Source organism: Archocentrus centrarchus, chromosome 3, assembly GCF_007364275.1.
Source record: "Archocentrus centrarchus isolate MPI-CPG fArcCen1 chromosome 3, fArcCen1, whole genome shotgun sequence".
NCBI lineage: Eukaryota > Metazoa > Chordata > Actinopteri > Cichliformes > Cichlidae > Archocentrus > Archocentrus centrarchus.
Window position 1 is genome coordinate 15,521,395 of NC_044348.1, and position 120,780 is coordinate 15,642,174.

Below are 120,780 nucleotides of genomic sequence, written 5' to 3' on the forward strand. Positions count from 1 at the left end.
TTCTACAGCTGTGCTTACTATCTAACATTCACACACATTCATACTCCGACAGTTGCATTGGAGAGCAACTTGGGGTTCAGTATCTTGCCCACGGATACTTTGGCATGCAGACTGGAGCAGCCAGGAATCAAACCACCAACCTTCCGATTAGCAGATGACCTGCTCTACCTCCCGAGCCACAGCGTGAACTTGTATAGAAAAAAGAAAAAGCCGATGAAAGTGGTGGAAATCAGTTTCCGATCTTTATTTACAGCATATTTGATGTACAAAACCATAAAAAATATACATACTCGTTTCAGCTACGACAGGTAAATAGTTCACTTCTATTTTACAGGACTTTTCATTCTTTTCATGTCTTTGTGGCATCACTAATCGTTCAGTTTCTCTGCAGAGTGATTAGTTGTCTTTGGTTGGTAGTGACTTAGCTGAAGCAGTCATTGTCTCATGACTATTTTTGGAAAGTGAAAAGTATTTTTTAAGGACAGTAGCACTCACCCAGACACCTTAGAAGACAAATACATGAGCCAACAGCAAATCCAGCCAAGCTATGCCGTTAAATTGTAAGTAGCTGCTACAAAACATTAGCATTTCACCTAAAACTTTTTACATCATATACAAAACATTCAACAGAATAATTGCTTTTGTGGCAGGACTACTTCTTTAGTAGTGCTAATTTTCCCAAGACACAATTTGTGCTCTATTTGTTCCTGACATTTTGCATTATTTTTGTCAGTATTTCATGCCCACCTGTGCAGGCCCTGTTAAAAACTAAAGGTTAAAACTAAATCTATATACAGTGTCACTGACATTCAGTATATATCTGTTCATCTAACATAGTTGTTTTTCATCAAAATGTTATTAATGACTCCCATAACACTGGCATGTACAGTATTTCTGGATTTAAATCCAGACTTTAAAATTTAAATGGAGGTATAATGTAATTTGTCTGCTGCTAAAAGTATTTTCCAAACAAGGCAAAGACTTCCTGATTCCTTTCTGAGGAAACCCATACAGATTTGTGCTTTGTACCATTCCCTCAGTTAAAAAGTCCACTTTTTCCATCTGGATCGTTTTATCAAGTGTGTGGTCCACTTGTATATGGCTCTGTGTGAAAACAGGTAACTACAGAAAGCGCTTAAATGGGTCAGCTGATAAAACAGATAGAGGGTCCAGTACCTAATTTAAGCCTATTTTGAAAAATCCAGAAACGTTGTGGCAATTTGTTTTTAAGGACGAAGGAATCTCAGGACTTTGGATCGCAGGAAACGGATGAAGGATTTGGGGAACATTTCTCTTGATTCTTGCGCCGTATAGTTAAAGAAGTTTTGTGGGTGGGCCAGCACGTCAAACAGTGCCTTCATGAGCTTCTTGTCCTGAGAAAAAAAAAAAAAAAAAACGATAAAAGAGGTGGAATTCAAAAGCATTTACTACAGTATGTACTCTGTATTTCTACTTGTTCTCATAAGAGGGCGCTACATGGTCACTGGATGCAAACCACAAACAGCGACGAATCAAAACTGGGCAGCTGAAGTCTAAATGATGAGCTGAAAATACTCCACAAAATAAAAATAGCTAAAAATATTTATAAAGACATTAAATAAGTCAGGAATATATTGCTTTAAAAGATGAAAGTTATGGATTAATGTAAATATACTGAGCTTATACTAATGAATAAATAGCTCAGACCAAACTGACGTAAACATTCAAAGTTCAACAGAATGAAAATTATTTAAAAAAACATTTACTTACATACAATTAATTTAGAAAGTGTACAATAATATTTGCTTTAAAATCAAATATGAGAGCGGATGCTGGTAAAGTTAGTACATCTGAAAGGCCTGAGGCGGAAACATCCAATCTTATAAATAAATGTGGACATAGTTTAGTTAGGGTCACCTGGGTTGACAATATGCTGACAATGTGATCGTAATGTCAATGTTTTGATGACAATATTTTTCATTTTTATACACACACACACATGAGCTGGAATGGTTTTATTTTTGTTGTGTTTGTGAAACGAAAGATGTGATTTATTCAGGCTGTGAACATTTGCATAATATAATTCTAAAACCCAGATACCTTGAGAATTTCCTGGTGATGCTCTGAAGCATATAATCTTCCATCTCTGACTATGTCTTCTATCAACTCCTGGTAGTCCTCTGAAACAAATAAAGTTCATAAACAGCTCCTCAGTGAGGAAAAAGCAAGCGAGATTTGGACAACAGATAAATGTAGCAACATTATTGGTTTATGCCATCTCAATTCATCAAATTTAAAAGAACCATTTCCCACCTATCAAAGATTAAGCTAAAAAAAAAAAAATCAAATTATGCAAAAAACTGCAGCAGGTTTGTTGAAACCACAATTTTGCAGGTAGGGGCTGATATTTTATTTACAGCTTCTCATATACACATAAGGCATATGATATTCTTAACAACAGTTCATCTAATTTAACAGATATTATAGTCTGAATATGGAAAAAAAACCAACAACAACACATTTTTATCCAACTTTAGTGTGATATTCCCCAGGTACGATACTATGTACCAAATCCAAATTACTTTCTGTGTCATAATGGCATGCAGCGCACTTCCTCCCTTCTTGGCCACAAAAAACAAAAATGAGGATTTCAAAAATTCAGATTGGAAAAAAAGAGGGAAAACATCATCACCATATTCAAGCTTTAATATCTGTGAAACTGTTTGCCTGATTTGGAGTGTTTGAAAAAATATTATGTAAATAAAATATCACCCCCACCCCCACCCCCCACCCACACACACACACACACCTGCAAAAAATTAATATCTACAGCCCTCCAAATATTTTAGGGACTTTAGGCATCCATCGTTAATCATGTTAACTTGAGTTCTTGAGAGTCCATATTCATAGAGCCACAGTACCAGATATTGTTTTGCACAATTCCTATTAAGAACTCCACTTTCACCTAGAATTTCTTCCTGCAAATCTGAGATGGTCAGGTGGGATGAGGTGATGAGCTGGCATGAAACTACCCTACTAATATTATTTCTAGAACAAACCATCTCACCATCGTATGTCACATATGGGACCTGGAATCCTTTGCCGCTGTTTCCCTCATTGGACCTGAACTGTATCCAGAGCCTCTTGGAGCGGGAGGTGAAGGCGATGGGACGCTCATACGTCTGACATGTCTCGTAGGTTGTGACTGAGTTGGGGAGAGCTGTGAGGGTAGACGCACAGAGAATGAATATGAAAATGACTCCTCTCCTCGTGACATTGAGATGTTTTTCTACCACTGTGCTCATTCATTCTGCTCTGCAGGCAGAGACTATATTGCAAACACACACTTGTTTTCATAACTTCTGAGGATTATAGTGTCTTAAAAAAAAAAAAAAAGGACAAAGCTGATTATAATCTTAACTTATGCGCAAACCAAAGCAAACCCAACCTTAAATTATGGTTAACCCCTTTGTTGCATTTTATTTGTTAGTTAAAAAGACACAAATACAGTTAAACTCACAGCTTTTTCTCATCACCAAGTAGTCTCCACATTCATCCTCAATAGGCAGGTAGATTTCTGGGACAACAATAAGGATCCTGCGTTTGGGTGGAGGGTTAATGATCCATGTGCACTCGATATTTGCAGGATAGTTCCCTGGGTAGTTGGGGGACTCGATGTAGCCTGTAAAATCCCCAAGCTCTCCTCCACATCGTCGGTCTGTAAGTGACACAGATGTGCCAAATAGTTGTCTGTTTTTTGCTCTCAGTTTATTAAAATAAAATATTTGAAACCGAATCCTAAATAGGTGCTGTATTTCATTAACTATGTTTCAAAGCCGTTGCTGCCCCTACAGATATACCTACTTTTGCATTGCATGATGTTAGTGGAGCCATCATAGTCAGTGGTGGTATTTCCAGGGCAGGCGACGCAGTAGTTCTGACCAAAGTCCTCTTGATATGTGCCCATGGGACAGCGAATGCAGCGGTGTGTGCTGGTGTTGTAGTAATGTCCTGGAGAGCATTGCACTGCAAGAGCCAAGAGCAATGATAGAGAACTGTTGGCTGATATAATCGCCACTAACATGTGTGGAGCTCAGTGTTCAGTGAGTTAAAAAAAAACAAAAAGAAAAAAAAACATCTTCTCCCACATTATGCCCGGAAAAGCTTCAGTTAAAGCATAATAGATAAAAATACTCTATCCTCAAAGGTAGAACCAAAACAGCTGCAGAGGGCAGCAAAGTTCCTTTCAACACCTGGAAAAGCTACACAATGTTTTGAAGTCAGAAAAAGGGTTAAAATCCCAACAACAACAGATGGTTCACTTTATTTAACAAGTTTGGCAGGCTTTCATAAACGTTCTCGGCTCCAAAAGAACCATTTAAACCCTCCGTTTATGTTGAAACTAAACTAAAGCTAAAGCTAAAATAAACTAAGCAGAAGTTATAAGGTTTTTATCCAATTGCAATAACAAAGATAACTTTCATACCTTTGGTCTCACACTCCTGAAAGGTGACAGCCCTGCTGCGTCGGGTGACCAGGTTCCCTCCGCATGGGAAGCAGGAGGTGCGGCCCACCTCCGGTTGGTACGTTCCAAGTGGACAGGGAAGGCAGGGGACGAAGCCATCGTGGGAGTACTGACCAGGGGAACACTGACCTAAAGACACATGAGTATTCATTCAGTCAAGTCACACTGTCAGAAGCAGGAAATGCTCTGTCCAGATGAAAACAGCACTTTTAGAGCTGCACCTCTTAGATTAGTTTAACTGGTTTAGCTCAGTTTAATATCCTTTAGCAAAAGTTAAGAAAATACTAATGGAACAATGCTAAGTTATACCTCCACCTCTCACTGTGTGTAACTCCTGGGTGACTAATACAAAGTGGGCGATGGCTCGTCTTGTTTAGTCTGTCGGGCGAGATGTGGCTCTGATAACAGCGCAGAACGAGAACAAAACATGGTGGCTCCTTCAGCTTTTTATTCAAGAATGAAAGAAGTTAATTCAAATACATCTTCAACACGTACGCCTGAGCTTCTTCGGATTTACACAAAGCAAAACAGCCGCCAAAGTGATCTTTATCAGGTTACCGCTGCTTCCTGTGTGTCTTCAAAACTTTTTAGATTTTTATATATTTTGTGACTGAGGATTTGTTATTTTTTCTTCATTTGTTTGCTTGTTTCAAATTTTTCTTTCCCTTTGATTTACTTATTTTTGAATTTTTCTTCTTCATCAAATACTCTATTTACAGTACTGTATAGAAAGCGTTAATTGCTTAGCATAAAAGAGTTCATAGATCGATCCCTGATGCCTGCAGTCCGCATGCTGAAGTATCCTTGGGCAAGATACAGAACCCTGAGATGCCCCCCGACGCATCGATCAGAGTGCGAATGTTAGAAAAGGCTTAGGCATATATAAAAGTGCTGTATGAATGTGTGTGTGACTGGATGAGACTTGAATGCTCAACTGAGCAGAAAGGCGCTCTATAAGTGCCAGTTCATTTACCATTTTAATTGTTTTTCCACTTTTTTGTAATTCAAAAAATTAAAAATTAACATAAAAACTGTGCATTAAAACTTAAAGGAAAGTCACTAGAGACCATCTTGCAGTAGGACAACACCCATCTTTGAACATCAAACACCTGCCAAAGTGCTTAAAACAGCCCTTGTGGTAGTTCCTGTGATGTCTCCAGGATGACACACACGCAAACTCACCACGCAAGAGATTAAATGTCTAGTTGCCTGCAGAAAAGTATGTTTAAAAGAACAAATCAGAAATAAATAGAATAGAATAGATGAAGACAAACCAGTTTATAATCTATTAAAATTTTATGCTGTTATTGTTTGATGCTTATTGTGTCATTTTTGTTTTACCTCCGCACTCAGAAATGTTTCGTGCTCCGACCACTTTGGAGACCTCTCTTCCTTCAGGTGCAGGACACACCTCACAGGACATCTGTCCCTCCTCGTCCTGATACGTTCCAGCCGGGCACAACAAACACCGTCCTTGATCACCATCGTAGTAGGTCCCAGCACTGCAACTCACTAACAGACAGGTGGGAAAAGACATCAGGACAGATTAAAGGTTAGTACTTCTGTGATATATTTGTATTCTGGTCTCTTCTGTACATAAAGCAAATGTTAGCCCAAAATGTTTCTCCAAGGAGTTACCCAACAGTTGGGGAAAAAAAAAAAAAAAAAAAAGAATTTTTTCACACAAATAATACAGTGATATGGGATCAAGTATAAACAAGTGTAATTGTTTAAGGATGATCAAACATTTCCGCTGAAACTAAAAACAAACACTTAAGATAAGCCATCCAAAACAGACGTTAACATCTGAACTTGTAATTAACGTTAATTTAGTAAACAGATCAGTGTCAGGCGGCGCTCACGAACAAAAACTGTGTGGGGGGGGTGGGGGTGGGGGGGGGGGGACAATGAGATAAGCAGACATGAATCAACAAATATAGCAGTTTGCCCCACGGTTACACACAATCAAAAAGTCATAACGGAAGTGTAAATGTACACAATAAACACAGCAGCTACAGTGAATGATGAGACCATTAAAGAAAGCCAGATCTCAGCGGCCTCTCAAGTGTAATCAAAGAGGGTCGTGTAAATACTTGAAGTGGATAAACACAGTAAAGAGCAGCGAGCGCCAACTTTAAGAAGCCAGCTGAGCCTGATCAATTATCTGTTGATAGAGTTTTGCTGCTATGTTAAAGGTATCACTGAGCTCAGTGTGGATTACCATAGCAGAAAGTGGTGCTATACAGTTACAGAATCTTTACACAGGATCACATCTACAGATGTCAACGGCGCACTGGTAACTTTTTGCGACTGCGTCATGCAGAGTAGTGATTCTATCGTGATGACACAGACAGACTGCCTCTCTAACGTTACAGGGAGAGAAAAATTCATAAGAACATGTTTATTAAAAATGTCCTTAATTGTGCTACACAAATAAATTTACAGCATCTACATGCCTCAATACTTAATACTACATGGCTGTGCATCAGAGAGAAACTTTAAATATCAACATAAGCACCCTTAACTCTTAAACGCAATCACAGCAGCAAAATCAAAGGCAGAGCTTCCCTTTTATCGCATAAAAGTGCAAACACTTGATTAAAGGGACTAAAACACCGTTTTGCTTTGGTTCCTCCCATTCAAAGGGATGCCTGTAATTAATTTGGCAATTACTGTGTCTGTCTGATAGTCTTAAGAACTTCACATGAAAACTGAAGCTGAGCTCACACAAGAATAAATCTATTAAATCCCTGAGCCTTTTGAGCACAGCGTGCCTCATATGCAGCCTTCAACCTGCCTGAAAGAAAAGAACCAATATCAGTAAGAGCTCGGCATACAAAAGCTTTCACATGGATCCATTATACGTGGCTCAGCAAACTGTTAGGTTTTCGCCAGAAGAAAGAAAATGTAATTCTATCAAGAGCAGTTCATTTTTGAAGCCTTTTGTTTATTCTAAAAGACCACAAGGAGCCATCACAGCATTGTCCTCTAACAGCTTTTATTTGACAGAGGGAAGCTGTAAGGGAAGAGAGAGAGTGAGAGTGAAAAAGAAAAAAAAAAAAACCTTGAAGCCTTTCAAATGCAAAGAACGGTTCTATAGAGTCCTCGAATTGATGGCCCCAAAGAGGTTTAAAAGACCTTTCACCTCTATTCAAGTCCCCGGTTTTTGCCTACTTGATGACATAGGAAAACACTATGGTATCACAGTGGTAAGGAGCTGAACCCAATAAAAGAGGTCAGGTTTCTGAATCCCCCCATTCTGCTTGGTCCAATCACCGCTCGCACCCATCAAGCAGGGGCCCAAACAGCTGATGCTAATTGATTCCCATGGTGTGGGTGAAGTCAATTCTCTTTAGCAGTTTAGTGGCTAGGGGTCATGCAAAGTGGCCCCCAGCTGGGGGCAGTGGGAGGGAGGGAGACACAGCACTTAAAGTGCCAGCTTGAGTCAACAGTACTTCCTAAACATCTTCAATGTTAAAGCAAACACACAAACAAGTTCACTGCGACGCCGACGTAGACGTGTGAACGCATGGACCTGCTGTGGATATGTTCGCAGCATCTATCTCTTAATGTTCCAAAAGATGCTGTGTTCCCCCTCTTGTAAATAATGTACAGTTCAAATGCATTTAAGATTCTAAATAATTGTTTTATTAATAAGCTAAATCACAGGGAGGTAGCTTAAACTGAAACAACATCCTAGACTATAAACTTCACTTTGACCAATAACCCAAAGGAGGAGGAGCAGCAGTCCTTTTAACAGCGCACAGTATTTTCTCCAAATTCACAGAAGACTGTGTTCTTCTCGAGGAGTGAGAATGAGCCTCAAATTGGGTTTTCAATGGAGTGGGCAAATTGAAAAGGACTAAACTGCACTCCAAACTAAGCCAGAGCAAGAGATGGGGGAGGTGGGGGAAAATATAGCTCCTTTAAAGAGCTGGAGGTTAAGAAGAATGCCTTTCTGAGCCCCCCCACCCCCCAACCCTTTCCCTCTCTCCCAAATTACATGTCTACACCCTTGCCACAACCAATAGACTGCCTAATGTTGACCTGAAAGCATAGCGGGGGACTGAAGGAATAAAGACACTTAGGATGTGAAATAAATCATGTCAGCAAAGCTTAACAGCAGAAGTAGCTTAAATTTAATGATCAGACCCCCAAAAAATTACAGGGAGATGAATGGAAAGTAAAACATATGACTTTCCCTCAGCAAACATTAGCTCATGAAACTACAGAGTGGCTATAATTTGAGACATATTTTGGACATCAGCCATCTTCCTAAGATCTGGGGATAAAGATCTGGGCCTACATCAAGTTAAAACATCCTCAACACTGATGCATATATCGAACAAAGCACATACTCCCTGAATAAATATTTAGACATCACAAATGCGGGAAGGCACCAGTTTCCCCTCACAGATACTGAGAAGATGTCCAGCAGGCAGCCAGCATACTGTGAGGCCTGAAAATAGGGGCGTACAGTTGCAGCCGCCAGAGAAAACACAAACCAGCCTTCAGCTCTCTACCACCAACAGTGTGCAGCCCTATTTAATGAACATTTTTCTCCAGCCCAGGTTGTATATAAAACTCGACCAAAAGGCAGCAGCTACTAGGAGACCTGCCATCAGCCCTAATGTTACAGTCCTATCCCAGGGAGATGCTGGAAGATCTCGCAGCTTGGAGAGCCAACAACAGCTCCTCTGTTCTTCCACACAAGCTCGCTTTCCCCTCCAACTTGCTCATTACAGAATGTCTGCAAACCAAATATGGTATTCATCTGGCCCACACCTGCTCCAAATCCAATCATTAAACCAACTTGTCTAAATATATCTCACTGGCATGGGCCATTTCAATCACTTAAAGTCCTGACTATGAGTCTACGTGTGTACAGAGCACTGCTGCCTTAGAAAACAAAGATGTGGGAAAGATGAAAAGATTAACGTTTCCAGTAGAAGTTTTGCCTGGATTAACTGTTTGTGCTCTGCTTGTTAATGGGATTTCTATAGTAAATAAACACTATGCACATAAACTCAACTCACCACATTTTCTGCCCACCAGCACCTGTCCTGCTGCGCAGTGTCCTGGCAGCTCTGCCAGCTGGCCCGGACTCCTGGATAGATTGTAGTCAGCTCCGGCAAAGTGAAGGTGGAACTGCTCCCGGTTGATGGACTTCCGCAGGGTCCTTATGGTCTTCCTGAGCCTCTTCTCTGAACGTCGACGCACACAGTTCACGTCACAGCCCTCTGCTGAGAAAAGCACTTGTTACCACAACAGTTTCCAGAGCAAGTTTTCATCTTGTACACCTGCAATAAACTGCAATAAACTGCAATTTCATGCGTAGATTCCCATAAGCTTACTTCACATTAAAAAAAAATAAATAAATACACCCTTGGATACCAATAACACCAAAAACACCTGTGCCCCAAATCCCACCACCACCAGAGCCAAGTCAAAACAGGAGATACTTTTAACAGCTTGGTTTGTTTAGTGACAAACAGAGAGCAGCGAAAGACAGTTTCAAGAATAACAATCAAAGGTCACGGACAGGCAGGCAGTCAGGCAGAAACCACAGAGAGACCAACCTGTTACCTCCTCTAGGTTAACATCCAGCTCAAACTCTGCGGTGATTGAGGAGCCATCCTCCTCACCAGCCTTCCTGCCGTGACGGCTGCGTGTTCGCTCTCTGGACGAGGTGCAGCGCAGGCTCACGTAGCTGAACTGGACGTTTTCAGTGAAGAGAAACTTGCTATCTGTGAACACGGGACACAACAAGCACACCACAGAAAAAAGAATTGCACAGTTGTTAACAGAAAGGAAACAACTGTGTGTGTGTGTGTGTGTGTGTGTGTGTGTGTGTGTGTGTTTGTGTGTGTGTGTGTGTGTGTGTGTGTGTGTGTGTGTGTGTGTGTGTGTGTGTGTGTGTGTGTGTGTGTGTGTGTGTAAAAATAACCATTTTTGGTCATGCACATTGAAAGCTAATAAAAAGGGATGCAATGGCAATTAAATATTGAACTTTCTTTGAAAAATGTATGTTTCCTTTGAGTAACTGTGAGGGATGTACCATGCTGAGCTGCTTTGTAGAAGCAAAATAATCCTACAGTCAGAATCCTGTTTGATTGATAGCTAGGTCAGACACAACTAAAAGGCGTCCCATGGCTAATTACATCCTCCCTGTCACTGCCTGACAAAGTGCTGTGCTGAGATGTGGAAGACACTCAAAACCACATCAGTTTCCCCACAAATTTCTTTCACATTTGCCCTCGGTTTTTGGTTTTCTTTGAAGCAGCTTTCAGGTCTGCTTCAGAGTCTTTAGATGTTGGCAGTTCTCGGTAAACCCAAAGTGTTTTTTAACCAGCAACATAAAGGAGATGTAGGAGTCGGTGTGGCAAGCTCTGTACCTGAGCGTGCCGAGTTTAAGCTCTCCCTGAGTTTCTCCTGACTTCGTTTTAAGTTGCACTTTGCGGTGCCAGACTTAAAAGTTGCTGTGGTCTTAATGCGGGGAACGCTGGCCGTTTCTCGACCTGCACGACACAGGGACAGAAAATATCATTATCAAGTGGAGACAAGCAAAGCGTGACCTGTTCCTGTGTTACTGTTTTCTGTGGCGGAGCAGAAAGATAGATGTAAATCTGCGATGTCCTGTACTTGCCTAAGCAATACAAGCCACTGTTGTTCTTTTGTGCGTCAGCCAAGCAGGGCAGAGGCATTCCACAGGTCACCGTGTAGGAATCCTCCGTTCCTGAAAACACACACAAGGCCGTGACACACGGACCAACACTGACAAAAGTTAGGGCCAAAAAAAAAAAAAAAAAAAAAGACGGGTAGCATGTATGAGCATGAAGTCCCTCTACAGACTGTTCACTCAACAAGATCTGCAACAGTTCAGTTTACTGACTAGTCGCACTTCCATCTGACTGGATCGTGCTGTTTGAAGACATAATATGTAGTAAAAGCATCCTCAATGTATCATAAGCTTTTTCACCACTCCAGCAAGGTCCTTTCAACTAACCTGTGAACCTAAAATTGTCAAAAAATCATGACTTAAATTTAGAACTTTTATCAGCTTGTAGAGCTAATCTTGGCAGATTAGTGAACACATTTTGCAGCTGCTTCACTCTGATAGCCCTCCAGCAGCCATCTGCTTCATATCATCAATTAGCGCTTGTTAAATTCTTTATTCAGACCCCCCACCCCACGCCATTTGCAGTTACCACAGCAACAAGGACTTTTCTTGTGGTCTACAGTCAGTCTACAAGTAAACTGGAAAGAGCAATATGATTAAAATCAAATAGTTCCTTCAAATTCCAACAGCAAACAATCACACAATTAAACCATCCGTCCGTCATCTTCTGCTGCTGCTTATCCTTTTCAGGGTCAACACGGGGAAAAACATTCAAACATCACACAGAAAGGCCCCAGACTGGATTTGAACCCGGGAAATTCCTGCTGTGAGGCGATGGTGCTACCCAGCACCACCCAGTGATAAAACAATTAATGAATACTGCAGGTACACTCAATGAATACATGCTGTCTTTTTATTGCACTTTATGTAGCCTTATTTTATTTTTATATTCTTAGTTTATTATTATTTCATTCTGTTATTTTTATTGTCTAATTTCAACTGTTTCTTGATTTTATTTGAGGTACTTTTATTCTATTAAAGGCCATTTTATATTTTAATTCATTTCTCAATTTTTTGGTCTTTTTCATTTATTATAAATCCCTTATTACTGCATTTTATTTGCTTTGCTTTATTACTTTTTGTTTTCATTATCAGCTTGTCAGTCATCTGTGAAGCACTCTGAACCACAGTAATCTGCATGAAAAGTGCCATACAAATACAGACTGACTGCTTCATTGACTGATTGAAATACCATCAGTGAAAATGAAGTGATATTTATGCCAGCATCACATCTATCAGCCTTTGCACATAGACTGTCATGTGTAATGTAGCAAAAAATGGCCTTCCTTGTGAAAAATTACCCAGTTATTAAACAAACTCACCAGCTTACTGTGGCTCATACTATATGGAGATCTGGCTCAACCAACTCACCGCTGCTGATGTGTACTTGGGACTGGCAGGTCAGAAAGCAGCGATCCCCTCCCTCCTGCTTGCTACAGTTCAAAGTAGGCTTAGTGGGGGGCTGTGCAGGTGGTAAACCCTCAGCCTCTAGATAAAAACCACAACAAAACTCAAACTTGTTCAAGAGCAACAAGGAGGAACATGAAGATGAAGAGGCACAGAAGGTCCAAAATCCTGACAGCTTTGTAGCATTTTGGATGGTTTACTCGAGCACAAGAAAATTAAAGAAAGGGGAAAAAACAATTCAAAGTATCTCCTGTTTTTGTCCACAAAGGTGTGGGATGTCACATTTCATCATTACACAATTTACAACGAGACGGTATAATAACAGACATGCCTCTCGTACAGGAAGAGGCACTAACTTACCGGTGCAGTCCTTTTTGTTCCAGTGCAGCTTATAGCCAGGACGGCAAAAACATTCAAATCCACCCACGGTGTTCTCACAGCCGTGCTCACAGCCGCCATTGTTCACGCTGCATTCATTTATATCTGGGATTTAAAAGAAAGGAAAATAATTTTTATAATTTCAGAGGTCGATTTCCAACACACCACTGAGCAACAACTCGCATCTGTGTGCCTTTTGGAATAAGGCATTTTAGCGCATCAAGCACTTGTGTGTTACGCTCCACTTGTTATGTGTAGTGCCCTCCACCAAACTCAGTCTCACCTCCACAGTGGGCCAGCCCGTACATGGTATAGCCTTTGTTGCACAGACACTGAAAACCACCGGGGGAGTTCACACACGTGTGATCACATGTGCGCTCGAAAAAGCACTCGTCTATATCTGTAATCAAAATCAGGTAGATGACATAATAGCAGGGCAGTCGGTTATAATCTTCACCAGCAGGAATTTCCCACCTAATGACATGCATTTTCCCACTCACTTAAGTGTGACAGGTACACTGCGCTACACCAGATAAAATACTGGTTTTTGATAGAAATAACTTCTAAACAAAGAAATCATCATCATCATCACCATCATTTATAAAAATAAAGTCCAGAGAAAATTTATACATGTTTCTTGATGTATTTAAAGTTTGCAAAAATCTAAAAATATGATCACTAAAGAAACAGTCTAATCCTTAAACTTCCATTAAACTTGATCTTTAATTTAGTGACAATTCCTTAGCCCACAATATTTTAGGTTAAGTCTTTAAAAAAAAAAACAACCCTTAAAGCATTACACAGATGATAGAGATATCATAAATGTTACCATTATCTCATTTAGGCAAGTTCAGGAGCCATCTCTACCTTGACAAGAGCGTTCATCTGTCAGCAGCTTAAAGCCTTTTCTGCAGTTGCACTCAAAGCTGCCAATGGTGTTTTTGCAGAAGTGATCGCAACCGCCGTTATTAACCTCGCACTCGTCGATATCTGCGGGGAAACGGGTGAGATTCTAAAAACCCATCACCACATGCAGGTTCAATGTCTTATTAATATGGCATCCCTGTTTGTGAAAATGTGCAGGTTGACCTTTGCACGTTTTCCCGTCCGGCTGCAGCGTGAAGCCGACGGGGCAGCTGCAGCGCACGCCTGTGGATGTGTCTTTGCAGGTGCAGTCACAGCCCCCATTGTTCACAGCACAGGTTTCTAAAAAAAAAGAAAAAAAAAAAAACAACACACCATATCACTACACACCAAAGACCTTTCTCCTGGTGAAAAACGCTGTGCTATTCCTCAGTGCCGCAATATGAGATCCTTAGGAGAAAGAAAAGATTTCCTGAGAAGTGCGCTCTAAACACATCTGGACTCAGTACATAAACAATTTGGTCCATTGATTTAAAATGTTCAATTAATGTACAGAATTTAACAACGCTGTGCATCTAAAGTCATTGGTATGTTTGAAATTAGGGTTAACGCATACAGCGCATGCTGACATGAAGCCGTGCATTATCTTGAAGCACAGGATGAGACCACGTATCTAATAAAACACCAATCGCACAATGTTTTAAATGTATCGAGTGGCCCAGAATCACGCAACTGATGAACACTGGACATATAAGATTCACACGCTTTCCTTTCCAAATGGAAGGAAAACGTGAAATGTACCACACTGTCACAAACGTCTATATTTCAGGCGATATCGGTGGTGAGAAAGTGAGCATGTAGCCATTTCACAGTTTGCTCAAAAGACTGAGGAATGTATTGGTTTACACGAAATAACTCCTCTCCCCACTCCTCTGGGCTTCCCAGAAGCTTCATACATAAAACATAAAAACAAATTTAAAAACTGTGGCGGGTGTAATTATTACCCATTAACAGCCTTCGTTTGACCCGTTTGTCCACCTCTGTAAAGGACGTGGCGTTGTGGTCCAAGGACTCGGTGGTGGCTTCATCTCGCTCTGCGACACAGAAAACCAGGGTACGGCTTTACTATTAACCTCAGCAGTGAGTGTTTATGCCAACCTTCAGAACCCCCGATGTATTTTTTTGACACTTGAGATGTTCAGCTTGTAGTGGCTTGGTGTGTGTCAGATAACACGGCAGATCAGTAAAGTGAATCACAGAGACAACGTCGCAGTGACACGCCCGGACCTCACACACACTGCTTGCTGGAAGGAGAGATATTACCCACTATCTGACGACTGATCCTTATCCTTTGTAACCATTGTGTGGAAAAATGCACGCTGCCTAACAGGGGAACTGATGGAGAGAATGATGAATCCTTCTAGTTATCCATTTTCATCCATTCATAAGGGTAGCCTCCTCATAACTAAAGAAAAAAATATTAGTGTAGGCAGCTCCTGGAATGTGCACTCGCTGGGCTGAGATCTAGAGCTTGAGCTTCACTCAAGCTTTAACTTACATTATTTCACAAGTCTGTTGACACTTTGAGCATGACTGCCTTCAAGACATCATGTTTTCTGTAGCTGAACCATTAGATTAATGGTCTTAGATGCAATGGCCTTTTTTTTTGGCATCTTTAGGAAGTTTTTACTCACTTTGCACAGCCTTGCAGGTTGATTAGAAAATAATATGAGGACATTAAAGATGACACTATATTAACAGCCTTAAAGATACATTTCTGGATCAGCTCCTTTTTATGTACGTACACCACCTACCACCTGCTCACATGATTCTAAGCAGGTATATACTGTCCTCTGCTGCTCCAAAACTTAATAACATATCAATCAAAAAAAATGATGCATATCCCTGTATTTGTTTCACTGCAGCATTGTGCTCACGTCGTTTGACATTCTTTGTATCAGCTGAGTCTAAAAACACACTGCTTACCTACACACGAGCTCCTGTCAGGCTGCAGAGTGTACCTGCTGTGACACCTGCATATAGGGCCGTTCTCAGTGTCCTCACAGGTGTGCTGGCAGCCTCCATTGCCATGGTTACAAGTTACTGATAAGTAAACAACGTGCAAGCATAAATGCAAATAATCAGTTTAACGCATGAAGCCTAAAGTGCTTGCATGTCTTAAGTGCTGTGTATCTGGGTGTGTGTGTGTGTGTGTGTGTGTGTGTGTGTATGCGCACGTACAAATGCAGTCTCTTTGGTTTCTGGCCAGTTCAAACCCTGGACGGCACTCACAGGCCACACCCCCTTTGGGTGTCTCCTTGCAGATGTGGGCACAGCCGTGCTCCTTATTCATACAGTTGAGGCCCTCTGGGATAGAAAGAAGGAGAGAGGTACACAATGAAACTCTCCTACAGTGACTGACCAGCTACACACAAAGGCACACATACTGAGAGATTAGTCTGGAAACTTGAAAGACACTGATTGTTCTCACGCCCTTACACAAGCCAAAAACATCCACTGCTGCGTTATTCTTAGCGCCTCTACAGAGGGAACAAGAATCTAAAGTTCATTCCCAAAAAAACTAAACATATTCAATAATGATTTGCAGCAGCGTTTATATGGCTGGGTCACAGCTGAGCGGATAGGTCCACTGGGATATAAAAGGGTTGTCGAGGTCCGATGGAGTGGAAAGTAGTCACATTTGAGTCGACTTCAGTGAAGAAGACAAAACAAAGGCGCTTCAGACTAATCTGTGACACAGACCGCATAGACCAGAGTGTTGCAGTTATTGACTTATTTTGTTCTGTGGGACGCAGAGATCCTTTTCCCACAGCATGTTGTTGTTGCAGATAAAAGCTCAGTGACAGGAGCCAGCTTGAACCTGTCACCCCTCATTGTGTCATCAGTCCCTTGGAGAATTTGCTACATCATTTTTTTTCATAGTTTAATACAATAAGGCCGCGCGGGCATCCTCAAACACACTTCTTTGTAAACTGCATGTTTTGCATACTTACCCACAGAGCGGTGGATGCATGTGTGCTGGTTGTCGCTGAGAAAGAAGCCCTCTTTGCAGCGGCACTCATAGCTGCCCATTGTGTTGACACAAGTGTGCTGGCACCCACCGTTGTTGAACTGGCATTCATCCACATCTACAGGGCAGTGGATCGATCGCAAGAACAAACAGTTTACAACACTCCAGAAATGAAGTATTCACTTATATAAATCTACACAGACTGTCTTCAATGTTTTAAAGCATGTGTTTACACAGCTGAGGACTCAAGCTCCCATGAAAGATTGCTCACTAAGTGGTTTAAAGCTGATCTTACCTAGGCAGTTATGCCCATCGTGTGCCAAATGAAAGCCATCATAACAAGTGCAGCGATAATTGCCTGGTGTGTTGTTGCACTCATGCACACAACCCCCATTGTGCTTCATGTCACATTCATCAATATCTGAGAAGCAAAAACCAAAAAAAAAAAAAGAGAGAGAGAGAAAAGTTTAAAATGCAAACACATTTTAAACTAAGAACAAGGTGTGGCTGCAACAGAAAGAAAAAACATTTGTGTCTACACATTTCCACTTTGGTCACAGCTTACCTTCACACTGTTTTCCATCTCCTTTAAAGCCTGCTTTACACGTGCACTTGTAAGAGTCTTGGGTCGTGTGACAAATAGCGTCAATGTGACAGCCATCACTTCCCTCTGTGCATGGATCTGCAGGAAAGCATTATCACCAAAAACACATTAGGAAAAAAAATCACTGTGGGGTTTAAATTCTGGCAAATTTTGAGAGAATAAAGCCAGAAAACTCCAGTTTAACTGACAAACATTTTAAAACAAATAAGAGTCCTAATGTAAATAACAGCTTGCAACAGGCTTGAAAAAAATCCAGTGAAACCTGAAAGTAAATATGGCACAAAACAAAACTTATATTACAAACTTACGTGCACACGGAGCACGCAACCTGCCGCAGCAGTGGTCACTATTTTATAAATATATATAGTGTTTAGAAATTAAGGGAAAATATTAAAAGTCTCTGCGGATGAAACAACAGGAGCGCACTCATGAAAAGCGTGCGTAAATTCTCCACAACTGCAAAACACAACACACACACATGCTCACACACTCACTACGGTCCCACCTCGAAACTCTGGAAGCCCTGCGCTTTGGCGACTATTTAACAGGAGCAAAAACAAACAAAAGTCCCTTGCAGCCCAAACAGCTCCCATGGTGATATGATCCAAAGTTTAGAGGTCTTCTCAAAAGGACGCGTACGCACTGAAGTCGCGAACGAGCGTCCGCCTCATTTTCATTCTAGCCTGTCAATCCGCTTCACAAGGGGCTTTTGAGAAGAGAAAGGAGTGAGAATGAGAGCGTGCGTGCGCGCGCGAGCACGTGAGAATGGAAAAAACGCCTTTGAAGCAAGAGTTGAGTCAATACTGACAAGCCAATGAAAAGCGGAAGCGTCGACAGTGTGCATAAAGCATTACAACGGCAGTGCGCCACAGAGGCTTCTATTTTGAAAAAAATAAATGCCCGGAAGTATTTTGGTAAAAGTTAAAAGTTCGTTTAAAGTCTAAACAAGGATTCTGGACTGGTGTCTGACGGACTGTGTATGTCTGCACAGAGGCGACACTCGCCAGTGACTGCTGGTTAACTGGAAACGATTCGACCGTCGCATCGCTTTGAAGCTGATGGCTGGTCACTTGTGGCAGTTGCAGGCTCCGGTTGCCTAGGTAACTCTCTAATAAATACGTTAGAAGGTACGCTACTATGTTATGTGTCAATCAACGATATCCTGCGTTCTCATTGGTAGTCACTTCAATCGCTCGTCTGGGATTTGAAAAAAAAAAAAAAAAAAAAAAAAAAGTTTATTTCGGGTCCCACCCACTTCGCGTCGCCAACGGCTGTAGTCGTGCGAAGTCGCTAAACGTCATTGACTTTCTATGGTCCCTGGTCCCTAAGAATTTATCATGTGAGATAGCTAACCAGTGACTGGCGAATGTTGCAACTGTGCAGCCATACATATTTTTTTTTTTCGATCAGACGCCAAAAGCCGTGTTTAGAGTTTAAACAGACTTAATAGAACTTTAAACTTTTAGCGTTTACCAAAATGCTTTTTTTCCACTGCCGTTGCAATGTTTTACCCACAATATTAACGTGTCATCCAATTGTATATGTATATATTGCATATGCATGTACAATAAGCTACATATTAACTAACTAGCTAGTCTGGGAAGTGAAGGTTAAACAGCGTGGTTGCTAAGCAACGAGCGTTTTTCGGTTCTAATTTACAACGCGCCCTTCTCCAAATAAATCCTCATTTTTAAAATTCAGACTTTACCTTTGTAAATTCCGCAAGCCCCCCTAAATAGGAGTGGAGTACGTACACTTGCTTCAGAGATTAATCTTAATCTCTTGTCTCTGATCTCCATGCATTTATGACTTTTAATCGGCAAGCAGGATTTACAAAAAAGCTAAGGTAGTATTCAGTGATTTTGCAGCCGCAGTTTTGGCTAATATGACATAGGTTCAATTACCAAAATGAAACACCAAGGCAAGAAATTGATATCCTAATCTAGCCAATAATCAGAAACGCCTTTACTACCTGCAAAACAACCGAAAAGTGAACCTCCAACAGCGTTGAAGTAGCTCGTTTCCACCACCTGCTGGTGCAGATAAATATCACAGGCAGTTTTTTCTTCTTTTTATTATAGTACAGATCTACTTTGTGGAACAGTATTAAAAAAGCATTAAAAAAAAAAACCATACATTGCATGTTCAAAAGAAGTGCACAAAATTAAAAAGACTGAAAGGCGCTACACCAGTTATCTAAAATTTTCAGTTACAAAAGGTTTTGTAATAAATAAACATAAATTACGCAAGAACCATAACGGAGAGGTCAGATAATTCTTTAAGGCACATCTGATATCCCAAAATGTACCTCTTAAAAACAATATGGCAACTCCCTAAGAACAACAAAAAAACAAGCTTATTTTCCAGCTTAAAAGGAAGCAGCATTTCTCCTTTTAATAAGAATCATAAACATGTTCAGCATTTAATGACCCTGCCGCAGAAGAGGATATATATTAAGCAACTTTACAGAGCATTGCCTGTCAATTCTTTTAGTTTGAGACCACTTACAATTATGTATTAAAAAAAAAAAAAGGCAACCGTTTTCACTGCAGTATTAATTTGAGACAGTATGGCAAAAAACTGTGCAATTTGAGCATTATTTTTGACATGACATAGACAAGGATGATTTTGAAACAATGACTTAGGACAATTAGGAAAGTTTATCATTATTGCTGAAATAATGGATGCTTTTCACAAGCCAATTTGGTTGAATAAGCATCCATCACTTTACACCTGAAATGGTAAAAGCGATGGACGGCCCCAGAGCACTTCTCACATTCAAAACGTCTGCATAGTTTGAACTTTGACAATTGCAGCCATGACAATCAAAACACATTTCCCTAGAAGCATTTTTTCTTTTTTTGGGTGGGGCTAAAATATAAAGCAACTACAGAACACGAGTCAAGCAGAGAATCTTGCTGCTCACAGATGCTGCAGTTAAGTTTTTAGTCTTCCCTAGATGCTTTTAGAGAAATGTATCTGATCAAATGAGATGTGAACATGTGGTTAAAAACTGGATTTCTTTTCTCATAAAATTACACGTTTTAGCAACTTTGAGACACACAAAAGCATTTTTAACAGACGTAGTGGTTTGCCATTCCTATTATTGTTAAAAAAGTTTGGATGTTCCAAGAGCCAAAATACTGTATTTACAAAATCCACTTTAAAAAAAACAAAAACACATTTGTTTTAAAACATGCATTGTCATTCCATTGGAGACTTTACAAAAGAAATAAATATGCCAAAAAACAGAGGGATGTACTGCATGCATGGTTGAATCACATCTATCAGTTAATGTGCACACACTGCTGAACAAATTTAAAATGGAGTGTTTCAAACTTGTGGCATGCTAAAGCTGTATACATGTCCAAAGATTATGTGTTCTTATCTATATACATATTTTTTTTTTTTAAATCATTAAATTCATAAAGAACAATTGTACTAGTGATCCCTGGTGTCAGAAAAAGCCATTTGTGTACTTAAAAAAATGCACTAATGGACAAAACATAGCAACATGTTCAAGAGGCCCTCCAACACTTAGAAAAAAGCTGGTATTAGAAATCGCTGGTGTCTTTCATTTGCACACTTACAATTTGACAACTAATGAAAACAAAACAATCCTGATATGTATTAAAAAGGTGACAAAATATTTACAGAACGCTGATCATGTCATTTATATAAAAGAAAAAAAAAAATGTAATCCAGAGTCAAAAGCAGAGCCTTAACAAAATTTGTCTCCTCATCCTATAAATAACACTAATGCCCGTAAGTTTTTTTTCTTCCAATTTGTGCTTTCTATAAAAAATAAACAATAAAAAGAAGAAAAAAAATAATCAAATCTTTACAAAAGTAAAAAAAATACCCATATAAAAAGGAATATTACAAAAGACAAGAATGAGCTACCTAACCGCCTAAAAGAAAGAGGAGTGGAAATTAGGTCTACCACTGGAGACAAATCCAGGTGGATGCCATGGATAACCCTGACAGGGAAACTCAACAAAAGCATTCACCAGGTTTCTTTTATGTCTTCTGGCAGTTGTGTATCCGGCAAATGTGTGGCCACTTGCGTGGGTGACGTTAATGTCTTCTGTTTTTTGGAACTGCAGCAGGGCTTGAAAAGTCGAGGATCAATAATCACCTCTCCAAACCGACCCTTATACACAATCCCACAGCACACCTTTTGCCTGAAAAAGAAGGGGCAACATGTGTGTTATTATATATGCTATTGATTTATTTTAAGAGACAGATAGATGTAATAATTTTCCTGCAGTCTACTGAAAGAGCAGCTTGCCTTTTCCAGTAGGAACGGTCCAAGAAGGAGAAGATGGAGGGAGTTGAGCGTCTTTGTTTGGACTCGATGTCTGAGCCATCATCTGACTGGTTGCTGTAACTGGGAGACTGGGCAGGAGATACACTTGAGGTCGTGCTGTGGGCATCAGAGTCTGCTTGGAAAAAAGTAAATATTAAACACTATTGTGACATTTATGTGGTAAAATTCACTTAAATTCTTAACATTTTTTTGTGGGAGGTAACCCATCAACTAGTCTAGATCCAAAGTAGGGCAACAACAGAGTTGTATTCATTATCGATTAGTCAGTAAATTAAACATTTTAATAAAAAGGGATGGTCGTTTCACTGATTAGTCATTTGGAAGAAGATTAATCAGTAACTATTTCTGAAATGTTTAACTATTACACTTCATGGTTCATGCACTTCAGGAAACACCATTTTCTTTGTCATTTAGTATTTTTTAAAATTTTTTAAAGAGGAATGGATTTGCCTGTTTTGCCCTACCACACAGTCACACAATCAAAATTTTTTTTAATTAGAGTTGATCAGTGAATGACATTTATCCAACCCTCAAAATTGCCAATTTAATTAACCTTCACCCCTTAATGTGAGCCTTAAGCTGCGCAACATGCCCTAACCCAAAGAGCCACCAGATGCTGCTAAACAGTGGCTTTTAATCAGGCTAAGAAAAACAAACCCAAGACTGATGCTCACTGAGGCTACTGCAGCTGTACAACTGATTTTAGACACTTCAAGAATGAAAATTATTCTCTTTCTTGATTACTAATAAAAGACCCCCCTCAACCCATGAGTGTCACTGCTTGTAATTTTTAAACAGACTTACTTTGTCTCTTGAACTTGTGCAGTTTCTTGAGCTTGCTTTTCTTCTTCCCATCTCCATTCTTTATCTTCTTGGGTTTTGTCACCTTAAAGCCTGGACCAGCTCTCGCATCCACCACCTGAATCAGGTCGACCACAACATGTCAGCAGTCAATTTAACGGGTGTGTATGGGTGGGTGTGCAAATATACACAAATAACGCAAAATAAGCAGACATAACTTACATGATTCCAGTTTTTCTTGGAGCCAAGAGGCAGCTTCTTCCACCTTTTCACTAGTAAGACACAGGCATTGCAGATGTCTCCAACACGATCCTCAGAGAGCCTTAACAAACCAAGAGTCATTGATAAAATATGCACACAAACATAAATACACAGATTAACACAATATAAATAAATGCGCGCTCTTACCCAAAACACAGCCTGAATGTCTCCTCATATCGACTGCTGTCTGTGAATCGTGAACTGGAGGACTTAGTCTTGCAGATGCAACAGCCATCGTTACTCCTGTAGATCTTTGACTTGTGGAAGCCAAACATAGTCTATTTCTTGATCGGGGTTATGGTTTTAAAAAAAACAAACAAACCCTGAAAACATGAAGAAGGAAAAACACGGTCGGTAATTGTCCTGCTCTCCCCCTTTTCTAAGCACCGTGAATGTCTGCAGACAGTTGTGCTTTCTACTGTTAAAAGGGGGGCGGTCCCTACACGCACACACGTACAGATATAAGAAAAGCCGTCTACAAGCCCACAATTATAACATCCTTAAGAAATCACATTTTATTTATTTATTTTTTGTTTTTGTTTTACTAATCAGCGCATTAAATCCGCACCGCGAAAACATCTGAAAATGTGCAACTACATTTGGCTAAAGCGGTACCGTTAAGGAATTTAAAGCCAAGTCACGAGAACACCAAAACACCTCAGAAACAGACAACAGGGGAGCTACACGCACGTCAAGTGTAATGTTGTCGATTGTCTTATAATATAAAGAAAATCTGAGGATAACTCAGGCTGATTAATGTGCGTCCGAGTCAGGATCTTAAACTTTGAAACACCGCTCTGTTAACGTGGGGACGTTACACCCGCCACATGAGCACCGTTTTACTATCGCTTATTGGCGTTAACGCCACTTTTTCAAGCACCGCAACACGGTTTGCACATTTTTGCTAACTAACACATGCAAACAAAGTGAGACTGCGAGCGACTGCACGTTGTTTATCAGCGGTTTCGTGTGCGGTGGGAATCCGAAACAAAAAGCGGGCTGTAAGCGGCGCTTTCTGAAGTGAACAAACAAAAAGCTACCGTGCTATTCGTTAAATTACGCGTGTCAAAATAACTCATAATTATCGGCTTGGCGCGATTAATGAATGTCATTAAAATTTTAACAAAATACAAAAAGTTACGATGAACACATCCTTCCCTTTAAATTCAAACTTTTGCCCGCTAGAGCGCCAAATATGGCTCATTGTTGTTAGCTGTTAGCATGCTAGCTAGCCGACTTCGCTACCAGCACCACGCCACGCTCTCATTCACTTCCACGTTATCCCCATTGTCGACACTGTTGGTCTAAAAGGTTTCGCTCGTGACAAATGGAAACGCGCACGTCAGGTTACCGTTACGCCACATTGCGACTACTCTTCGCGCATATAACAAATGAGTAAAATCTCATAAATGTAATATCTGTACAAGAGACATACGAGTGCACTTACCGAACAAAAACTTTGAATCTTCGCCGTGTTCTTTTCCCGCAATGCGCATGCTCTTACTACAACTGCATGCAGCTGGTCATTAGAATAGATTTGCATAAAAAGCCGGAATGAAAGGGACGAACGCATATGCCCATATAAGGAGTGCAGCCGTTGGGTTTGAACCTAAATCCAACCAATCGCTGACGCCGTCGCGTACTCCTCGGAAGACACGAATGATGGGAAACGTATTGAACGAGCGAGTGCCCACTGTGCCGTTGTTTGTGAACGGGCTACTTTGAAACTCAAAATCCCATAAACCAGCAGGCCCAAGCCTTTAAAGAAAAACACCTCTTTTAAATGGCGCGAAAAAGTTTGTTTACATGTTCTCAGCTGAGAAAGCGCATTCAGAAGAACATGAATGTGTGAAAATCGTTTACTTAGCCCTATTAATCTAAAATATTAATTTAAATATGTATTCACGCTTAATTTTATTGCACTTTGCACAGATGTTATTGTAAGCATAGGGCTGTAAATGACTTATAATCCCATTTAATAAATCAATGCTGCTATAAAATGTAAGATTTTACTGAAAAATCAATTTTCTAAAGCCCAAATTAACATATTTTAGAAACTTTCTTAGCTGCAAAGCTCCTGCAGCAGGTAATATAAATATATTAATACAAAACCAATAAACTCTTCACATGAATGCATTACAGATGCTTTATTCTTAATATATTTTTACACTGTACACTGCTGCTCACTTAGTAAACACTACATTACACAGCTATGTCAATAAATGTACAACTGTATTGGAAAACAAAAATATATATCTCCCAAGATGCTCGTGTGTGGGGTCGTACACAGATGGGTACAACACAGTCATTCCAGACATTGTTGGCACAGGTAAGAAGTCCATCACATACTAAATCTCTTTTTCTGCACAGTAAAGTTAAACGTCTATAACGGAGGAGGGCCCGGTAATATCTCAAGACGCCCTGATATGGAGTTTGCGGGGAGTTTAATTTATCTCGTAGATATTGCATAGCAAGAAAACATGATTTAAAAAAAAATAAAATAAAATAAAAGAGGGGGAGAGCAGTCCTTTTTGCTCCTTACATGGGAAGCAGTAGATCATCCTCATCACAGGAAGGCTACTCAGATCATCACACCATTTTTTTTTGTTTGGAGAAGACGGCAAACGTAGTGTAAGGGCTGAAATCATGGCAGGGGAAAGGGGCTGGTTGGAGGTGTTAACTTGAAGGCTGTAGTCGTGATCCACTTTGCACAGAAAGCAGGGTTGAGCATCTCTTGGAGAACTTTGGGGTTACTTTTCTTTATCACTAATTACAGGCTTAAACACATACAACAGGGATCTTCAACTCTGCTGAAGGTGCTCCTTATAAATGATTTGCATACTTGTACTTTTGTCAGGGAAAGGCCCAAATGTAACAGCCTACATGGGAAATCATCCAATGCTCTATAAACCTCCCTGTCATACACATACTTATAAAGCATACATCCACATCATTTACTCTAAAGCTCTGTGTTATGACGTTGAATTTGGAGTTGACAACAGAGCAAGCAACTTGACTGATTTAACAAAATAATACTGTTTTCTTTTTTTTCTCTGAAAATATATTAACAGTTTTGATCCCCCGCTTTCCCTTAAATATAGCCGTCGTCAGCAGTTCACGATAACGGTGAAAATATTCAGTTTTCAGTAAAACATTATAGCACAAGTAGGTCAATAATGTGTAAATCATGGTTCATAATAGAAAACATATTTTTAACATCTAATGGCAACATCATCGAGGATAAAAATAACAACATATCTGGAAAGGCTCATTGCACTTAATATATGGCAAATGTTAACAGTAGCTTTAATATAAGCCAGAAAGTGTCCTTTGTTCAAGTCTGTTCCTGCATATAAAAGGTTCAGTTATTCTTTTTAGTGGTCCCCAGTGATCTTCCCAGTCAAGTCTGGTGGGTGGGAAATTGGTTTGGCTTAGATACCAACACCTTTGACGAGTGAAGCCTCCAGGGTGATGTTGAACTCCTGCAGAGTCTGTAGTACTCTGATCAGAGAGTTTACCAGTGAGCGGTCCTTAATCAGTGCTGTGTCCTCATACATCTGAGAAGTGATTGGACAGTCTGCGAGCAGCGCGATCCAGTGATGGAGCAAATGATCCCTGACAAAAGATGACACACGTGGCGTTAACAGAACAGTCTAACACGACCGTGATGCAGTTTTCCAATAATAATCACAAGCTGTGGCAAACTACCTCACACTGTGCTTAAAACGTCTACCAGTAATAATAAAAGAATAATAAAAATCTTTTCTTTTACATTTTCTTAAATTAATTTTACAAGACAGTGAAAATGTTAGTAGATGCCAAAAAGCAGAACATTTCCAATTTATGAACCAGAGGGCAAATCTTTTCACTTGAGATGCTGAAATGAGCCAATTTCTTTTTGTATTTTATGTAGCTGATGAATAATTAACATTCATTTATTAAACTTGTTGGTAATTAATTTCTTTCATCTGAAAATCTGATTAATTGTCACAGCACAGTCATAGAAAAATGGTAAAAAAGAAAAAAAAAACATCTGTACATTTCAAGAGGGCTGAAAAGGCATATATAATAAACTGAAAGGAAGAACTAAAGAAAATTACAGTATATTACCAAAAGTATTTGCTTGCCTGCCTTCACACACACATGAATTTAAGTGATTTCCTATTCTTAATCCATAGGGTTTAATATGATGTTGTGCCACGCTTTGCAGCTATAACTGCTTCGACTCCTCTGGGAAGGCTTTCCACAAAGTTTAGGAGTGTGTTCATGGGAACTTTTGACCGTTCTCCCAGAAGCACATTTGTGAGGTCAGACACTGTTGTTGGACGAGAATTCATCCTAAAGGTGTTCTATCAGATTGAGGTCAGGAGTCCATGGAGGACAGTCAAGTTCTTCCACACCAAACTCGTTCATCCATGTCTTTATGGCCCTGCTTTGTCATGTTGGAACAGGAAAGAGCCATCCCCAAACTGTTCCCACAAAGTTAGGAGCATGAAATTGTCCAAAATGTCTTGGTATGCTGAAGCATTAAAAGTTCCTTTCACTAGAACTAAGGGGCTGAGTCCAACTCCTGACAGAACACAACCCCACACCAGTGGCGGTGCACTTTACACCACTGCATCCAACACTTTGCACTTGGTCATGTAAGACTTGGATGCAGCTCCTCAGCCATGAAAACCCATTCCATGAAGCTCTCTACACACTGTTCTTAAGCTAATCTGAAGGCCACAAGAAGTTTGGACGTCTGTAGTGACTGACTCTGCAGAAAGTTGGCAACCTATGCACACTACGTGCCTCAGCATCTGCTGACCCTGCTCTGTGATTTTATGTGGCCTAACACTTCATGGCTGAATTGCTGTCGTTCCCAATCACTTCCACTTTGTTATAACACCACTAACAGTTGACTGTGGAACAATTAGTAGCGAGGAAATGTCAGGACTGGACTTGTTGCACAGGTGGCATCCTATCACGGTACCACACTGGAATTCACTGAGCTCCTGAGAGTGACTCATTCTTTCACAAATGTTTGTAGAAGCAGTCTGCATGCATAGGTGCTTGGTTTTATACACCTGTGGCCATAGAAGTGATTGGAACCCCTGAATTCAATGATTTGGATGGGTGAGTGAATACTTTTGGCAGTATAGTGTAATAAAATAAAGGATGCTTCAAGAATTCTCAAAGCAGAGAACATTTTCACTTTAGTTCATTCTGGCCGGGACAAAGGATCAGATAAAGAGCAGTGCATCAGTATCTTATCCAAAGAGTGTACAGCAGGAAAGAGCAATTTATGTCCTGAGCCTCACTACAAGTTTTATTGCATTGGAATACTCAACTTCCTTGTTGTCCACAACAATGTTAACATTGTTCTAAATGTTCGTTAGGTTAGATTGTTCATTTAGTTTATGGCTTTTAATCTTATCAGTGGTACTTCTGTGTGAATGCTTTTTTTTTTTTTAACACATATACATGCCAACCAGCCAAACTAGCCTAAATCTGCCTAAATATGCCATGATTACTTGTATTAATTATGCATTGTCTCATTTTAAATTAAGTAAACATAAGCGATGTGAGTTCCTCCTTCCTACCTTGCACCCAGACAGACAAGCATTTGGAATTTCCCGTCCTTGCCGATGTTTCTGGGCGTGTTGTTGATGGCGCGCATGAAGCGGCAGAAGTGGCGCACTCTGGTTTGCCAGTTTTCATCTGGGGTCACCTCCCGCTGCTCAGCGCTTTCAAAATACACTTGTGCCTTTTCTGTTTGAGCACAAGATTTTAAAAAAAAGAAGACCACTCTGTTAATAATTAATAGGATAATACTATGAGGAAATAATCAATTTCAAACATATACTAAACCTGAAAAATACCTCCAAAATATTTGTCATGCTTATCAAAGATGCCCCTCTTTGAGAAGAAAGCATTTTTCAAGAGGGGAAACAAATCAATATCAATAGAAGTTTCCAAAGTACTCATGCACCACAGCACACTTTGGAGATCATTTTAAGTGGCTGCTGTTCTTTATGGAGACACAGATCATTTACCATTTAGGTCTGCATCATTCAAGTATAAGTTCTTACCCAAGAAGTCCCAGATGAAGACATTCTTAAAGAGTCGTGGTGATTTGAAACCGTGTTGGAAAACTTGCTCCAGAGCCCAGACGAGGCCGTACTCACCACAAAGGAGGAGGGTCAGGCTGCCTCTCTATGGAGGGCAAAAAAACATGCATGTAGTTAGAACTGACTTGAAGGTGCCTCAAAGTGATGACTGTTTTCTTCAGAAATGCCATTTTAATGAAGCAGCTACCCCTTTAAAATGCCAAACCACCTACCAAATATCTTACAGGTAAAGAGGATAGAGGATGGCAAATGATCATTATGACAGCTTTCTCTAAAGTCATACTTAAATTAAAGTGAACCTCAAAATATTAAAATCATAAAGCATTAAATTGAGAGAAAGCTGCATTTAGATTTGTGGTGAAAAATTGCATAATGTATATATACACACACACAGTATAGTAGGGCACACCAGAGAAAAAGTGGACTTCAGTGTCATTACTCTGTTGCTCTGTTAAGGAGGCAGAGCAGAAGTGAAGGGGAATTCCCAGTGAAAAAAAATCCTTTGTACTTTGGAACTATAATGAATGACTCTTAAAGCCCGTAATCAACAGTTAAGTTACACTGCACTTTAAAAATCTTCAACAGGCATCTCCTTTAAATTACAGTTCTCCCTCTCCACCTGCCTTGGTATATAATAATTATCAGTGTTTAAGTTCTATTATAACTCCCCTAGAAGAGGAAAAATAACAGGCAGCAAACTAGTCCTAAATAATAATAATAACAACTAAAATAAGATCATAAAAAAATTGCACAAATTCTTCTTTATTATGTTTGAATTATAACACAGAGATAACAGTGAGCAGATGGCTGCTTTTCTCCATTTGTGATGAATAATAGAAATGCATGTTTGGGCCTGTCTAGACTGCCGTCTCTCACCTCCTTCTCTGGTTTGTGGAAGTGCTTTACAATCCCGTTGATAGCCTCTCCCACTCCCTCCTGGATCTGACCTGTGTTTAGCTCTGGATGGGGGGGGGGGGGGGGGGGGGGGGGGTACACAAGCAGACACAGCAAGCTAAGTTCCCATCCAGGTTTAAAACAATTTGTCGTTGTGTTTTCTCATTCATGCATTAAGTTTCTTTTTTTTTTTTTGTAAAGCAGAGCAAGATTTCAATCATTAGCTGGTGAGGGACAGCTCAATCTCACATCAAAGAGAGCTAGACTTCAACAAAAAGCTGTATAAACCCACTTGGTTTGCTGTTTGGCGAGATAGTAACAAATCTCCTCATCATTCCTGGGGATTGCTGCATGGGGGGTGTGCGGCACATCCTTTCATCGTTTTCTGTGCTGGGGGTCATCAGCTCTCCCACCAGGATCCTCTCCAGACTGCCGTCATCCACGCCCTTCCCCAACCAGCGGCCGCACGGAAATCTGCGAGACGAGCACTCCGAGTCAATCTTTTGACAACCATGTGGGCAAATCAGTATTAGGTACAGTTTTTCATCATGAGGTAATGCTTACTTGTAAGTGTGCCCTGTGATTTCATTGCGGACCATAACACACTCCACCAGCCACTTCGCATAGAGCCCTGTGTTATCGTGACCCATTTGCACTGTGGTGAGTTTGCCCAGGTTCTGGCACTGAGACAGAGGGACCGAAAATTAATGTCAAACACCCCCCAATAAAAAAAAAAATGACATTCAGAACACAAGACTGCACATCTTACTGTCGAACAGTTCTGGTTTATAAGATAAGACACAGTATTTATTCCAAAAGACGGGAAATTTCTGTGTTACAGCAGTCAAAACATTAAACACCATCGGTAACTCAAATAATACTTGTTACAGCCAAGGTATGAAGACGAGCATCGCTGAACGCACAACAGGTCAAACCGTGAGGCAGACGGGCTACAGCAGCATATAAGACCACACCAGATGCCACTCCTGTCAGCTAAGAACAGGAAACTGCGGCTACAATTCACACGAACTGAACAGAAGATTGGAAAAATGTTGCCTGGTTTTATGAGTCTCAAGTTCTGCTTCCAAATTTGAGACGATAGGGTCGGAATTTGACGTTAACAATAAGAAATCATGTGGCTCCAACCTGCCTTGTGTCAGCGGTTCAGGCTAGTGGTGGTGTAATGCTGTGGGGGATATTTTCTTGGCATACTTTGGCCTCTTTAATACCCAGTGAGCATCATTTAAATGTTACACCTTTGGGATGTGGTGGAATGGGAGAGTCACATCATGGTTATGCTATCATCAAAATCTCTGAGGAATGTTTCCTGTACTTGTTGAATCTATGCCACGAAAAATATTGGACAAGGTATGAAAGCTTTCCTGTGTCTGTTTTTGTGGCAGTGGACCTGAATCAGTCAGTTAGAGAAAATGTTTACACCTCTGACTTCTGTGCGCAGTTTGAGGAGAAACGATTGTGACAAAGAAAACAATGATGACTGTCAAATAGTTACCTGTGCTGTCCATTACACTCATCTGGCAACACAATTTTTTAGATTTTTGCATGATGTGCTGTGAAATTGGACATTCTTACTAAGTAACTGGTAAGAAATTTAAGTCTCAGACTTTCTAGGCCCAAGGGCTCTTTACGAGGGAGAGATGTTCTAGGGAGTCATCATCCTAACCCAGATATAGCTGGTTTGCCTTAGAGTCACATGATGACACTATGCCTCAAATATTTGTCAGTGCTTGTAGCTAATGAGCCAGGCTACATGGTGCTCAGAACAGTTGGAGAGAAATGATATTTGAGGAGTCATTCATGACAGATTTTGAGCTTCCACTGCAGGGAGTAAGAACAGAATATGTATTAGTGCAAATGGTGTGTACACACTTTTTAATGATAGATCACAGTTTTATTATTTGCAGTAGATTATTTTGTGGACTCTTCAGCTATTGTTTGCAGATCCCAGGAGGTCCCTGGGATCCAAATTTGACAACCACTGATTTAGATAATCCGGCTAAACAGTTATATTTCTTTCCATCAGTTTTGTTCCCTAGTTGCAGCACTTACTTTTGCTAATTTACTTATTATATTATACAGTTATGATCCCCATTGCAATGTAGTGGAATTATCTTTCATATGAGAATTAATACCAACCTCAAAAGTAATCTCCAGAGTATTTCTGGGGACCTGCAGGACTCCGGTCTCTGCCAGCTCACCAGAAACACACACCCAGGGGTTGGCCGTGAACATGGAGCCACCCAGCTTCTTACTCGGAACAACCACCACGTGGTAGGGGATCACTGGGAGACAGAGAGAAGAGAAAAGAAAAGTTAGACAGTGAACTCAAATCCATAAAAGCTGGTTGTTGGTAGAATGTAGGGTCAGGCATCAAAAAAAAAAAAAAAACTCACTGATGGTTGTGAATACATTGGTGAAACAGAAGTAATCCACAGCATTAAAGGACAGGAGGTGGTAAAGAAATTGCTCCTTCTCATCGTCACAGCGCAGGAAGGCGTAGCGTTTGTATAGTTTCCTAAAAGGAAGAAGATTGTTGGAGAAACTGAATTACTTCTGCTATTACTAAAATTGCTAACATAATAATGCCTCAGTATACATAAGTAATACAACAGATCACCACTTTTGGGATTACAAAGTAGATTACAAAGTGCACACTGTTTAGCATTAGGTGGAATAAATGCAACTGTAAGGTCATAAAAGGCAGACGGAAATCCCCTGACCCACTTTAGTACTCGGATATCAATTATGAAGGAGCCTGCAAATTATTTATGTAGTGATGAACTACAGTAAGATGCTCTGAAATTTCAAAAGACTTAATGTATTATAAATGGTTAGATCACATCTTCATTTCATATGAGACAGACATTGCCTCACAAAGGAAAGAAAGAAGGTCAAGATGAGCCCACATAGGAGGAAGGAAAACACACCCAAAGATCTTTAATCTGCATCAGCGTGACTTACTGCAGCTGACACCGCGATAAACACAAGCACACAAAAACTCTGGCTGTGTGTCCTTTTGCTCACTTTGTAAGCTCGTGGTCTGAAAGCAGCTGCTTCAGGTGTCTGGAAAGCAGCTTCTTCTCCATAGAGAGGCGAACCCAGGCTCGAGCTTTGCCCACATCGGTCTTGATCTCGCTCATGTTCTGAATGTGTCTGCAAATGACCAAAAAAACAAAAAACACCCAAAAAAACAACAGATTCAGGGATTAGAGGGGGAGAACTAATACCAATGATCAGACAATGACTGTTTCCCCTTATCATCATGGAAGTGCAGGGATATGCAATAATTCAACATATCATCATTACAGGAACACCCAAGTCTGATATCTGACATGAATTTATCTAATTTTTCTCTCAATGGAACAACCAAGGTAATATGAATGCATTTATACAAGTGACCACACAAGTGTGTTGTCTAAATTTAACTGTCTAAACTTAAATGAATTCTCCACAATCTGGAAACCCGTCTGCCATCACCTGGTGATTTACTGCGAGAGCAGCGGCCAATATTTCAGGGCTTCCGGTGTAACTAAAATTTGTTCAGATATGGGATACTTTATATCAGGCCAAGGACCTTCAGTTTTGTGCATTCCTGTCCCCAGTCATTTGTTTATATGATATTATATGTTTATATTCAGCAATACCTGCCCCAATCTGAAACTCTTCAGTCTGAGTATAGCACTAAAACATAAAGTGCTCTGAGATATTGTGAATTGGTGCTTGGTAAATAAAGCTGAATACATTTTAATGTAACTGAGACTGTTACACACAGAGAGAAGTATGTCTCACTTTGCACCGTGTGATATTTGTGCCACGGCGGCCTCTCTGAGTGCGCGTCGGTCCCGCACCATCGCTCCAAGCCACTATCATGTCTCTGACGTCCAGACACATTTCCTTCCACTCCACCTGTGCCATACGCGCTTCTTCTCCACCTTCCATCCCCCTCTCTGTCTCCACCCTCCACGCCCCAATCGCGACAAGTAACCCAGTTTTCGCTGCTCGTTATCGCCATAGCAACAGTAGGAAACACCTACTACATGCAACATTATTATTACTGCACTGTAACACACACACACACAGACACACGAGTTGTCATCACCATCTCTAAGAAGCTTTAATATATGAGATTAACACACTAACTCCCGGTTAAGAATAAATGAGGAAATATTAAAACTTATTATGGGATGGCGATGGCTGCGGCTGTTTACGAGTTCGCCGCCAGACGTTTACATGAATGTGGAGGAGGGTCTGTCCGCCAGTCGAGCTGCATGTTTGTGCCCTGAGTTGACCCCTCCTCTCCTCTCTACTCAGTCAGACTGGTGGGGGGTCTGGCAATTAGGCTGGAAGTAACACGCTGTTACACAGACTCACTCTGTGTCTTCTTCAAGCAATGCAATCCCAGACTCCTCAACCCTGGCTGGTTATAGTGGTAAACATGACGGCAGTGATGGCTGCCATCGTGCGCGCACACACACACACACACACACACACACACACACACACACACACACACACACACACACACGCATGCATGCATGCTGAAGCATGCAAATGTGCCACAGGAACTGCCGGTGTGGTTAAAAGTCTTGGTGCTTTTAAATATAAAAATATACCAGATGATGATTAAATTGGGGCACCAGGATGGCCCGAGGGTCTGGGATGGTGATCATGTGATTGTTTTGCTGTATACAGTCTCCCCTCTCAAATTCAAATCCAATTAGAAAAATAACATCACGACATTTTAGCAGAATCACTTAATGCTTTTGTTTACATTGTAAAATCTATTGAGTCTATTGTAAGAATATAACCCACAATTAAATCAGCAAGTTCTATGTGTGTCTTAATTCAGGATATTGGAATTTTGGACACATGAGGCTACACAGACTCAGACTAACTGACTATTATGATATACTATAGTATAATATAGATATAACATTGTTATGCTAGGGATGTAATAATATTTTGTTTGATGGTCTGCCACAGGGGGGCAGTATAAGTCTAAATTACATTGGTCTGGTTGAGTATGAAACCTAGTGATTTTATTCCTCTTATATTCCTCCACAGACATGCGCATTCCTCCAGCCTTCCTCACCTCATGTCTTGGATTAGAGAGATTTTCAGAGGAGGCATAACCGACCCACCGCCATCAGATTTACGTCTCTCAGTGTCATGAATGAAACCTGGAATAAAAGAAAGAAATGTAATTGGAGCAGAAATCATCCATTTGTTAAATGACTGTGATCGCCAGCTGAATTGATTTTAGTTGTTACCTGGAGGCCCCAAACTACCCGGAGTTGCATTTTTCTTCTCTTTGCTGTCCTGGTAGTGGAGCAGGTGGGACCACAAGGCAGATTTACCCTAAAAATGAGAGAAAACAGCCACTGGTGCTATTATTTCCCCTGAATGCACTGTATATCAAACAGGTGCTGGAGATGAATCATATACATGGTGACTGCAGCAATTTGTTTTGTCCTGACCTGTTTAACCTGCAGCCCGTGGCTCCAGATCCTCTCTAGAAGGTCACAGAGGCTCGCAATCAGGGTGTTTTCCTCAACACCGGTGATGCTGACTTCTCCGTGACCCAACTCCACAGCCTCCCGACCCATCTTTTCTACCAGCATACGTTTGGTCTGCAGAGACAAATACAAACACACACACAGTTTTACAATGAATTCAAACTCAGTATACAACATGCAATTTTTGTGCAGCAGGTTTTTCTGGTTTTTCAATTATTTTTTTTAGCATTTGTCATAACTCCAAATAACACATTTATTTCAACAGTATTAGCCTACTCGAATAAGCTTCATTCCAAATTCTATACAACTGACTTCAATCATAACCAAGTTTTATACATGATGAGTATTAATCAGTGAAATAATGTGGCACCGCAGCAGCTAAAACTAATCATAGGCAAACCTTGTTCCTGCATTCCTTCAGCAATCCTTCAACAAATTTCCAGTTAGTCTGAGCGATGACAGACGGTGAAAGGTTGGACAGTTTAGGCTGTCTGATGGTTGTGCCCAAGTTTCTGGCTTCCTGGATGTATTTCTGATGAAGCACAGACAGGGTTCAGTTAGCGAATACAAAAACATGCATGATGATCATGTCACTACATCTACGACAAACACGTCTAACCACAGAGCTGATCTCAGTCAATTTATGACTACTGAATTAAAGTTTGTTCTACAGTTTAAAGTAATGAATGATCAAAAGCAAAATGCATCAAATCTAAAGTCTACAAGGATCAAAATAAGTTCATAATTTTGGAGAAAATGGATAAAATTAAATTTGACTTTGATGAAATGAACCGTTTACTAGTTCCATCTCCTAATCCCACACCTGACACAGACAAACGTGACATTGATAAGTCAGATAAAGCTGCTGAAGGTGCAGGAAGCAGAGGGAGGTAATGCCCACATGTGTGGACATGTCCTGCGCTCAGTGGACAACCAACACATACCACGTCCACAGTCACCGACTTTAGACAGGGCTTGAAGGACTGCGAGAGCCAGTAGTAGTCAAGAAACAGCAGGAGCTGGAGCTCCGGAAACAAACACTCTACATGCTGAGAGTGTGAGGGCGTGAGTGCAAGGCAGGCAGAGAAAGAAAAGGGAAAAAAAAAAAAAAAAGGCAATCAGATGTGAGAGAGCAGGTGAAAAGGCCTTTACACACCGGACATATAAAATTCATGCAAATGTTTCATGTGTTAAATATATTTTTTGGACTCACCTATTTTTAATGCAGCCGTTCACACCGACCGCATAATTTCGCAGGACAAATCTGCCGCAATTATTTTTTTTTGGCTCGAGCTCGATTTTTCCATTTTGTTTGCATTCACATGAACAGTGCTGACCAATCAGACCACTGCATTTGGCAACGAGTGTGCTCAAAACACACACCGGTAGTGAATATAAAATGATTTGGAAACAGTAAAACATTATTTATTTATTTTACCTCAGACACACACAATCAGACTTTAAGTTGACTTAATTTTTTTCCATAGTGAGTTTTTTTGAAGACGAATTTTTCATAAAAATGCAACGCTTTCTGTGTATATACATTACACGACAAGTTCACAAAACTGGGAATATAGTGTTTTTTCACAACTTCCTTGGTGTGTAAAGGTCTTAAGAGCAGACATGATGGAAAGCGCAAAGTCAAAATAAAGCAAACAGACAACAGGTCATGCAAAATGAACAAAAAAAAGGTCACAGCTCAAGCAGTCCGGCTGTGTGAGCGACCTGAGAAAAGAAAACACTGTGGGGAGCGCTCTCACCTCTCTCTGGTCATTGTCTAAATAAAGGTGCTCAGCGTGCTGCTTCTGCCGATCCCTCCTCCTCCACTGGGCAGGAGCGCTCCTCTTGGCCCATCTGTAGCACAGAATACCACATATTTGATCAGTTTTCTAAAGAAACAATGTAAAACAGCCATCAAACACACTACATACACATATCAGAAGTTTATTTCAAATATATACAAATCATAAGGGGACAGGGACTGTAGTGAGCTACAGATACTCACTTGTTGCTGGTGGGCCCAGTGGAAAGCACATCAGACTGCAGTCGGGGGAAGAAGCCCTGCTCGTAGCGCCCCTGACCAATCTTCATGTCCAGCAGGTGGGGGTGCAGGGCAGTGTGGTCAATCTTTGAGACTCTCATCTCAATTGCTTTCTCTGTGGAGGAGGTGTGTGAGGGGCGCACAAGTCAGGAAAGGGATTATATAAACTTTTTCATTTTCTTAATCTTCCAAAGTCTCTGCTTTTACTGTCAAGACGTGCGCGTTTGATTAAATATCCTCAGCACAATAACACTAGTTTCTCCTCATCATTCAAAAGATCAGCCGGTGATGAATTTTATATGTTATTCAAGCACCTACTTCAAAAACTCCTCTAGGATTGAAAGGATTTTAAGAAACTGTTAACAATGCAGAATTTCTTCCTGGTATGTTACTGAGAGAATATCTTGCTTTCATGGAAAAGAATCCGATAACCATCATTGAAAGAAATATTTTTGCCATTTATAGAAATAGATCATCAGTGAAAAGAGATAACCGATATCCTGTCTTCAAAATTCCACCAACAATTGGCGTATACAGAACAAGTTTGCTGCTATACCAACCCTGTCGTGTTGTGTTGTAAAATTAGGATAATGACTAAGAACTTTTCATTTCAAATTTAGTAACCAGTTGACAACAGAAGAGAAAGAAAACATAAAAACACCCACAGAACCAACAGAAGTGACAGAAGGAGGCTCAGAGCAGATGTTTTTTTTTTTTTCTTCAAAAGGAGCAAAGAGTCATCTATGAATGCAGCTTCAGACAGTGATTTTCTGATGCCTTATTAAAAATACACCCCCACATGGGCTGTGTTAGCAAAAGCACCCACGAGGTTAGAGAAACAAAACAGTCCGCAATAAGAATATTTCCTTTTGTCCAAGAAAGGGCAATAAAACAGAGGATGTGTGATATTTGTAGCTGCTAAAAAACAGCATGAAAATGGTGGAAAAATACAGGCTGGCTGAAGCTGCAGTTCACAGAAATTCAAATTCCCTGAATAGGATTCATCATCACCCATTCACCTGTATAAATTATAGCTGCAGAAAAGAGTTTTTAACCCCCTGAGTTATGCTACATTTTGATTAAATTTGGCCTTGGTCATTTATTTCTTGAGAAAAACCTGCTTTCAGTCCTTCCACAACATTTCTGTTGAATTAAAGACAGACAGGTAACAGGTCTAAGGCATGACACTAAACCTCCATGTTTAACAGAGGGGATACGCTTCTTGTGCTGGAATGCAGTGTTTCTTTGTTCCAACAGAATAATTCTCATTTAGGTTATATTTATGCAAAAAATATCTCAAAAGGGTTCAATAACCTTTTCCTGCAACTTTATCAGATCTCCTCAATAAAAAAAAAACAAAAAACAAAGCAATAACAACAGATCACCAAGCTTTGGAAAAAGTTGTCTTGTATGCAATGCAGTGAGGATCTTAATTTTATTTTAATATGTGAAAAGTATGTCTCCAAACTAAAAGGTTTTCTGCATAAACCACTGTCAGTGGGTGTTATTAGAAGCACAAGGTTAAAAGAAGCTCATATTTCCTCTAAGAGTCAACCTAATAATGCATTGCACACACACATTGAAAAGAACATTGAAAGAACCACCACCCTCGACAGGTTGAGGTAATGAAAACAAATATTACGAAATTCGGTCTCGGCCTTCTCCAGCTCAATGACATGAGGTCCAGGAGCGACAAAATCAGCTTTTTCATATCGCTTTTTAAACAGGGTGTCTGCAAGCAAGACAGCGATAACCAGTCAGGCAACTAAAGACAGCAAACCTCCAAATCTGTCAGATTCATACACGACCACACCCACTTCCACTTCAATTACAGAGTTCGGCAGGACTTTCAAGTGCTTCTTTAATTACAATCACAAACATTCAGAGGCCAATTTATTTTACTGTCTCCAGTTAAGATACTGCAGTCAAGCTATTCATTTTCAGTGCATAATCTGCAGCTTTATTATTACGAATCTATCACAGTTTTCTCAGGATGAGAAGATTCATGAGGGCCAAACAAAACATTTAGAGGTGTGAAAACCCAGTCATGTAGAAACACATTCCAAATGTCTGTTACTTAAGGATTTATCGGGACTTCTTACCTGCTTCTTCGATGTTCGTGCATTTCTGGTACATAGAGGTGCGCAGCGTGGGCGTGCGCACGTTCAGCATCCGGATCTTATCCACACGAGCGTCAAACACCCTCAGCGTGTGCTCCTTCTCCTCATCATCGTGACAGAGGATCTTACTATCGATGAAGGAGGCGAACATCTGCGTCTCCAAGAAACGTGACAGGAAGGGCAAGTAGGGTTCTGGTTGGTCAGACAGGAAGGAGGCCTGCACATACATGCAAGATACAGAGATTATGTAAGTTATGCTAAATCATTACTGCATTTTGCTATAACAAAGCAGCTACAGCATTTTACCTTGTCGAAGTTCTGCATCTGGTCTCGATTGGTGAACCAGGACTCTTTGTCATGGCTCGGCTGGATGACAAACACATCATAGTCCGCAAACATCTGGGTGAACCGGTTGGCGAAGACCTCGCGCACCTGGATGTTGAGCTGGTGCATCTTCAGCTCTTCCTCATCACACTGAACCCGCACATCCTTGTTGCTGCTGGCATCCTCTCTGACCTCCAGCTGAGGTGCATAAACATTAAGTAACACTCTTTGTAACTTCCGATTTTGACTGATTATCACACACAAAATGACCCAATTAAGAAGGGTCAGAAAAAAAAAAAGAAAAAAAGCTTAGCAGAAGAAGAAAAGAAGCAGAACTGGATCTGTTTTTTATGCTACCTTATTTTTCTGTTATCACACATGTGCTGATAAAGCAGCAGGGTTATGGGAAAGAAAGCCAAGGGCATGAGTCTTGATTTATGACCCCGTTTTAACAGAGCATGGCAGCAGCTAAAATAACAGAGCAGGGCTGCCACTGCGCATGAAAATATCCAATCCACTGACGTGACCCAGGAATCCATTTAATCACGGCCTTATTTCTTTAGATAGGAATAATTATAAGTGAGGTCAGACCTTGAGGATGGGCAAATCCATTCAAGGAAAGCTAATGTTGGCCACAACACCATAAGCTGCTTAGACTGTACAGAGACGTTCTCAAAGTATCTGTTAATTCATCCATCTATCAATCTTTAGAGTGAGTGCATCTTCCTATTTACTACTCTCTGTAAAATATTCAAGCCACTTAAAAATGCAGCTATGCACTGCATCTGTGTGATGTCGGTGTTAACCTATTCCTATTCACAGCATATTATGACAGGGTTGGTATAGCAATAAAATTGTTCGGTATAAGCCAATGGTTGCTAGTAAAAAAAAAAAAAATTAATTAAAAATTAAAGGCAAAACATAAAAAATAAAATTAAAATAAAACCCCACCCCCTTCTTTTGTGTAGTGACAAACAGTCTGTGGTGTAAGTGGGGCTCCCCCTTTTGTTTACTGCCCTTTACTACAATGATCAAGCTATTAATGAAGGAAATTAGTGTTTTTATTGCAATGATATTTCTATAAAGAAGACAACTATTAAATATTTCAATCAAACCAGGTATAAACTGATTTAATATAAAATCATTTTTACTGTCAAGTCAAATAGATGATGCCTTACAAATTAAAAGTGTCCAAATTAATTTTCAGTTGTCAAATCATGAATATAAAAACATTTGTAATTAAATGATTATGAGATTCTTGATGACCTGGTGGCGAATACTGAACTCCTACTTTTACTTCTTTACGCATCAGACTCTGTGATGTCACTAAGCTTAGTGGCGCATGGTTATTTTTTGCAGTCCGTTTTTAATTAATGAGATTACATCATTTCTCACCTTGTCTAAGCTGACACCTGTTCTCTTGACCAGAGCCTGCAGTCTGGCAATTGTCTCATTCTCTCTCAGCAGGTAGGAGTTGAGGGGTGAGGCCAGGTTGCCGTTACGTTTGTCAGAGACCATATCAGCTGATCGGAAGCCCCGGTACTTGGCCTGGCTGTCACTGGAGTAAATATTTCCCTCTGGAGACACACCAAAAGACATGAGCACCTCGGAGATCTCCTGAATGAACTCTAGTTTGTTGGGAAACTGTGGCAACTCCTCTGGCAGTTCAATGAAGTGATTATCAATGTCCACAAAACACAAGTTTGCCTGGAATAAGAGAAAGCAGAATAGCATTAGAATAATGATTCTATTAAATTGAACAAGACTTTAAAATAGATGGTATTTTAATAATACTCCAAAGCCTATTCTTATCTATATATTCAGTTAGGTTTGATAGTCCAGCCTCCTGAGTTACCTGACAAGTTTGACTTACAACACATGGGAAGCAAAAACACTCCTAAAAAGGTCTCTGATGTCTGAAAAATAAAGCTGGCACAGTTAAGAGAGCAATAACTGACTGAAATACTCTGGTACACATTGGACACTATGCAGGTTATATAACCAGGTTCTCCACAAACACGACTGTGAGATTGGAGAGAGGCGACAGTCATTCAGCCGTCCACCCACAAACAGCTCGCCTTCACCGGCCAGAGCTAGCTATCCAAGACCAAGCGAAGGGCCACAGAGCTACAGTATCACTGCATATAGGCAGGATTCTGACTTAGAGGTGTTCGGTCATAATCTTGCAGATGATAGCTTCACACCATTGGCTCCTCAGCCAAACACATACATCAAATGTGTGAGCCTGCAGCTCCTCTCATACTGAGCAGGAATACTATTGCATAGCGGGGTAAAACTAACCCATCTCTGTTTTAACAGAACATAAGGCTGAAAAATAATAATAATAAAAATATTGCAATACAATGCTACCACTTTTGAAGCAGAAGTAGCAGAGCACAAATCACATCAGAGAGTTGCTACATAGCTTGTGAGATAAAAGTAAATAAAATATGAAATTAAACACTGCTTCTTGAGTGGTAACAGTCATATTACAGGTGAAGAGGGTGAAACTGAGTAAAGCAGACACTGCTCTGTGATCGTACCTCCTGTGGAAGCTCTAGCTTGGTGCGGTCATCCTGTCCATTGGAGTGGAGGCCCATGAGATACGGCACAGGAGCATCCAGGAAGTGGAGGAGGGAGGCGGGCAGGATGGGAACGTACACATGCTGCCACTGGAAGGGAAACATTAAGGCTGTGATGCTCTCTGCCACCGTCATCAGCCTCTGGTAATCTGTTACACACAGAAAAAAGATAAAGATGGGTATTTGCAGTAAATACAGAGCTGATATCAGCTTTATCTTCTTATTTGTTAACTAAACAAATCATTTAAATCCTGGTGATTGTGATGAATCAGTGATAACTCATGTTATTTTGTTCCATGTCATCATAAAATGCAGATGCTCTTAAGCACTTAACAAAACATATTGCACAACGTTTCATCCACATTTGACCCCTATGCAACACTTGAGCCAGTAAACAACATATGACAGAGAAGTTACGCAACACGATTGCCTGTTATTTTAATGGGATTACATTGTTGATGCCTTAGTTCTTCTGTTTGCTCCACGAGTTTGAAATCTATCAGCTGCATCACATGATGTGACAGCTCATCCTGCTATGTTTGCAGTAACAGCGCTGATGGAAATCATGTGCTCGGTCACCGATTTGCTGGGGTCAAAAGGTTAAACCTTGACTGATAGTTTGACAGCAGATTCAGTATTAATAGCACCTGTTGAGACAGTGACCTAACCAGAGTACATATTCTTTAGTACAATAGTCTTTCTCTGTTCTGTACTTACAGGGATGGAGTTGGATTGATGACAACCTTAAAGGAATTAGCTGTTACGACACACCTGTAGTGCCAAAATTAGGAAGTGGATCCTCTGTACATTTATGGACCAATGTACTACATGTACCACAGCTAATGTACTCTGAGCAGCCCTGAGAACTTTATTTTCAACTGAGATAGGAGTCACTTTAAGCAGGGTATTTTTTTTACATTGTCTACCACTGGTATTTAAACTTTGCAGAGCCTTAAAAAACAAAAAACAAAACAAAACAAAACACCAGACCAGAGATAAAGTGGCATATTTTTCTTGACTGCCTGATCCCAACATTAGTTTTGGTCCCCATGAGGCTCCACCATCTCTTTTGAAGACAGTCCTCTGAAGGGCCTTTTGTGGCCTGCGTCTTTTGGAGGATCCAGACTCTGAAATGTGGCACAGCTTGCCAGCTGGCATTCTGTCCAACATTAAATTCCTTTATCATGACTCCACACAGCAGCACTCCTTCATGTTCAGGGTTTCACACTTGAGCCAACTGGTATACATGCAAATATGTATCCAGTCCTCCTCATCTGCATTCCTTTTCTATCCCGTTGACACCTACTGCACATTCGGGAGCAGCTCTGCCTCTCCTGTTATGGTGCCAAAAATAAATACCTTTCCTTCATTTGGACATGTGCTGTCCATGGGAAGAGACTCTCACCCCAGCCTGGGCCTCTCCCTCATCCCTCTTCTCAGCAGGCTTCCTCTCCCAGGATGGGGACATGAATACTAACATCACCCATCTCCTCCTTAAACTAGGCCACTGAAAAGAAACCACTTGAACAAAGGGTCAAGTATTGTCGCTTACATCCCCAGCTGCATGACATCAACAGTTTAGAAATATCCCCACTGAGCGCTGGTAGTAGTTGTGATGGGAAAGTTTACATACTACGGGCAAATTATGAAGTACAGCAGGCTTTAAATATGCATGACACATGGAAATGAAACTCAATACTTAAAAAAGTGTGACACGTTTGCATCAGCAGTCTCAGACTGTATCACGAATAGAGGCTACTTGTTGGTTTTGATCTAATACTTTAGTAATTGTGGTTAATAGTGATTAAAGAAGGTGTGGTTCCTGCAGAGTTAATGTAAAATTAATCAGTTTAAATTAGGGAGGAATATTTTATAGTATATATATGCTTTCGATTCTATGTGGATTAGAGAAAATCCTAAATAAATTCAAACTTTTGCCCCCAGTTCTTGTTTTATTTAAATTCATTAATGAAGTATGCTGTACAATCATTCCACCCTGGAAAAGGAACAGTTCAAAGAAATCATTAAAAGCCCAAAATTATCGTGGCATGGACTGGTACTTGAATCGGGCTTTTCAACTCTCAAAACACTTTCTTACTGCAAGCCACAATCACCCATTCACACAAACATTCATACAATGCTTTACTTCATGACTTTAAGCAATTTGGGGTTCAGCACCTTGTCTAAGGAAACTTCGACATGACGACTGGAGCAACTGGAGACGTATCCAACGGCCTTCCAATTAGCAGATGACCTAATCTACCTCCTGAGCAACAACCACCCTAATTTCCATCTCAGTAGTTCATACGCACATTTGCATATTCTTAACACTTTTATGTCCCCCTAACATCATCTGTCCTTCACACTCAACTCCAGTAACCACATGTCAGAAAATGCCCAAGAAATAATAAAAAGTACTGTCTTAATTGTAGCAATAATACACAGAGTGGTGTTACTTGCTGAGAAGGACAGGAAAAGGAGCAGACTGCCTTTGAACATCTTGTCCTTTATGGCTTTGTGGAAAAGATGCTCTCGGCACTGTTTTTTCTTTTTCTTTTTTTCCCTTTAATCAGAATTCCAGTGTTATTTTTAGCACATGCCACACACTGTCATCATATTTGCAGAGCATCCCCCGCCTCAGTGTGTGGGTTTAAGTGTGTGGTGTCCCTTCTTAAAAATCCCACAGCTCTTCCTCAGTGGCATATTGCCAAGGCTTAACTCTCCACAACACCCTTCACATGTTCTGCAGTGATGAGCCTCATGGGGGTGAAAAGAGGCATGATGTCACTTCCAACCAATAATAATCATCCTGCATCACTGCTCTCCTCCCTGGCTCCAGGTTGCCTAGCAACACCACAGCTTTTCCCATTAAAAGCTTCTCCCTCCTGTGGGCCCTGCAGTTTTGTAAACCATTTGCTTTCACTTGCCATTGTAATGAATTCCATCAGAACATCAGATCCAGCATTCTTAAGGGATCGCCTAGTTTCTCTGTGCGCACACACACACACACACACACACTCTCTCTCTCTCTATAAATGGTGAACAGCGAACAAAAACTACTTCTGCTTAGCAAAGGTTAATAAGAATGAACAGTTACTCCTAATAGGAGTTGAGCTCACTACATTTTCAGTCCACTAAAAGGTCTTTCTAGTTAACAGATGCAAGGTAATTAAATGTCAGATGATCATTGTGGATTTTATTTAACAGATAAAGCACAGAGAACTGGAAATTGATTTTTAGTGCCACTGAAGATGGCTTAAGAAGCCCTGGTATTTTATTAAACTAAGCAACCACAAAATAACAGCATGAGATTCTGAATTAATCTTTTTCTCAAGGACACTACCTTTCTAAGTTTCTCATGGATAAAGAAGGTTAACCTGGAGGAGACGATATAATCTGCTTGGGGGAGGAAAAAAAACAAAAACAAAAAAAAAGGGTGCCCAGCGTCAGATCACTCTGAAACTAAGGCGAGAGAGCTGAGCAAGGCTTCTAAAAGTTTGCAAATTTCGCTCTTAAACAAGCCCCTACCCCCTCCATTTCTATCAAAAAATTCTCACACTTTTAAATGTGAATAACCAGGTGCAAAACTGGGAACTGGGAAAGTCCAAACATTTTTCAGCAACACTGTCTGAACAACAGTCAGCTGTGTGGAGTAGAAACATCTGATTTCAGACCTGGACAATATGTTGTGCAAACTAGTTCTCATCAAGATGACCACAGGCCGTAATAAACCACATTCTTCCTGTAACTAACAATGACAATATGATGTGACTACATATCTACAATGTACCAACATTTTTGTACAATTAGCAATCTAAGCCTTTCCTCTGTGCAAAAATGCATAAACCAGAAGCCACTGTTCCAGCTCCCCAGATAATATCTAGTCTCATGGGATGACATTGATATGTCCCCAAGCTTCAGAGAGATCTCTTGAGACAGTCTTTACTAACAGAATCACATGACCTCACCACTCTCAAAAGAACAGATGTTTCAGATCATTTACAATTTGTTTGTACTTTCAGCTATTTAGAAAACGTGTCCAATTTTAATGAACTGTACTAACAGTGTTAAATTCCAGCCTGACTACAGTATTTCTGTTTCAGATGCTTCCAATACGAGATAGATGCTTATGTACGTGGATAATGAAGGTTACACATGTTTAGACCAGCAGACCAGCTACTTACGCTGCGAGTAGAGTAGTATCTGCATCTCAAGCAGGGCACACGTGAACAGCTGAAGAACATTCTCCACCCCCAGCAGATTAAACATTTCACTGATGGCAAAGTCAAAGAGTGGCAACTCTGATGTGCTTGGCCTCTGGCACACCACAGGCCCGTAGACGCCCGAGAACTTGAGGGACCGCCCAGCAGGTGGCAAGGGAACCTCATAGAGGATGTTAAAGATGTAGCTCTCCAGGGGAAGGGGTGGGGGCTGTGGGGAAGTGACAGCCTGATGAAGCTGCTGTAGCACCTTCCTGCAGGCCTGAGCGAAGGCCATGGGTGTTATCAGGCAGATGCACTTTGACACGTACAGCGTGTCTCGGCTGATGTCGTACGAGTTGAATCGCTGCAGACGAGAGATGGCGGGGGCTGCATGGAGCACGGGCCGAGAAGGGGTGTGTTGGTGTCTCTGGTCCTCCGGTCCTCGTGGGGAGGTGGGAGTGTGCAAGATATCATACTGCTCTGCGTTGTGCATGTGGTAAAGAGTCTGCATGGCACTGCAGATCTGCTTACTGGTCACCTCCTCGAAGAAGGTGAGGGCAAAGCCATAGGTCCGAGAGCCATCCTCTCTGGTGATGATAAAAGAGTGGAACTGAGGCTCCCGAGAGTCCATCTGTGTCCTGAATGACAGACCCTTTGGCATACAGAGCTGTAAAAGGATATACGGGAGAGGATTCAAAGGGCTGAGAAAAGGCAAAGGGCTTATCATAGAGACAGGAACTTTAGCTGGATGGATTCAAATTATTGCCTGGAGATCAAACAGATATAATGTTTTAATTTCCGTGTTTTAGAGACTCTGGGAGGAATGTTTTTCCCCCTCGTTGCCCATCTCCTGACTCACAGACACAACAGCAACAATTTTTCCCCAAATTCTGAACTAGTCATTTAATATTTTAAGCAAATGAAAAACAAAATCAGTAAATGTTATTCTCATATCAATGAAACGGTTCACTGCATTAAAAAACAATTTATGCTGCATATGGAGAACCGGTGATTTGTTCAGCTATCCTATTCTTCTTAAGGCCTATCAGGATTTTTCCTAGGTCAAAAACTTTGGGGGTGACTATGAATCTGAGTAGTTAAGGCTAAAGTTCCATCCACACAGGAAGTGACTTGCTCATCGCGCATCACTTTGCCACTGACGGCTGGTCACTGGTAGTTATTCCCGGCTTTGTTTGGCTTGGTAACAACCTGATGTATTTACCACCCTGTCATACAGTGCCTTGCGAAAGTAGATTAGATTAGATTAGATTAAACTTTATTAATCCCTTTGGGAGGGTTCCGTCAGGGAAATTAAAGTATTCGGCCCCCTTGAACTTTTCAACCTTTTGCCACATTTCAGGCTTCAAACATAAAGATATAAAATTTTAATTTTTTGTGAAGAATCAACAACAAGTGGGACACAATCGTGAAGTGGAATGAAATTTATTGGATGTGTCAAACTTTTTTAACAAATAAAAAACTGAAAAGTGGGACGTGCAATATTATTCGGCCCCTTTACTTTCAGTGCAGCAAACTCACTCCAGAAGTTCAGTGAGGATCTCTGAATGATCCAATGTTGTCTCAAATGACTGATGATGATAAATAGAATCCACCTGTGTGTAATCAAGTCTCCGTATAAATGCACCTGCTCTGTGATAGTCTCAGGGTTCTGTTCAAAGCACAGAGAGCATCATGACGACCAAGGAACACACCCGGCAGGTCCGAGATACTGTTGTGGAGAAGTTCAAAGCCGGATTTGGATACAAAAAGATTTCCCAAGCTTTAAACATCAAGGAGCACTGTGCAAGCAATCATATTGAAATGGAAGGAGTATCAGACCACTGCAAATCTACCAAGACCCGGCCGTCCCTCTAAACTTTCATCTCAAACAAGGAGAAGACTGATCAGAGATGCAGCCAAGAGGCCCATGATCACTCTGGATGAACTGCAGAGATCTACAGTTGAGGTGGGAGAGTCTGTCCATAGGACAACAATCAGTCGTACACTGCACAAATCTGGCCTTTATGGAAGAGTGGCAAGAAGAAAGCCTTTTCTCAAAGATATCCATAAAAAGTCTCATTTAAAGTTTGCCACAAGCCACCTGGGAGACACACTAAACATGTGGAAGAAGGTGCTCTGGTCAGATGAAACCAAAATCGAACTGTTTGGCCACAATGCAAAACGATATGTTTGGCGTAAAAGCAACACAGCTCATCACCCTGAGCACACCATCCCCACTGTCAAACACGGTGGTGGCAGCATCGTGGTTTGGGCCTGCTTTTCATCAGCAGGGACAGGGAAGATGGTCAAAATTGATGGGAAGATGGATGGGGCCAAATACAGGACCATTCTGGAAGAAAACCTATTGGAGTCTGCAAGAGACCTGAGACTGGGATGGAGATTTGTCTTCCAACAAGACAATGATCCAAAACATAAAGCTGGTTCACAAATAAACGTATCCAGGTGTTGAAATGGCCAAGTCAAAGTCCAGACCTGAATCCAATCAAGAATCTGTGGAAAGAGCTGAAGACCACTGTTCACAAACTCTCTCCATCCAACCTCACTGAGCTCGAGCTGTTTTGCAAGGATGAATGGGCAAAAATTTCAGTCTCTCGATGTGCAAAACTGATAGAGACACACCCCAAGTGACTTGCAGCTGTAATTGCAGCAATAGGTGGGGCTACAAAGTATTAACGCAAGGGGGCCGAATAATATTACACGCCCCACTTTTCAGTTTTTTATTTGTTAAAAAAGTTTGACATATCCAATAAATTTCATTCCACTTCACGACTGTGTCCCACTTGTTGTTGATTCTTCACAAAAAATTAAAATTTTATATCTTTGTTTGAAGCCTGAAATGTGGCAAAAGGTTGAAAAGTTCAAGAGGGCCGAATACTTTCGCAAGGCACTGTATGTCAATCAATGGCATCCTTTGCTCCCACTGTTAGTCACTTAAATCAATCACCTCAAAGTTGAGAAAAGTTTAACCCTGTACCAGCCCACTTCTTGTCACCATTGGATATTTTGTCCATTGCTACTTTAAGTCACTGAATGTGTTTGACTTTTTATGGTCTCCCATGCTGCTGCTAGTCCCTTCCTGTGTGGATGTTCCTTAAGAATATGTGTTACCTAATAGAAGTCTATGTCTTGGTTGTTATTTACAGCCATTTCATAAAAAATTTTTTTAACCTTGATTACATTTTTAAAAAGTGATTTCAAAATGGTCCAACATTTTTAATCACAGTTCCTGGTGACTTCCCTTTGGCGGAAAGCCAAAACCTTGTTGGTGGGCACCAAAATTTTTAACATGTAGGATGTAAGGGTTCTTATGTCCGAGTCATGTGAGGATCATACCATGCCAACTGCATCCTGGTCAAAAGGATTCCACTCGACATTGTCTGGATAATGTGCTAGGACTTTGGATTTAAAGGTTCTCCGCAGTGGACTCTGCTCAAAATTCTCACCTGAAAGTCAAACAAACAGAGAGAGTACAGAAAACAAACAAACAAACAGGAGGACAAACAGTTAAGACATGTTTCCAGATGCAGATGCATGAGCAGAACAGTTGGCTTAAAAATGTCAGCTGCAGCTCCGGAGGAAAGAGCACATTAGCATATTTGTCTTGAAAGGAAAATTGTATTGCATCATATAAAGCTGCCAGCATCCTGCTGTAGAAAGTAAGCAGAAAAATATACTCAAACAGCAGCATCTGATAATTCAAATTAGATCATTAAAGTAATGAAATATGGCCAACTTTAATGGATCTCGATGCTTACTGAGAGCTTTATTGGCAATACAGAGGGACACGGAAAATAATCAGTCATAGAAGCGCAAATTGAGTTGATTCAAAACTAGAGCTAAGCAGAAGTGATGCACATACCAAGGCAGTACTGAAAGGTGATTCAGAGCGTAGGGGGAGAGTAAACATTGACCAAGCAATGGCAGTGCAGGCAGCACTGAATTTGTGTGTGTGTGTGTGAGAGAAACAGAAGCAGTGATTGTCAAACATCAGTTCGCTGTTCAGCTGCTGCCGAAGGAGGTGAGGGAAACGGAGGAGGGGGGAAAAAGAGAAATCAAAAGTGTGCAAAACAGAAAAGACATGTCCCCATACCTGTACAGAAAACAACTGAAAACACAGCTTTGCAGCAACAAAAGAGGAGAAAATAAAAGTGTGCCAGGTTTAAGGCTGAAGGGATTAAAGCCGAACTTAAGTTAGGAGGTAGAGAAGTGTGTGTGGTGGGAGGGTTACCTTCATTTCCCCTTGCCAGTTTTCCTCTGGCCCCATCTCTGAATTTAGTAGCTTCTATATACTGGCATAAAGCTACACAACAAATAAAAAAAATAGAATTAAAAGCCTGCTTCTTAATGGGTAGCGCATCACTTCTTAGTTTGTGTTTAGTTTAGTGTGTGTGTAAACAGACCCTGGCAGCTGAGAATAAGCTGCGTACACGTTATCGTGGACATTATCGCGTCTGGGACAGGTGGGTATGCTAATTCAAGCCAACTGGTGGGGATATGACAAGGATGCTGTGTTTGCCTGCATCAGTTTCCTCTTCGTGTACAGATCATACAAATTCATACTGCTGCAACAACAGGGATTATATCCACAACGCAACCAAGTTAGCAGCAGTCCTCTCAGCCAAATGCTACCCTTAGCTAACATACATACGCTAACAAAGTTAATCCACTACTGCTAAACTGGTGCAATCGTTACCCAGTATATCACATTGCTACATATACAGCAGGTTTCCCAGACATGGATTAATAATGGCCACAAAAAAAAAAAAAAAAAAAAAAAAATTCATGGTCTAGGGCTGGGCTTAATCCATGTCTGGGAAACTGGGCCATAGAGTATTAAACTTTTTAGGCAAGGAGTACTCTCAGCAGAAAGCTGCACTATTTTTCTTTTATGTGTCATTATAATTGTTTCCATGATTTTAAAAATAAGGCAGTCAGTTACCAAAAATTAATGAATGTAACTAGCAAGTGTTGTCTCTGTAGCCAAAGCCTGATACTAAGAATAAATAACCACAAGAATGACCCACAGCTTTGAAGTGGGTGACACATTCATCATTACCATTATACAGTCCACATACATCACACTGCTTAGTCACTGAGCACACTGAATGTGGAAGAATCCAAAGCTACAACAAATTCTCTCTTGAAACTCCTTTTTGGGTAAGATTTTATTTAAAAGAAAAAAAAAACAAAACTCTATAACATTTTAAATTTCATGCTGGAAAAACATGTCATGATTTGGCAAAAGGCACAAATGTGTAGATACTATCATTGCAGCATCATGGGTTAGATTACAATGAATGAGTGCCCTTGTTTTGCAGCCCTGCAGCTCAGTTTCAATTATTACATTTTACACCAAAAAAAGACCATTTGCAGCCTTTCCAGCCAGTGCCGTTTTCTGTCTTCATGCATCGCATTTGCCAAGCACCAATGAGAGCAGATTATTGCAGCACGTCAAAGACAGCACATGCCGTTGAGTGTTTTCTAGCTACATTAGCTTCAAGCTAAAGTGTTTATCTGGCCACGGTGACCTGTGAGATCCATGAAAATCAGTTTACACTCCTTTTATAATATGACTCAGTGGTAATGGAAGCACACAGACAAGAAATGATTGCATTCTAGTCTGGGGATTTAATTAATTCGCTCCGCTGCATATTAGCATTTACTGAGAACCCACGTTGAACTTTCTGAAAATGATGGATCAAAGTTATATCAATAGGAAATATCAGACTGCAAAAGTATCCCCTGAACTCAACAGTCTTATCCTTCTTAAATCCAACATTAATAGAAGTGTTGAGTGAAGCAACAAACAAGTTCATGTTAGAGTACAGACACACAGATCCTGGCAAGGGAATAAAAGTCTTAAGGATTAAGTGCTTTAATCTCTTGGTTACTTTCATATCCAAACAGCCCACAGGGAAGAAACTAGGCCAGGAACAGATCTCAGACTACAAAAATCTCAGCAACTACAGACAGTAGGATTATTAATTAAAAATGATTCAGTTCATTATCACCATACGTAAGGCATATAGGTGTCATAGGCACATTTGATTTTCCTTAAGAGGACATAAAAGAGAGCAAAACTGAAATAAAATAACATCTGCTCCTAATGAGCATGTAATGTAGGTCAAACTCAAAGACAGCACATGGAAACAGACACGGAGCAGGATGATGGATTGAAGCTGATTGTTAACTCTTTCAGTAACATCTGAAAGCATCTGGATGTGGAGCAAATAAGAGATGACGCGTTTCTTTACTCAGCCAAGATCTTCAGTCACTGTTCTTCGAAAGTAATCAGAACTGAGTGCGTGTAATGGTCAAGTTCAATCTGCAGTAAAATCACACAGACAAACAGCAGGCTCTTAAAGTACTGCAGGAAAGTTTGTTGACTGTGAAACTCTTGAACACAGAAGAGCAGCACCTTATAGGAAGCCACAACCAAACATTGCTGAGGCATTTAAAATAAAGAATGCATAACAGTGTTTCCCAAAGAAAACACAAATGAGGGTCTAACGTTTCATTTGTAAAAACATGCAGAGCTGCTTACTCATTTAAAGTTAAAGGAGGGTTAAAGGCGGCGAATGGAAAGTAACATTATTCAGATTGAATTCAAGAAGTAAAATTTAACCCTGTGAGTTCTACACAGGAAGCGATTCACTCATTGGGCATTGCTTAGTTGCCGACAGTCTGTCGCTAGTTGACGTTCCAGGCTCCGGATGCCTCTGTATGTCAATATGCATTACCCGTCACTTTCACTGGTAGTACTGGTTGATAGAATCCGAGACCCAGAGCAGAAATTCCATCTTGAACGGCAATTTAAAATAATAATGGATTAAAGCACAGGACGAACACGGTTATGCCTACGTTATGCTAACGTAGCACATTCAGCTACATGACGCACAACGAACACGTGTTCGGTATGTTAACGTAACATTAAGTTATTCAGATAACCATAGCATAAAGAACATACTAACAAGTTAACCAAACCATCAATCCATTGAATTCTTCATCCTCGGTGTCACTTCTAAACAATTCCGTACACTCCGTAGACGAAGCGCCGCTTCCTCTTCTGTGTCGCGTTAGTCAGACTCGTCGTCAGCTGCAGTTCCAATTATTCCAGCCTTTCTGAATCCCAACAGGATGGTTTGTCACTGAAGCCCATGTTTTCTTGATCCATCCAATGACTTAGGGGAAAGTTGGGTGGCGCATTCTCCCAGTTGCCGTTAAGCTGTGCTCTCCGTCCATCATCCACTGCGCCCACAGGTTACGCAAGACTGCCTTAAAGCTGCAGTTCACGGAGATGTCAAGTGGCTGGAGTATTTTGGTTCATGTGTTATAAATGTCACATATACGTCGCTCCGGAGTATAGGTCGCACCCCCAGCCAAACTATGAAAAAAAGTGCGACTTATACTCCGGAAAATACGGTAGTTGTTGGGGTCATCTCTTGTGACAACTTAGGCCGGAACTATGCTTCTGCATCTGGTCTTTGCAGGGTCTATGTACGTAACTGGAAATCCCCTCTGAACCCTAAGTGGTAACCTACGATGTAACACGATGTGCACCTCTAGAGAAATCTAACTGCATGCCGGGTAGACAGCCCACAAGGACTGTGATTACCACATCTGGTTATGTATGTAAGCCCCAAAAAACCTGACTCAGAAGTCTAAACGAGGCCTTAGACCTCACAGAGCAAACAAAGAGTCAATGGCAAATGTGCCATAAATACAAAGGCTGTAATTAAATGCAATTTAAACATGTAACAGCTTCACAAATTAGCTTTATAATTAATATAAGACCCTTTGGTGCCCATATTGTGCAGTTTCCTTGGTTTTCCACATAGGATGGTGTGGCTGTCACATCATGAGGCTCAACCAAAGCTGGCTGAGACAGGTGTTCACTTCAACTTCCCTTTATAATTAACACTAATTACAAACTATCTGCCTCACCTGGAGAAGCCATTTGTTAACATAAAAACCAAGAAACGCTACAGTGTAAACATTTTCTTCCTTTATCTTATTCGCCAGCTAATGGACTGTTACGCCATGACAGTGTGGACCGGTAGCAGTGGGAGTAGAGCGTCACTGAGCTCCTCATCCTGCGAGCCAGGGACCACCTACAACTCTGCACCCCTCCTGTGCTCACTTGCGGCCGTGCGCACACACACGCGCGCACACACACACACACACACCCCCACTACAGCATGGCTCACAAGGCTAGACATAAAGGGATGTACCTCCGTGGCTGTAAAGCTATATTCAACCACGACTCGACTCCCTGCAGCAGAAAGTGGTGTTAAGGACTGCTGACAAGTCAAAACAGCTCAGCAGCAATAACATCAACACTCATTCACCTAGCGGGCTGGCAGAAGATGATAGCTCACTCACAGCCTAAACTCACCGCCTTCACAGTTCGTGGTCCCCTGTGTTTTTCTGAGTTTGATATAAGGATAAGTGTTCGATTTTTATTTTTTTCCACTTGTTACAGTGTGGGACGATTTCTACGCTGACACACCAGCATTGCCATCTTAGTAAACCTTATTCCATTCACCTGTTAATGTGACTTAAAGGTTATCTGCCAAAAACACCAGCACGATGTTTCTTAGGTAGTCTGCAGAAAAAAAAGTGGTTAAGAAAAATGTCAAGATGTCAAGGAAATCCCACAAAAATAACTGACCTTTTAATAAAAAAAAAAATACTGGTATTAAACATTAGCATAACAGGCCTCTCTTCCCCATACAGAAATACAAATAAGACAAATTACCAAGCTGACAGTGTAAAGGAAGGAGGAGCTCCTTTAATCACCACAACATCTCATCAAATGACCCTGTGGTCAGCTCACAGACTGTATATAAAAGATGGTTGCACCTGGTGCCTGGGTGGCTTAGTGGTGAAGCCGGCAACCACGTACATATGCTGCGTTGTGGGCGGTGCGGGTTCGCATCCCGGCCCGTCGCCAATTTCCCCCATTTCCTGTCTCTCTCCACTGTCACAAAAAGCTGCTGTGGCCAAAAAAAAAAGATGTTACACCTATAATGGCATCACCCATTAGTTACTGAAGTTCTGAGCATTTTCACAGTTGCCCTCTTGATGTTTTGAAACGAGAAGTGATGGTGGGTACATCCTGGATAACCCTCCTTTCTGACTATAACAATGACCATAATTTACAACTATTATGTTCTATTCAATAAAACCTGAAAGTAGTGACTGAGCCCATAACCCCAGTGTTTACTGAGGTCGCAGAGCAACAGAGTTGAGGACTGTTTTCCCACAGACTTCTAAACAAGTGAAAGCATTGTCACACTGTCGAAACTCTTAATACAATGCCTACACCAACATCAATACAAATAATATATAAGATATAATATTATACCACAGCAGGTATACTTTCATTTTTGTAAACCTTTAAGTTTACACACATTTCTATAGTAAAGTTTCCAACTTGTCATACAAGGAAGAGTGCATGAGAGCATTATAAGGTCGCTGCGGCTCTGTCAAAGGTTATGTAATTTTTTAATTATGCAAATTCCCAATCTTCTCACTTGTAAACACTGCTCAGGTCACCATCTTAGCATCCAAACATCTATCCAGAAAATTCTGACCAATCTGCTGGCAGATTTTAAAGGGTAATTAAACTTAAATTGAACAAGCACTGAATTTTATCTCCCACATATTGAACACTACAGTGAAACAACCATCTCTCAACACTACTACACTCTGTCTAAGCTGCACTCTTGTACAGTCGCCATTAATAGAGTTATTAAGCAGCAATTTAACCGCTAGGTAGTATTCATTCCCTCTTCCCCCAGGAAATGGTGTACCTGCTTAAATGGTCAAAATTATGCACTTGACCTTTGATAATGAAGCTGAAATATGGAACATAACCTACAAATACTTTATAGGCTAATATCTACAGGGTGATGAGAACATGGCATCGGCTAGAAACCTGGTTTACCACCGCCGCACCCTGAAAATTCATCTCACGTCTGTTAGCAGCCACAGGACTGGACTGCAGAGAAATTTGACCCGTAGAGAAAGCAACCTTTTAGACAAGAATACGCAGGATTAACTGCTCTGCCCTTACCAGGAAGAACATAAACCTTTACCATTCAGCAACTGGAGTATAAAAGCCATCATGTGGTTTTTCCCAAAGATTTCTCTACAAGGAACTTTTTTTTCTTTGGTAATTAACATCTAAATACATTATTTGTCATTTTAATCAAGATGAATGTGAGAATAAAGCCTGTTCTTGGATATTATGATCAATGGGGAGCAGACTTCCACTTTCAAAGAAATATAGATCTCTTCCTAGGAAAAGATATGACAATCCTGATCTTTATGTCATGGCCACCAGTTTTGAATATTTAAACTAACTTTCAAACAAATCTTTTAATACACACTAAAAACAACCATGACCCTCAGCTGCCAGTGCCATTACAAAGAAGCTATAGTTGCTGAGTTTATCTAAAACTGACCAAGAATCATAAAGCTAACCTGTTTTAAGCTGCAGATGCTGTCAAAGTACTCAGCATATTAGGCCTCAGCTCTTGCCTGTTGGTAACAGTGCACAGACCTCAAAGCTCTACAACTGCACATTTCATGGCAATATGCACAGTGGGGGAGGTATGTGGTTAACCACAAAGCTTTTGTCTACACGTTTTTACTTGCAGCCTTTTACTTTTTACTAGAACAGTTTGATATTTCCAACTGTGAGTTCTCAAACTGGGGGGCAGTTTGAGCCAACTCATTCCAAATTTTCAGTTGTTGGTGAAAAGTAGTGCCTTCCACCTCTCTGATGTATTAAAAAGAAAAACTGAGGCATTATCTATAATAGAATCAATCACTTGGCATGGCATCATAAGCTTATACAGCCAGTTCTTCTGTGAGTGCTCCTATATTCAGGTCCATATAATTCTGGCTGTAAAGATGACGATATGCTTTGCCCCGGAGGACTGTAAGGTTTCTAATGAGTCTTCAAACTGCATCCAAAACGTCACTGAAGCATTTTCAAAATGGATATTTAAAAAATACCGACCAAGTCCAGAAATTCACAGTTCTGAGCAAAAATATGAAAGACGACATTATGCATTTAAAGCCAGCTTTCATGTTGAGCCATTCAGCCTCATTTGTTTACCGAGTCAGACTCGGGAAGAGAGAGAGAGAGAGAGAGAGAGAGAGAGAGAGAGAGAGAGAGAGAGAGAGAGAGAGAGAGAGAGAGAGAGAGAGAGCGAGAGAGAGAGAGAGCGAGAGCGAGAGAGAGAGAGAGCGAGAGAGAGAGACTGCCTAGGAAATTCAAAAGAGATGTTTAGCATTTGAATAGGTGGAGCCTGTCTGCATGTGTACTTATATCCTTCAGCTCCCTGTGTTTCCAGCATGGCCTGTGAAGCTGCAGGGTCATACATATGCTAATCAGCCCCCCCCAAGCACCAAGATGTAAGAAAGTTTTTGGTCATTCTTTGTGCTTGACTGTACATGAATCACCACTGGGTCATATTGAAATAGAGGAACAAGCCTACAGAGTTTCACTTGTATCTTTTTTAATTCAATGGTTTTATCAGCAAAGGCGACTAAGTAATTTAAAATATGTCTAAATAATGTGCAGTTTTCTTTTTCATAACTTGAGTATTTATTCATATTGGAAATCAACAGGGTTTCACCAGCTGCTGTTCTGAGTCTGTGAGATGCAGCTGTACTACCTCCTCATTCTGTCAAAACATTCAAAATTTCTTGGGTTACACAACTGGATGAAACATTTGTCTAGAAATAATAGTTCTCTAGTATTTAATAGGGCTGAAACTGACTGTTCTCATAATTGTTTTTCCTCAGTTTAAATTATTGTTTGGCCTAAAGAGGTCTGGTCTTTAAATGTCTTGTTTGCCCCCAACACTGCTCCAAAACCCCAAGATTTGTATTTTACTAGAAGAGAGCAGAAAACTAAAAAAAAAATATGTAGAAGTTTGAAGCTAGAACCAGTTTATGTTTGTCACATCTTATAAAGCATTATCTTAAACTGTAAACAAATTAATGCTGTCGACGTCTCCAGTCTCTGTTTTACAGTTGATTGATTAATCAATCACATTTCAACTCAAGAAACATGTTGTCGGGGATAACGTGTTGACTTTAAGTTTTTGGCCCCCTACTGATCATCAGCCCCAAACCCAGAGATTCTCTGTTTACGTCACCATTTAAAGTTGTGACTAATTATCAAATATTAATATATTTGACTATATTTGCTGATTTCTTAATCCATTATTTCTTTTGTTTTTTTCAGAAGGGATGAAAAAGCACCTCGCCTCAGTTTAGTTAAGAACTAAACCTTTAGGTTTACCTGTAACAGATGTGTAGTTGACAATCATATACCTAATCATAACAATGGAATTTCCACACCATTTCCTCTTTACAACTCAGACTGAAAAAGCTGATAAGGGCAAGCCCCTAACCTCGGTCTACAGTAAAAGACAGCACAATCCAGTAAGTAGAACAACATCAGTTAAGTCTGACCTCAGAGTCCCGGTTTGCACTACAGAGCAAAGAGCAAACACACAGAAACAATATGTATGCAGGTGACTTAATATGCAAAGCCAAACTATAAATTAAAAAGTCTATATTCATCTGTGTCTTATGCATGTGTCTAAAAATGACAGGATGTTCATGAAGTGGGTGTCTGAGAGTTGAGTCGAGAACTACACAGCTGTCTAACACACAATAGGACCTTCTTAATTTGTAGCTTTGCTGCTACACAATGGTACTAAACCACAGTTTGAAGAATGGAAATCAATCACACAGCACAGTAGTATCCACACTAATACATGGCTGTCATTTTCACAGTGTTCGCTTTGTTTAACATCTTGAGAAGCTCCACTTGAGAACCTACAGAAAGCAGCTTTATTGTATAGATGGGAGGCCAAAAGGCCATTTTAACCAGCTCGTGCTTTGCGCATGGTTGGGCTCAGTCAAAATACAAAATACTGCACATGCTTAATTTCATTTTGCAAATTCAAAGTGAATTTGTGCTAAAGCTGCAAACAGGAACTTAATTTAAGGAAGTGAAAATAGGAAGTTGAGGCGCTGAGGCTCAGAAAACAAAAAGGATTTTTGGTTAGGTTATTCATCTAAGAACAACAGATGCTTCTTTCAGCCACAACAGAAACTTGACAGGGCTCTCGCTACCTGCTGAGTCATAAAAAAATCACGCAAATATGGGAAAGAAAACACGTAAAAAAATAAATAAAATTAACTGTTCCTTGAAGCTGATCCATTTTAAATCACTGTGCTGTAAGAAATTGTAATTTATTAATTTATTTATTTTTATTGGATTGCTGTCTGATGCAAGAACAAGCTTATGCTCCTTAACTTTATTCAGCTCAAAGACATCACCCGAGCTGACTGGACTGGCATTTTCCTTTCAACATTCAGGGATCTCCCTTTAGCAGAGGCAGGTGCTGTGGAAACCCCTGACATTATTACCACAACAGAGAGAAATAATGCAGCCACTAGATAATTTAAAATTATAACTATCACTATGCTGTCATCTTCCACAGATTATATCAGAGAGCCGACTTTCCAAGAACTCGTCAGCCACCGTTTCACATTCACAAAAGCTCTCTTTCATCCACAAGCCATACACATGCAGGTAAACTCGTAACACAAAGGGTCTCAGTCCCCGAAGCAAACAGTATCAAGGTGTGTGTAACAACCTACTGGACTCTTAATAGATGTTTAAGCTATTTATGTAATACTCTGCGAAGGGGAGGGTGTGCTATAAAAGGTGGAAGAGGATGGTTACATGTTCAGTGAGGGTCTCTGGTGGATGCTGAGGATGTCAGAGGTCGATAGGGGACAAGGCATCTGACGGGTAACCGTGTTTGTCGTTGCCTTGATTACCTGATTTCCTTTAGTGATAGCTAGGACCCGGTATAACAGCTTCATCACATGCAATAAGATTACAGCAATATCAATGTTACACCATTACCCAGCACCAAGCCTGGTTTTACAGTAGGCAAAGTGTTTTCTCACGTAAAATACTTATTACTGCGCAGCATCAGCATCAAATCTCCCGAATATACACGGAGTGTAAAATTCAGGAGGGACTCTATCGACGGCCTTTGAATTAAAATGCATGTCAGCGCTTTAAAAAGGCATAACCAGCCAGTAATCCCCTTCGCTCCTCATCGAGCAGTACAAACAAACAGGCTGGGAGAAGATGAGCTAGGCCTGGCGTTACGTTCGCTCTTTATCTATCCTGAAAACATACATTACACGAATTCATAAATTGCATGCACAGAAAACGCATTAAAGTCCAATTAATAACACTGACTCGTTGTTTTAACACCCCTTCCTTTTTATTTAATTATTTTTCTGCCCCAGCATCAGACATTTACCCCGATGGCTAATGCGCTTACCGGACAGTTCGTCAGGTTCCAGCCCGCTTTCGGTGTCGAGTCCGCAGATCACAAAATAATCTGCGAACCGGCAGGAACCGGAGCTGAAGCCGGTGGTCATTTTGAGACTGGTCCCGTAGTACTCTTAGCCCCACAACAGTGAGCATACTAAAGGAACTCGGAGAAGTGATTCCTCCCTGCCATTACCGATGACACGCTGCTGCGAAGCTCGAAAATCACTACCGACACTGAGCTAACATGTTCAGCTATCAGCAACAGACGCGACGCATCCGGCCGGAGTCCTTCACAATAAGGTTTCACGCAGCAAAAACGAGGTCTTCAGAATAAAAGTTCAACCCAACATTATTAAAAAAAAAACCTTTTATTTTATATCGGCAATTATAAAAATATACAACACAACTTTACTGAATGTGGGAAAGTCTATACTACTACACAACTATAAATCTTGTAGTAAAAATAATTTCAAGTCAGTGACGTTACTGTGAAGTAATTTACAGTCACACTAAGTCATCACCCTGGTGTATAGATATTATTCATACCTACATCTATATTAATGAATCAGTGACAGTTTAACTCTAATTTAGTCATAATTGCTTATGATAACATTTCAACTGACAGACTTGAAATTCAGTTATGATATTCATTTAGAGTAATTTTTAAAAATAATTTATATATGAGACCAAAGAGATGTTTGAAGGTAATGTCCCCAGGGAAAGAAAGACATCTGGCATTTCAGGCCTGTAAAACTGAAAGAACTGAAACTGAAACACATCTGTGTCCATCAACAGGACCACAGCTGCATAAATGGTGGTTTCTGAGCATGACTGACAGGAATTATACTTGTACTGCTGAGTAATGGATTAGTTTTACTTTTTCAGGGAAGCATTAGAGTTTGGTCTTCTAACGCTATGTGACTTTTTTAAAATCTTTTTTCTGAGTACATTATTGAAAGAAGTGAAAATGTTGTGAATGTCAGAATGAGAATTTATCTGTTAAGTAACATCACAATGTATGTTTTACAACAGTGGATACTGATACAAAACTGTCAAAAAAAAAGTAATATTTGTTGTTTTGTACACAGTGCTGTGCAAAAGCCTTGACCCACTCCTCATTTATGTTTTGCTAGGAAAATTGGAAATAGGTGCAGCAATTTATTCAAATGTTGCAAACATGAATGAAATACAGAATAAAAGGCAAAAAACAGAGTGTGTACAATTCTAACAGCCTGGAAAGTCAATATTTGGTATGACCACCTTTATTCTTCAACTTTCTCTTAGGCAGCTTTCTTTTAATTTCATGTTACTTCACATCACTTTACACCATGCTGAGATATGCCAAATTTTCAGCTAATAGCTCTTCAGGAATTACCTTGTGCAAAAATATTTTTCTACGCCTGTCAAACTGTTAATTTTTGTAAATTCAGCTAAAGAAATGGAAACAAATTTGGCTTTTGTAACAGGCTGCTAGTAACAAAGTGCTAAGTTGTCTGTTAGACACAACATTATGTTTCATCCTTTGAGTTACATGCCCATTTTATGTTTGAATAATTTATAGGTTGGAGGACAAAAAAAATTCTTCTGAAAATGATCAGGTCTAAGGACTGGACTGAAAATAAGCAGCCAATGACCAAAGAAAAGCTTTGAAAGACCTTCAGAAATTCTGGAGAACTACTGCTCAAATCCACTTAAAAAAAAATCTGGCTCCTTGGAAGCAAAATATAAAGACGACTTGCACAGCATTCCACTAAACTCCACTGTTTCAGATTCTTACAAATGCTGTTAATTCTGTAACAAAGTATTATTATTATTATTATTATTATTAGGCAAACCATTTGGCCATCATGTATGTATTCAAGTGAAACAAATCTACAAGATGATCCTTTAATAAAATAAACATTACAGTAGTGTAATTTCTTTTAGTGTTATGACTTATGTTTTTGTCGACTGTTAAATTAAAACTAAACTCTTCCATCTAGGAATATTTTAAAAGTATTCCAACTGCTGCACACACAAAAATACATTATACTAAATGGGTCATTTTAGCCAAATGGAACACACTGCTTTGCAGGTATGTTACAATGTCACCACCTGGTGGCACTAAACTAACAAATGCTCCTAGTTAGTAAAAGATAAAGTTTATCCACAAACTCCATAAATAATGCGTGGCAACCCCAAATGTGAAGATTTCAGCATCATCTATAATTAAAGATGTGCACTGTACAGATTCAGTTCAGAACTCATTCTGTAAAGATCATTTTAATGACTCAATAAATACATTAAAAAAATTAGAACATATCTGCAAATCTGTAAACACTTCATACTGCAGTACATCACTGCACGGTACAGAATAATACTGCTTTTTGAAATGTTGCAGAGGGGTACAGAGGAATTATCGCACATTATCACTGATTGCTTTTTCCCCATCCTCCTACCCAACCTATCCAATTCGAGTATATGTTCAGGTTAAGTTTAGATTAGGAATAAGGTTTAAATATTTTAGCATATATATTAAAAAAAAAGAAAAAAAAAAAAAAAAAGAAGAAATCTAACAGATTTAACATTACAGAGAACTAAGAAGTTAATCACAGTTTCTATTTAATTATTAATTACTTTACTCAACCATCCACTCAAGGTCCTTTATCCAAGACAAACGGTATACAAATGCAGCTCTCTCATAAAACAGTAACAACCATAAAAACAATTTCACTACTGTAGCGCTGATTCCACCTTTCACATCAATTAACGTTTATGCAGTCTAATAATCTGGGTTTGTGAGTTTAATAATCACACAGTAGTACAGTAAATACAATATGCATTAAGACATACAAGCAAAAACATGAAATCTCCTAACAATAAATGTGCATTATTAAGAGATTAAGGATAAGATTTGTTACCTGCATGTACATTCACTGCATCATGTCTGTTAACTGTCCAAAAGGTTTTTAGCAGCAGCAGCAGCAGCAATAAGTTACCTTAGTACACAGGCAACAAATCTAAAGAGAAAAATAATCTGTAAGCTTTTTTTTCTTTAAATAACAGGACACAATTAGCCATTCAAAACAATTTAAAGAACACAATCTAGCAACATAAATCAGGCATCAGCATATTTCCCTAGGTGAAGAAAGGAAGCAGTAAAAGCAAGGCAAGGCTCAGACACTGCAGTAGGTTGGCAGTCTTACTGAGCTCAAGAGAGTATCATCCATTGTATCAACATCACTAGTTAGACATAATAGGGTGGAGATGAACACAGATAATCACAGGACAAAGAAAGAAGGAAAAAAATTCATTGTTATCGCTTCTTCCAAAACTTGAGCCAAATCTTGACCTTTGACTTTTCAAATTTACACAAACCAAGACAACTCTTTTGCTTTTTAGTGCCCCTGATGTGATGGATATTCATTGTTTAAATAAAATTACCAGTTAGAGGTGTTGCGTTTGGATGTCCTGTGAAGAAATATTACATCAGCTTACGCTGTACTTTAAAGTGTGCAGTAGCAAAGAAGCTTAGAATATGCAGAGCCATGGATGAAAAGAAAAAGGACAGCTGTGTGGCAGAGGATGCAGGCACACTTTGAGGAAGATCATAGGAATTGCTCACATGTCAACAAAACACAAACTTACTAAGATCAGTGCTTACGTTTTTCCTTTTCTACACATTTTAATGTATCCCCATGCTTGGCATACACTTGCCAAAGCAGGGACCCTGTATCAAAATGCACTTTTAAATAACTAAAATCCCCTTTGACAAGTAGTGTGACAGTTATTGCTGTGGTGGTAATCATACTTCATCAAGTAGACATATGTATGGAAAAATAAATATTAAAAAGGGGAGTGAGAGTCAAAGGTGCTACCAAGAGGATGTAGTAACTTTTCTGCTGCTGTCCAAGCGCACGTTCACTGGAGAACATGTTCACAATAGTCCGAACAAGGTGCTGATGACACTGTTCTCAGAGTTTCTAGCAAGATGACTTAAGCACGTGAAATTAGGCTATGTGGAATAACTGTGACTGCACATTAGAAAAGCATCCTGTAGGCAGTACCTTTAATTGCCTGAAAAAAGATCATACAATATAATAATAAGCAGTGCGTTAAATTAAAAAAAAAAAAAAGTTTCTAATATTTATGAAATGAGTCACATAAACCAAATAAAACTTGTGCAAGCAGTGGCCTGTTTGCGGTTTCCTTGACATCAGGAACAACCCACCACTGCATGCATTTTTGTGGTCAATGAGTGCTTGGCAATTACCGCCTACAAGACTGACGCAGAGCAGCGTAGTGACAGCTGCATGTTCCTGAGCCGAGGTAAGGGAGATGTTGAGGATCAGCCAGCAGATGAGTTGCTGATGTGAGGTGACCGTTTCTACTCTAGTTTCTGCTGCAGCTTCTTCTGGAAGCAGACGGGCAAAATCGAGAGCACGGCCAGGACACCGAGCACAGCCAGGGAGTTCCAGGAGACGGCCTCGCCAGCTGTGGTCAGTTTGTATAGCGTTGTACCTGCGTTGATCGCTACGAAGGATGGCGGTGCCACTCCTGTCGATCAACGTTGAATGAAGGTTAGTCAGTGGCAGCAAACATTACTAAAAAAAGATCCAACAGTAGAGAGAAGGCGTCTCACCGAGAAAGGTACCAATGAAGAAAACTCCCAGAGGCACATTGATGACAGGTGAGGTAATGTTGATGAACCAGTTGGGAAGAAATGGGGTTATCCTCAGGAAGATGATGTAATTGATTAAATGATTTCTATGCTTGTCAACCTGCCATTGGAAAAAAAAGAAAAAAAAATCATAAGCAGAATATTTCTGAAGTTACAAAAGATACAAAAATATAGCTTTACAGTAAATCTTATGTGACATTTTTAATAACCAGCTTTTATTAAAATCATGTCAGAGGACTGCTGTGTCGTGGAATATTAGGAACATTAAAACTCACTTTAAGCCATCATTAATACTTGCATTACAAAATGAAACAGTGTTCCTGTTTTTGTCTGGAACTGCAGCAATTAATTAACTAATTAATCCATTTAACAGAAAATTAATCTGCACTTTTTGTTACTTTTATAACACAAGCTCCAAACTAAAAATTCACCAGTCTTGACATTTTGGGAGAATAAATATCAGTGTTTAAAATACCATTTTTAACCTAAATAAATAGCTGAGATCCATATCAACGTTGTTTCTGTTTTGTTTTTGTTTTTTTGTTAATCCATATTTTTGCAGTGGAAACTTTCAAAGTCTTTCAACTCTTGATCACGCCATGCTTAGCATGAATAAGTACAATTTACAAAGCTAATTTCAGATATAAGGACTGTAAGACTGATGGGACGCAGCAGAAAAATCACTGGCTACTGAAGTCTGTGCATGTTCTCATTTAGAAAGAGGCCTGTGGCAGTCATGAAGGTGAATACAATGGTGTACCCTTACTCGAGATACTTGTTTTTTAGAATATGATCATTTGCTGCTATGCCATTTGTCTTTGTGGGTTTTTAATTACCCAGATATATCAAAAGAAAAACAAAAGTTCCTTCACTGTGGAAACTCACCTGCTGAGACCACTTCTGTGCTCGCTCTGTAAGATATTTGTAGACCACTGGTCTGCCCACCAGATATGACAGCATATAGCAGAAGGAAGCACCCAGGCCAGAGCACTGCCAACAGACAGAACATGATGAATGACTGAAGCAGATGACACAGAAAAGACAACCACAATCTCAAAGCTGGATGCAGAAAACACTCTTCTGGTAACTGAATTGAAAACATGTAGTAAAAGAAAAAAAAACCAAAAGGAAATATGTGCTCTCAAAATATAACTAAATTCAAAACTACACCCATATTACACCACTTTTTCATGTTAGCAGCAGTGGTGTGGCGTTAAAAGCAGCATGTAGTTCCAAAGAAGAGGTTGTGTCTTGGGGTTTTCACACTTTAACCAACACCCTTCTTGGCTGTAACAGCAAAAACATCTGGGTTTAGTCTGAACAAGACTAAACCACTAGTGTGAATGCATCGTGTTTTTACAGGAACAAAACCAGTGCCGAGGAGAAAAACATCCAGCCAAGAGGCCACAGCTTTCACATGCTGTGTGCTGTGCATGCAGGTACTCAGATTAAACTGGTGGCTTTGTTAAACATGTTGAAACATCACATATTTGTCACTATTCTTGCAGTTGTTAATGTGGAATTTTTCTTCAACACATGAAAAGTCATGTGTTTAAGGCACGTTACACTGTTGACTGCCCTAGATTTACAGTTGTGATCAGACGTTTGCACACACTTATCGTAGCCATAAATATAAAGGTCATTTGGGGCTTTTCTTTGAACAGTTCTTTTTCAGGGGTGGAATGATTGTACAGCATGCATCTTTAATGACTTTAAAAAAAAAAAAAAAAAAAAAAAAAAGAAGAATTTGGTGCACAAGTTTGAATTTATTTTGGATTTTCTCTAATCCACACAGGGTCAAAAGTATGCATACACGCTCCAATATATACATACATACATTCACTTAAATCTTTTAACAAATGGTGCTGAAAGCTCAGTTTTCGTTGAACTTGACATGGCCAAGGAGAATTGTAGATTAGAGGAGGTCTCTTGGAGCCATTTCTAAACAACTGCAGATTCAAAGATCATTGGTTCAAACAGCCAAACTTAAGTTCAAGCTATTCAGATGTGTTGCCGCTTTTCCAAGGTTTGTAAGAAGACCCAAACTGTCACCCTCAGATGAGAGGAAATTGGTTAAGATGCTCAGGAACAACCCAGGAACCACCAAGGCTCAAACCTGCCATGAACTGGAAACTGCTGGAACACCAGCATCACTGTCCACAGTGAAGGCAGTTTGAAGTTGCCATAGGCTGAGAGGGTTAGGGTTAAACAGCTTTCATACAGCTCATTCTGCTATTGACTCTTGTTTTGAGCTTCTGGTACCCCAACCGAACTCTATCCTCCAAGATGACAACCCTCGTCCCCACAGAGCAGGGTTTATCAGAGACTACCTCCAGAATTGAGTTGAGAGGATGGAACAGCCTGCCTGCAGTCCTGACCTCAACCCCACTGAACACTTGTGGGATCAGCTTGGGTGTGCTGTTCATGGAAGAATGACCAACACAACCACATTAGCTGAATTGCGACAAATGATGGTTGAAGAATGGAATGCCATCCTACAGCAGTGTGTGACCAAGCTGGTGACCAGCATGAGGAGGACATGCCAGGCTGTTGTGGCTGCATATGGTTATTCCACATGCTACTCAGGTCCTGATTGTTAAACAAATACTGTTAAATTGCCAATATTTTTTGTTTCTTCAGAGTTCATCCAAGCTCATAAACCACACCAAACAAGTCAATAGCAGCATATATTGTTTGGCATTGGTAGAAAAGATCTGGTAAGTTTTTCACCTGCGCAATCCACATATTCTACTATGCTGCTCAACCCACAAATGCACTTTCCTTACAAATGTGGCACCATTTAAGGGGAAATAAACGGGCTTTCCAACGGTATGATTTACTGCCAAGAAGCACTGATACAACAAAGAAATAAACAACCAAACACAAATTTCTTTACTTTTTATGCTAGGTTTATATCTTCTATATTTCTGGTATATGTCTTCAAGCGGTTAGCCAGGACTGAGTGTCTTTGTTTGGCAGTGTCTAAAGCCTCAGGTATGGACAACCTGTACTTCTTATGCTGCTTTTCCTCTGGCACCTACTCAGGACAACTCGACTCGGCACAGTTTGTAGGGTTTTCCATTAGGTCCTAGTACCAGGTACTTTTTTAGTACCCACTCAGACGGAGTTACAAGCGATACGAAAATGTGGCGTTGAAGAACAGCATGGCACTGATTGGCCAGGGAGTGTCATCACTAGTCGAGTTATGAGAGCGACTCCTTCACCAGAATCAAATGTGCCATTTTTAAAACAACAGCGAGGGAAATGGAGACACACAACCCAACACTGTGGTCCAACGACGAGGTGCAGACGTTTCTGTGCTTGGTGGCAGACAAGAAATAACCAAGTGCATCAGGAGGTCTTGGAGCTAATGGATGGGTTTGAGTCACATACAAATTATGTCACGTGACTTCTGGCCATGTTGCTATATCGACTCCACCCGCATTGAAGTGGTACGCAAATAGAATGCAAACAAAACCACATCGAATCGAGTCGCACTGAGTAGGTACTACTGGAAACGCTGCAGAGGCACCCCTTTCTTCATCACACCTTTCTGCATCTCTGATAGTTGGCCAATTTTCCTTTGTGCTGCCTTGATCTTGGCCTCTAGTCTTCTCCATGGAAGGTACTGCTCCTTGTGGCTGTTTTCATCTTATAGCCAAACATCTCAAGGACCGCTGTTGCTGTGGTATAGATCAGCTGGTTGGTTTCAGTGATGGTTGCAGTAGGGATTGTCCCTAATGCTGCATTCACATCTTCTAGTAGACTTTCAGAAGGTACTTCATGTAATCTTGCTAATAATGATATTCCATGATCTTCTCTTTCAGGTCAGCTGCTCTTGCATTCAACGTACCAGTTGTTCTTGGGGCTAGGTGTATGGGAAGATAATCACCCCCCCCCCCGACCTTGCTGTAGCATTTGTGTTTTATACAAATGTTGGAACACTGAACTACTAGTTTTTTTTATGTCAATATAGATGTTGAGGCACATATGGGGTGATGATGTGCAATCTGCAGATATTATAGGCATTTTTAAGTCCAATAAAGTCTGATAACCTCCTGCACCCTAAAGCCAACTCCACCTCAATCAGTAATGTTGTCAGGTACACCCTGGATAGCCCATACTTGTGGCATGGTAAACTAACGGAGCTCTGGCCACATCTGACTCACCTCCAGCTGTCTCACAACACTTGCCACTGGAAGAGGAGAGGGTGTGATAGCTGCTGTGCAACTGCTACACCACCTTAAACAGATTAAGGCACTGGAGTTGTTTAGTTGTTGTTAGTCTAGATGTTAGGTTTCGAAGAATCCACAGGTCCCACGTCCCATGTAAGCCCTTTCACTGTAGTAGCATTCCAACAGTTCCGTATTCTCATTTCTTGTCCACTTATGCTTTATATTTTTTCCAATAGTCCACTTAATGTTCTGGTTCCCCAACATCTGGTGCAGACGTCGACAGTCGGACCACCGTGACTTCTATCACTCATATCCATGGTAGACAGGAACCCCCATTCATTCATTTAAACATATAAATTACCAATCTTTTTCAAAGAGATATTCCTTTCAAATTCTTGCAGTCACATATTTCATACAGTTCTTACTCACCAAGCAGACTAAGAAAAGAGCCAGGGGGAAAGGATAAAGATATCCAGACAGTATGCTGAGGAAGATCGATCCAGGGATTGCAAAAGTCTGGAGGCTGGTAAAAGTGTTAAGGTGAACACCTTGGCAGCATGCAGATACCATATAGGTATATTCTTGTTTAATCAAACAATAATCAATAATCAGTAAAACAGAAGCATCTCCCTCCAAGCAACTAATAAATTAAAAAAAAAAAAATCTGTTTCACACAAGGTTTGCCTTCCTACAGCAGACGTAACGAAAAGATCAGCTACAATGATGGTATTCTTTTGTCTGTTGTTTGAGAGGTTAAAATGAGATTATGTGCACACACACCAGACTTATCCTCAGAGACATTTCCTCCACATGGGATAGCATGTTACTTGGAGCCAAAGTTTCACTTGTTTGTCTTGTTACAGCAATAACAGAGTTGACAATTTAGATAAATGACTCAGATTTTTTTTTTTCTAATAACTTTTACATGAAGGAGATGCCACTGACAGTTTTGAAAATCCATACATGGTCATACAATTGCCAGCTGGAAGATTCAGTCAGAAGAAACTGATGAAGCTGTAATCAGAAAAATATGGTAAAATAACCTCAGTTAACAGTAGGTTAACTGAATAGCTGGTGCAAACTATCAGTGCAAACCAGTCAGTCACACATAGCCTAACCTTAGCAAAGCAGTTCTGAATAAATAGTAAGGTATATATTTTTCATAAAAGGTAATCATGTTTTCTCCAAGGATACAAAACATATGTTGCAAAGTAGGCCACCAACACCTGGGTATAGTAGGTGTCTTTGTATTTGGACAACACTGTTCCTAAAGCTTTGGCATCATCCATGTCTTTTGGGATCTTGATTTTTTCCATTTCATCACTGGAAGAAAAAAAAGAAAGAAAATATTCAGGCCAGTCACATTTTGCCCCCCAATTTGCCAATATTATCAAGACAATACTAACTTTTTATACAGTTATAAAGCAATTTTTGCCAGTTACTACACAAAGTATTTTATGAATAGGTATTGAAACAGCTACTAACAGAAGAAACTGTAACTGGCCATTAGCTGGTTATGACTCATCACCACTCAGTTTTTTGCCACTGAATGTAACAAAGTCACATAACACCCCACTTGTGAAACAGCAGAACTGAATCCATTACACAGAAAAGTAGTGTCTCTTAAAACACACTTCTTCAGATCCGAGAAATGTTTTGGGTAAATGCTACTTTATGTTGAAACCACACCAGGACAACTTACTCTGAAAGCTCTGGGAAGTTCCTGTAGACGAGGTACATGACTGAGGCAGAGCAGGTGAAGATGGACACCAGAATCAGCAGAGACATGCGTGCTGAGCCCCCAACACTATGCTGAGTCGCTGTGGGGAGAGAAAATTAGTCAAACACCAAATAAACATGAATTATGAAATCAGATAAGCTACGAGGAAGCCTTGTGTAATTTGCATGTGTTTTGCATCACTCGTTCAAGCCACTACAGGGAACTAAGTCTCCCCCATGAGAGAAACTTGCTGTTGCTAACTCTCTTTATCAATGCTTTCAGGATTTACATTTGACCGTAACATCTAACCATAAGATCAATTGTTTTATACAGAGAGGAACTTCGTCTTTTTTTTCCCTCCTTTTTTCTATTGCTTATTTGAAACCAGTTGCAGCACACTAGATGGTCTGGGAACACCTACTGAGGCTAATGTGACACATTTGATCACAGAGTTGATGACACTGATAAACTAGCAATAGAGTGTGAAATAAATTTCATGGCATTTAATTTGCCAATTAATATTTAAAATTTGTATAACTGGCTTAAATTACAAATTGTATCTTCACCTCCAATGAGGTGAATGAGCACAACGTCATAAAAATAGTACTGTCACCTGGTCACTCCTGCCTTGCAGATCCATCTTGGGTGATCCAATCACAATTGGACAGCTCTCTGCATTGAGATTCAATCACTCACACCACATTCAGAGGTGGTCTGAGCCACATATAGCTCTACATCAGTGCACATGTGGCATTAGATTTAATGTGGATATCACTTCCTTGCTCCATATGCAAATAAACGTGTATGAGCAGCAGCTATGCACTTCCTATGCCTAGTTTGGTGGAGGTTAAGACTGGGTATATTCAAAGCATACACCTTTATTTAAGGTGGGCCTGGCCACCAGACTCCAAAGTCAACTGATTTGTTCCACAAGTCATTAGCTAAATTTATTCTCTCTGATTGGGGTGCTGGTGGTCCTTTAGGCCTTCTCCATCATTTTCCAAGTGGCACTCACCTGTTCCACACTCCTGTACAATATGGTCACTTCCAGCTCCAAAAAGCCAAAGGTCAAAATGCCTAAATCAAGGGTTTTGCTCTACAAAGCAATGAGTCATGGATTATGTTAGAATGGCTACATCCACTTCATGGCTCCAGGCAAACAAATCCATTATCACTGTGTGTTTTTTTTTGTTTGTTTTTTTATTTATACAGTAAGTGGTACTCTCAAAATATGTACTTCCACTTATACAGTGGATGTCAGTTTTGTGGTTCAGCAATGACCAGGACACATTTAATTCAGCCATGTCCTCCAGACCACCCGTGATGGTAATCCAAGTGATCGAATCTCAATATCTTTGCATCTTCGGTGCATTCAAACTTAGAGCTGTCCACGTGTGACTGGATCACCCAGGGCCTAGGTGTTTTCTGTTGTGGTAATTTCTTATCTGGGTTGGCCATTTGGACAAGAAGAGGCAAAGTTCAGGAAGAAAAAAAAAAAAACACTTCAACACAGGACTGACGTGAGCCTGAAGCTTGCCTGAAGGGAAACACTGATACGTAAATGAGCTGTGGGTGTCCTGTGTACAGTGTAAATGCAATAACTGTTAACGTGCAATAACAGGCTTAAACTTCAGATGCTCCCCGTTATCCTTTTTTAACGTTGGGCACTTTTGGCTGTCAGTGATGGTAGCAGAAAGTAAATCAGTACATTTACTCAATAAATGCACTTTACCTTTGTATTTACATTTCATGTCAATTAATAGATCTATTAGACTTTATTTCTGAGATAAATATTTTACTCTTTAAACGGTTACAGGCATTTTACAGCCAGCCAGCTGTTACTTTAGAAATGGCGTTTTGACATGTAAGTGCATTCTTAATTAAACTTAATTTACACCATAGACAGAATTATAAAGCAGTTGCTTTATAATTATTTTCTATTACTTTCTGTACATTTTACTGGAAATATGAGCTTTTATGGTATTTTGGGGAAGTACTTTTTGTTGTTATTGTATTGCTACTGCACCATTAGGATGAATACTGTACTTTCCCCACCGCCTTCGTTAAGCAGCACTTTATCTTGTCGCTGATTAAAATAGTCATTTGAGGTTTTGCTCTCGTTTTACCTAATAGGCATAGTGACTAAACTGGCTAACTAAGTTAAATAGGATTGAGGTGGATTTTAGCTAACTTTGTGATGTGTTATTTATACCCTTTGGTGTTATAAAGCTTACCAACGAAATCAAACAGGGCTAATTTTATCCATCTGGTTCCAGCTGCTTCGCAATGCGTAACGGCCTCAAAGTAAAAACGACGATGTCAAGTGGTTGTATTGCTTCATCTGTCTCCATTAGCTTTCCTTTTCGGTTAGCGGTTAACAGTTAGCCACCGCCGTGAACCTACCTTTCAGTACTTTAGAGTTAGCCTTCACCTCTTCCTGCGCCGAGGACAAACCGTCCGCATCTCGGGTTTCTCTCCGTTTTTTGGCCATTTTCTGGGACAACGTTAAGATCAGCAGAAGTACCAATGCGCGGTGAAGTAACAGCCGGTGAGACGATCGAGTGACACCGGTGTGTCGACAGCCTGATGACACGTTATACAGACTGACCTTTTACCTTCACATTCAGGAGCAAACCTGCACCATTTACAACAGCGCCCCCAGCGGCGGCTCGCTTTCCACAGTTACGCTGAAGTCCGCCCATCCATCCATCCTCTTCCGCTTCCACCTCTATCTATTATAGACACTTTTTACATTGATGGTTATTCCGTTTATTTATTTAACAGTTTCTAGTGATTTTTAGCCAGTACTTAAGTCCTAAAAATAGTAAAAATAGTACTTAAGTACAGTAATAATTTTAAGGTAATTTACATTTTATAGTATACTTATGTATGCAGTGGTGATTTGGTGATTCTAAATTGCCCACAGGTGTGAATATCTGTCTGAATTGTTGTCTGTCTCTCTGTCTGTTATCCTGCAACAGTCTGGCAACCTGTCCCAGGTGTACTCTGCCTTTTGCCCCATGGCAGCTGGGATAGGGCCCGACCCCCAGGACCCTGAAAAGGATAAGTGGAAGAAGCTTGATGGACTTTGAGAAGTGGCTCAGATTTGTTCACCAAAGAAATCCTTGCCATCATCCACATCCGTAGTTATACCACATGTAAACATTATATGTAATAATAATAATATGCAGTTAGTGGGGTTAGGTTAATTGGTGATTCTAAATTGACCACAGGTGCAAAGAGTTGTCTGTCTGTGTTGGCCCTGTGACACACTGACAGCCTGTCCAGGGTGTACCCTGCTTCTCGTCCTATGGCAGGTGGGCTAGGCTGGATTGAATGGACTATATGTCATTACATTTTTGAGCAAAATACTTTCTGTTTCTGACAGCTTTTTAAGTTTCATATATTAAGTTGTTACAGACAAAATACAATAATGAGGATATAGACAAGCATATGATTTATATACATGATTTTCCATTATAGAAAATTATTGTGTAAGGTTTTTGTTACAGACTTGTGGTCCAGAATTAAAAGCAAACACAGAATCAACACAAAATAAATAGATACATTAAAAGAGGGAGAAAAAACAAAACAAATACATACAACTGTACAAATTTACTTTACTTTGTGCACAAGTTTGAATGTATTTTGGATTTTCTCACAGGGTCAAATGTATTTATACAGGCTCAAATATATACAGACACTGTTTGCTTAAATGGCTCTTGGCAAGTTACACCTCTGCCAGACACTTTTAGTAGCCATTAACAAGCTTTTAGCATAATTCTGACTGGATATTTGACCTCTCTTCTTGGCAAAATTGGCAGAGTTCATTTAAATTGGTTTCCTGCCACACAGGAAACCACTTTTAACTTTTAAGCACAGTCTACAAATTTTCAATAGGGTTGAGGTTGGGGCTTTGGGAAGGACATTCTGTTGGAACACCCAAATGTGAACAAGTTGGTACAGTGTTCTTAGGTTTGAAAGCCTCACCTTTACTCCTCCAAACATACTTTGTCTCGTGTGACCATAAATTTTTTTTTCCAGAAGGCATTTGGCTTGTCTTTGTGGGCAGCTGCAAATTTAATTTCAGCTTGAAGGTTTTGATTTTGGAGCAGGGGCTCCTTTCTTGCTCGGCACCTCTCAGCCCATGGTGATGTCAAACTGGCTTCACTGTGAACAGTGATGCTGGTGTCCCAGCAGTTTCCAGTTCATTTGAACCTTGGTGGTTCCTTAACATTCTAACAAATTTCTTACAAATCTTCTTTTATGCAGTCAAAAAGAAACTACCAGTTGTAATCAGTCATGGGAAGTAATAGACTTTGGCCTTGTCAAGTTCAAAGACATTGTAGAACCTTCAGGAACATTTATTAAAAAATCGAAGTAAGTGTCTGTATATATTTGAACATGTCTATATACTTTTGACCCTATGTGGAATAGAGGAAATCACGTGCAGTGTGCAGTTCAAGTCTCATCTCATTGCTGAAGTGTGTGCGTGAGTAGGTGTGTTTGCAGTTTAAACAGACCAAAAATGTGGCACAGATATTTTAACTGTATTAAATATTTTATATGAGACTAAAATATTCCATATGGCTAAATAGCGCTGCAGTCTGCAACACAATACCAAACAATTAAAAGTGACACTAACCATACATCATAGCCGGTTTCACTACCATCTTATAAACCTTCCCTTACACTCTTGCTGCTATCCTTCTGTCACACACAACCCCTGACACTCACACTATCCATTGCTTTGGATGGTTGACCCCAGGTATTTAAACTTATCTATCTTCACTACCTCTGCTCCTTGCAGCTTTATCTTTCCATCTGCCTCCCTCTCATTCACGCACATGTAGTCTGTCTTGCTTCTAATGACTTTATTTCAGACTATCGAATAAAAAGACAAAGTATTTTAGGCTGTATAACTGGGATTTCATGGTCATTAAAAGACTTAAATTACCTCTATTTGTACGGAGAAAACAAAAGTATTCAAAGTTTTTTTTTTTGTTTTTTGTTTTGTTTAATTTTATCTTTGAATAAATGCAACCAGTAGGTGGGTCAGCTTCATCATCTTTTTCAATTTCTGGTCATAAAAGGATACAATTTAGCTGGAAACTACAACTCCCATAGCTCCACGGGCGCCGCCGGATGTTCGTCTTGCACAAATTTGGCGCTGATCTATCCGGGTACTCCATTCACTGCTTCCTTTCGCGCCGGGTAACCGGAGAGCCGTGCGTCCATGTGCGCAGTGACTGGGAATTGATAGAGCTGTGATATAGTAAAATCCGAGCCGTAAACAGAGCTTTCGTAATGGATCCCGAGTCTTTGGTCGAAGCCCTTCGGGGTACGATGGACCCCAACCTGCGGGAGGCCGCGGAGAGACAGCTGAACGAGGTAAAAGTTGAGATGATTGCAGTTGTGGCGCGGTCTTGGTATGGTCGGGCCTCGGCTGTTCACAACATCAAGATGGTGCGATCACGCAGGCTGGGCTTCACCGACTTTACTGTGGCAGATCAAGCGCTGAATCACACTCGGCTAGCAGACAGTCGTATTGCCCTTACCCTAGTTGCTATTTAAGCACCACAAGCACGAAGTGAATAGCGTTTTTGTGATTATAAGATGACACACTGGTGTGGCAGCAACCAGCGTCAGTGTTAGCCTCATCTTGAGCCAGCTGTGCTGCTAATGCTAACGAAGCTAACCATTCTTGTCCTGCCTAAGCGGTAACCGTTAGCTTAGCTCGCAGCGTTTCGGTGTAATTTAGACTAAATTCACGGCTGACATAGGGTCAGAATCATACGAACGACTTTTTAGGTGATGAACGGAGCTGATCAAATGCGAGGCATGTGGTAAGCAGGGTATTTAACAGCGGGACGCTGGTGTCTGGCTAGGTGGCTAATGTCAGGTAGCTAACTTAGCTACTTGTTGGACGAGCTGCCGTAGCTCCGCTACATAGCTCCTGCTCACGTGTCACTGGCAATCCTTTAAATATTCGCAATACTTAACAACGCAGTAACATTTGCGGTGCATTATTTTAGTACTGTTTTTCTTTGCTTCGGCCAGCATAGGGTCGCTGACTTTGTAACTGCTTCGAAAAATGTGTAATAAAATAGTTTTGTTTTCCGAGGTTCATGTGAGGTAAAGTTAAAGAGTTAGCAACTGTCCTGATCGAGGCAGCACCCGCACTGTGGCTAAAAATGTCTGTCATCACTAATTATTAGTCTTATTCTGGCAATTAATTTATATAAAACAACGTGAAGCCCTTAAAGTCGTGGGTTTAACTCGGTTTAAGTCATGAGTTAATTTTCCGAGAGTGCATTTGGAGCTCACTGACTCGGCTGTATTTGTTAATGGCGATTAAATGCGGGACAGAGTCATCCAGTTTTTGAGAAGATCAGTGATGCCGACAGTGGCATCATAAATGCTATGAGTATTTGCCTGTAGTCTGCTACATCTGTTGTGTAAAATTAAACGTCTATTACAAATTCCTAATCGCGCTCTCTGGCCACTACATAGTACAGCTGATGTATTGGGTTGCATTAGGTGTATCTTAATAAAATTTATTGCTGCAAAGCGTCCTCATTTCAATACTTGAGTTTGTGCCATTGAGGGCATAGCTGGTGATTTATAGTGATGGCTGGACATAATAGCAGCTCAATAATAAACACAGCTTGGAACAATATGATTTTTGTTATTTTGGAAATGCGCTAGATTTCACAGGGGTACCTAATGAAGTGACTCTGTTTTGTTTATCATTATTCAGGTGATATCTCAGTTGTGTATTTTTGGCAATGCTCGGGGCTAAGGTTTTACTTTACACCCACATAAGCATTGTTAGTGTTGCTTCCCTTGAATGGTAGAGCTCAAAGTATTTTCACACAGCTGGCTGGACTTCTTGGAGTTGTGGTGTTTAGAACAATAGAAGTCATGTCTTCTGGAGGAGGATGGAGTAAATCTGTGGTTTCTAAATGTGGTTCTTTGCTTAGTCATACACTGTTTTTCATAGAAAATTGTCAGTTAAAGAGTGAATGAAGCTTGAACAATTCAGTTCTGTGACACTTGAGTTGCAGAGCATTAATATCATATTTGGAGACTGACTGTGCTGATATGTGATTTTAGCAGTTTAATCATATTTTAGGGTATAAATTTGTCTTGAGTGACGCTTTAAATTTGATGCTGACTTTGGAATTGTTTCTTTTTGTAAACTGTTAAAAAATGCTTCAAATAATGTGTCAGGTTTTTAAAGATAAGTCATCACATGATTCTGTTGGCAGTTTCTCAGCAACAGTGTTGCTGTGAGTATTTGAGTACATAGTGTGTGCTCAGATTGCTGTGTCAGACTTCCATTAAAACTGATATGAAGTCTATTGCACATGAAACTGCACTAAGAGACGTTGGGGTGTTGGTATAGCTCAGCGGGTTGGACAGGCGACCCTGTATATGCTGAAAGGCTGCTGCAGGAGCTCAGGTTTGAGTCTGTCCCAAACCATTTCCCATGTGCCATTACTTACCCCTGCTCCGTCGCTCCTTTCCTGTCTGCTATGCTGTCCTTGTTATAAAAAAAAAAAATAAAGGCCAAAAATAAATTTTAATGATAAAAAAAAAGAGATGTTGTCTTTGTAACAAGCTTACACGGAGTTGTTTTCCATCCTTTCAGGGTCACACCCAGGTAAACTTTGTGTCCACGTTGCTTCGTGTCACCATGTCTGATCAGCTGGATCTGCCTGTCAGGCAAGCAGGTGAGTCTAAACTTTGTCAGCGAACAAATAGTTCAACAGTTGGTTAGCAGGTCAGTTGAAGAGGGGAAAAAATTCTGTATGTTAATTAGATGTAAAATAGTTTAAAAAAAAAATGTGTAACAGACCATTGGGTTCAATGTTCAACTCCTGTGTTAAGTGTATTTCCTGAGTCAAGCTGTTTTATGAATCGAAACTGAATCCCCAAATAAGTCAATGTTCGATTTTTACATAAAAGTTTATTAAAAGCTCTTTCACTTTTAATTTCTATTGAATTCAGCCCTTGAGCATGATCAGTACTCAAGGGCTTGGTCAGGAAAATGTCTTTCATGGTTTTCTGTTTTGGTTTATTTTAAACTCTTATTACAGTGCATGCTTTTATATCCTTGTATCCACTGAATCCACCTTGCTACTGTTTGACTTTACAATTTTACCACTTTTAGCCTACACTTGATTCTAAATTTGTCAGATTGAGTTAAACGAGAAAACAACTACTGCGATGCCAAGTTAAAGGGGTCACTTATATAATGTTTTTTTTTTTTTTTAAATATGGGTTATTAAGCGATGATCTGTGATTCACACTTGTGTTTTTGTGAGGCTAAAGTACCACGCTGAAGTGCAGTGCACACGTGGAGTTTGTTAAATATAGCTTTAGTCAAAGGCTGCTCTCTGAACATAGAACTTTCCCTCCACTGACACCTTCCTCAAAGTTAAAATCTGGGCCAAAGTTGTTACGGAAAGTGCACACATAGTATCTTAATTATTGTGCGTACACCTTCCAAGTGTACATGGCTCTCCCAGTAAAATAAGCTGCTATAGATCTGTTTTCGGGTGCTATAAATGACTTTTTCAGCCACAGAAAAAATGTCAAAAATTATTTAGCGGAGCAGCTCGTCCAGACTGCACTGAAGCTCTTGGACTAATATCAAAAGTGAAGCTGACAACAAATGAACATCATTTTAATTTATTGTTCTGGCACGTATTCACTTTGACTGGCCAGATTATTTGTTTGCAGCCTGTCTGGCTTGATGCTAGTAGGCAGTAAAACACAACAAAATGCTTTTTTTTTTTTTTGAGTGGTACTGCTTTAGTGGTGATTGACAGTTGTTAGATAATTTTTCCATTAATGGATTGATCAGATGCAGTGATGGCAGCCAGCTGTCTCCAGGCAGCATGTCTGAATGTAGATTTGAGTTGTATGTGACTAAGTGTTGACAGGATGTGCAGTGTGAGTTGTTTTGAGATTTCTGTTACCAAGTGAATACAAAGGAGCACCACAACTTAATTCCCTTTTACCTCGATTGAATTTATGTAAATATATTTTCCTCATGGCTATAAATCTCATTTACATGACGCATTCTTAGTGACTTTGTTGTGCAGTGTAGTCATAAGTTAAAGGGTTTGGGGGGGGGGGGGGGGGGGGGGTGCTGTGCTCTGTCAGCATTGATAGGCTGGATTATGATTGACTCAGTTTGTGTAGGCATTGTGTCGGTCTCTCCTTGTGAGCCACAGACCTCAAAGTGAGGCCCCACACTGTAGATGTGAACCCAGCTGACACCCTGGTGCTACATTCAAAACTACTGACCTACAGATGGTGGGGGGGGGGATTTATTTCTGCAGCATAGGCTTTATCTGGTGCTGAATTCACATTGCTGTTATGTACACAGCCATAATGATGATGGGTGCAATTTTGGGAGCTGGATAAAGTTGTGCATGTTACAATTAATACATGGTGGCTTACTTTGATATCCCATTGTAAAGAGGAGCATAATCGAATCTCATTTTCAGTTCAGAAGTTTTTATTTCTCGTGCAGTTAAAGCTATCAGCTATTGTCTTTATAAATCTATCACACCCCTTTTCTTTCCAGTGAAGCGTTATCACCACTCAAAAGTCCACACTCACTGTATTTCATGACAAGCCAAGATAATGGAAAAAGAGCCTTTCTTTAAGTTCTTCTCCATGTGCTCCACTGCAGCCCTGGGCCCTCTTGTTGACCCCATCAGCACCCTTTAAAATTTAGGGGGGGTAGTGTGTTTGTTTTTGTTTTGTTTTTTTAGTTAAACTTCAGATTGATGATTAACAAAATATGTAAAGTATTTTCAAATATCGAACAGTGACTTTTGTATCCTGCTAACCAATAAACATAAAGTCAAATTTGTGTTAATGTGGCATGCTGATGACATGGCTGTCCAAAAAGCTACTTCACCATGTGGTTCCTGCATTGTACATCTTAATTCTTTGATTAGGAAGCTGCCCAACTAATGTGGGGGAAACATAATGTGCTAATATTTTTAGATTTATTTTGTATTTTTTTTTTTTTGTCAGCATTTGTGTAATAGATTTGTTGTTTCACGTCTGGGCTGTGCTCTGTAACTTTTGTGTTCTGTCTGTCTAGGTGTGATTTATCTTAAGAACATGATAACCCAGCACTGGAGCAATGGAGACGGTTCAGGCACAGAGACGCCTGTTAATAACATCCCAGAGGAGGACAGGCAGTTCATTCGAGACAACATAGTGGAGGCCATCATCCACTCCCCCGAGCGCATCAGGTAACCACAAACCCCACTGGATGAGTAGAGCAAAAATGAGGGGCTCAGCAGAGTTTAAGTATACAGGCACTTCCTAAACCACCCAATCTAAAAGTCGTCTTTTGAACTCGTCAGGGTCCAGCTGACGACATGTATTCACCACATGATCAAGCATGACTACCCCGGCAAGTGGACGACCATCGTGGACAAGATTGGCTTCTACCTGCAGTCAGACAACAGCGCGGGATGGCTCGGCATCTTGCTTTGCCTTTACCAGCTTGTCAAAAACTATGAGTGAGTCAGTTTTAATCAGTTTTTTTTTTTTTTTTTCTTCTTTCCAGTCTTATACCATATGGCATGGGTTTAACATTGAGCTTGTGGGATTTGTGTATGAAACAGATATAAGAAACCAGAAGAGCGTCAACCACTGGTGGCTGCCATGCACATTTTCATGCCCATGCTGAAAGAACGCTTTATCCAGCTGCTCCCTGACCACTCTAGTGACTCTGTCCTTATACAGAAGCAGATCTTTAAAATCCTCTATGCCCTCTTTCAGGTATTGTTTGGTTTGTTTAGTAAAATCATTGCTCTTAATTCTTCTTTGATACACCTCTGAACACCTGGTATAGTTGGAGTAATACGCAGGTAGATAAATAACTGACTTCCTTGTTGCTTTCCACAGTACAATCTCCCTCTGGAGCTTATCAACAGACAAAACCTGACAGAGTGGATGGAGATCCTGAAGACAGTTGTAGACAGAGATGTGCCTCCAGTAAGTAGACAAATGACTTCCAGGTTCCAAGGCGTGCACATGTACTTTCACATGCTGACTGCGACACTTGTTCTTGTCTGTGCAGGAGACGATGCAGATTGATGAAGATGAGCGGCCTGAGCTTCCATGGTGGAAGTGTAAGAAGTGGGCCCTCCACATCTTGGCTCGGCTCTTTGAGAGGTAAAAATCAATTATCCTTAACTTCCTTAATAAATCGTGCAATCAGGTTTAAAAATATAGACTGTATATAAAAAATGGATATAGCTACTGTGATGTTACCCATTAGTTTTGGACTCTGCATTTTAACATGGGAATCTGTTGGGATTCACTTAGTTTTGGAGGCAGCTTCAAGTAGTAGAGGAACTACAGTTTTGCTGATTTAAAAATGTTTACCCTTATATGTTGCTGCGTGGGTTAACATTCACACTGTTTGCAGGTATGGAAGCCCAGGCAACACAACCAAAGAGTATGCAGAGTTTGCAGATCTTTTCCTGAAGGACTATGCAGTTCCTGCACAGCAGGTAAGAGCTTCAAAGCTGAAATGTGAGCAGCAGAAGAGGCTTTACTTTTTAAACTGGGCTATAGTTTCGGCGTTAACCTCACAACTATAAGGAGTTTTTGTTTTTTTTTGCAAACTTTGCTTCTAGGTGTTGCTTAAAGTCTTATACCAATACAAGGAAAAACAATATGTGGCTCCCAGAGTACTCCAGCAGACACTCAACTATGTCAACCAGGGGATAGCGCATGCTCTGACATGGAAAAGCCTCAAACCACACATCCAGGTATAAATACAAAATGCTTAAATATCTGGTAGACGTTTCACAATTCTGTATGAGTGTTAGCTGTCAACACTGAAGAGGAGCGGGCGCATTACTGTGTGAATGAACTTTGAAAATTGCAGTTTAAAATGCATCTTTGTGTTTGTAATGACTGGGAAGTGAACTTGGACAAGAACAGCTGGTTTCAGGGTCAGACCTGACAATTGCTTTGCTAATGCTCCCTGACTGTTGTGACTTTGATTTTTCAGGGCATCATTCAGGACGTGGTTTTCCCCCTCATGTGTTACACGGATAGTGATGAGGAACTGTGGCAGGAAGATCCATATGAGTACATCCGCATGAAGTTTGGTAAGCTGAATCAGTCGATGCCTGAAATCCAAAAGAAAGTCTATGCATGAGTGCTGACTAACCGTTACTCCAATCTGTACGGTCTCTGTTAGATGTATTCGAGGATTTTATATCTCCAACAACAGCAGCCCAGACGCTTCTCTTCACTGCCTGCAATAAGAGGAAAGAGGTGAGGTGACTGTGTTAATGTCATTGAAACTTTGGTTCCTATAAAAGAGGGAAAAATCAACAAAACAGTGTGTCCCCAGAATTTCTATTTAATGCTGTCCAAAAAAAATAATGCAATATGTTCTTATTCTGTCTAGGTGCTGCAAAAGACTATGGGCTTCTGTTACCAGATTCTCACAGACCCCACCTCTGACCCCAGGAAAAAGGATGGTGCCCTCCACATGATAGGCTCTTTGGCTGAAATCCTGCTCAAGGTAAACTGCTCTCTGCTGGCTCATTTTCTGTACTTACTAAATAAATCCTGTTTTCTAGGCACAGACTGAAAGGCTTTGGTTTCACTGTCGCTCATTAAAACACGTTTAACGTTTGTAACATTGTGCTCCAAAGGATGCTGCACAGTTTTTACCCTCACGTTTCACCATGACTGCTTTCATGAGTTTTCAGTTGTAGATGTTGGACTGATGGTGAAAACTATTCTTTACTTAGTTATGCTCTATTGCAGTCCATTAATATTTTCATAGGTGTGGGGTAAATATTCAGTGCTGATGCTATATAGTTATCAATAACCCATTTACTTGAATGCAGCCTCTTTCTGCAAGCCATAAATAATTAAGTAAAAAAAAAATTAAACACATTTGCGTTGTTTTGATTGCTTTGTGAAACTGACTTTTTAATTTAATCCTTTTATGCAGAAAAAGATATACAAGGACCAGATGGAGTTCATGCTGCAGAATCACGTCTTCCCCCTGTTCCGCAGTGAACTGGGATACATGAGAGCCAGAGTAAGTGATCACATAATCGCCAAATAAGCAGACAGACTCATGTGATAACAGCACAGAATAACTTTAGTTTTAATTTTTTTTTTTTTTTTAAGCTCATTATTTTATTTATTTATTTTTTAATGATTCCTGCCACGTTTTCTTGTAGGCTTGCTGGGTGCTGCATTACTTCTGTGAGGTGAAGTTCAAAAGTGACCAGAATCTGCAGACGGCTCTCGAGCTGACCCGGCTCTGTCTAATCAATGACAATGAGATGCCAGTTAAGGTGGAGGCTGCTATTGCCCTGCAGGTTCTCATTAGCAACCAGGAGAAGGGTGAGCAAATATAGTCGTAGAGCCTGATGCTATGTGAAAGTGCAGTTCACACCTAACTAAACTTTTCTTTGTGGCGTTTTTAGCCAAGGAGTACATTACCCCCTTCATTCGGCCAGTGATGCAGGCGCTGCTGCACATTGTCAGAGAGACGGAGAATGATGACCTCACTAATGTCATACAGAAGATGATCTGCGAATACAGTGAGGAGGTCACTCCAATTGCAGTGGAGATGACACAGCACTTGGTAAGTGCAGTTGTGATGGAGGCTAAACATTCGTGCCATAATCATGATTTCATCACATAAACTCCTTCTATAGAGCGACAATGAGGAGAGCTGTTACAAAGGAAAACTTTTGTTTTTTTGTTGTTTTTTTTTTTCTCTCTTCCCAAGAATTTGAGAATTATCTGTCACAGCAGACTAAAGTATCAGGGTTAAGTGTTTGGTCAAGTTTTCTTTTTACCTTTCTTCTAGATTCCTATTTTTGGCTTGTTAATGCATCGATAATAATGCCGAATGTCTGCAAAGTGACTGGATGTTGCTGCTTTTAACAGAAAACTGCAGCCAAATGTTTTGGGTCCCCCTCTTTCCCCTTTCAAAAGTGATTAATATGAAGGGTTCAATCTCCTGCCTGATGATTCATGCGTTGCTATGAGGTCACTAATAAATTCTCAGCCCATAGACACAGTTGTAATAATCTCTTGTTTGCTCTTTGGTAGGCCATGACGTTCAACCAGGTGATTCAAACAGGCCCTGACGAGGAGGGAGGGGATGACAAGGCTGTGACTGCCATGGGCATCCTCAACACCATCGACACACTGCTGAGCGTGGTGGAGGACCACAAAGAGGTTAGCATCATAGCCACTGAGCGTGCTGCCCACATGTACACCCTCCTGGCTGATGGTTCATCTCGGTGCCACTTCCTCTGTGGAAGCGGCTCTGGTCTGCTACAGCGTTCCTGCCAACACACTTGAGCCACCCACCAACTCCTGGGAACACGCTCTGTTCTCACCATGTTCAAAATGACTCAGAGGCTGAGGCAGGCGCTAGAAATAGAGCTGGGGCACGCTGCCACTATGTCTGCTGAAACACAGGACTACTGCTGCTCAGTCAATAAGCACTCGGGTTTTTTTTTTTTTTTTTTTTTTTTTTTAAATTGCGTAATGGTTCTGTAATTCAGTATTGTCAACATCCCATTTTTGTGTAGCAAAGCAATGTATTTTATTTGACCTGTGAATTTGAAAATGGACATGGAGCCGGTTCAGTGAATGTAGGTGCATTAGAGGACAGGTGACGTAACAGCACAGATACAAAAACAGTCATATTAGGGAATCCCAGTCCAAAATTTAGAAGTGGATATTGTTACTGTGCTTTCCATGCAAGTTTCCATGTATGCTTTAACTTTTGATATTCTATCAGCAAAAAAAAAAAGTTTTTTTCTTCTCTTCTTTGCAGTTGTTTCTCAGGAGTATAGTTTGTATTTTTACTTTTAAACATATTGTGAACAAAACCGTTTTTGCTTACTATTGGTACAAAATTGAGTATTGATCAAATTAACATAAGAAGGGTATGCTGTTAAGACTATAGTTTTGATCTCAACAGGTAGAAACTGAAAGTGAATTCTTCATTTCCTTTTATATTTTGTTCCGTTTCAGATCACACAGCAGCTCGAGGGCATCTGTCTGCAGGTCATTGGCACCGTGCTACAGCAGCATGTACTGGGTAAGCAGGACCGGTTCTTCCAGTGTTTCCACATTCCTCCTGCATATTGCTCTAAAACGCTTTATGGCTGCCTGCCTAAGGTTTGGTAATAAATGGATCATGTTTACTTCCAGTGATGCATATAAATTTTATTTATTTATTTATTTTTTTTTTTTCTCTTCTCCCCAGAATTTTATGAAGAGATCCTGTCCTTGGCTCACAGCCTCACCTGCCAGCAGGTGTCGCCACAGATGTGGCAGCTTCTTCCACTTGTGTATGAAGTCTTCCAGCAGGATGGATTTGATTACTTCACAGGTACTTTTATTTATTTATTTATTTATTTTATTTTATTTTATTTTATTTTATTTTAAATACTGTTCACATCGCACCCTGTGTGGCTTTGCTGTATATTCAGCTATGTGATTAACTGTTTCTCTTTCAGATATGATGCCTCTCCTTCACAACTATGTCACAGTTGATACAGACACCCTCCTTTCTGACACTAAATACCTGGAGATTATCTATAGCATGTGCAAGAAGGTATGCTGCTGAAGTTGTTTCTACATAATGTGAGCTGGCCTGTTTGTTCAAGCTAAATTAGCTGCTGAGCATGCTTTTTGTGGTTAAACCTATCCTGTGTTCATATAGGTCTTAACAGGTGATCCAGGTGAGGACCCAGAGTGCCACGCAGCCAAGCTCTTAGAAGTGATCATCCTGCAGTGCAAAGGCCGTGGCATCGATCAGGTCGGTGTCTGAAGATGATCAGTTACATTAAAAAGAGCAGCAATTGCGCATCTACAGGATGCACTGCTGCACTACTGGGCTGTGAAAGAGGGGAAAAAAAATAATGTAGATTTTGTTGTACATTTCCTCCTGCTCCTGAAGGTCGTGCCCTTGTTTGTGACAACTGCATTGGAACGTTTGACGCGGGAGGTGAAGACCAGCGAGCTGAGGACTATGTGCCTGCAGGTGGCCATCGCTGCACTTTACTACAGCCCCCCTCTTCTCCTCAACACTTTAGAGAATCTCCGCTTTCCCAACAACACAGAACCAATCACAAACCACTTCATAAGCCAGTGGCTGAAAGACGTTGACTGCTTCCTTGGGTAAGACTGATGTTTTTAATACTGTGAATTGGAGTTTAGGTTGAGGTGCCAGTTAGCAATTGAAGATCTAAAACACTGATTTGCTTTCATTTCCCCAGCCGACATTAAGTAGTAATCACTGTGAATCACCACAAATGACTGCTCGTTAATTTAAAACAGCCTGCTAATGCTGTTTTCCTTCCAAGTCTAACAAAGCCCTGTACCTCTGTTTTCTTTATGCCTGCATGTAGGTTTTTTTTTTTTTTTTTTAAATTAGCCATTTAGCTTGTCACCAACCTTGACCACTGATTTACTGAACTGCTTTTTAAATGGTACAGATATCTTGAATTTTGGTTTATTCAGCTGCATTTCTGTAAGGAAGCGGTTAGGAATCATTAACTATAAAGCAGCATCAGACTCAATGTCTGATGCTCTTTGTCATTTATGGTCATGTTAATTTCTCTTGGTTTACTGTGTGTACCCATTCTCATATTTGGAGTGGAGATTACATTAGTGGAGCTGGCTTCTCCTTTGGCTACTGAGAGTGCAATAAAAGCTTCCCAACGAGGAGAGGGGGAAAAAGCTTTTCAGTTGGTGGATAAGTTCTAGACGACCACAAAGAACTCTTCCAGACACCTGAGCGTTTGCCGTTCAGCTTTCTTCCTTCTTTTTAGTGAGTGGTTCATTGCTGGTGCTTAGTAAACACAGCATAATATCACATTTAATATAGCAGCCTGTTGTCACATCTGACCACCGCCCTTTTAGTATCAGGTTGCTGCATCTCTTGTGTGACTGGAGGGATACGCACCTAAGACACTGAAGAAAAAGGAGGGAGAAGTCACCTTTTTATAATTGATTAAATTGACTAAAATTGAAAATAAAGGGAGCTTGCTGTGAGGTCAGCTATGAACAGTGAGGCTACCCTGAAATCACCATTAACAGTCTGTCCTCTGGTAGTGAAAATATAGATGACTACCCAGCCATGTTATCTCTCAGTATACCTTGTGTTGACTGTTTATCCTTAATGAATCTCTAAAAAATAAAATCAGCACTACCTAATGCTCTGCTCCTCTCACAGCCTCCATGACAGGAAGATGTGCATTCTGGGACTCTGTGCTCTCATGGACCTCGACCACAGGCCTCAGGCCATCAACCAGGTGGCCAGCCAGCTTCTTCCAGCAGCCATTTTGCTTTTCAGTGGCCTCAAGAGGGCATACGCTTGTAGAGCAGAGCATGAGAATGAGGAAGATGATGATGAGGAGGATGGGGAAGAAGAGGATGATGCCGGTAAGATTATTTTCATTTATTTTTAAGTTCTTTGAACCTAATGCTGGGTTAATCAGGGAGGTGAGGTCTAAATGTGTCACCTTACCTCTGTAAATATAGCGGAGCTGGGCAGTGACGAGGATGACATTGACGAGGAGGGTCAGGAATACTTGGAGATGCTGGCAAAGCAAGCAGGAGAGGATGGAGACGATGAGGACTGGGAGGAAGACGATGCAGAGGAGACGGCACTCGAGGGCTACACTACAGCTGTAGATGACGAAGACAACTTGGTGGATGAATATCAGATCTTCAAAGCCATACTACAGAGTAAGATGACAGGCTGATGGTTAAAACCAACCATTATATCTGTGTTTAACATCACTAACTGTCACTTCACTGTCATGCAGATGTTCAGACCCGTGACCCAGCATGGTACCAGGCGCTAACACAATCCCTCGACGAAGAACAGGGCAAACAGCTTCAGGACATCGCCACGCTTGCAGACCAGAGACGGGCAGCACATGGTGAGGGCCGGCTAAGACTACTCAAGTTGACCAATCTTAATCTGGTGGTGCACTAAAATCTGAAATTAAAGTGTTTTCGAATGTGCTGCTTTTTTTTTTTTTTGTTGTTGTTGTTGAGACGTTTATACTTCTAATAAAAACTACTTTAGCACTCACTGCCTCTACCTAATTGCGCTTCAGACTAGCACACTGGGAGTCAGCCATTATTGGCCCAGAAACACATGGGATAATAAAAATCAAATTTTCACCACATGAAAGAAAACGTGTATAATCCATGTTCAATAATAAAAATAAAGCACACTGTGATGTCAAGAAGAACTACAGTGGTGTCCAAGGAGGTGGTTCATGCTTTTCTTTTTCTATCTTTCCCTCATTTGTGGTGAACTGATGACAAAAAATAAATTACAGAAATGAATAAATTAAAATTTTGAAAAGGCTGACCACACTGAGTGGCAGTAAATGAAAGTTTTCTGTTCTGTGGTTACCACAGGCAATTTTCTCTTGTTTTTTAATTTATTTTTAAATCCTATTGCTTATTATCTAATTACAGAATCCAAGATGATTGAAAAACACGGCGGATACAAGTTCACAGCGCCAGTGGTGCCATCTACTTTCAACTTTGGAGGCACTGCTCCAGGAATGAATTGAGTCATCTGTTCTACTTTTTATTACTCTGTGACTGATTGTAGTGAAGTGAAAAAAAAAAAAGCTTGTGTTGTTCCCTTAAGTAGTGGTTCCAGAACTGGTTCTTCTCAGTCATTCTTCAATCTATAAAATGGGGAAATAGCACCAGAAGATGTGGGAAAGCAACCAAAATGCAACCAGTGGCTGGGGAAAACGAACCAAGAACTTGAGCACGATGCAGGGGAAGAAGCTCTGAACAGCGCTGTCTTCTGGAGCCCAGTGTGGAGGGGATACCATGACAGCAACTCTTTTTTGTTTTTTATTTTCCCACTTAGACAAAATTTGGGGATTAACAGTTAGAATTGATAATGGGACTAAACATTTCATTATCGCTGTTAAGGCCAGGTGGCCTAATAAGATTATACCTCTGGTAGTGGTGAAGTCAATGTTATTTTCTGCATAAACAAACTCACGTTTATGTACATACAAGCCAAGGTTATTGTTTATTTTTCAAGTAGCCTTGAAAAACAACCAGAGGCATTTGTAAGGTATCAACAGCTGTATTCATATGTAGCATATTGGATAATTCATAGCACTATGTGATGCCTGATCTCTGTAAATTAATATGACTAGCACTTTCATATTGTTCAGGTCTCCTAGCCCTCTGTATCAGACTGCAAATTTTTTAAAATTGAAAACTATTTAAAATGAAATCAGCTGTAACTTTGTTACTTTGCAAGTGATTTCTGTAATGGCTGGTTGTAATAATCTGGTTACAGAGCGGATCAGTGGGCAACTTCAGGAAAAGAGAATGCTCTTGGTGTTCACTATTGGCTGCAGGACACAAGTGTTTGTGAGCACAGAAAGTGCAGTTGGATACATCTTTGAAGCCTGTACAATTGGACTTATCGTGAAGGTCTCAAGCTTTTGGTTGGTGTATGGATGAACCATCTATATATACAACAACATATTAAAAAAACAAAAAATAAGGGAATTCATGATCATGAGTGTTTCCTTATAAAGGGAGATGTCTTTACCTGCTTTTGAATGTGTATGAACTAGTAAATAACTATAAACACTTGTTTGGATGACGATGCACCAGAAGCAGTGCTTTCAGGTGATGTCAGAATCAGTCATTTCTTTAGCATCATTAACTGTCACGTACACTATATCCCTGCAACCACTCAGAAACAAATCATAAAAACTGGGCCCTTCTGTCAGCTATAGTTCAACGGCATCATAACATAAAACCACAGTCAAAACTAGATTAGAGAAGATGGCTGATTTGTATTAAATTTGATTGTATTAAAAGGTGGTGGCAGGGTGGTCCCAAACCCCTCTGGGTTTGGTGCTACAGCCAGGATCCTCAAATCCAGGCCTTGAGGTCTGGTGTCCTGCAGGTTTTAGTCGTGTCCCTGATCCAACACACCTGAGTCAAATATAGAAGTCATTAGCAGGACTCTGGAGAACTTGACTGCATACTGAGGAGGTAATTCAGCCATTTGATTCAGTACTTGGACCACCGTTGTTAGTGAAGTTACTGAAGTAACTTTAAAATTAAAGTAAAAGTAAATTTCTGTTTCTAAATTGTGGAGGGCAGCATTATTACATTTCTTTAAAGCTTTAGTTCCTAATTATTTTGAGCATTTAGGTTATAAATCTACATCTATAGCTTAAGCTACTCAGCAGTATCAAAAGTCAAAGTCAACTTTGTTCTCAATTCTGTGATAGGCACAAAATTATTTTAGACCCTTACACAGCAGCACTCTCCCTTTCTTAGGGCCCAGGACTGCACAAAAGCCTGGAAATCATGCCTGGTGTTTTTTTTTGTTTTGTTTTTTCCAAACCCAATTTTTAATTCTTTGTCGTAGAATTATCTGATTTCTGTTTTCTCTGATTTTTTTGGTCTTCTTTCAGGCTCAGGTTACTTTATTTGTAAGTAGGCAGGTTTGGTCTAATGTGTCTGTGGTGTAGTGGCTTACACATTTGCCTCACAAGCAAAAGATCACCTGTTCAGTCCCAGAAGGAGACTCAAATCCCTTTGGGGGTTGTGTCATGAAGGGTTTAAAAACTCTGCCAAATCAAATGTGGAGCTACCTGCTGTGGTGACCCCTTGTGAATAAGGAAGCAGCTGAAAATAGATTTGGTCTGCAGTGAGGCATTCATGCACATTTTCAACACAGATAAGCATAATACAACATAATAAAGATATGAATAATAAAGAACTCACAACATCAATGTGTAGTTTCAATAATGACCTTGCTTTTGTGTATTGTTAAATGTACAAAATGTGAAATCCAAACAGAAACACGCAGAGTCCAGGCAGGTAGTTTGTAACATGCAAAATTAGGAACTGGAGCTCAGCTGCTAAATGTTGCCTTTTGTAATCAGTCAAAGGGGAAATTATTATGCTGCTTTCCAGCTCTTTAACCTTTACTGCAGTATCTTTGGATGGTTCTCTATTATTTCTGATAGAAACAGATGCTTTCATGCTGGTCCTTGGTGTGCAGCCCCCAAATTCATCCACTGAAAACACTGTTTTTAGCTCTCGTCCCCCTTTGTTTTAGGCTCTCAAACCTTTTCCAGCATGCCCCACTTAAGAAGCGAAGAAAATTTCATGCCACACTAAGATTTAGGCCAACTCTCCTCTTCTATGGCTGCAACTCTCAAACAGAAGGTTTGAAGAGCAGGTAGGAGGGGCATGGATACTCATAATCAGGTGCCTGACATGACCATGTTAGGGATAACGGCTCTCCTTGATGTCATACAGAGCCAAGAGTAGAAAAAAAAAGTCTAAAACTGAGTGTTTAGAACAGCCTGAAGTCTGGGTTTTGACTCAGGAATTTCTGACCTCATTATTTGAATGGCCATGTTTAATAATGAGGTAAAGGTAAATAACAGGCCCACTTTAAAGTTACATGTTCATTATTAAATGAACCTTTTACGGGTTAGTTGGCCTTTAATTAGCCAGTAATTACATCATCAGCATGGTAAAGAAATGGGGAAGAAAACCCCCACTAGAAATACTAAACAACATGTGGCGCTATCACACTTCTCCCTTTAGCGCCTCCAACGCAGCGCTTCTTAGAAGCGGATAGTTTCAAAACCGCAGACAGAGAGACAGACAGACAGGCAGGCGGACAGACACCTCCCGCGGTGCTGCTGAGGGACAAAATGTGGCTGCGAGAGGAGCTTTTGAAATCCATATGGCACGCATTCACAGCCCTGGACGTGGATCAGCGTGGAAAAGTCTCCAAATCTCAGTTAAAGGTGCGTCTCAGTCTTATTTCTTTCAGTTTACAAGTTCACACCCCCTGTTGGACAATAATGCTCAAACTGCGTATTTACCGTTACTTTTCCTCCCCAACGTAAGCGCGGAATAAATCACACTTCCTGAAATAACTCAGTTTCCTGACTTTATGTCTGATAAACGCAACCAAACTGGGTTTACTGGTGGGAAGTCATTCCATGTACTCACATCTAAATTTTGCATGCGTGTTGCCATTAAACAGAAATGATTATTAATACTTGTTGCAGGGATTGTTAAAAAAAAAGGAAAAAAAAAGTTGGGCTTAAACATATAATCGAGGTGTTTTAATGTTAAAGAAAATCTAATTTCAGGCTGAAGGAAATGCTGGAGGATATGGTGGTGTTTTACTGACAGCCTGGGCCTAAGTTTGTTTGCCTGCTGGCTCTGATATCTGTGTGCCCAGCCTGACAAAGACACTTGCTGACTTCAAGGCTCCTGCAGGGTTTTTCATCTCTCACATATGCTCTCTTGACACTGTAGCACAGCCAGGAAAACTGTAAAAGTCACTATTTATGGAGATTTATTTATACACTCTGCTTGTCCAGCAAACTATTCACATGGAGGTCCGTTTGAAGCTTTGTTCTTGCATTTGTAAAGCTACAGTACCTTTTAGTCAGCTTGCATTAATATAGCTGCAGTAATCACCAGGGAGAAGCATTAGTCTGTGAAGTGTATGTTCACCTTCAAGAACCAAAGTAATGCTTGGTCAGTAGTGCTTGTAAATGTTAGACCTAAGTGTTTTGCATGATTGTCGACAAACCTGGGAACTGCCTGTGAACCCAAGCTTAACCTTTTACCTTCGTATGTGTCATTTTGAGGAAACTTAACTTTGTATATGTTGAATTAATGTACTGTGCAAACGCCACCCCTCATTTCTTTATATTTTGTTAGGAAAATTGGAAACCCGTGCAACAATTTATAGAAATATGTGCAAGCATACATGGAAATACAGTATAAAAGAAATAAAGAAATACTTGTCTATTTTATTATTTCTATATTTATCCATATGTTTTTTTTATTGTGATTTCTGCTGTGTTGTGTAAATATGTTACCTGTAAAAGCTGCTACTGGAACTTTAATTTCCCTGAAGGAAACTTCCTAATGGTGTTAATAAAGTTTTATCTAATCTTCCTTTTCTTATTTATATAGCCATCAGGAATAGTTCTCTAGGCTTCTTGAAGGACATTCAAAGCTCTTCTTTGGATGTTGACTGTCCCAGTGTGCAATCATCTCGATCTCTGTCAAGATGATCCCACACTACTATGAGGTCCAGGCTCTGGGGAGACCAATCCATGACTGATAGTGTTCCGCTGTGTCACAGCCTGGCTCGTAAGACCATGACAAAAAAGGGTGGACACACCATTTACCAATTTAAAAAAGTTTATTAAACAAACTTAAACAACAGAATTAAAGACAGATGAGGTGTGGAAATCAGTAGCTTGGTGGTGTAGGGTGTGCATAGAGATGTTTGTAAGTGTTGCAAATGCAGTAAATAACAAATCCTAAAGGAAACAAAGGTAACACAAAACATGCAGGCAACAGGTTGAAGGAAGTTCCTGCCTCAGATTTATAGTCTGGAAACACAGGACCCAGGTGTTCCCAGTTGGCACTGACGATTCCTGCCCTGCCCACCAAAGACCTGAAACACCCACCCTTTGCAGCTATAACAGTTTCAACTCTTCTAGGAAGACTTTCCACAAGGTGTGTTTATGAGAATTTTTGACCATTCTTCCGGAAGCATTTATGAGGTCAGACACTGATGTTAGACGAGAAGGCCTGACTCACAGTCTCTGCTCTAATTCACCCCAAAGGTGTTCTATCCGGTTGAGGTCAGGACTCTGCAGGCCAGTCAAGTTCTTCCACACTAAACTCGTTCATCCATGTCTTTATGGACCTTACTTGGTAATGTTGGAACAGGGCCATCCCGAAACTGTTCCCACAAGGTTGGGAGCATGAAATTGTCCAATATGTCTTGGTATGCTAAAGCATTAAGAGTTCCTTTCACTGAAACGAAGGGTCCGGGTCCAACTCCTGAAAAACACCAAAATTTACACTTGGCACAATGCAGTCAGACAGTTCTCCTGGCAACAGCCAAACTTAGACTTGTCCATTGAATTGCTAGATGGAGAAGTGTGATTCATCACTCCAGAAAACATGTGTCTACTGCTCTATAGGCTAGTAGCAGTGTGTTTTACACCACTGCATCCAATGCTTTGCATTGCGCTCGGACATAGAAACCCATTCAATGAAGCTCTCTGTGCACTGTTCTTGATTTAATCTGAAGGTCACATGAAGTTTGGAGGAATGTATCAACTGACTCTGCAGAAAGTTGGTGACCTCTGTGCGCTTCGGCATCCACTGACCCCGCTCTGTGATTTTACGTGGCCTACCACATTGTGGCTGAGTTGCTGTCACTCCCAATCACTTCCACTTTGTTGTAATACCACTAACAGTTGACTGTGGCATATTTAGTAGAGAGGAAATTTCAGGACTGGGCTTGTTGCACAGGTGTCATCCTATCACGGTACCACACTGGAATTCACTGAGCTCCTGAGCACGACCCATTCTTCCACAAAGGTTTTTAGAAGCAGTCTGCCTGCCTAAGTGCTTGGTTTTATACACCTGTGGCCATGGAAGTGATTGGAACACCTGAATTCAATGATTTGGATGGCTGAATGAATACTTTTGGCAATATAGTGCCTCTCTCTGAACATATCACACATACACGTACATATCACAATTTGAACCAAACATTTCAAATTTACTAATAGCTCTTGGGGAATCACTTTGCCAGTGCTAAAATACTATTTTATGTCTGTCAAACTGTGTTGTCTTTGGCATTTTTTAAGGATTCAGCTAAAGAAATGGGAACAAAGTAAGTGTTTTTGCAACAAGCTGTTAGTAACAAAGTTCCTAAAGATACAATTTAAAAGTGGTTCTTTGCTAAGTTTTCTCTTGTTTCTAGACACAACACTGGTTTAACCCTTGAGTTCATTTTTTTTTTTTTTTTTTATGGTTGAATGTTTCAGTGGTAACTGGTTTAGCAAAAACATATTCCTCTGAAAATGGTCAGGCAAGAGCACTGGAAAAGGAGAAAAAAAAAAGGCAGCTGATGTCCAAAGGAAAAAAAAAAAGAAAAGAAAGACCTTCTGAAAACCGGGAGAATTATCGCTCAAGAGCACTTTGAAAAATAACAAGAAAATCTGGCTCGGTGGAGGGAAAATATAAAGAAATGGGGGGTGGCTCAAGATTTTTGCACAGTACTATAGCTATTCTCACTTGAACCACTACTGTTCAAAGGCAGTATCTGTACCACTTGTTGTGTTTTTTTTCAGGTGCTGTCTCATAATCTGTGCACAGTGATGAAGATCCCACATGACCCCGTGGCCCTTGAAGAGCACTTCAAAGATAATGATGATGGGCCTCTCTCCAACCAGGGCTACATGCCTTACCTCAACAGGTTTATTCTTGACAAGGTGGGAGCAAAGAGTTTTGATGCAGATGTTTTCCTTATAATTCATACTTCAGAGTGTTAAAAAAAAAGTGTTAAAATTACCAGAGACAATGTAGACTTATGGTAATGATGGAAAAGGAACACCCAGTCCTGAACTGAATGCATTATTTTCTGTTAGGTCATTGGTCGTAATACATCAGCACACATCAGCATTAACTCTGTAGAGGAAATACGGTCAACCGTGTCACCCCACCCTCGCAAGTCATTTGACAATTCAGATGACACTGTGCATTGTTTTTAACGCTGTCTGTTTGTGAGCTGCTCACCCACGATGCATCTTAAAACCAACTGCAAACAGGCCCTTTGATGCATCATGTTGTCAACACTAAAAAGTGCCAAAGCTTTTATTTATACTCGATGTTAGACTTTGCCAGGAACAGCTCTCAAAAGACTTTGTAGGACTAAAATTAAAAACAAAAAAAAAAGTAGTCAGTTACACAATAAAAATAGTACAAACCTGCCAACACACACTTCACTCACTGTTTTGTGGCACGAAATAGGATGACTAATGATGGCCTGTTTTGCTCAGTGCACCCAGAGTAGCAATGTGTGTGTGTGTGTGTTTTTTTTAATCTTTTTTAATCTATGCAATAATGGTCTAATGAATGTTATTGAAATTTGTAAATAAAATGAGCTTCGTGTGCTCTGGGCAGAAGTGGATTCTTGTGTGTTTGCTCTGCAGCTTCACAGACACACAGCAAAAGTTTGATAAATCTGAGCCAGTAAACTGCTCGGGTTTCTCTCTGTTTTCTCGCTTTTCTCTTGTAGGCTCTGACTTGAATAAAAATGAGGCATTTAATTACATCACGTTTGCACCTCACATCCTGCAGAATTGAGGTTTTGAAAGCAGACAAATACCAGTCTCCTGCTCAGCATTTGCAAACACAAACCCTTGATCCTTTGTGCTGCTGACTCTGAATCTGACTGAATTTTGCATTTTTAATCACAGGCATGTGAGGATTTCGATGTAATGGAGTTCAACAGGATGTGCTGGACACTGTGTTACAGGAAAAATATATACACCAAACATTTACTCATCTCAGATAATGACGCTTTCAAAGTCTGGTGCATTTTCAACTTTCTGTCAGAGGACAGATACCCGCTAATCATCGTCATGGAAGAGGTGAGGATCAGCAGTCTGAAATATTTATCTATTCCATCTACAAATGTTCTTAGTTTCAAGGAAAGCTTTTACATATCTCCTCAGATCGAATACTTCCTGCGAAAGCTCACGGAGGCTGTGGGCACTGCTTGGAGTAAAGAGAACTTTGCCGAATATAAGCAGCGTCACAACTCGAAGAACTGCCTGACTGTCTGGGAGCTGATTGAACTGGTGGGAATGGGTTACTTCAGCAAAGGCATAAACCGCCAGACCCTGTCCATGGGCATCAATGAGGTCTACAACGAACTCATACTGGACATTCTCAAGCAGGTTAGACAGGATGTTGTATTTCTCAGACTGTGTATTTCTCTCAGAGATAAAACAAACAGCTTGCTCATGCAAATCACCCTCATTTCTCACCGCATTATGGTTTAGGTGACTTTTCAAACTATACAACCTACCCTAACCCTGGCAGACTGTACTTTGTGAGAGACTTTGTAATCTATGTTTTTATTTTCAGTGGATTATGCCTGATGCGTTCAGTCGCAGGATGGTGGTTTATGTTGGCAGGGGTCTTTTTTGTACTGTTTACAGGTTGTGAGGTTGTTATAACTGCATTTGTCAACTTTAGGAATGTCTGCTATGAGAACTGGAAGAGATGAAACTGAAGAGATATGCTTTCTTAGTCTTTTTCATAGTATGACAAACTGTGGATGACTGAAACCTGCAATGATGCGTTCCTTCCTTGTCCTTGCACAAAACGGTATGATGGGCGACCACCGGCCTTAGGGCTGCGCTTTGTGAACCCAGAAATTTAGGTATTAGGTCTGCTGTGAGTGGATTAAGAAGAGAGAAATTTACTTTGGTATATTTAAATAGTTTTGCAGAAAACCTCGGGTTTTTATTTTATTTTTAAATATTTAAAAAACTTTTTATTTTATTAATTTAATTTAATTAAATTTTGTAAAATAATAAAAAAAAAAAATATATATATATATTATATAGTGTTACCGATAATATTTATCAAATAGTCAGAAAAAATAGGCTAAAACATTCTCATTCTTATTCTTTAACTGAATCTACTCAAGTGTGATACTCGACAACATTACCCAATATATTCTGCATCAGTAGTGTGCAGTGTAAATACTGTATGCTCATATGTTTTGAAGTCGAATATGTTGTGTTTTATTAACCTGTGCGCTTTGTTTTGAAGGGATACATGATGAAAAAGGGGCACCTTAGGAAGAACTGGACCGAGCGCTGGTTCATCCTCTGCCCCACCTCACTGTCATATTATGTCTCTGAGGATCTTGAGGAGAAGAAAGGAGTCATAATTCTGGACCAAAGCTGCTGTGTGGAGGTAAACAGTTGCTGTATGTTAATTAAACTGAAGTTCCTTTTTGTTTTGAAAATGATGGACAGCCATTGTTGCTTAAAATTTTTAAAGGACGTAGCAGTGACTAATGTTAATTTCTCCTGCAGTCTCTGCCAGATAAAGAAGGGAAGAAATGCCTTTTTATTATAAAGTGTGCTGATAAAAGCTTTGAGATCAGCGCGTCAGATAAAAAGAAGAAGCAGGAATGGATTCAAGGTACTGACTCATCATTTTCCGCTGCTCTGTAACTTCCTTATCACACAAAGGTCTCGTCATCACTGTCTTTTCATTTTTTTTTAAGATTAGCTCTGAATTTTTGAATGTCAGTGTCTGACTCAATGTTAAATCTATAATGACTAAATGTTGTGGGAGTAATTCACTCAGTGACTCCACTCTAACTCTGTCCTGTAACAGCTATTCAAACGTGCATTAAGCAGCTGAGGCTGGGGCTGTTGTCTCCTCACCGCGAGGCCCGGCTGAGGCGCAGGGAGCTCCGGGAGAGGCAGCATGTGGAGGAAGAGGACCTGGCAGAGAGGATGAGGCAGCTCCAGGCAGCCAATGAGAGCAAACAGAGAGAGCTGGAGGCCATGAGGATGGTTTGTGTTTAAGTCAACTAAAACCTGAAAAATTGACTTGCAGAAGCAAGGATTATGACTTACTCGGTGCCACTAACCTTTGTCTTCACTTAACACAGCCTAGATGATGATTGATGACATTTAAGGCTTTACAAACCCAACAAAACATATTTTTTAAATGTCTTATAGCTGTTTCATGCTTTCATGACTATTTATTTATTTATTTTTTGTCTCTGGGGTCCTGATCCTGGAGAGAAGATGTGTTGAAATATAACTTTTCAGAGGGAGGTTTTGGAAGAAATGCTTCAATGTAACTTAATCAGTGTTGCTGTCCACTTCCCATTTATTGCCACGGATTCTGGTTTTAAACAGTACACAGGCAATTTAATGTGACACTCACAGTGAAAAGGGGAAACAAAACTGCTATGCAAACAATTGTATATGAACATATTAGTCAAGAGCACCTGCATCTGTGGGCATGGGTGTATGATTCTTTCAGAGGTGCAGAAAAATTATGTTTTTTCACTTCTGCTTTTACTCTACCAGATGGCTCTTTTTAATTTTTTTTTATTTTTTAAACTTTGTTACTTAGCAAAATAGATCAATTGTTAATTGTCCTTTAAATAGAAGCTAACATTACTTCTGTGAAGCTTGTCCTTAAATAAACCCAGTTTTGCTTGTCACTAAAGGATTTCCTTGCAGTGGTTTCCAGTCAAGCGGCTCTTTCCTCTTTGGTGCTTTACAGAAAATGGAAGAGGCTGCAGCTAAAGCAGCACTGGAGGAGCAGAGGAGGAAACAGAGTCAGTTAGATCTGCAAGATCGCTACAGACTGGACTTGGAGAGAGAGAAAATGGTAACTAATGTGCATCTCACAACTCCTGATCAGGTGGTGACACAGTGTTTTGTCTAAGTAAAGCAAGAAAGCGACCAGTCTGTCTTTTAATGGAAAAAAAAAGGCTAAAAAAGCTTAAATGATACATCCCATGATGTTGAATCATCTTTGTTCTGAGTGTCAGATGAGCCAACAAGTTAATCATCCGCCGAGCTGAAGAACAAGACAGACAAATGCCTTTGTAGGATAATAAAAGACTCTTATTTAGCTGTAGAGCACATTTACAGTTGACATGTAGATAATTGCTCCGAGTGAACGAGCCCATTGAAAATGTGGATGGCTGTGCGTGTGTTTGTGTCTTGACTCATTCAGGTACGTCAGCAGATGGAGGAGCAGGTGGCTCAGAAGTCCAGTGAACTGGAGCAGTACCTGCAGCGTGTCCGAGAGCTGGAGGACATGTACCACCGGCTGGAGGAGGCCTTAGAGGATGAGAGGCAGGCCAAGCAGGATGAGGAGGCCATGCGGAAGCTGCAGGCCAGGTCTCACAAACACACCCACACACGCACACACATGCTGCACAGTATGTGGATGCATACAGGAAGTAAACCTAGGGATGTCAGCTCCCTGTTTGAGGCAACGTGAACTCGATCAGCAGACCTGCAGTTTTTCCAAGGCTGTTAGTAGTTACTTTCTGATGTTGATGTAACTCATTTTAAGGGTTGTTTGTGGTTATGTTCTGTTTCTGTTGTCACAAGGGCACTGACGTTTATGCATCATTTTTTTTTTTTTCGATTGTCCATCCATCTGTTTGATTAAAGTGATGACAATGCTTGCTGTGTGTTCTCGGGCAGCTTGCTGGAGGAGGAGGCAGCCAAGAGGGCAGAACTGGAGCGGATCCAACTGCAGCAGCAGAGGGCGCTGTCTCAGACCGAGGCAGAGAAGCAGGAGCTGATGGCCGAGCAGCTGGCCAAGGAGAGAGACCTGCAAGCAGCCATGCAGCAGCTGAACAGGCTGGAGAGGGAGCGGGAGGGAGCAGTGAAGCAATATGAGGTCAGGTCATACATTTGCTTTTCGAAGGCAATGATCATGTATCTGATAGAACTGGCATATATCCTTGCCATCTAATCAAGTGTCTTTAAAAAATATATATACAATGCACTACTTACATTATTTGTCCATACATGATCCTGACCCCCACCAAAAACCAGCAAAAATCTACGTGGCAAAGCTTGGGCTAAAATTATCTTCTTATTCCTCCTCTTCTTCTTCTGGCTGCTCCATTTAGGGATCGCCACAGACGATCATCTGCCTCCATCTCACCCTATCCCCAGCATCCTCTTCTGTCACACCAACCCTCTGCATGTCCTCCTTCACCACATCCATAACTCTCCTCTGTGGTCTTCCTCTTTTCCTCCTGTCTGTCAGCTCCATTCTCAACATCCTTTGTGCAATATGTCTACTATTGCTCCTCTGCACATGTCCAAACCATCTCAGCCTTGCATCTGTAAATTTACCTTAACTTTAACTTAACTTTTAAGTTTGTACTAAAACAATGCTTTTCATATATAACAAAAACTGTCAACACAGTAAATTCTATAAAAAAAATACAGATTGACAAGGAAATCTTATCGGTTTTTGTAACAGAAACAGTTAATAAACTACTTTTTGTTTTTCTGCCTCATGTGCAGGAAGTGTCGAGGAAACTTGAACGAGCAGCTAACAAGACTAAGACCTGGAAAGACAAGGTGGCCAAGCATGAGGGGCTGGTGCGTCTTATCCAGCCAGGTAGGAGGACTGTTCGTTTATAAATGTAATTTCCATTTCCACTGGCAAGAAGCAGCCTTTCCTAAGGGTTCTGTCCAGCCCACTGGATGGCTGCAGGCCTGGTCCCACATTGCAGAGAAGTAGGAAAAATTTGGGGGACTGTGTTTTGCAGCAGGGCAAATTCTGTGCAAGCCATTAAGAGCGGACCATTTTAGGAGAATGATTGTCTGAACTGTTAATTTAATCTGAGCCAGAGGTCTGAATCATTGTCAGTTTTACAGCCTTCTTGGTAATAAAGATATTACCCGTAGCATGCCAGACCACACCGATGTAAGGCGGCTAGGCCAAGGAGCCTTCAGAGAGTTTCTTTGATTTACGACAGATTTCTTTGTAATGAGAGTAGACTGGCTAAATGTGGAAACACTAGAACATGTTGCTGAAATAATCTCAGGTTGTTCTTTGTCAGTTTTGTAACCGGGTGGTTCATCAACATTTTCTGAAAGTCCTTTCAATGAAAAAGAACTTTTGGAAGGGCTTTTTTTTGTGCAGTGGTTATGCAACAGCCTAGCAGAGGTCACACTAGGCTGTATAAGTCCCATCTTAAAATGAGCTTGAAATACCTGGCATACGTGTTACTCTAGCTCAGGGACCCGTTTCTAAGTACATCTAATTTAAATTATTTTCTCTCTTCTTTGTTGACCTTCTCTTCTAGGCCATAAAGGACCACAGAAGATCACTAACTGGGGTCCGGCAGCAGTCACTGACGCTGAGCTGGAGCTGAAGAAGAAGTTGTGGCAGGAGAGTAAGAACCAGGGAGCTCAGGCTCAGTGAATTATGGATGGATAATTTAATGATCAGAAAACATCTGGCTGTGTCCAAAATCACCCCACTGTTCACTCCTTTACTAGTTTCTATATAAGAGACACTATCAGGCATAGACAACTTGTTTGCAGGCCAGGTACTTAAAAAAAATTCATATTTATTTGGATGAAGTAATAAATATTAAAATGCCCATAACTCATCATGACTTATTAACTACAATAACTTGGTACATGGACTGACACTATAGGCCTGTTTGATGGATAAATTCTAAATTTTATTGCATTCAGTACTTTTATCTGCAAATTATCATTTTATATTGCAAATGATTGGGACCATATAGAGGGCCTGATTTGGAGTGTGGGTAGTAAGATGTGTATTACTGTACTATGTAGTTCACTCAATAGTGAGCCATTGAGTTGGGAGAGTTACAGTGATGGTATAAAGAAAGTTCACCCCTTTTACACATCAGGACATAATAAAGCATTTATTTAACAAAAGCTAATCCAAAATGCAGTCAGAGGAGTGGCTGCAAAACAAGCCATAATCATCACCCCACCACCACCGTGCTCGACAGTTTGGTTGAGGAGTTTGTGCTGATTTGCTGTGTTTGGTTTTCTCCAGAAGTGGTGCTGTGCATTATGGCCAAACATCTCCACGTTAGTCTTGTCTGACATTCTTCCAGAAGCCATTCTTGTTCAGTCTTTTTCTAATTGTGATGCCATGAACTTTAACCTTTAACATGCTAACTGAGGTCTGTAGAGTCTGAGATGGAGCTCTTTGATTTCCTGTGGTTTCTCTGAGCATTGCATGTCTTTGGACTGTGGGAAGAAGCTGGAGTACCTAGAGAGAACCCACACAGAGGAGGACATGCAAACACAGAGAGGCCCCAGCCACATGGTGGATTCAAACTATGAGGCAACAGTGCAAAAAAACCACATCACCATGCTACCCCGATGATTAACAGCGCCTGGCTTCTACTTACCCTCTTAATTCCTATGGAAGCAGTAAGGGTGTACTTAGTTTTTCACACTTACTTCTGCATTTTGCCTGAGTTTTTGTTAAATAAATATTGACAGTCTAAAATTTGATGTTTTGTTCTTCATCTGATGTTGTATTTACCTAATTTTAAGAGCCACTAAAGACCAGATTATTTTATTATATCCTGATATGTAACACCTTAGAGGGTACTTAATTTTTTTTTTTTTTACCATGGCCGTGTTTATAATCTTAATTTGAAGTCACCTCCATCAGCTGCTGCCATGCGTGTATTATGCGTGTAGTTACTTTAAAATGGTATTCTATCCTTTCTCATCTCCTGTGCCATATTTAATGTTACTACTTTGCAGGGTTTTTTTTATATTTTGAGTTGAGTTAAAGATTTATTGCAACATAAAAGGGAAAATGTTGAGTCATAGCAAGCAGATGTGTTCGCTATACTGTCTCAGTTCATTAGCTGTTATAACCAACAAAGTAAAGCATTTTTTTTCATGAATGTGGATGTGGCTTTCTTCATTTCATAGTTTAAGAAGGGGCTTTTTACAAATAAACATAGAAAGGTAGCTGAAGAATCCAACGAGCTTTACATTTCCTAGTCGACCGCAGTCACAGTGAACACTCTTGAACAACATCCACCAGGTGTCACCAGAGGAACAGCGTCCTCATTCATACAGAGCAGGGACAGGAGCCTGCGTGCAGCTTTTGTAGGCACATGTGGCAGCTGGAAGAAAGCACTGCATGGACAATCTTTCAGAGTGTTTCAGGACACTCGGTGAGTCTTTACTGATGGTGGCTCCAAACATTTTTGTTCAAAAAAAAGATTATTTTTGGGGTATTTTTGCCTTTAATGGACCAGTGAAGATGAGACAGGAAAGTGGGGAGAGAGCAGGGGAAAACACACAGCAAAGGGTCACAGGTCAGACTCAAACCCAGGCTGCTGCCTTTCAGATATATAGCATATGTACGCCTGCTCACCCAGTGAGGTAAACTGGCACCCATGGGTCCAGACGTTAAATCGGGAATGCTGAGGCTTAGATGTGAGCTGTGCTGCTTGCTTTCCTCATGGTTGTCCCTTATAAAAATTAAACCACTGTAAATTGTCATTGTAAAATGTTTTTTGCTGTCAGAAAAACTGCTGTGAAAAGCACAGTTTTGCAAATGACCAATTACTTCACACTAAGAGAAATTAAACTACAGCAAAATTACCCAGGAAGAATAGGTAGGAAGCATTTTAAGTGTTTCACATTCACAATACACAGTTACACAAACAAAATGTAACACAAAAGTTGCACATAATCAAAAAAATAAAATAAGGAGTTTATTGTGGCCAAAAAAATTAAGATAGCCTAATATCTACAGGAAATTAGTTTGTCTGGGCTTGCATATCACACTCATCATGTCATTTTATATCATGTATTTGTGAGACTGGGCGAGTTTACTGGTGATGCTGCTGCTGAGTGAGCACTGAACATTGCCAGTTCTGCCTGGTGAATGCACTCCCTGGGCATGACTCCACAGCTTTCAGCACGAAAACAACAAATGGTCATGGAAAGCAAAAGTGAAATAATATGTTTCAGGCATTCATCCAATCAAAAAAGAGATAAAGAAACTGAAGTGCTGGAATCACTATTGAACGCTGAGCAAGCTACTGCCAAAAGTCACTAAAATATTGGAGTTACATGTAATGCGGGTGGCAGTGGCGCAGTGGGCAGGTGCTCACCTTGCAACCAGTGGGTTGTGGGTTCAAGTCAAGACACTTAACCCACATTGCCTAAGTGTGAATGTGGTTGTGTGTTTGGTGGTGGTTGGAGGGGCCGTAGGTGCAAACTGGCAGCCATGCCTCTGTCAGACTGCCCCAGGGCAGCTGTGGCTACCACCAGGTATGATTGAGGTGTGCATGAAATTGTAAAGCGTCTTTGGGTGTCTAGAAAAGTGCTATATAAGACTAATGCATTATTATTATCATTAATTCTTCCCAGCAGTGGTTCTTTGTGACCACATTCAGCCAGTGAGTAACTACACAAACAGTGCACAATAGTGTAACCCATTTGTTGTTTTTTTAAACCCAAGCCTTGTCTTTTCAGTTAGGTAAGCTGATTCAGAGTCAGACTTCTTGAAAAACAATGCAGATGGGATGCACTGATCTGATTTGCCAGATTGATGGATAGATAGTCGCTCTGCTCAGCGACAGTCTGTCAGCCGCAGCATCACTCCAGAAACTTCCACTTTGTCTGCTGCGAGACTGGCACTTCTCTTTGGCAGACACTGAAATTAATATCAGAGAGAAATCTTTGGATCAGCGCATGGCACAGTTACCTGTCTGATCGTGTGACTGGTCTGTGGATGCATTACAACATGACTTCATTGTTCCAGTAACCACTAAAGGAGATGAATCACTTGATGCACGTGACATGCAGCAGTGAGGTCTGCATCTCAGTGTCAAAACACATCAGTTTCTGCAACAAAGAACCACTGTTCTTACACGTACACCACACCTTTTGTCTTCTTCATCCTCGTGTTTCAGTGAAAAGAGAGACAGCGCTGCAGGAACATTGTAACTGCGTCAAACTGTCAGCTCGGGCACTTATTTGTCTCTCATCTGCCAGCCAGGCAGCTCGCCTGCACAATGCACATTTATACTTTCCAGTAAAAACTCTCAACTCGCCTTCATTTGTCCTTCTGGAAGGAAGCAGGGAGTTCATTTTGAGTTCAGGAGATGAGATAAAGACCTGCATTCATACACTGGTCGAACAGTCAGCACCATGCACGTTTCTCTATACTGGCGGGTCACTGATAAGATCAGATGTAGAAACAGATCACTCAAAGCTCTGAGCTAATAATGTAACTAGGATTATGAAAAACAAAACAAAACAAAAACAAAAACATAGACTCTGCTTTTATGGATGTCTTGAATGGATTATTAAAAGGGTTTGCTGTATGGTAAACAGATTTGGTGTCCACATTTCTTTTAAAGAGGTATTTATATCTCAGAATGTGAGAAAAATGTACTGCTTTTTATTGCAGATACTATTCTCAGAATTGGGAGTTTCTCATCTCCGTAGCTAAATTGCACAAGCCCTCTGCATTCCAAGTAAAGGCTATCTAGCTGTCTCACCCTCAAGCCCATGTGTTCGAATAGCACCCTAATGCCCATAACCAATCCATCTGATTCCTGTCCAAAACACCCTCACAGAAACTGATTTGAAACTGGAACATTTTATGGGATTGTCTGCTAGTAAAAAAATGTCTGGCAGATGCCTGGTTTCTGGGTTAGGTGACTTCCCACAGTGACCTCAGCCCTGAGTGCTTCTATAGCTGAATCGACTCGGGGTTGAGCTGCAGAGGGAAACTACGGGTCACTTACACTGGCAAGTGAGAAACACCAGGGCCTCAGATAAATTGCTCAAAACGAGCCAAAGAAACAGACACGAAAGCAAACACCAGCCCTTAAAGATACGAATCAAGTGTTGATTGTGCTTTTCTATTCATGGATGAGTGGGTGGTGTCTGGATAAGATCATCTGGAACACAGTTGATTCATGCACTGGATAATCTAGACCCCCATGTGCTGCCCGCAGTTGACATCACCCTGATTTCTAAGGGTGGGACTCGATGATGTGTGTCGAGCTAGTGAGATCAGCGTTTGGAAGAGTTCTGCTGAATTTTGGAGCAGGTGCCCGCAGAGGGGCCCACGAGGCCGTGGAGCAGGAAGGACCCCCAGCAGCGGCGAATCAGCTCTTGAGTTGCCTACACGACATGACATTCAAGTAAAAGTTGCTACATAGCAAGCATTCATCGCAGCCATAGGGCCACATGGATATTAGCCTTGGATGAACAATAAAATAAATCAGTATCATGTGTCACTGGGGTATTTTTGGGGCCTGTGGAAAGGCCAATCAGCTTATTTCTGGAATTGTTTTATTGGATGAGAAGCATTTACTGCAGCTGTGACTAAACAGCTAAACAAGAGTAGGATCCAAAAGCAACAGATACGTGCAATGTTTAATTTATAGACCACGTTTGAAGTGGAAGCAGCATGCTTCCAGCCAACCAAGACTAATCACAGTGAACTCAAGAAACATGTAGCCAAGTTACACAATATCACTATTACACAGCAATGCATTTAAAACACTGCTGCTTGTAGGGATAATAAAGGCTTTCGTCGGTAATTTGTCTCAAACTTAAGGAAAGAAATTACTTGGACAGGCAGTAATGTACACCACGTCATGGTATTGTTATGTAAGAGCTAGGATGATTCATTCTAAACTATTTATTCAGTTGATGTGCATGAATTTCGTTCAATCCGGTCTGAGGAATGCAGTTATGTGAAATCAGTAACTGAAGAAAATGGCTCTTAAGTAAAACCACCATTTTTATCTCTGGAGAAGATGATTCCTATCATGCCATTCCACACAATCTTGCCGGATAGCTTCCGCTGCACCCCACTATTGGTGGGCAGAGGTCCTAATCCCCGTACCCAAAGCAAAATGCTAAATATGATGTGTCACAGACTCTGTCCAGATGTTGGCCTGCTGCAGCTCTGCACCTGCTACCAGTACAAGCCAGCTGAGAGATTGCACTGCTTGACAAACACTCACCACTTCCATCCAAAAAAGTGCCTCACTGCTCTTCTTTTGACCTCAGCTTCCTCTCTGAGTCAAACCTTCGAGGGACCACAGGAGTCCTGTTCAGCACCGCCAACCAGGCGCCACAGAGCCTGAGCTGGGGCTCCTGCCCAGTCCCATATTCATTGCTGGCAAGTGAGACATAGATCATCATCATCTTCTCCAAGCCCTGTTGCTGGCTCAGAGCAGAAAACATGAGTTGCAGGGGTTTCTGATTACTGCTCATTGATAGGAAATCCTTCATTGAAGATGAGGTGTTCAGAAGAGGACAGAAAATTGTAGCAGTCACAAATAGTTCAAGATTTCTTCCTGTATCCTATGACACATTGTATGACAAGATAGCAAACCACGAGCAGCTTTGTTTATACCTTGAACTCATTGCTAAGTTCAGCATTCAATACTCTGATGATTTGCGGAAAATCTGTTTCTATAATATTCTTGCTGTCATTGTGGTGGGTTAGTGTGCACCTTACTGACGCTAAAGCCCAGACAATACCAGATAATTACTCATAAAACCAGAGTTCAGAAAAAGTTTAAATATTGAGTGCGAAATGAAAAGCCAGAAGACGACCAACTATATTTTTGTTTTTTCCTGAAGAGGACATACTGCAAGTAATAGCAATTGATTGCCATGTGTTAACAGTTACGTGGCTCCATTCAAATAAATCAAGGAATCTCTGTATGAACTGTTATGTTAAATTAAAAAAAAAAAAAAAAAATTCACAGGACTCTCTGCAATTACATGAAAAACTAAGTTCATCCCATGTTTCAGTAGCGTGTGGAACCACCTTTATTAGCAGTAACTTTATCGGTCTCTTTCATCACTGAGGTGGAATTTTGGCCCACTCTTCTTTACAACGTTGCTTCACTTCAATGAGATTTGTGGGCTTTTCTTTATGCACAACTCTCTTAGGGTCCCACCACAGCATTTCAATCAGGTTGAGATCTGGAGTTTGACTGGTTCTTTGCAGCACCTTGATTCTTTTCTTCTTCAGCCAGTCTATTGTAGATTTGGGATCCTCGTCCTTTTGGATGACCCAGTTTTGCCCAAGCTTTAGCTGTTGACTCTAGAATACTTTGGTATACAGAGGAGTTCATGGTCGACTCAATGACTGCGAGGTGCCCAGGTCCTGTGGCTGCAAAAGAAGTTGACATCATTACCCCTACAATACCAATGATTAATTGATTGACAGCTGGTATTGTGCTGTATTTGGCTTTTTTGTGCATTGTTCCAGAAGTCTTGTAGGTTGTTCAGATTGTTTCGGTTTCTTGTCCTTTGTTTCCTTAACGTTTAATCACGTTCTCAGTTTTGATGCTTAGTTCTGTTCTTCCTCAGTGTGTCTGCGTTCCTGTCTCTGTCCAGTTGTTTTCTGTTTTACTTTGTCAGTAATCTTGTGCTCTGTGTTTAGTTTCCATCCTTGTCTTGTTTGTTGTGATTACTTTCAGCTGTGCTCCCCCACCTGTTGCCTGTTCCCTAATTATCCCTTGTATATACATGGTCTCAGTCTCCCCCTTATCTCTTGTTGGATCCTTGTTGTCATTATGACTGTGTTTCCACTCCCATGCCCACCATGCACCTAGTGTTCCAAGTTGGTTGTCCTTTGTTTAATAAGCCTTCTTTGATTCAGCCACCATAAAGGCCTATTTTTGTTCATTTATGACTGCCTGCTCCTGAGTCCCGCATTCAGGTCCTCACCTCCACACGGTCTGCTCCCACGCACCGTGACACAGATGAAACTTTGCAAACCTAAGCTGTGCTGCCATGTTGTTTTTAGAGAGAAGCAGATTTCTGGTGGCAACCCTGTGAGAGGATGACTGAACAGTGGAAGCAGAAACAACAGACTTTTCAACAGATTGATAGTCTAGTCTCTTTTTATCCCCCCTTTTCTTCACAGCAGTGGATGAGGGTACCATAGAGTGCAGATTGATTGGCCAAACTGAAGAAAAAATTAATCAAATTAAGGAAATACTGTTTAAAATCATCACACTCTTCAAAGGTCAGGGAAAACTCTTTCATACCACACTTTTATTATTTCATATGTTATATTCACAAATTTCCCCAGTGTAGGATCCTTAAAGTTTTATCTTATATAAAAATATAATAAAAATAGATTGCAGAGACAGGCTGTGGGGTCACAAACAATAATTTAAGACATTTTAGCAGCTTGAGTCAGAGTAAACTGCAGCACATTTAGTATCTAAGTAAAAACTACTGAGTTAGGAAATTTTCACCTTTTATTCTCAAGAATATTCTAAACACGTATGAGCTACAGTTAACGAGAAAGTCATGAATAGCTAGCAGATGGTAGACCATCCAGTCATCCTCTGCTGGCTGCGTAGCTTCTACATAGAAACCCCAAAACATTCCTTTGGTAAACATTGTCTTAGAACACAAAACAGTTGCACAATAAAGTAAACTTTGAGTCATTGTTTCTGACATTTGGCAGACAGAAGGATGGTTTAAACATGAGGAAAGGAGACATAAAAACAACAAGGCGCTTTATATTGTAAGGTAAAGACCCAACATTATTAGAGAGAAAACCCCAACAATGAGACGATCCCCTGTGAGCAAGCACTTGGCAACAGCGGAAAGGAAGGACTACCTTTTAACAGGAAGAAACCAGGGGGTGTGCAGTTAAGATTTTATTTTTACGTGTAATTTCAAAAATAACCAGAGATAAAACAATAACTTAACTTCCACTTATCTAACTGAGGGTTGAGGGTGGGGATGGGGTAGGAATCGTCAGTTAATCTAACCCCATGCATGTCTTTGGACTGTAGGAGGAAGCCAGGGCATCTGGAGAGAAACGCCACACAAACAGGCCCCAAGCTGGATTTGAATGCAGGAAATTCTGTGAAAATGAAGCCAATGTGCCTAAAAACCTGCATTCTATCAGAAGGCCACCAGGTGGTGATCATTGTGATGGCAAAAAGACGGCATCTTATAGAAGTCTATGGGAAAACAGGTTTCTGACTTGACCTCTGTAAACACTTTGCTGCTGAGTTTATGGGGTCAGATACTCATTTTGGGTCATATTGAATAAAAAATTGTCTGTGTTGTAAATCCACAGACAATCCACAGCCATATTTCAAAATGGAGGCTTATCTGTGGTATGAAACTGCATGCCCAGTGTCCAATGAGCATGTGGTTTCACAGTAAGACCCATCCCTCCATGGAGTATCTATTTCCCAGCTGTCTTGTCTTCTCTTGCTCTCTAATTGTGCTCACTATACACTGCTCAAAAAAATGAAATTAAAGGAACACTTTTTCATCAGAGTATAGCATTGAGTTAATCAAACTTCTGGGATATTAATATGGTCAGTTAAGTAGCAGAGGGGGTTTTAATCAGGCCACTGATGTGAATGTCTCTGACCAAATAATCAGAAACTGACTTCATGAGGATGGCCTGAGGGTCCAACGTCCTCCAATGGGCCCTATGGTCACTTCCTTGAACCTTGGAGCCCAGTTGGCACAGAATACCAGAATTGTCAGGTCCACCACTGGCACCCAGTGTTTTTCACAGACTGAGAGCAGGTTCACCCTGAGCACATATGACAGACGTGAAAGGGTCTGGAGAAGCTGGTGGTCAGTGATGGTCTGGGGAGGCATATCTGTGGAGGGACGCACAGACCTCTATAGGCCAGGGAACGCCACCCTGGCTGCCATTAGATATCAGGATAAAATCCTTGGACCCATTGCCAGACCCTGAGCTGGTGAAGTGGGTCCTGGGTTCTTCCTGGTGCACGACAATGCCCTTTCATGTGGTGAAAGTATGCAAGACAGTTCCTGGAGGATGAAGGAATTGATACCACTGACTGGCCCCCACGCTCACCTCACCTAAATAGAATACCTCTGGGACATTATGTTTTGGTCCATCCAAAACATAATGTCCTAGCAATGCTCTGGTCCAGATCTGGGAAGAAATCCCTCAGGACACCAGCCATCATCTCATTAGGAGCCTGTCTTGATGCTGTCAGGCATGCATACAAGCACGTGGGGGCCATAAAAACTACTGAGTACCATTTTTAATTTGTTGTAATGAAATCTCAGCAGAATGGACTAACCTTTGATACTCTGATTTTCAGGAGGTCTTGAATTAAGCCCTCTGTAGGTTGACAATTTTCATCAAACGATGTGGCATCCTCTCACTCCTAACACATCACCCAGTCCATATCCAGCATCATTTATTTTTCCCATTGAGATCTGATATGTTTTCAAAGTGCGCCTTTAATTTTTTTGAGTAGTATAAAATCCTGCCTTTACTTCAGGTAAGAATCTGAATGCTTTACAGATCACTGGTAGAAAATACACCATCATCATAAAAGGAACAGGTAGTTTCAAGTATGTTTGATTTATTTTCAAAAAAAAAATTAGTGTAACCACAAAACATGGTACAAAGATACAGTAACAAAAATGCCTTTGACATGGCGGGATAGTTTGTGTTTTTCTTCTTTTGCAATGAAGCTGTATAGGCTGCACAAACAGAGGACAGATGAGACAATAAACTCTAAAAACCATCTTGTCCTACATGATATATATTCTCTGAAAAGCCCTTAAAAGACACAGAGTTTGTCCAAACAATCTGAACAGCAACAACATCATCAACAACAACAAATGTACATTTCATTTTCAGAAAAACTTTTTCACCACAAAGAACAGGCCACTCAGGTTTTTGCACCAGGAACGACACATTTAAAAAAAACAACAGAAAAAACAAAGAGACAGTCACATCAGAATTAAAGTTAGCAAAGTATACTTATGTTCAGTACATAGAGAATATAAAATGAAATATCATGTAGATATTTACAGGAGAACATGACGCCACCACACTTACAGTTATACTTTTAATAAAAAATAATAATTTACATTACACGAGACAAAAGTGTTAAACCAGAAGTCAATGAACGATCGACAAAACAAAGAAATCGTCACGTATTTAAATAGAAAAAAATCTCAGGTAACTCCTTTGAGCTCACTGTGCAAATTCTTTTCATTTAATCTGTCATGAGGAAACATCACATGTACATTGCCAGGTAAAAATGCCTTTAGCCTCGCTGTCTGCGTCTGTTAGAAAATCTAAATTTGATAAAGAGTGCATACGTTAGAGCTAAGTGCAAACAAATTGCTTTTTTTTAATGTTGTGCATTAAAATCTCTGAGTTTTTGGCGGTTCATATGATTATGTAAGCAGCAATAACTTTTCCTCGTAGTAAAATATGATAGAAATTTTTTTTTTTCTCTGTTTTTAAGTCTAAAACTGAGTCCACAGTTTGATTGGCCAGTGATATTGCTTTGATCTATGTACATCAAGAGTAGGACAATATCTCCTTGGTAGTGCAGTCCCCTTAAAACTTCAGCTTATGTTCACTTACTTCATCCCTGTCAGGGGGCACTGACAGCAGAGGCAAATCTGGGTGACCGATTCCAGCTGAAGCTCACCTGCAGAGTGATGACAGGTTGCTAAGTAACAGGCAGAGAAGTGGATGGAGAGTATCCATCCTCCACTACCAGGCACTTAATTCACTGAGTGGTCCCCCAAAATAAAGATATCTGAAAGTCTGTTATAGCGGCTGTCACGTCTCTGCGCTTGACCGCCTCATACTGCCTCCGATGTCAGTGATATGATGTTTTGGTTCAGGCGTCAGAGATGCAGCTCTGGATCTTGTCCATCCACACCTGAGCGCTGGAAGCGTCTGCAGCACAGAAGTTGTAGACTCTCTTGCTGGTCTTCAGCTAAAGTGAAGTGGGTGGAGGGAAAAAGGGTGAAATGTTGGCACAAAGGGCAACAATGTCACAATTTTTTTATACCAGCGTAGCTCTACATGATTTTCTGTACCTATTTACAGAAAATAATCTGAAGAAAAAGCTATCTACTATTGCTGGTTGGCTGCAGTCACTTTTCAGTCCGTGCCATTAAACCATTCCAGAAGAAGAGAGAGGCCACAGCTTGCTTATCACGCTACACAGATCTGATATTTTTGTCTCTTTAGGTCAAGTGTTTTAAACAAACAGTATTTGTTGTGTTTGTTTCCTGGTGCTGTGCTTCCTAGAAAAGCAGCTGCAGCAGCATGTTTTTGGATTTTGCACTAGTGGTTTACACATTTGCCTAACAACTGAAAGATTCCCTTTTCAATTCTGGGAGAAGAAGGATGCCTTTGGGGTTGTGTCAGGAAGGGGATCCGGCATAAAAATCTGCCAAATCAAACATGCGGTGCTACCTGGTGTGAATAAGGGAGCAGCCAAAAGTAGCACTGTGATTTGTGTGGAGGCAACTTTTTCGATTTACAAGTCTACTCGTGGTTTTTCTTAGCCGTGCAGTCTTGGCAATGAAAGTTCTTAACCAGCTGATTACAGTTCTGCTGCCAAGACTGAGGTCTGGTGCTATGGAAGAGAACGGTGGGGTTTCAGCGCTGGAGCTGTTCCAGTGTGATCATCATGGGGAATGTGAGGCGTCTGGGTAATATATGGATAAACTTGGTTAACTGATTAAGACCAGAGGGGACAGAGTAAGTGGAGTTTGATGTGCTTCACGCAGCATTAAGGCACAATGTTGCCACCACAGTGTGATCGTGCCTGGATTCATGAGTTTTCGGCTGGACAGGGGCGTTAATTTGACTTTTAAGAATACTTGTGGTGTAATCCCGCACATGTTACAATGAAGGAACATTTCTGTGGCCTGAATACTGAATTGCTAGCTGTTGGAATGCACCCATATTACTCACTGAAGGAAATCATCATTGCTGTTGCTGTCTGAATCCACTTTAAATCAACACAGTTTGGATTCCTCCATCAGCTGACGCATCAGTCATCCAAGTGACTGTGGTGAATTGATGTGGATACCTAATGGATCCTGAACACTTTGTCTAACATCTGTTTCAGCTCAGCTGCCACAAGGATGCAGAAAATCTTTATCACATATATCTCACACCATATCTGCATTCATTTTAGCTTTAAATTCCCTCCTGTGTCATTGTTTAGATTTTGATTTATTCCAGCTGAATGATCAGTTGGAACGTTTCACTTTTTTTTTTTCTATTTCCTATGAATTTTTTATACCATAATAGGAAATTTTAGCTCTGTCATACTGTTTTTATTTTACTTTTATATTACTGCTGTAATTTCCCCAATAAACAGAGTATATTCTAGACCCTGTCCACACTTACATGGATCTTCTGGTAAATGTAGCTTTTTATTTTTATCCCTTTTGGCCTTTCATCTATACATGTCAGGGAAGCTGACTGCCCAGCTCCCAGTGACAGGGCTGGAAAGAGGCTCTTCTTGGTGGCAGATAAAATACAGTAGGAATGTGACAATGGTGCATGACACAACAGTGCAAGCATTTCCTTTTAAACTAAAAATAGATCACTGTGAACTGTAAAATGCTCACACTCAACATGGAGTAGGTAAATACAAAAAAATAACTTTTTGGTGAGCTCCAGCTTGCACTAGAGCAGTTTGCAGGTAAGTGTGAAGTGGTGGGAATGAAAATTAGCACCTCCAAATCTAAGGTCATGGTCCTCAGCTGGAACAGGGTGGAGTGCTCACTCCAGGTCAGGAACAAGTTGTTGCCCCAAGTGGAGGAGTTTAAGGCCCCGTTTCTAGTGGAAAGGGCCTAAGTGTCTCAAGGTCTTATTCACAAGTGAGATAAGGGTGGAGTGAGAGATTGACAGACAGATCAGTGTGGTTTCTGCAGTTGATGTGAATGCTGCACTGGTCTGTTGTAGTGAAACGAGAGCTGTGTGTTAAACCAAAGCTGTCGAGTTACTGGTCGATCTATGGTCATGAGCTCTGGGTAGTGACTGAAAGAGTGTGATTATGAATAAAAGCAGCAGTAATACGTTTCCTTCGAAAAGTGAAAGGGCTCTCCCTTAGTGATAGGGTGAGGAGCTCAGTCATTCAGGAGAAACTCAGAGTAGACCTGTTACTCCTCAATGAAAAGAACCGGTTGAGGTGGATTGATCATCAGACTAGGATGCCTCCTGCAAACCTCGTAGGCGAGGTCCTACCAGGAGGAGGCCCTGGGGCAGACCCAGGACCTGATGGAGCGATTATCTCTCTCAGCTAGCTCTCAGCTGTCCTCTCAGATGAGCTGGAGGAGATGGCTGGGGAGAAGGAGGTCTTGGCTTCCCTGCTTAGACTGCTGCCCCCATGACATTAACTGGATAAGTGGTAGGAAATGGATGGATGGATTACATTCATTTTTTCCCCCCAACAAAAGCCTGATAACATAACAGGATTGACAATAACACGCACATCACGATGTGTTGGAGCTCTGATCAACAGCAATGAGGACGTGCTGCAGTGCAGACAGCGAGCTCGAGTCATACATAAAACTTTTTCCCCCCTCAAAGTATTTGAGGAAAATGCTGAGACCCACAACACTCTTATTTAGACAACCATATTACACTGATACTCTCTCTGCAGGAAAAACAACTTACTATACAATTTCCAGATAAAATGCTGACTTACAATGTGGACCACAGTAGTAAAAAACTGTAGTCTGAGATACATCTGGAAAACTACCTTAGCCAACAAAAAAAAAGAAGGAAAACACAAACTGGAGCTATGACAGCTCATGTGTACTCACGTCAAAGAAAGCCTTTTCACTGATGTGTTTGGGAGCTCCTATAGTGGGCGCGGCCATCATCACGGACTCCACCTCTGCTAGATCGATGTGGCCTCTGCAGTTTGTGTCCTCCCCGGTGTCATAGTACCTCAGCTGCAAAGACAGGACTATTAAACCTGCAGCCTGTCACTCAGATTACAACAGAGCAGCGCGAACAGCTCACCTGGTGTTTTGTAATGTCCAACACAAACCAGCGAGGTTTCCATCCTTTCAGCAGTGCTCCACGTTTATACAGGATCCCCTCATAAGACCTGCAGAAAAAAAAAAGACTTGTAAGTTTGGATGTTATGTGTCTGTACCTCTCTGTAGTTTTAAACTTTAAACTAAAGTGTAAAACTAGAGCCAGCTTGTCCTAATTCCTACTCAGTGTGAAAATTTACTTTGAGATTTATCTCAGTATTTGTTGCTGCGTTGACACAAAGACCCGAGCGGGCATATTCGTTCTTCAAATCAATTTCTTTACTCATGTGTGCCCCCCCCCCCCCCCCCCCCCCCCCCCCCCCCCCCCCCCCCCCCCCCCCCCCCCCCCCCCCCCCCCCCCCCCCCCCCCCCCCCCCCCCCCCCCCCCCCCCCCCCCCCCCCCCCCCCCCCCCCCCCCCCCCCCCCCCCCCCCCCCCCCCCCCCCCCCCCCCCCCCCCCCCCCCCCCCCCCCCCCCCCCCCCCCTACTACATACCATACATACTCAAGTAGTAGACTCTGCTCACAGAAAGCCGTAAACTAAAAAGTTGGCACGTTTTCCCCTCATTCCTTGTTGTCATGAATTTGCTATCTTCCCACTACAGGGTTATGAACTTAGAATGAAACCATATGCTGACTTCAGGTTCATTTCCACATCCAGTGTTGATGTGTGTGATGTTCACTGCTAGTTTATGGATACTGTTAATTCAGGGCAGTCACCATGGCACCAGGGAGTATGATACGTGAAGGCTTGCAGCTTGGACGTAGCCTCACTCTGGCGTCAGGCCAGCGCATGTGAAAATTCAGTTTTATTTATGCTTTTTTAGAGCACATCAGGTGGAATCACTAGAGTGTCATGAGCGATTGTGATCAGCTCCCCTGGGTGCGTTGCAGGGGGCTTTCTTAAAGCTACTTTTTGTGTCCAGAAAGGTGTGAATCTTGAAGCTCTACAGGACATCAGAATAATGTAGGGCATGTTTTATGATTTGGATACAATGAAAAGGTGGTGCACCATATAACATAGTCACTGTTAGATTATATCAGGTTTCTCGTTCACTTGCATCATCTGTTAAACTTTAGTCTGTCAGAACATTATTTGGAATTTGAACACGAAGCGCACGTACAACAGAAAAACGTATTTTTTTTCAGTAAACATAAAGTAGATTTTAATGACAATTTGTCCAACTCAGGAAACATCCAGATATTGGAGCCAGGAGACTGTACTTTAACCTCACAGTAATTGTAAAGTTACACACCCAGAGTTTAATAGAGTACAGACAATTCTCACAAACATGACACACAGCGTACCACAGCACTGACTCACTTTTCCAAAACTAGACTGGCCCCTTGGCAACAGTTTGTCAGTGATGAACAAATGTGATTCTTATTTGTTTCCGGAAATCAGAAAGTTCACAACCCACCTGTTCTCCTCACTCTTGGGGGTGAACTGGTTTGTAAAGTGTTGCGGCGCGGCGGTTTGATCCCATTGGCTGTGGTGTTGCTGTGGTTCTCGCTCAGAGCGCTGTCTGGCAGGGCAGCATGGAGCGCCGCTGGAAGGCCTGCAAGCTGGGTGTGGGAATGAGGCCTGAGACGGATAGGGATTCCTTACAGAGCTACACACACACACACATGCACACGCACACACAAAACCAGCAACAAATGTTTTACACAATTACATGTAAAAGCATATGAATATCCCTGCTATTTTTAATTATAATGTGTCATAATTACAGCACGCACATTTCCCTCTTGCTTGAGGTCCTCCTGAATGCTCATTCTGACTCTTTCCAGAGTCTGCCATTTATCTGGGGCCTGGTTAAGTTCACCCTCTAGCCTCTCGATGTCCTGCAGCACAAATAAAAGTCAAGAAAAGTGACACAAAACAAAAAACAGAACAAAAAAAAAAAAAGGTGGACTCAAACTTTGGTCCACAAACTCTTACAGTCAGAAGTTTGGTGATGGCATCCGGTTGGGCGTGGCTCACGCTGCTGTAACACGGCCAGACAATCCTCCTCTTACTGTTGGACATGGCGTCCGCCTCCTCCGAGCTCTCCGACCTCACAGCCATCATCCTCCAGTCGTAACACGGCCCGGACGACAGAGTCTCATCTGTGAAGAAGTCCCATTTATTCAGGCTGGGGATGCTGATCGAAGGCTTCAGGATCACCTGGAAAACAGAAACCACTTGGTTTTAAGAACAATTAAGTGTAAACCTATGATATCCCGTATGTAAAACCCAGTGAAAAACAGTCATTTAAAAGTCATTTAATTCACTTTTATTTGTATAGCTCAATAATAATTGAGACAGCTGTGACTCAGGTTGGTGGTTCGATCCCCAGCTCCTCCAACCTGCATGTCGAAGCACACTCTGATGCGTCCACTGGTGTGTCAACGTTAGGTTAAAAAAAGAAGTTAGAAGTTCAACGGGCTTCACAGGCATACAAACACTAAGAAATCAGGTCACTTACATATTAAAACAGACATTTAGACAAACAATCAACCCATCGGAAATATACACAAACTCGGCAAACAAAATTCCAATATGATATTGATGAAGAAGGTATACATATGGCTGTGAGGTGTTATGACTATTAATTGGAAATGCCAGTTAAATGCCAGATTAAAATGGTGTCTTTTTAAGAGTTTCTTGAAATTATCGGTAAAGTTTGCTCCCCTAACATTTCCAGAGTTTGGGGGCATAACCTGGGAAAGCTGCATCCCAAGTTTTTCTCCATGAGGAGTATTGGCTATCTAACAGGTTAGCAGTGGAGGATCTAAGAGTGAGAAACAGGATGTAAAGCGACA

General features: G+C 40.7%; 6 protein-coding genes across 16 annotated transcripts; 2 read left to right on the top strand and 4 right to left on the bottom strand.

The window, feature by feature from the left end:
- Positions 1 to 229: 229 nt before the first annotated feature.
- Positions 230 to 18,459, bottom strand: scube2 (signal peptide, CUB domain, EGF-like 2). 5 transcript variants are annotated; one of them, XM_030721051.1, is made up of 23 exons: positions 17,973 to 18,459; positions 17,429 to 17,545; positions 17,159 to 17,284; positions 16,847 to 16,981; positions 16,074 to 16,199; positions 15,819 to 15,935; positions 14,837 to 14,926; positions 14,058 to 14,174; positions 13,836 to 13,958; positions 13,252 to 13,368; positions 12,951 to 13,073; positions 12,555 to 12,671; positions 11,151 to 11,240; positions 10,900 to 11,022; positions 10,084 to 10,251; positions 9,541 to 9,744; positions 5,846 to 6,016; positions 4,466 to 4,633; positions 3,844 to 4,005; positions 3,500 to 3,697; positions 3,047 to 3,199; positions 2,080 to 2,159; positions 230 to 1,373 (listed from the first exon to the last, which is right to left on the bottom strand). In XM_030721051.1, exons 1-23 carry the CDS (start codon positions 18,058 to 18,060, stop codon positions 1,227 to 1,229), a joined length of 3,060 nt encoding a protein of 1,019 aa, XP_030576911.1. In that variant the 5' UTR covers positions 18,061 to 18,459; the 3' UTR covers positions 230 to 1,226. The 5 variants fall into 5 exon arrangements, with proteins under 5 accessions (XP_030576911.1, XP_030576902.1, XP_030576930.1 ...); XM_030721042.1 differs by having other exon boundaries at positions 9,541 to 9,747; positions 17,973 to 18,458; XM_030721070.1 differs by lacking the exon at positions 17,973 to 18,459 and adding an exon at positions 17,776 to 17,936 and having other exon boundaries at positions 9,541 to 9,747.
- Positions 18,460 to 19,565: 1,106 nt separating this feature from the next.
- On the bottom strand, positions 19,566 to 24,464 carry sinhcafl (SIN3-HDAC complex associated factor, like). 2 transcript variants are annotated; one of them, XM_030722980.1, is made up of 6 exons: positions 24,307 to 24,464; positions 23,007 to 23,182; positions 22,821 to 22,920; positions 22,602 to 22,716; positions 21,759 to 21,909; positions 19,566 to 21,651 (listed from the first exon to the last, which is right to left on the bottom strand). In XM_030722980.1, the coding sequence occupies exons 2-6, from the start codon at positions 23,132 to 23,134 to the stop codon at positions 21,474 to 21,476; spliced, it is 672 nt and encodes a 223-aa protein (XP_030578840.1). In that variant the 5' UTR covers positions 23,135 to 23,182; positions 24,307 to 24,464; the 3' UTR covers positions 19,566 to 21,473. The 2 variants fall into 2 exon arrangements, with proteins under 2 accessions (XP_030578840.1, XP_030578833.1); XM_030722973.1 differs by having other exon boundaries at positions 21,759 to 21,912.
- Positions 24,465 to 24,991: 527 nt separating this feature from the next.
- dennd5a (DENN/MADD domain containing 5A) lies at positions 24,992 to 61,320 on the bottom strand. Of its 6 annotated transcripts, XM_030719316.1 has the most exons (25): positions 61,090 to 61,320; positions 50,922 to 50,993; positions 50,027 to 50,136; positions 46,655 to 47,339; positions 42,432 to 42,619; positions 41,284 to 41,595; positions 39,871 to 40,086; positions 39,547 to 39,781; positions 39,087 to 39,176; positions 37,409 to 37,559; positions 37,164 to 37,257; positions 36,348 to 36,452; positions 35,804 to 35,935; positions 35,365 to 35,517; positions 35,158 to 35,245; positions 34,980 to 35,067; positions 32,912 to 33,040; positions 32,281 to 32,402; positions 32,024 to 32,169; positions 30,431 to 30,549; positions 30,159 to 30,340; positions 29,849 to 29,931; positions 28,934 to 29,057; positions 28,445 to 28,613; positions 24,992 to 26,474 (listed from the first exon to the last, which is right to left on the bottom strand). In XM_030719316.1, exons 1-25 carry the CDS (start codon positions 61,187 to 61,189, stop codon positions 26,291 to 26,293), a joined length of 4,077 nt encoding a protein of 1,358 aa, XP_030575176.1. In that variant the 5' UTR covers positions 61,190 to 61,320; the 3' UTR covers positions 24,992 to 26,290. The 6 variants fall into 6 exon arrangements, with proteins under 6 accessions (XP_030575176.1, XP_030575184.1, XP_030575143.1 ...); XM_030719324.1 differs by lacking the exon at positions 39,087 to 39,176; XM_030719283.1 differs by lacking the exon at positions 36,348 to 36,452 and having other exon boundaries at positions 61,090 to 61,319.
- Positions 61,321 to 64,121: 2,801 nt separating this feature from the next.
- On the bottom strand, positions 64,122 to 74,252 carry tmem41b (transmembrane protein 41B). Its single transcript, XM_030726177.1, has 7 exons — positions 74,041 to 74,252; positions 71,620 to 71,737; positions 71,112 to 71,240; positions 70,347 to 70,440; positions 66,628 to 66,732; positions 65,704 to 65,842; positions 64,122 to 65,618 (listed from the first exon to the last, which is right to left on the bottom strand). The coding sequence occupies exons 1-7, from the start codon at positions 74,126 to 74,128 to the stop codon at positions 65,449 to 65,451; spliced, it is 843 nt and encodes a 280-aa protein (XP_030582037.1). The 5' UTR covers positions 74,129 to 74,252; the 3' UTR covers positions 64,122 to 65,448.
- Positions 74,253 to 76,820: 2,568 nt separating this feature from the next.
- Positions 76,821 to 91,258, top strand: ipo7 (importin 7). The gene is made up of 25 exons (XM_030721437.1): positions 76,821 to 77,028; positions 79,292 to 79,373; positions 81,767 to 81,920; positions 82,035 to 82,193; positions 82,299 to 82,455; positions 82,582 to 82,671; positions 82,757 to 82,851; positions 83,108 to 83,192; positions 83,319 to 83,453; positions 83,699 to 83,798; positions 83,891 to 83,967; positions 84,104 to 84,220; positions 84,659 to 84,748; positions 84,894 to 85,059; positions 85,143 to 85,303; positions 85,777 to 85,905; positions 86,713 to 86,779; positions 86,948 to 87,073; positions 87,201 to 87,298; positions 87,407 to 87,502; positions 87,644 to 87,864; positions 88,922 to 89,130; positions 89,230 to 89,436; positions 89,517 to 89,633; positions 90,184 to 91,258. The coding sequence occupies exons 1-25, from the start codon at positions 76,945 to 76,947 to the stop codon at positions 90,279 to 90,281; spliced, it is 3,120 nt and encodes a 1,039-aa protein (XP_030577297.1). The 5' UTR covers positions 76,821 to 76,944; the 3' UTR covers positions 90,282 to 91,258.
- A 2,126-nt stretch (positions 91,259 to 93,384) lies between these two features.
- swap70a (switching B cell complex subunit SWAP70a) lies at positions 93,385 to 104,267 on the top strand. The gene is made up of 12 exons (XM_030724538.1): positions 93,385 to 93,527; positions 96,903 to 97,043; positions 98,031 to 98,204; positions 98,289 to 98,513; positions 99,397 to 99,543; positions 99,666 to 99,774; positions 99,973 to 100,154; positions 100,879 to 100,986; positions 101,338 to 101,504; positions 101,817 to 102,015; positions 102,654 to 102,750; positions 103,442 to 104,267. Exons 1-12 carry the CDS (start codon positions 93,432 to 93,434, stop codon positions 103,558 to 103,560), a joined length of 1,764 nt encoding a protein of 587 aa, XP_030580398.1. The 5' UTR covers positions 93,385 to 93,431; the 3' UTR covers positions 103,561 to 104,267.
- Positions 104,268 to 120,780: the final 16,513 nt, after the last annotated feature.

Bases quoted from the DNA above. Each gene is read 5' to 3' on its own strand.
- scube2 (XM_030721042.1), bottom strand. From the start codon at position 18,060: ATGGGAGCTGTTTGGGCTGCAAGGGACTTTTGTTTGTTTTTGCTCCTG. The intron at 6,017-9,540 runs GTGAGTTGAGTT...CCTGTCTGTTAG, and splicing joins GCTGGTGGGCAGAAAATGTG to TGAGTTGCAGTGCTGGGACC. The intron at 4,634-5,845 runs GTAAAACAAAAA...ATGTGTCTTTAG, and splicing joins AAACATTTCTGAGTGCGGAG to GTCAGTGTTCCCCTGGTCAG.
- sinhcafl (XM_030722973.1), bottom strand. From the start codon at position 23,134: ATGTTTGGCTTCCACAAGTCAAAGATCTACAGGAGTAACGATGGCTGT. The intron at 21,913-22,601 runs GTAAGTCTGTTT...CTTTTTTCCAAG, and splicing joins GCACAAGTTCAAGAGACAAA to CAGACTCTGATGCCCACAGC. The intron at 21,652-21,758 runs GCAAGCTGCTCT...CTTCTTTTTCAG, and splicing joins GACCGTTCCTACTGGAAAAG to GCAAAAGGTGTGCTGTGGGA.
- dennd5a (XM_030719316.1), bottom strand. From the start codon at position 61,189: ATGACCACCGGCTTCAGCTCCGGTTCCTGCCGGTTCGCAGATTATTTT. The intron at 36,453-37,163 runs GTGAGAGCGCTC...TCACACTCTCAG, and splicing joins TAGACAATGACCAGAGAGAG to CATGTAGAGTGTTTGTTTCC. The intron at 32,170-32,280 runs GTGAGTTTTTTT...TCTGTCTCCCAG, and splicing joins CAATGTATTCACAACCATCA to TGATCCCCTACCACGTGGTG.
- tmem41b (XM_030726177.1), bottom strand. From the start codon at position 74,128: ATGGCCAAAAAACGGAGAGAAACCCGAGATGCGGACGGTTTGTCCTCG. The intron at 66,733-70,346 runs GTGAGTAAGAAC...GTCTGTTGGCAG, and splicing joins CTCTTTTCTTAGTCTGCTTG to TGCTCTGGCCTGGGTGCTTC. The intron at 65,843-66,627 runs GTGAGTTTCCAC...TTCCAATGGCAG, and splicing joins CACAGAAGTGGTCTCAGCAG to GTTGACAAGCATAGAAATCA.
- ipo7 (XM_030721437.1), top strand. From the start codon at position 76,945: ATGGATCCCGAGTCTTTGGTCGAAGCCCTTCGGGGTACGATGGACCCC. The intron at 85,304-85,776 runs GTAAGTGCAGTT...GCTCTTTGGTAG, and splicing joins TGGAGATGACACAGCACTTG to GCCATGACGTTCAACCAGGT. The intron at 85,906-86,712 runs GTTAGCATCATA...GTTCCGTTTCAG, and splicing joins TGGTGGAGGACCACAAAGAG to ATCACACAGCAGCTCGAGGG.
- swap70a (XM_030724538.1), top strand. From the start codon at position 93,432: ATGTGGCTGCGAGAGGAGCTTTTGAAATCCATATGGCACGCATTCACA. The intron at 93,528-96,902 runs GTGCGTCTCAGT...GTTTTTTTTCAG, and splicing joins TCTCCAAATCTCAGTTAAAG to GTGCTGTCTCATAATCTGTG. The intron at 98,514-99,396 runs GTTAGACAGGAT...TTTGTTTTGAAG, and splicing joins TACTGGACATTCTCAAGCAG to GGATACATGATGAAAAAGGG.